At 33.8% G+C, this 127,126-nt stretch overlaps 1 protein-coding gene across 1 annotated transcript; it reads right to left on the reverse strand.

The window, feature by feature from the left end:
* Window positions 1-26,374: 26,374 nt before the first annotated feature.
* Window positions 26,375-105,705, reverse strand: ken (zinc finger and BTB domain-containing ken and barbie protein). Its single transcript, XM_072545842.1, has 4 exons — window positions 105,170-105,705; window positions 40,255-40,596; window positions 34,463-34,801; window positions 26,375-34,400 (listed from the first exon to the last, which is right to left on the reverse strand). The coding sequence occupies exons 2-4, from the start codon at window positions 40,564-40,566 to the stop codon at window positions 33,381-33,383; spliced, it is 1,671 nt and encodes a 556-aa protein (XP_072401943.1). The 5' UTR covers window positions 40,567-40,596; window positions 105,170-105,705; the 3' UTR covers window positions 26,375-33,380.
* Window positions 105,706-127,126: the final 21,421 nt, after the last annotated feature.

Consider the following 127,126-nt stretch of genomic DNA (forward strand, 5'->3'; position numbering starts at 1 on the left):
ACCTTGTGTAATAATTATCCGTGTATAATCTGAGACCACAATTCAAAAGTCAAGAAAGATAGTTATCTTCTGCCTCGGATCGACGACACATTGGACACATTGGTTGGAAGTAAATTGTTTTCTACTTTGGATTTAAAGTCTGGATACTGGCAGGTAGAAATGGACCCAGTAGATAAAGAGAAGACAGCCTTCACCACAGGATCTGGATTGTGGCAATTCAACGTTATGCCATTTGGACTCTGTAATGCTCCTGCGACATTTGAGAGGCTTATGGAAAATGTGTTGAGAGGGTTATCTTGGAAAACATGCCTGGTTTACCTAGATGACATAATCGTCTTGGGGGAGACATTTGAAGATCATCTGAAGAATTTAGAAAACGTTTTTAATCGACTTAAAGCTGCCCGATTGATGTTAAACCCCAAGAAGTGCCAGCTATTTCAAGGTAAAGTCATCTGGGTCATATAGTCAGTAAAGGAGCAGTGGCCGTGGATAAGGGAAAAATCGATTCCATTAAGGAATGGCCAGTACCAACGGACAAACATCAAGTGAGAAGTTTTCTTGGACTATGTACTTACTACCGGAGGTTTATTAAGAAGTTTGCAGATATCGCTAAACCATTAACGCGACTTACAGAGGAAGCAAGAGACTACCGCTGGAATACAGACTGCCAAAATGCCTTTGAGACCTTAAAAAAGCATTTAATCACAGCACCAATTTTAGGGTATCCACTGCCAGAAGGAGAGTTCATCTTAGATACAGATGCAAGTAATGTGGGAATTGGAGGAGTGCTGTCTCAGATTCAAGGAGGACAGGAACAAGTCCTTGGATATTTAAGTAAAGTTCTTTCAAAACCTGAGCGGAATTATTGCGTCACGAGAAGAGAACTTCTGGCAGTAGTGAAATCAGTAGAGCACTTCTATCAATACCTCTATGGAAGGAAGTTTCTAATCCAAACCGACCATGCCACCCTTAAATGGTTGATGCAGTTTAAGAATCCAGAGGGTCAGATAGCCAGATGGATCGAACGACTCCAAGAATACGATTTCAAGATTGAGTACCGGGCCGGAGTTAGCCATAGAAACGCTGATTCTCTTTCCAGAAGGCAATGCCCAGCAGAGTGTTCCTACTGCAACAAAACGGAATCTAAGGAAGCGGCAGTGCTAAGAACAACGATGATCAATGACGACTGGACGCCTACTAAGATCAGGGAAGAACAAGAAAGAGATCCAGTTATACAGAAAATTCGAAAATGGATGACCGAATACAGAAGAAATTGGAAAACCGTCGACAACCTTGGCAAGAAATATCAAATATATGCTCAGTAGTTAAGACGTATTGGGCCCAGTGGGACTCATTTATCACTGAAGATGGCTTACTCAAACGAGTACTGGAAAATAATGACGGTTCAGAGAAGAGAAGACAGTTGGTGATCCCAAAGAGCAGAATAGCCGAAGTACTTCGTCAGTTACACGACGGTCCATCAGGAGGGCGTTTTGGTGTAAAGAAAACCCTTCAGCGAATTAGGGAACGGTTTTATTGGATGAACAGTTCCGACGACGTAAAAGACTGGTGTAAGAAATGTACTATTTGTGCTACGAGTAACGGGCCTTACCGAAAAAGGAGAGCTCCTATGAGATAATATAATGTTGGAAGCCCGTTTGAAAGAATAGCTTTGGACATCGCTGGGCCATTTCCAGATAGTGAAAATGGAGGCAAGTACATGTTCATGATCTTCAGATCGCTAGCGACCGAATGAAGAAACGGTACGATACACAAGCCGAAAAGGGGTGCTTTAAGAAGAACGACAAAGTCAGGCTCTATAATCCCTAAAAAGAGAAAAGGTTGTTCTCCCAAATTGCAGCAGTTTTGGGAAGGCCCATACTTAATTATGGAAAAGATCAACGATGTCATCTACCGAATAAGCAAGATTCCGAGGGGGAAGCCGATGATAGTACACCATAACCAACTGGCGTCTTTCGAAGGTGACCACGACGTAGATGAAGAAGTGGAAGTAAACCAAGTCCAAGATGTGTCTGACCTCACGTTTGAGGAATTCATGGGTGCCTATGGAGGTACCGGTAAAGCAAGACATGGTGTTACCACTGAAGAAAAGCAAGATCTACTCGCGCTCCCCGATGACTACTCGCTGGCCCTTACCATCCCGGCCAGTATCAAAGACGCACCAGGGTTGGCATCCGTTTTTCGAAGGAAGTTTGGTCGAGTTGCAGAACTTCAATGCCAAGTGCCAGCTCCCGGTAAAACTCTGAAACTCCAAGATGCATCACGTTACCTTTTCTACCTGGTAACAAAAGACACTGCCCGTGGCCAACCTACCTACCGAGATGTATGGGAAGCCTTACTTCAATTGAGAGAGCACGTACTAAAGTCCGACGTGCAAAAGTTAGCCATGCCAAAGTTGGAGTGCCGCCAATTAGATTAGAGGGTTATCCGAAATATGGTGGAGGAGATCTTTAAAGACACCGAAGTCCAGGTGTTAGTCTGTTGCAATCCGCATAGTTACTGGTGCGGAGAGAAAACCGTCCCTTGTCATTTTTATACAACTGGAAGTTGTAAAAGAGGGTCCAGTTGCCGATACCAGCATACCGTTCCGGTTCCAGTCCCGACAAGGTTCCAGGAGAAACCATCTTTTAAGAGGGGGGCAATGTTACGATAAATTCTGACCCTAAACTGTAAATATTATGACTAATTCTTTTTTGTTGTAGTTATTTGAGAGTGCGACGATCTCTCATCGACGACCGCAGACTGGTTTTTTTGGTCCCGCTTGGAAGTTTCGAGTCGTGGAAATGACTCGTCATAGGCCTTTCGCCAAAACAGCAGTCTATTCGATGTGTTTCGAGAAACAGCTGTTTTCATTCTCGAATAACAGGACTTTATATTTATAGAGGAATTTTGTTATGAAGAGGTCCAGTTAATTTTGAAGACGCGCTCACAATTTTAATTGTTACGTTCGTCCAGATAAATTATGTATTATTGGTTAAATAAATTAATATAAATTATCGTGCTTTTTAATAACTTAAAGTAGGAACAATATAATAAATTAGTAATGACATTATAAATTAAATAAAGACATAGCAGTTAAATAAATTCCAACAGCTACCGTTTTTGGATGTTTTAATAATCAAGAAAACAGATGGAACTTTAGGATACACGGTATACAGAAAACCAACACACACCGACAGATATCTACACGCTGACTCACACCACCATCCTGCACAACTGCAGTCAGTCATCAAAACCCTGACTATAAGATCAGAAAGATTAACAGATGAAGAACACAGGAACAAAGAAATGAAAACGGTCAAAACAGCATTAAGAAAAAATGGCTTCACCACGTACACAATTGAAAAGGCACAAAAATCACAAGGAGGAAAAAGCAAAGAATCAACAGAAGAAAAAGAAAAACCTATTGCTAAGACGATTTTACCGTACGTGAAGGGCACTACGGAAAAAATCAGTAGAGTCCTAAGAAAACATAAAATAGAGACAATATTCAACACGGATAAGAAAATTTCTAATATGCTTAACTCCGCAAAAACCAAAATCCCTCTAGAAAACCAAGGAGTGTACAAGATTCCCTGTGGAGACTGCGACAAATCCTACATCGGACAGACTAATCGAAGAATTCAAGTAAGACGAGAAGAACATCGAAACGCTATTGCAAAGCAAGAAAAGACATCTTCCCTTGCACAACATGCCCTAACAACAGGACACACAATCGATCTAGAACAGACAACAATGCTAGCGAACATCGAACACAAAACCAAGCGAATAATCAGGGAAGCCATAGAAATAGAAAAATATCCAAATAACCTAAACACTCGAGATGATGCCCAAAGACTACCAACAACATGGAAACCAGCTCTGCAAAGAACCGTCCAAAAAAATTCAACTTCAGTTAACGCACAGAAAAAACAAACAGCGAGACCGCCAGACAAGGCCCCGCCCACTCGCACACAGGCAGGACCAATCACAAGAGCCCTCGCGCCGCCGAGAGAGTATTTAAACGAGCGCCGAAATGCCCAGTCGACCAGTACTAATCGAGTAACGACGAGAAGTAGATCCACCAGGCTTGAGAATGGCAAGTGAGACCTTGCCGAAACGTCGCCAAAACAATGGTTTTCAAGAAAACCAGCATTTTACAACGCGGAGTCAATCCCGGAAAAATAGTGACAGCATATATATATATATATATATATATATATATATATATATATATATATATATATATATATATATATATATATATATATATATATATATATATATATATATATATATATATATATATATATATATGTATATATATATATATATATATATATATATATATATATATATATATATATATATATATATATATATATATATATATATATATATATATATATATATATATATATATATATATATATATATATATATATATATATATATATATATATATATATATATATATATATATATATATATATATATATATATATATATATATATATATATATATATATATATATATATATATATATATATATATATATATATATATATATATATATATATATATATATATATATATATATATATATATATATATATATATATATATATATATATATATATATATATATATATATATATATATATATATATATATATATATATATATATATATATATATATATATATATATATATATATATATATATATATATATATATATATATATATATATATATATATATATATATATATATATATATATATATATATATATATATATATATATATATATATATATATATATATATATATATATATATATATATATATATATATATATATATATATATATATATATATATATATATATATATATATATATATATATATATATATATATATATATATATATATATATATATATATATATATATATATATATATATATATATATATATATATATATATATATGTATATATATATATATATATATATATATATATATATATATATATATATATATATATATATATATATATATATATATATATATATATATATATATATATATATATATATATATATATATATATATATATATATATATATATATATATATATAATATTCTTTATATCGTTATAATTCTTGTGTTCTCTAGATCTTTCCTTCTAAGAATTATGACGTATCGGAGATGGGCTATTTCGTTACACTGCTCCCCTCTTAGATCTGAGCGTCCCGATCAGTAACTCCAGATATAGGCCCAGGATGGCGGAATCTACAGAGCTCTCCAGCTCTGCATGAACCCCTTAGAAAGAAATAACAGTCTACAGACTTTGAAGGATACGATCTCATCGGGTTAATGCAACACACAGTAATTCGTACGCCGGTTTCTCGGAAAATCACTTCAAGCATGCTTCATGTAAAAGAATTTAAAGCTAAATTGAATAAACAAAAATCTCTATTTACAAAACCGACATCTGTTCAATTATCAAGCTTAGCAGCATCATATGAAGTATGTTTAGAGCTTGTCAAAAGTAAAAAAGCATTTAGAGATGGAGAAATGATCAAGCGGTGTGCCGTTAAAATGGCGCGATCCTTTGGAGACGAAAAGATGGCCAAAAATTTTGAATGTGTTTCAGTTTCCCATAAAACTGTATCTAGAAGAGTTGATGAGCTGAAAAAATGGTCGACATAGTTCGTGATTGTTTGTACTACTCCTTAGCCCTGGACGAATCTGTTGATATTACTGACAAAAATTCATCTATTAATTTTTGTTAGATGCATCAGTGAAGATGTTTGTGTAACTGAGGAACTTCTAAAACTGCACCACGTGGAAGACGGGACCAAAGGTATAACTATATTTGAAGCAGTTAGTGACGCTGTGAAAAATATAGGCGGTTTTCAAAAGTGCTCAAGACGCATAACGGGATAACTAAAATAAAAAAAGAAAGATAACTAAAATCAACGATACTATGAAAACTGTAGTGCAGATAGTAAACAGCTTAAGAGTAGGAAACAGAGCTCAGCGACACTGAAAATTCATCTCTTTCTTGGAGAAATTAAATACTGAATATAAGGACGTCCCCCTACATTCAGAGACACTCTGGTTGAATGTAGGTAAATGCCTTAGAAATTTTTTTTCTTTAAGAAAAGAGATCTTACTGTTTTTTGAAACGGAAATTGTTATTAACACGGACGTATTTATAACAAAGCTTAAGAACAAAACGTTTATTCATGAACTGGCATTTCTAACAGACATTACCTCTCACTTGATCACATTAAACCTACAATTCCAGGGGAAAAATAAGACAGTATCACAGTTGGTTGGTAAAATTGAGACATTTTGCAAAAAACTTGATCTTTTCGAGAACTGCATTAATATAAATGACCTCACACATTTTCCTGCGTGTTTCAAAATAAATCAAGAAGAAACCATGGTCGATTTCTCAAGGTTTGCAAAAGTTCTTACAGAAATAAAAAGAGAATTCGATGAAAGGTTTTCGGAATTTGATGCACTGAAACCCGATCTTGGGCATTTTAACAATTCAATGAGAGTCAACATCCAGAACCAATCTGGAGCTGTGCGAACTACATACAGTCCGCTTCTTTTTTTCAAGCAAAGAAAAATGAAGACATTATTTTGGAAGTTAGTCTCCAAGGATCGTTTTCCTAAACGATTATCTGGAAGCGTGTATTAGACTCACTACTACTAGCATAGATATAGATGTGCAAAAGTTAGTAGAGGAACCCTTGCCTCAAATATCCCATTGATTTTTTATTTTATGTTAAATTTTAAATATAACATGTAAATTGTAAACCAAAATAAAATACATAATAAAATAAATAATATTTCGTTTGTATATTATTTTTTAAAATAAACTTTTTTAAACGAGTCGAGTTCTCTGGACCTTCTTCATAATGCCCGCAACGTCTAGCTAGACCACACTGCCAGGCGCCAGGTGGTTCAAACACACATTCAACTTGTAATTTAACTTGTGTTTGTAAGATTTAGTATACGGATAACAGAAATGCGAGAGGATTGTCAGATTCGCCTCACTTTGGAGAATCAATCTTAGGACCTTGTACTTTGAACACGCCCACAAAATGGTGGCCCGACAACCTGTTAAAATTAAAAAAGTCAGGAAATAGAAGTGTTTCATATATAATTATTATTAGTATTTTAATAATACTAGTCGACAGTTACATTATAATGAACATATTTTAGACAGTTTATTTATACTATTATACTATATTAAAAGAGAATAAATTCTTATTCAATATTTTCTATTGCCATCTGTCGACATTTCGTCAAAACTTTGCTCGAACTTTATTCACATAAAACGGAGCCGTCAATGCACATGTTTTCTTTTAACGCCAGATGGCGCAGGCTGTAAATCTGGAAATTAAATATAATTTGATTAAGAAATCATTAATTTATATTATATTCTGTTTATAAAAATAAATTTTAAGTTTATTAGTTATTTTAAAATAAGTATAATTTTCAGAATTTGAAATACAATTTTTGATTTATTGACTCTCAATAGGTATACCTACTAGGTATACCAGCATCATATCTACATTTAGTGACACTAGGTTCTTTGAGAAATATAATGTAGGTAGATACCTACCTAAATGAGTGTAATAAAAATAGTAGATAAATAAATTAAAAATCAATCAAATCATGTGGGTGGCCATCTCTCTCTAGTAAATTGGTTGAGACGGCCATCATAATTTTGGGTAAGATTGCCATAGTCAGAAACGAATTGCACACCATTATCACTGATAATTCTTCGGGGTAGGTCAAATCGCAAGAATACCTCGTCAATAAGCTTCATAGCGCATTTTTGTGCAAATGCTTGAGTTAAGGCAAACATCTCCACTCACTTAGTACATGTGTCTTCGACAATCAAAATCCAAAGTTCATCTTTTGATCATTGTTCCGAATAAGTAGATGGCAAGTGCTTCGAAACATGTAACTGTCCACCTGGTTTCTGGTTAGAGGCTTTATATCTTTGACAAACTGAGCATTTAACAATAGGTATAATCAACGACAAAACAACGCATGCATGCAAAAAAGAATTTTTGAGCAATTCTTCTCAAAGTACGTTCAATGCTATAATGGCCAGCAGTTGGTCCATCATAATATTCCGTTATAATGGGTTCATGGGTTTTACACGAACGATTACGAAAATGTACCTGATGAAATAAAATTCAAAAGTAAGAAAAAATTTGAGGACAAAATTTTGGTATGGTGTGCAATTTCTGAGGCAGGCTTTATCTCACAGCCCTACATTGGTGTTGTTCGAGGCGAAGCCTTAAACGCAAATATTTATATTCAAAGATGTCTCTCTAAATTGCTTCAGTTTGTGAACACACATCATGCAAATGATCAAATAGTCTTTTGGCCAGATCTTGCTTCATGTTATTACGCGAGGATCACAAGGGACTGGTACGAAACTAACAACATTACCTTTGTACCGAAAGCAGACAATCCCCCCAACCTACCTCAGGCTCGTCCAATTGAAGAGTTTTGGGCAATATTAAGTCGGAAAGTCTATAATAACGGATGGGAAGCACAAAATCAGGAACAGTTAAGACGCCGCATATATACAAAAATAGAAAATGCAGTTGCTCACTTAACTACAGTTATTCAGCAAGCTGCTTGGACGTCCACCCCAGAAATTAATTATAAACACAACTCCGAATCCTATCCTGCACACATAAATATACTCATATTGGAAAAAAGAAAACTGCCAAAGAGGTGGCAGCTCACTAGGCATCCAGAAAATAAAGCAAATCTGAATAGAGCTTGCAGACTACTCAAAAGAAAACTGATCCAACATAAAGACAATGGAATCAACAACTATTTAATGAACCTCTCACTTGTAGATGATACAAACTATTCGCTGTGGAAACTAACAAAAAAACTTAAACACAACGAACAAATGAATATGCCAATTAGGAAACAAAATGGCACTTGGGCTAAAACTGACATAGATAAAGCATATACTTTTGCAAATCATCTATGCGAGGTATTTCAACCGCATCAGAGGGAAGTCTCAGTTGAAGAAGAGCAAGCTATCCATGAAGTCATAAATGCACTATATCAAATGGCTGCACCTATTAAATCAAAGAAATAATTGATAATCTGGAAATTAAAAAGTCACCTGGATATGACTTAATAACTAGTTTAGTACTAAAAAATCTACCCAACGAAGGCGTAAGTTTAATTACTTATATATTTAATTCAATATTACAAACAGGTTATTTTCCACTCCAATGGAAAGTTGCTTAAATTGTTCTTATTCCAAAACCTAATAAGGATCACACGGAAGTATCTTCATATCGTCCAATTAGCTCGTTGCCTATTATATCCAAAGTATTTGAACGGCTTTTTTTGAGAAGACTGGAGCTTATTTTATATGACAGTAATGTTTTACCGAATTATCAGTTTGTGTTTAGGAAACAACATGGTACTATCGAGCAAATTCATAGGGTAGTAAAGACTATCAGAAATTCGCTCGAACAAAAAAATTACTGTACTGCTGCGTTTCTAGATGTCTCTCAAGCATTCGACAAAGTTTGGCATGTAGGTCTTATCTCCAATATTAAATCCATATTTCGCCATCCCATAAGTTCACTTTTAAGATCCTACCTGACAGATCGATTCTTTGAAGTCAAAAGAGGTGGGGAAATCACTAACCTGTTTCCAATTTGTTCCGGAGTTCCACAAGGAAGCATACTAGGACCCACCCTCTACTTAATATACACATCAGATCTCCCAACGACGACTAATACAACAATCGCTACATATGCCGATGACACAGTTATCATGGCTTCAAATTCTACAGAAACTGAAGCATCCCAGGTATTACAAAATCACCTACTTAAACTAGAGAGCAGGCTTAAACTGTGGGGAGTTCAATTTCACAGTTTAAAATCAACACAAATAACGTTTACTTTAAAAAAAGGTGTCGCGCCACCAGTTTCTATAAACAACACTCCACTACCAGTTAATACCGTCGTTAAATATTTAAGAATCCATTTGGATAGCAAACTTAATTGGGGCATCCACATCTGGAAGAAGCGCCTTCAACTCAGTATAATCTACAGAAAAATGTATTGGAACATGAGTCGATAATCAAATCTTAGCCTGAAGAACAAACTTCTGATATATAAATGTATTTTAAAACCTGTATGGCAATATGCAGCACAAATCTGGGGTACAGCAACTAATACCAACATACAAAAACTTCAACGATTCGGTTCGAAAGTACTGCGCCAGATCTGTAATGCCCCTTGGTATATTATTAACCACAGCTTACCCCACGATTTACAGTTACCAACAGTAAGCGAAGCAATATCTGCTGTAAACTCTGTATACAAGACCAGACTATCCTGCCATCCAAATCCGCTGGCCACGGATCTGCTCAACATTTCACACGTAAGAAGATTAAAACGACCAGACCCTTTGGACCTCTAGTAAATCTGGAGAAACAGAGCGTAGTGTCATGGTGCGGTGAAATAACAAGTTTTTATTCTGGTGTTTTCTAAATCTTTTCTTGATTTGTTTTTTTTTTAGACTTGTAATACTCATATGTGTGTCAGTGGTTTATCTGTATTAAACCTTGTTAAGTTGAAGTTTAAATTAATTGTTATATCATAGATTATATTTATATTATGTCTTACCTGGGTGCTCGCCCCTGGGCGGCTTCTCACTATGTTATTGTACATAAATTACACATATTGCTCATTGTTTGTAATGAGACAGATTGCAATAAACATTGGATGTTAAAAAATAAAAAAAATAAAAATTGAAAGTGTTACACCTCTTAAAAACTAAACTAAACGCCTATGTTTTGCTGGTAGTAGAATAGAAGAATATGGTACTATAATAGAATGGTACTATAAACCTAAAATGCTTCAAAATAGCCTTCGTAATTTCGAACAGCGACTTATCATTATGGACGTTGGTGGTATAATTTTGAACATGTAAACAAATAGTTATAGCTGATGCGTAAACTGCTTTGAATTATGAATTTATTAATTTAAAATTTAGTTCATTTTATTAATCAGTTACATTTAATAAAGTTTCCTATGAATGTTGAAAATTTCGTTTTAATGTAGTTTTTGGGGTGGCGAAAATTGATACCATCAAAACATACGCGTTACGTTTCAGTTTTTAAAAGTTGTAACACTTTTAATAAACTGATACTTTTTTTACAAGAATAGAGTTAATATCGCAAAAAATATGGATGTCTAAATTCTCCAGTAAAATACCTGTCTAACTATGTGCCACACATGGTATATTCCCTATTTAAAATTTAAGAGTTGGGGTACTGGAAGGGAGGGGGTTTACAATTGACAGATATCTATATCGTTAATAGATGACCTCTTTAGAATAAAAATTGACCTGTTTCAGCATTTCCACAAAATCCAATGAATGTTGCCAACGATGAGGGTGGACTCTTTTGAGTGGCCAACCTTGTACCTACAATCGGTTCTTTGGAGCTCATTGATTTTCTTGTTCCTTCCATGTTTGTAGTTGTTTCGCGAGTTCAGTACCACATGAGTTGCTTTTGTACCGTTTTTGTCATCCATTGTTGTACCTTCTATTCCCATGCGTTCTCTGATTTTTTCATTGCTTATTCTTTCCCTTATCGAAAACCTTAGCGTTCGCTGTATTACATCCATTTCCGTGGCTTCTATAATTCTTCGAATAAAAAAATTGTACTACATACATTTCCTTATTGTATATGCGCCTTCATTGAATATATTTCACTGGAAGTAATAAAAAAACCATAATTCATCTGTATTATGATTGCTGCATCTCTACTGAGATACAAATTCTTGAACTTGTTAATTTTTATTTGAAAAACATCTATATATATTTTTAGAAATGTATTTGTTAATTCTAACCTAGTTGAAATAGTTTCAAAAGTAGGTGTCTATAGACCAGGAAAACAAATCAAAAAAATGACAAAGCACTGATATAAATTAAAATTGACAAAGCGTTTGCTCAAGTCTGTATAACTGCTAAAAAATCAAGAAAAAATAATCATTAACAATCTTCAAACTGCAATGAATTAAATATTGGAGAAAAATCAAATCTTCCAAACTGGAAAGTACCCATAAATATAATTATACATAAGAAAAAGATGATTAATGAGAACTAAAAAACTACCCATCAAAAACGCTTCTCAATGTTCTCTAAGTTACTCACTAAAACTGAAAAAGAAAAGATCTATATATATATATATATATATATATATATATATATATATATATATATATATATATATATATATATATATATATAACAAGTTATGGAGTTTAAATATCTAAGCATCACATTATTTAGCTACGGAAAGCTCGAAATAGAAGTGGAAGATCAAGTGAGTAAAGCAAACAGAACCGCATGTTGCTCTAATGAAACCAGTGGCGGCTGGTGTGGTAAAATTTTGGGTAGGCCAAGCCAGCAAATTACATAAAGCTATGTGTAATCAGAGAGGGAGGGGTCACGGGGTCATGACCCCCCTCCCCATTAAAAATATATGGAAACCAACTTATCCTATTGGTGGTAAGACTAAAAGTGACATTGCATCAGAGAAAAGTAATCACCCTCAAGATCCATGACCTCCCCAAAAAAAATTCTGTAGCCGCCAGTGTGTGCAATACATTTTTTTTTGTTTGAGAATGGGAATCTTTTCTTTCTCGAATTTTACGTTTTTTTTTTAAATTTATTTGGGCAACCGTGCACTTGTTTGCAATTGTGTTGTTTGTTTAAAAATATGTTACAATTATAGATTATGTTACATATTTTTTTATCATAATTTAAAAGATAATTTATATTACAATTCGATAATTACGTTACAAGTGACAACGATGGTCGACGTAGGCCCGATGGTCTGGTGCCTAAACAGCGAGCATAAACACGACAATATAAATCGTTGTCCGGCAAGCTGCTTAACTTCAAACGCTTATTGTACGGGGATCTTATGTGAGCTGGGTCGGCCAGTTCCTATCGGGCCTATTAATGATATTTAAAATGCGTGAATACGATTCGATGTTTTCTGTGGGAATATAATAACATAGTTGTTTTAAAGGACGCAATGTATTGAGTGATTTAGTACATTTAAAAGTTATTTACATGCATTAACATAATTTTTGAATATGTGTTTTTCAATTTTAAAGCTCTTAAAATTATTGGGTAGGCCCGGCCTATCCTGCCTACCCCCAAAAGCCGCCACTGAATGAAACAATATGGAGAAATAAAAATATCGGGAAAGAAATGAAATGCAGAATTTACAAAACAGTCATCAGACCAACAATGACATACCCGGCAGAAACACGACGAGACAGATAATTCAAAAAGAATGTTAGAAACAGCAGAGATGAAAACACTTCGTGTTCAAAACAAATCGTTCCGACAATTCAGCAACTTCCTGTGAATTTTGGATATATTTGGTACCAGCAAGATGGATGTCACAGTCATAATCCCAGGGCATTTAGCGAATTTCTCCAAAGGACATTTCCCAACAGCATAATTGCAACAAAGGGTATAATCAAGTGGCCTTCAAGATTAGCAGATTTGTCCCCAAATGATTTCTATTTTTGGGGCTTTCTTAAATCAAATATTTATCGGTATAATTTTGAACGTGCCGAAAATTTAATGGAGTTACAGAAATACAAGAGTATCTTTGTTTAATAGATTTGGCTATTGTTTGGCAGAAAAAGGATTATTTGAACCTTTAATTCATTAAATTTTTGCCTAAAATAGCTATTTTAAGTTGCTTTTAGAATATTATTTTTTTTTGTTTCTTTTAGAATAATTTTGTTTTGTTTTTTTTTTGTAAATTTATTTTTAATTTTTAAAGTGGTTACGGCAAAAAGAAACTACACATCCATTTTATTATGAAACACTATTTGTAAACAGGTTTTACAAATTTTCCCCCCGAAAGGTAATATGTACGTAATAAGTAAAAATATCCGCTCTCCGAGTTCACCCATAGACCATCGATTATATAAATGATTATTGACTAATATTGTTCTTGTTTTGTATTGCTCTTGAAGCTATTTTCTTGTGGCATGTTAAAGTAATTACTATTTAAATGGGAATAAGCCACAATTAAAGGTTAAAGTACGTTTATTGACGTTTCAATTTCCACTTCGGAAATCGTTCTCAAAATACAAACCTTAGATTATTGATTAGCTGGCAAGGTGAATGACTATGACTACAAATATCGATGTATGGCTTCCTTTACTTTTACACATGGTGGCATAGACCTGGAAATAGTTCAGAATCCAGCAGTTCACTCGAGTATTTGATTTTTATAATATAATTCTTCGAAAACCTTTTGTTGGCCAACTACTTGAAGCGGAGTCGAGCCCGAATACAAGTAATTTATATGTTCCGTTTTTTTTTCGTTATATATATATATATATATATATATATATATATATATATATATATATATATATATATATATATATATATATAGCAACACCTGTTTCACTCAAAGTTATCAAGTTTAAAGATTTACAAAACTAAATATCAATGAATTAAGAACAAGAATATGCAGAAATGAATGAATAAATGTAGTAGACAATGGTTTTTAGAGCAGATGCAATTGCATCATATATGTATAATAAAAACGTACCACGATCCTTATATCATCATCATCTTTGGCTCGACAATCCTCTGTGGATCCTGGGCTTAGATTCGTCGCCATTCTGTTCGTTTTCTGGCGACGTGTTGCCATCTTCTGATTTTTAATATCCTTAAGTAGGTCTCAACTCCACCTAACCACTTAATTTGGGTTTGGGTTGATAGTTGATTTGGATAGTTTTCAATCTTTATGATCTGCTAGGGTGCTATCTGCTTCTTCGATATAATGGCCATTAAATTTTGCGTCAAAAAATTTAACACATTCGTTCAAGCTTTGGGGCCGTATCACTTAGAATATTTTATGTTTTATCCTTAAAGATCCCTATTCTTGGCTTAAACTCTTTGCTAATTTTATTTAGATTTCTGTAGAACTTTCGAGTTTCGACGAGTCTAAAGAGAAAAAAAGGTCGGAATAATGCCTTGCATTGATCAGGATGTGATCTATCTAATGTTTCGTTGTCAGGGGATTTACATGTTCCTGTAGCGGAAAATCTTGTTCCCCTACTATCACGTTTTTAATGCTTGCAATGTAAGTTCTCACATCCTATAGTTTGCTGAAAAATTCCTCTTTTACAGTTTTTGGATTAAGGTATCCATTAAGCAATTATTTTCACGTCATGATGTGGACATCGATCATAGTCTTTGTCTTCGATCACCCATATGTCATAGCATTCATAAAAATTGGACGATACGCTGGGTGGAAGAAAATGAAATCTCGAGAAAAATAATCAAACAAATGCCAGTTGGATGTAAAACAAATGAAACCCGAAGCTAAGATATAAGGAACAAATATAATAGAAGAGAAAAATACTTTACCGAAGATCGAAAAAGTTTTGACGAACCAGTGATGATAATGATGATAATACACAGCACTAAAGACTCTGAAATTTGCATCTTGGGAGTACGGAACAGTTTGGAACTATAAAGCAATTAGTCAAGCACAACAAAAAAAAATTGTTATGGGTGAAAGGACACAAGGGAATTGCTTGCAACAATATTGGTAATATTTTTACTAAAGAAGGAGTTAGTACACCTTTTATGGACCAGAGTTTCTCAAAAAGCCGTATCGTGGAAGATGTCCGAAAATGAAAAAAGAAACTTGGTGCAATCTACTGGGAAAATATTCCAAGCCAAAGGTGAACAAAAAGGTTATTACACTTTAGGGAACTGAACATAGAGTAATATACAGATTCAGATTAGGAATCAGCCGAAATATTTTCCTTAACTACGCGATAATTGTTCGCCTATAAATACTTGGTACAGATTTTTTTTAGAACCCGATCAGGTAACAAACTTGTCTAAACTAACAAAAGTCGTTAGCTGCAATATCTTGTAGAATAAATTATATCAACTTCTGCAGGATATTATCCACGAAAATATTGTAGGAAAAACAAGTACAGGAACAAACAAATGTCACAAGTGCGAATCTTAGAGAGTGGTTTGATTGCACCTCCAATTAACTATGTCGTGCAGCAAGTTTCAAATAGTTGTAATGATAAGCCGAACTTTGACACTTGGGCACCCGAAGAAGAAAGAAGGTAAAAAACATAAAAGTTAACACAAAGACCAAATAAATCATGGTTTAATTGGACTAGAGTAGTTACGACTAAAAAAATATCTTGAAGATAATTAAAAAAAAAACAATGTTGTTCAAATTGCTATTAATTACCAAACGTTTTTAACAGAGTCACCTTGTACCTACATATTTTATCTAAGAAGTGAAAGTGTAAACTTAGTTTAACCTAAATTTTGCCTGACCTATTTACATCGTATGCAAGCAATATTATTCACTTTAAGTGTATGAAGGGTCAGTGAATGAATAAAGAATTTAAGAAATTAAGGTCATCTTATATGAATAGGCGCCAATGTTGCTGGCTTGTTATACAAACCTATTTAAACATCTACCATTTATTTTTGTTATAATCTAACACTTATTTTCTATTATAGTACAGGAAGTCACAGAATTAGGACGTAATGTCTCAACAATGGTTTTATTATGGTTAAGTGCGGTGGTTTATTTTCACTGTGCTATCTTTTTATTAGGAGGAAAATAATTATAAGCTCGTGAAAAGGTTTTCTTAAAATATGACAATAATTTAGTAGTATGAAATGAATGAAGGAAAAACAAAATACATGTATTTTATTATAAAATGAAAACTCCTTCCGTATAAAAAAGGTAAGCAAGATGTTTCTGAAATAAAAAATATAGTATCTAGGAGATATCTGTATCTGTAGAGTAGGGAGGGCGAGTTAAGTTTCACAGCACTTAGGCCACAATTGACCCATTGTGCATCCTCCCAGGAAGCTGTCACCCCTAGCTCATTGTCCATCCTGCCATTTCTAGGAAGGTGGACAAGTCACCAGGAGACATCTCTCTTATGTGGGCAGGTGTGGGCCAGGACTCGCCGAACGCGTACTTTCGTATTAACGATAACTCCGGGCATTCACATAGGACATGCTCTACAGTTTCGCCTTCTCGTTCACACTTCCTACATAGAGGTGTGTCTGCTAGCCCCAGTGTGTGGAGGTGTTTGCTTAGTTGACAATGACCAGTTAAAAAACCAACTGCCAAACGTAGGTTTTTCCTGGTCATTCCCAAGTACTACTTTGATGTTGACTCTTCAAGGTTACTTAGTGTTACCCTGGCAAGTTTACACCCTTTCCCTTCTTCCCATCTTTTTACGGTTTGCGTATGGGAGTGACATTCGACAATTTCCGCGATTGTTGTAGTTGACCAACCAAAAAGATCCCCAGGTCCTAGGAGTCTTAGGCCTGCCGCCTTCCTAGATAATTGGTCAGCAATGCGGTTGCCTTTATTCCTATTGTGTCCTTTAACCCACCTCAGGATAATGGTATTACCATCCGAAGCTTGAGTTAGTGACTCGTGACACTCCATTACTAAACCTGATGTAACACGTGGTCTATTCAAGGTTAGTAGCGCTTGTCTGCTATCCGTGCAGATCATTATAGTTTTCCTTGCTATACCTTTTTGGGTTATCTCTTTTGCGGCTATGGAGATACCAGTCAGTTCTGTCTGAACTACGCTGGCATTTTTGCCCATACCCCACTTTATTCTTAGGTTCAGTGATCTGGAGTATATCCCGCATCCTGAGCCTTCTTTCATTTTGGAGCCATCGATGTATATGCAATAGCCATTTGCCTCGTTTGTCTCCATATACTGTCTTGTTTCAATTTTGTAGGGTTTGTTAAAGACAAACTTCCTGTCAAGGGTAATACCAAGGTACTTTACCTCGTCAGAAAAATTTAGACTGTAGTTTAGAACAGTGATTCCCAACCTGGGGGCGATCGCCCCCCGGGGGCGATTTGAGATATTCAGGGGGGCGATTTGAGATATTCAGGGGGGCGATTTGAGATATTCAGGGGGGCGATAGAGCGAAGGGGACGATATGGGGGGGGGGCGACAGAGAAAAGGGGGCAATAAGGGGGGCGTTTAGCATCCGGAAAACGAGAAATGGGTAATTGAGAAAAATCAGAAAAGAGAAAAAAAATACAATACTTTCGATCGGATATCCATAGGATAATAAAAAGTAAATATATGTATACCAATGCAGGTAATAATAACACAAACATCTCGTCTAGTCACAGAGAGCTATGAATCATAATACAATTTAATTCTATACATTATCGTTATAATTATACATTATAACGAATTCTGCATTTTCCTTTGATCGAGCTTTCGTATTGTGCGATCATCCGCACAAAAGAGAAAGAGAGAGAAGTGGGATAAGAATGATGAGAAGTAGGTACCGCTTCTGCCGATCTGACTCGAACAAAAAGCGAACGGCCGAGGTTGTCGTCGCTTCAAATGCAGAGTCTTTCGTTCCCGAGTTTTGTATTGTGGTATATAAAGTTGTTTTGTTTCAACTGATAGTCATTGTGTTCAGTGAGTTGGTATTTTAATAAAGATACTGTGATTTATTTGTGAAACTGTTAAGTCTGTCTTTCAATTCGGACATAACCACTTATCTTATCGAACACGAGGCGTCACATTAGAATCATTATTAGTCACAATGTTAGAATTCGGACAGAGACGTCGACGCGTGGCAATATAATTATTTATTGAGAATTGCGAGATAGCGTTTTTATTCTTTGCCTTCTCAATAAGGTGTAATTAATTACTTTTTTGTTTTGCTCTCAAAATGTCAGCACCTAAAAAAAAGTGCCGGCAGTAGGTACTCAACGGAGTATTTGAAATATGGATTCATTGAATTGCCAGGAAATAAGAATCTACCATTGTGTCTCATTTGTGCAAAATCTTTGTCAAACGAAGCCATGAAGCCGTCTCGGCTTATGGATCACTTGAAGAGGATTCATCCAGAGAAGTCAGACAGACCCGTCGAATATTTTGCGGTGAGTAAAAGTCTTTTGTTTGTAGGATGTAATTTTTCCATGTACAGTTACAATCATTGAATAGTTTACAGACTTACGTATCTAAGAGCCTATTTTTTAAATTTTTACCTCGTTTAAACGCACCTTTTACGTCAAAAGTATTACAATGTAAAAATTAAAGTGTAAACTATTTAGTGATCGTAACTGCACCTGGGTATCAACATATTATAATTATTTTTACTTTCTATTACCAAAAGTCAGACTGAGATAAAACAAATAATAAGAAAACCTTTTTTAAACTTTATTACCATTACTTATAATAATTAAAGTGAATGTGTATTTCTTTCGTTTACAGGAGCTCAAGCCAAAGTATGAAAAGCGAGTTACTGTTGGGTCATTGATTGCAAAAGCTAACAAGAAAAACGACAAGGGTTTACTTGCTTCCTACAAGGTATCATTGTTAATAGCAAAAAGTGCCAAGCCGCACACAATTGGAGAAGAACTCATCCTCCCAGCTGTCAAAGAGATAGTTGATACTATGTTGGGACCCAGTCAGGCCAGCCAAGTAACAGATGCAGTTCCTCTCAGCAATAATACTGTCTCCAGAAGGATTGATGAAATGAGAGCGAATGTCGAAGATGTTCTCTGCAACAAATTGAAAAGCAGAGAGTTTACTGTGCAACTTGACGAGAGTACCCTGAGTGACAGCACAGCTTTGCTGCTGTCATATGTCCGATTCATTGACGACAATGGAGAAATGGCCGAGGAAATGCTGTTTGTTAGAAGTCTGATTACTGATACAAAAGGATCTTCCATATTTGAGGTCGTTAGGAGATTTTTTGAGGAAAAAGAGATTCCCTTATTAAATATGATCGCCTGTGCTACTGGCGGTGCAGCAGCAATGCCAGGATGCCATCGGGGATTTATTGCACATCTGCAACAAGCAGTACCTGGAATTTTGTGTGTTCACTGCGTCATTCACAGAGAGCATTTGGCTGCCAAGAATTTGAGTGGGAGGTTGCACGATTCTCTCTGACTTGTCATAGATGCGGTAAATAAAATTAAAGCAAAACCAAAGAATGATCGAATATTTCGTACACTTTGTGAAGAAAATGATGAGATATTTAATACATTGCTACTACATACGGAAGTCCGCTAGCTTTCTAAAGGCAATTGCTTAAGGCGGTTCTTCAGTCTCATGGATACTCTTATTGAATTTCTTAATACTACTGACCCCACACTGAGTACAGAACTACAAGACAAGCGAAATGACATTGCTTACTTATCAGATATTTTTCAAAAATTAAATGAAATGAACCTGCAACTACAGGGGAAGAACATAAATATGGCCAAAGCGAAGGAAGTAGTCGGAGCATTCATTGACAAACTATCTATTTTTGAAGAAAATATGCAGAGAAGAGATCTGACCAAATTCCCCAACTTGAAATCTTCTTGTGGCGATTCTGAGGATCTTCAAACATACTGCCTCCACCTTCAAACACTGAAAGATCTGCAGTCCCGATTCCAAGATTTGACTAGTCTGAAAGTGCCAACTTGGTTAATCAATCCTTTCAGCGTGGAAGTTTCAACGGTATGTCCTTCTCTTCAAGAAAACTTGATTGATTTGAGACATGATGTTGAAATTGAAAGTTTGTTTCGGGAGTGTGGATACGAAAGATTTTGGCCGCGGATAAAAGAAATGTATCCAATCTTGTGGAATGCAATCAAATTATTATTATTAGCATTCCCCACAACATATCTAGTGGAGAAAGGTTTTAGTTCTGTGTGTATATTGAAAAGCAGACAAAGAAATAGGCTCGACATAATAGAAAGAGAGGATTTGAGGTTGTTATTAAGCAACATTGAGCCAGACATAAAGAAATTATGTGATGGACGCCAGGCCCAAGGAAGCCATTAACAATTCTTTTACACACACATAACCATTTATCATTTTACGAAATGTAAAAATAAATAAATTAGGATACTTAACTTTTGTATAGATTCATTATTTGTTTCAATTTAATTGGGGAGGGGGGCGATTGTAGTATTCATAACTGGTGAAACCTGTCTAAGGGGGCGATCATGGGAAAAAGGTTGGGAACCACTGCGTTAAAGTATTTTATGGCTAATCCCATTATATAGCAATCTTTCGAAAAGTTTGTCAGCGATAATTAGAAGTGTAATTGGGCGGTCATTTTTTGGAAGATCATTTGTTTCCCTGGTTTTAAAATGCTCTTTTGCTCTTTTGAGTTGGTGGGGTACATTTCACATCAGGAGAGGCCATTCTCGGGCATAATTAGTGCAGATGTTACCGAAAACATAGCTAAACTTAAATGGAGATGGTCAGGATATATTACCAGGGAGACCTGCAATAAGATGGAGTGATGACATTATGACATTAACAGGATGACCAAGAGAATTGCAACTGCACAAAATAGATCGAATTGGAAGTTTCGTTTCCTAGATTTTAGTTTTCTGTTTTATTACTTTACTGAATTGTATTATTTTTAGAAGATATTTTAACAATTTAAGATGTATTGGTTACGTAATCTGTCGGATACAGTATATCTATATGCATCAAATTGAGCAGAATTTTACTCGAAAATTGCAAAGGATTGTAGTGCTTTTTTTGTACACATCTCAATATACTTTTTTCAATTAATTTATTTTCTATATTAAAATAATAAAATTGTGTATTTAATAATTATATAAAATTAAAAACCTGTATCATACAATTCATACACGATTTGTTTCTAACTACTGACTAGCAGTACATATAATTATGTATAAGATTGTAGCAAAAGATTAATACTCTCGTTGCCTGTATTCAAACATTCTTCATGTTAGTAATTACAACAACTTAATCAACTATAAAATCAAAGTATGCGCTATTATATAATACCATTCAATAACGCCAACAGCTGGAAAGGTTTTTGTCTCTGCCTCAGATGAGTCACATATGATTTAATTGCAACAGCAGTCTTGAGTCGTACCATCTATAATATATGATAATAGTTTTGTCAGTGTAAAAGTCACGATTCTTTGTCAAGGTGATGCTGGTTTAACGAGCAGTTATGAAAAATTGAATAGAAACCACTCCAAGGTTTGTTGTAATTACTCGATTTGCCTATTGCGAGTAAAAGTCGAGCAATTTGTCATTTATCACTTAAAATTAATTTATCACCATCTAATAACATAGTGTTAAGAAAAAAAAACGTGTAACACTTCGACTTCTCAAGGACAAAAAAGGAAATAAAATAAAATATAATTAGCTATGGAAACTATCAATCGATTCATTTGTTGTGTGCCGTTATTCTTATGGTGTTAGTGACTTATTTATAGGCTTGTAGAAAGCTTTAGATAGCGTAGATAATCATTACTAAGAGAAACACTTTCAGTAGCATTGATAAGCAGTACGTACAACATAAAAAAAATAAAAACATAGCTATATATGACGGACAACTAAAATGTTAGTAACTTAGTAAGACAAAGACAAATAGTAGAGCCAAAAGACTTCTGACAACCACGACAACCTAAAATCTACAACTTATCGTGAATCTGTATCAGATCGGAACTGCAAACTTAAACAGCTGGAGAAGCACAACAAAGTAACATTGTTATGGATTCCAAGGTCTAAAGGAATTGCTATTGACGAGATTGCTGATACTCTTAATAAAGAACTCTTACTAAAGTACTCAGGAACCAGGAATTAGAACCATTGTGCAATTGGTAATCACAGGTGAATGGTATTCATCAGTTATCTCTTCTCCAGGTACCGCTAGCTACCTAGTCAATTAGATACCAAAACTCTAGAATTAGAACTGAACATGAAGTTTCCAATAGCATAATCAAAAGCAAAGGTGTAAGACAGGGATGTATGCTATCTCCTATACTATTTAACCTGTATTGGAAATTGCTATTCAGAAGAGTACTAGAAATGTCACTGCGGTAGTAGAAGTTACTGGCTTGGATGACACAATACTGACTGTTGCATCGTAGACTCAGACGTTGGGTTACAAAACATCTTAAATTAGTTAAATCATGTAGGCATATATATATATATATATATATATATATATATATATATATATATATATATATATATATATATATATATATATATATATATAATATATAAATATATACAGTGATGAGTGCCTTAAGAACCGGCAAAATAACGCAAAAGATAGAAAACATAATACGTTGTGAAATAAAAAGAGATGAAAGTAGTAGAGGTGGAAAATTATCGATAGAAACCTCTAATTTACATTACATTACATTACGACTATCGATAGTTTCCCACCTTTAGACGTTAGCTTATGAGTTAGTTGACTTCAGTCATAATATTACAAGTATGACGTCGAACATTAACATTTTTTAAATTTCGCATAAAGTAAAAACTGATTGAAGGCAATAAAGCAAATGTAAGTAAACAGTTTAATTAGTAGTAATTTGATAATTAATTCTGTGTTGACGAATACAGAATAACAAGCTATCATAATTCTGTATTGAAAAGAGTGTATGCGACGTCTCAAATCACAGTTTATTATTGATCAATACTTTAATTTTGGATAAAAAAATACACTTAAACTGTTTTTACTTACATTACGTGATACGTATTACTATGACTGAAGTCAACCAGCTCATAAGCTAACGTCTGAAGGTGGGAAACTTTCGATAGATCTAATGTAGTGTAAAGTAAATTATAGGTTTATGTCGATAATTTCTCACCTCTACTACTTTCATCTCTTTTTATTTCACAACGTATTATGTTTTCTATCTTTTGCGTTATTTTGCCGGTTCTTAAGGCACTCATCCCTGTATATATATATATATAAATATATATATATATATATATAATATATATATATATATATATATATATATATATATATATATATATATATATATATATACATATTAATATTTCTACCATGTACACATTACATTGCCTCAGGAGTTAGTTTGTGGATTTCGTTTAAACTACCTTCGAATCGTGTGACTGGACATTTTTGGATGATGTGGTGGATATTTGTTTAGCAACTTTGCATTTATCACATAGAGGGCTGACTCTGAAATACCTCATTGGTAAAGGGATTTATTGCATATTTTATGACCGACTCTGATTTGATTCGGTTCAGATTACATTATTCTCGGCGCGGAAAAGAGAAACCATTGGGTTTAAGTGTGAGAATTTCTTTTACGTGTGCGTTGTTAACTTCTTCGTTCCATTCACCTATCCAATGCTCATCGATTGTGAAATTGTTTTAAATATTGTTAGCTGTTCTTGTTGGTGGTTTTCGAGACCTTGGCCGCAATTGGCCCTGATTTAGCTGATCTGTCGGTATTTATCAGCAGTGATGGATTCTTTTGAAATTTCTGGTATTGAGCTTTAAGGGCAGCTAATTGTCGTGTTTTCGGTGGTGCAATAAAACTGGAAGTCATTGAGTTGGCGAACTCTTATGGTCCCTGTAATATATCTCATGATTTGATATAATTATGCATCTAGAGCGTTAGTATGGTGACTGTTAAGCCAGACTGGAGCACAATATTCGGCTGTTGAATAGACTAATGCAAGAGCGCTTGTCCTGATTGTGTCTGCAGTGACTCCCCAAGAAGTGTTTGCAGGCTTATGAATGATGTTGTTGCAAGTTTTTACTTTAGCTGCAGTTTTATGTAAGTGTTGCTTGAAAGTTACAGTGCGATTTAGTATTACACCGAGATGTTTTGGGTTTGGATCATGTTTTAGAATAATTCCTTCGCTTTTTATGTTTATCTATGGTTTACTTCGCGGTTTTTAGGTAGGTATTTAGGCTGCCTTCTAGAGTAGATTGGGCGTTCTCGATGTTTCTTTCTTGTATACATAAATCCATGTCATCTGCGTAAATAAATTTGCGTGAGGTTGTAGTAGGAGCATCTGAGGTATAAATGTTTAACAAGAGCGGCGATAGAACCGACCCTTGGGGTAACCTATTCTGTAAACTTTTGAATTTACTAGTTTTTCCAATAACGGTAATTTGAAATAATCTGTTGGACTGCATTTGATTTGCTAGGTTACTAAATGATTGGCATGGTACCATCTGGTACAAATTAAGTAGTAGGGCTTCTTTACCAACCGTGTCGTAAGCGCAAGTCAGATCAATGAAAGATACTGCTGTTTTGATTTTCTTTTGGAAGGAATGTATCTTACGAGTTCGGATTGAAGATAAACGAAAAAGAAGACCAAAATGATGGAAATCAAGAATAAACAACATCTCGTTGCCTCTAACGATAAATAGAAAAAACTATATCAGTTAATTGAATCTGTTGAAACACCAAAAATACTACATCATCCAAACAATCATAAAGGATAAACTAGAAGGAAGACACATTGGAAGCAAAAAAGCTATCTTTAATGAGTAATATCAGTCAACGAAGCGACTAGGCGTCGAAGAAATTATACGAGCAGTGGTGGACAGAGAAATGATTATGTTTGCCAGAATAATCGATAATCTTTATTAATGGAGAGCAATCGAAGAAGAAGTAAACGGTACAACTGAGTACCCGGTAATAATAAATAAATATAATAAAGGATTCTTAATTATTTACATAAAAAGATTGTTCCAAATGCTATGCCCCTGGTCAAAAACAAAGAGATAAAACAAAACAAAACAAAACTCATTATCAATGTCGTTATCGATTACAAAAATCAAACTCCTATTTTAAAAGTCCGGAACCCGCTATCCTTGACAAAGTATGTATTAATTGCATTAATTGCACTCTCATCACAATTTTATAAACATATTTACCTGTAGATACTTACTAAACATGTATGCAACAAATTATATATATATATATATATATATATATATATATATATATATATATAAAGATACTAGCCATTACTGGATGATGTGGAATTGTAGGTTTTCCATCGGATAGAAAATTTTTGCGAAATGTCAGGAAATTTTGAAAATGCCTCCTATATCACTGCAATTTACTAGATTTGTTATATATTGTGCTATTTTATTTGAAGAGTGTTTTTCGATCTAGTGATTGCATTATGCTACGAGACAACATTGTGGTATATGGATTGGTCCATGTTTCGTCTAAATTTGGACAGTTTTTTCCTAATCTTAATTTGAATAGTTAATAAAGCAAAAACATATACGTATACGAAAATATATAATACGGCATAATATACCATTTATCATTTCAATGTTGATTCCATGTACAAGAATATTTTTATAAGAATATATTTTTTGATTTTACCTGGCGCAAAAGCATAAAGGCTATTCCAGAAGGAATGCAGTAGACACTGTCAATTTGTGTTACCGAAGAAAAGAAAAGTAAGTACAAGAAAAAAACATGTTTTTATTTCTTACACTATATACAGGCTAATTATTTACAGTTAACAAATCTAACAAAATACTACGTTACCACATTTGTACCACGTTCAATCGTGCCGAAAGAATTCGTTTGAAATAGATTTTTTTTATAAAATTAGTGCGTATTCTAAAAAAATTAAAAAAACTTCTAAAAATCGGGCCAAATGAGGAAAATAAAAATCTAGATATGCGCTTAGGCTCCAGGTCAGTGGATGCTGTTGAATAGAAAATAACATTCAGAGAGATTTTTTTAAGAGAGATAATAACTTACACAGAGATTGTATATTTCAACTTAATTTTTACTTCTTTGGTGTGTATATTAAAAAAATATACGATCATTATTATGTTCCAGTTTTATAGTAAAAACTTTATAAGCAAGTATTATACAAATGTTACATACAAAAACAAAAAATGCCTAGATGAATACGAGTTTTCGAATAATTTTGAATACAACAGGTAGACGATCACATTTCAACTGGTATATCTTTGTTTTCAAAAAGCTGTAAAGAATTTTACTGTTATTTTACTAACTATACATAAAACAACAAGGAAATTTAACGAGATAGCAGACTTATATAAAGTTGCCTGCTACATAAAAAGTGGTTTTGTCTCCTTTCATTTTACCATCTTTCTCCAACTTCAGTTGTGTTATTTCTGTAAGTTCGTTCCTCTAGAAACTGTAAAACAACACATATACCGGAAGAACATCATTAAAAAGTTAATTAGTTGAGTTGAAAACTACTACAAAACATTAAAGAAATTATGGATAACATGTGTAAAAAAAGTAATTTTCAATTGATCCATGTTTATCTAATAAATTTCTTGGAGATATTTCTTTAATATATTTTTGTGAAACATGGAAGAAACTCACAGATTACTTAAAATTAGCAAGAAATTTCCAATTGATAAAAAGTTTATTTGTTAAATTTCCGTGAAAAATTTAAAAAAATTATAGGTAACTTAGAAAAAATTACTAACTTCCTGTCGATAGGCATTTCGTTGATAATCATATAGAATGTATACAGAAAGAAAATCATACATAATATGGAGAATAAGTAATTTTTAGTTTATCATTGTTTTCTTGTTCAATTTCATTGACACATTGAATAAAATAGCAGATGACACATGGGGAACAATTAATTTTCAGTTGATCGGTGTTTCCATGATAAATTTTTACGTAACATGGAGAAAATCATAGATTACTTAAGAATAAGTAATTTTCAGTTAATAAGAATGTACCCGATACATTTCTGTGAAACTTTTACGAAAATTATACATAAAAAATGGAGAAGTAATTTTCAGTTTCATCGATGTTTCCGTGATAAATTTCTACCAAACATGAAAGAAATTTATAGACAACTTACAACAAACAAATAACTTCCTGTTGATAGACATTTCTTTGATATACTTTTGTAAAATGTGGAAGAACATTATAAATAACATAAGGGACGTACATGAATTGGCTCCCGATTACAGGTAATAAGCTCTATACCGATAAAAGGGTTTGCGTGAATTGGCCCCCGATCAAATTCTTGCAAATTTAGGTAGGTAGGCGATGGATTTTATTGGGGTGAATGGCCAGTTAGAAAGTGAATTTTTCCATCGTTCTTTAAATTCGTCGCAAATTCGCCGCAAATTTATTTCAAATTAGTTTACTGATAGTTTTGCGTCTTGCTTGTACTTGATCATATCGTCGTAGAAAATGCAAGCTACTGAAATGTTAAGCGAACAGATAAAATCCATGCTAATGGCGAACAGTTTTAAAGATAATCTCTACAAGTTATTCCCTGACCTAGGGAGAATTAAAGTAATGGCATCGTGCACACCGATGATGTAAGGCGTATGTGAAAACGGAAACTTCCGCACCGTACACAGTGCTCGACTTTGGTGGTGAGCACAACCATGAGAGCAGCAGTCTGGAAAAGCTCAAAAACGTCAAAAACTTGACAATTCATTGAAGAGAAAGGCTGTTGAAGATATTTGTGAGAAGCCCAAGGAAACTTCTTCACAAAAAGGTGAACTGTTCTGGCATTAAAACGCTTACTGTGAATGATATACATCTGATAAGGAACTGCATGTATTACAGTCATAGAAAGGTGATACCGAAACTACCAACAAGTCCATAAAGTGTTAAATACAAATGACGTAACGATAGGAGAGCAGTTTTTGTTAAAGAACGATTTGAATGCCAATTTCGTGGTATTTTCTTGTAAGACAAACTTAAAATTTTTGTGCAGTTGTACAATTTATGTGGACGGAACCTTCAAATACTCCACGAAGTATTTTTGTCAACTGTTTACTGTTCACGGGCTCATGAATGAACACTACGTACCTCTCGTAGTAGTAGAGATGTAATGAGAGAAAAACTAGAAACCGCTAAACAACAAGAACAGAGTATAGAACAAAAATGGAGTTATATCAAAGACGTCATGCTAAATGCGGGAAAAGAACATCTGGAAAAGAAAACAAGATTAAAAAATAAAGAATGAATGACTGATGACATTCTGCACATGATGAACCAAAGGAGATTAATGAAAAACAGGGACACGAAGAGGTACCAAGAAATCAACCAAACAATTAAAAAGAAATACGAAGAGCCAAGGAGACATGGATGCAAGAAAAATGTAAACTAATCGAAGAGCTCCAAGTGAAACACGATCATATAAATATCCACCGAAAGATTCGAGAAGTCACTGGTCAATACAAGAGGAGAAACACATACCTACTCATAAAAAAAGACGGGAACCTGGCGACGACAGTTAAGGAGAAGTTGGTGACCTGGAAAATGTACATCGAAGAACTTTTCTGGGATTACTGAGGTAACCTTCCAGAAATAAATTACATGACAGGGCCGTCAATATTAGAAAGCGAGGTGAAAGCAGCTTTAAAACAGTCTAAGAATGGTAAGGCCACAGGTCTGGACGAAATACCCGTTGAACTTATTAAGGTGATGAGTGAAGTGAGCACAAAGGAGTTTAACGCCATATACGATTCAGGTAATATCCCAGAGGAATGGCTATTGTCAATATTTGTAACACTACCAAAAATAAAAACGATCTGCGAAAACGTGCGAAGATTTCCGAACTATCAGCATTATGAGTCATGCACTTAAGATTTTTCTTAAAATCATACATGCCAGAATTTACAAGAAATACGAAGGAAATGTCGGTCAAATGCAATTTGGATTCCGCAATTCCATGGGTACACGTGAAGCACTTTTCACCTTACACAAGTCCTACTTCAGAGATGCCGCGACGTCAGTTGTGATGTCTATATTTGTTTTATTGACTACATCAAGGCATTTGACCGTTTTATATATTTACTTTGAATTACTACTGAAAACTTTGAATTTATACTGAAAACAGCGCGCTCAAGTCAAGGTCGAAGACCAGATGACCGACCAAGTGAAAATCATGCGAGGAGTAAGGCAAGGCTGTGTGCTCTCACCGACTCTTTTCAATATATACTCTCAGGAAATTTTTACTGAAGCCCTCACAAACCTAGAGATGGAAATCCGAGTGAACGGTGAATACATCAATAACATCCGCTACGTCGATGACACTGTGTTACTAGCAACCAGTATAAATGATCTACAAGCCTTAATAGACCGAGTAAGAACTGTGAGCGAAACATACGGACTAGACCTTACTATTAAGAAAACTAAATTTATGGTTGTCAGCCGTGCAAATTTAGATCCCGGGGCACTAATGGCAGGTAGCGAAGAGATACAGAGAGCCGACAGATTCACTTACTGTGAACTACCCTCAACTCACAATGGGACTACGCTCAAGAGATTAGATCCAGAATTGAAATGGCACGATCTACATTTATCAAGTTGAGATCCTTATTGTGCTGCAGTGATCTCAGTTTGTTAACCAAGATGCGGATAGTGAGGTGCTACATTCTTCCAGTGTTACTAAATCAAGTTGAAGCCTGGACACTGACGCAAGCCACAGAAAAGCGGATTGAAGCCTTCGAGATGTGGATTTACAATACACTACGCTACTCTAAACTGGAGGATACTAAAAATATCGTATGTGGACCATGTCACCAAGGTTGAGGTCCTACAGCGCATGACAAAAGAAAAATAAGTGCTTAATTTAGTGAAACAACGTAAACTTGAGTACCTCGGCCACGTGATGTGGAACCTAGAAAAATATCAAATTCTTCAACTCGTTATGCAAGGTAAAGTATTTGGCAGGAGAGAACCGGGACGCCGTCGTATCTCGTGGTTGAAGAAAAACCTCCGACAATGGTTTGGGATGACCTCCGCGGAGCTTTTTCGCAGAGCAGTCAACAAAACCATGATAGCCTCGATGATCGCCAACATCCGGACCGGATAAAGTACCGAAGAAGAAGAAAGAGTACCTCTGGTATATGTCTTCCTTCCTAATAAGGAAACTGTTTCCTACGTACGTATGTTCCAGTTCTTGAAAGAGGAGTGTGCGAGTAGAAGTATAATTTTTGACCCGGCCGTTCTGTATATGGATTTTGAAATAGCAATTCACAAAGCAGTTTGCTAAGTTTTCTCAAATTCTGATTTGAAAGGATGCCGTTTTTACCTTGGACGGAGCTCGTAAGTTTATTAAAGGATTCTTCTTCTTTGGTGCACATTACTGGAGGTTTGCGATCACTACATCAAAATGTTTTCTATTCGGCGCTACTTTCAATTGTTGAAAGTTCATGCCCGTCCAATTTCTGATATTACGAAGCCATGACATGGCTCCTCTACCTACTCCTCTTCAGCCCTCTATCTTCCATTCAATTATTATTCGTAGCAGATTATATTTGTCATTTCTCTTTATTTGGCCTAGGTAGGAGGTCTTTCTTTTCTTAATCTCTCTTTCATATATTGGAAGTTAAAAAGATGTGTAGAAGTTTTAGTGTTGTTATCAATGAACGATTGTTAGTCTATGTTAATTTACCTTTAATTATATGAAACAGACGGCAAAACATTCAGAAACTGGGCTTGGCAAGGTAATATTCGAAATAATCAGAGATTTCATGTTACTTAAAATAAGTGTTTGGTCTTTCTTTTTTGGACTCCGAAGACGTAGGCGACTGTTTGCGATTGATTTTGGAGCAATCTTACCCAGACGTCCAACAGTTGACAAATTTGCAGATTTTTTGGTAGAAAACCACATCGCTGAAGATGCCAAACTTCCACCTACCATGTGGGCCGAAAATAGTACGCCTCTACAATGAACGACGAATGCATGCGAGAGTTTCCATTCAAAATTCAATTCTTTGTTTTATACTTGCCATCCGAACATTTTCCAATTTTTGGAGGTTCTGAAAAATGTTCAGATACCTATATTAAAGTAAGAAGTAGTAGTGTCCCTAAAAGAGTTTACCGAAAAGCAATACGTCTTAAAAGAAATTCCATTGAACGTCAAATACATCTTTTACAGGAAAAACATATAACTGCTTTTAAGTTTTTAAAAACCATGTTAAGAAGGCATTAACCTCTATAGTCTGTAAGTTGCAGTTTCTTAAATAAATTGGTTACGACTACAACTACTAATTTCTGGTAAATATTATACCTCTTTTCCTCAAAATTCAAGTTTTAGGAGATTTAATTTCTGGGAATTTCGTAATGGGCGGGAGCCAGTTCGTGTGTCGGTTTGGGAGCCAATTTCGTGTATAATTTTAAAGTGGTTTTATAGAGTTCGAGAACCATCCTTATGTTCGGTGCTCCGAACATAAGGAGAACAAGATAATTACTGTTAGTAGGTGATTTTTCGGATAAATGTTTGTAAAACATGGAAGAAAATCATAAATAATATATGAAAAACAAGTTATTTAGAATTAATTGATCCTTTTTTTTATATTTCTGTAAAACATGGAACAAAGGAAAACGTGGAACATCGTACGTGACAGGAGAACAAGTAATTTTCAATTGATTGGTGTTTCTCTGAAAGTTCTTACGAAACATATCATACAAATCATTGATTACTTGCAAAAAAAGGAATTTCCAGTTGATAGAAATTTAATTGATCAATTTCTGTGGAACATTTAAGAAAATTATAGATAACACATGAAGAAGAAATAATTTTCAGGTTGATCGGTGTTTCTAAAATAAATTTCTACCAAACATGGCACATAATCATAGATTACTTACAAAGAACAAGTAATTTCCGGGTTGATCGGTGTTTTCTTGTTAAATTTCATTGTAAGATCGAATAAAATGATAGATGGCACAAGGAGAACATATAATTTTGAGATGATCGGTTCAGTTGACTATATTAAATGATCTGAATGTTCATTATCATGTTAACCGTCAGTGGCAGTTAGCTTTTTAAAATAGGACCAGTAGCATATGTCTGAAACCTTCTTCAGGTATTACATTATGAAATTGGAAGTTATGGGCGTTGCAAACTTATTGGAATCTAAAAATTTTTTGGCATATACATTACATTATATATATATAATTTCCTGTACTCTTTAATCTTACCAGTTGATTTATTTGATTGTCGTTGTATATTTTTGTTATTTTGTTTCAGTTGGCATTTTTCATTAATGCATACAATTATCAACTTGTGATGTATATAACAGTGGATGCTTGGAATAATTTAGGAATAAAATTAAAAACATCTGATCTGAAAATCGGACCAGCCGAAAAAGCAAAACAAACATTTAAAAATCACCTGTCATACACACCACGCGTAGCTTAGGTACGTAAAGTCAAATTGAACACAACGGTTGAAATTATGTCTAGGCAATAAAACTATTAACACATTTTAGACGGAGGGCGTCGATTATAGTGGAAAAAAGGCACAATTGGTCCCGACACTTGCGTGCCTGTAGCTCCTGGGATATTATTCACTAGATACCCCTGAGGTTAACCGACTATAACTACGTCCACGCGAGATACAAGAAAAGGCACTGATCAGGATCAGTATATCACAAGATGGTGTCGTACCAAATATTATTTACGACCTCATCAGTGGGCAATGGAATGTAATTGTTGTGCTACTTGAGTTCGTGCATGTTTTTGCTTAGCAGCAAGTTATTATGGGGTCCCGATAAATGTCTTATTAATTCTGGTAGAGATTCGAACGATAATGGACAGAAACAGCAGTTAAATCGCCCGGAATTGCCGTCATTAGACGATATAACATTCCTATGCACAGAACACAAGTGTTTCAATAAATGTGCTTTTTGTTTAAACATCGCCACGCACAATCTACACGCGAAAGGTTTTTCCCCAGTATGCACACGTAGATGAGTCTTGAGATTCCATGACATTCCGAACTGTTTACCACAATATTCACACCGATACTCCCGAACTTGAACTGTTGGTAACGATTGTTTACTACCCGTCGCATGAGAAGAACTTTCAGCTGCGTCGTCATTGCTGCTGGTGGAAAACGAAGGAGGAGGTTCTCGAGAGTCTTCATTTCCTGAAGGAGCATTGACTTGGGTTTGACACAGGGACCAAGCGCCCCATGTGTGCTCAAATGCTTGGTAAGAATCCGCAGCCAATCCCTGATCTGCACTAGGTGGTCTGTACTTAACTATAACGTTATCTGCTGGTCCGGAAGTGTCTGGATGCTGGCCCGGCGTTGGTGTATGTGTTCGGTCTACTAAGTATGGAGGCGCAGAAAGGGAAAGCGGATGGTGAGCTGCCAATAACGGAGGAAGATTCTTATATCTAAGGTGATGATGTGTTGCATCATCAATGTACGAAGGAGAGAAAGGAACAAACGCGGTGTTTTGTGCTGGAGCGTTGTAAAAGCCTGGTCTTCTTTTTCTGTGCGGAGTAACTACGTAATTGTCTGGGCTATGAACCAGCGAGATCAACTTTTGATCGGCTATGGGGGGCTTCAGCTGAGATAGTTCGTCTTGATGTTTGAGGTCGATTGGTTCTATGTACACACTTTTACGTTTCATTCGATTCTGCTGAAACTGAGAAAGTTCATGAACCTTGGAAGCTATCTTGACGGTTGACTGGCCAATTTTTAGCACATCTAAATTCTTCTGATCCGACTTCTAAAACCAAATTTAAGAAATTACTACTACAATTAAATCTTTCTCGAAATATTTATACTTACATCAGAACTATTCTCGTAATCATCCGATTTTTCATCATTATTTAAATTCTTCGTGTTCAATGACAAGTTCACTGGGTTCGGAGATCCATCATTTTGTTCTTCTAAGTTGTTATCGTCTGTGGTATCATCGTCATCATCTTTAATTTCTCCCTCTTCTTTCTCGTCGTCGTCGGTTTCTTTTTTCACTGTGACTGGATCGGAGTTTTCATTGTCTTGAGCAGTCCAGCTGCTGTCATCTTCGGACTGAGTTTTGGCCTCTTCAGAGCCAGAAGACTGCCATATATCCGATTTGATCTGGAGTAACTCAAATAGCTCTTGAATACTATCCAGTTCACTCGACTAAAAAATAGAAAATTATTAGTAAATCATGGTAGTAACTATCGAACATATCTACTGCTAATTCGTACAAGTGTTGTCCCGGGACACTGAGTTTATATCAGTCAACAGTGATACAACTATCAAATTAAATTATTATATACAGTGTGTCTACTAACATGCAATCATCAGCTACCAATTTTTATCAATATTGTACGAGGTATTTCAAAAATTAAAAATTTCGCTCAAAGTAGAGTAGGTACCTTTATATTTTATAATATCGAACACTGTTGTTAAAAAAAGTTGTTTGGAATTAAAAACTATGTTTTAGTATATAATTACATCCTACTAATTAAAAAAAGAATTTTGTAAATTTTTGCCAAATCACCGATAACAAACATAATTTGTATTTATTACAAATATAATAACTCTTTTAGTATTGGTTTTACGAAAAAAAGTTATTCTATATAAAAACTTCTGCATAGTCTAAAACCATGAGATATCAAATTTTATCAATATTATAAAATATGAATTTTGCTCAATAGTAACGTACCTTAAGTATGATAACTCTTCCATTCCGATAGAAAAAAGGTCCATTAAAGCTTTAGTATTTATTAAATTTTTATTGTATTTTGTTTTGTGAAAATTATTTTCGGTTCCGTTATCGAAGAGGAAGAAATATCATACTTTTAATAAATAAAAAAGAGAAGGATGTAATTACACATTAAACCATAGTTTTAATAGAAAACAACTTTTCATTATACAAATTTTCGATATCGTGAAATATAAAGGTACTTTACTCTTGAGCGAATTTCATAATTTTTGACATACCTTGTATAATATTGACAACATTTGATGATTGCATCTTTAATTTTAGACCATGCACAACTTTTTATAGAACAACTTTTTTTCGTAAAATTAACAATAAAAAAGTTTCCTGTATGAAGCCGACTTAATTGGACACACTCTATGACCTATGTTATATACTAGCTGACCCGGCGAACTTCGTACCACCTTAGGACTGTCTAAAAAATTTAAAGAAAAGCACCAAAAAAAATACTCAAACATATTATGTATGAATAAAGGTGAATCAATTTCATGCTTTCTGATAAAAAATATTTTTATTTTTTTTGCGTTCCATAAATATACAACGATCACGGTTTAAACTCTAAGTTAATTCCGCCAAACTTCCAACGGTTGGCTCTGTGATTTGTTTATTGTCATTGCAAAAGCGAAACGCACAGGACATTGCAAAAGCTTAAAATTAAATGGTACGCCCGTTGTAATCATCGGTATACGCGGGATCAAGACATCCTCTCCTTTGTATTTTTCCTTGATGGTCGTTACCTCAATGACATTATTCATGGGCCTTTTCACAGTCAGTCTCGTTCCATTGCACAGTAGAGGTTGATTAATGTTTCATACTGACAACTGAAACTACTTTTACCTGTAAATTGTTAGGTGGGAGTCCAGGCAATTCCATTGAATTCAAAAACTCTATAGGACGGTTGACTACGTCAGCCTGATGTATAACTGTGTCAACTGATTTAAACGAAAACAACTTTCCTAGAAGAAAATTCAGAATAGTCGTATTTAGATCATCACATGTACTTTGTGCCGCTAATATTGTCCGTCCAATTATAGTTTTTTAACTGGTGTGCTATGTCCGGAAAAACACTCTGACTAACCTCGGCTCAGTAAATTAGTTATCAATTTACTTAAGAATGACAATGAGTAGGTAAAATGATAATTTTAAACGTCACTACTATGCTCGATGCATAAACAATAATAATAGCCGGAAATTGTGTAGAGTTTTCGGAGTAAGAGAAGGCTTATTATGTGAGAGAGACAGGAGACGGACTTCGTTCTCGTCTCTACTTCGTGCTGTTTACTGTGTGAGAAGAGAACCTGGTGGACGCCTGGCGGGGATAACTGATTTGATTGCCACATCATTAAAAAATTAAAATAAAAAAATTTGGCCAAAAAATCGAGTTCCAATCGTTTGTACATTTTGATAGCGCAGGAGAACAGAGAACTATTTGGCTAAATCGTTCTCGTACCTCGCCGTCAAAATAGATGGCACCTCTGTGAGCGAACCACTGGAAGTGGGAAGATTTTGGAGACATCAGTTGCACTTTTCGGTTTGAATTGGAATCTGCTCGAACGGCTGACGAGGTAGAGATACCGAACTAACAGTCGTATCGTTCTATTGATTCCGATTCAGACGAGAAAAGTTTGACTAATTTGTGCTCCAACGCCATAATATTTGGCTTATTTCATCAGAGCAGTAGCAAGCTTTTGCCAACAGTTCCAATCGTTTGCATATACATATATATATATATATATATATATATATATATATATATATATATATATATATATATATACATATATTATATCTAACAAGTTTCTTATTAAATCAATATTTAAATAAAATGAAAATGTTCGTTTTTTGATTCAATTCAGTCTAGTGTTCTCAAATAAACTGCGAGCATCGTTCGTTTTGTGTGTAATCGGATAGTAATCAGACAGACCTCAAGGAAAAATTTCATTACTTTCTAAAAATCCCAAATTAGTCTTAGTAAACTGCCTTTCCCACGTATATCAAGTTATGTAAGCATATTTTAATCATATCTATTTTTATTTCATTGCAAAGTTAGCTAGACACTGGCTTTATATCTTGTTATAGTTATACTGGTTGTCTTTTAATTACCGTATTAATGTTTGGCTAAACAATTATCGTACAAGATACAGTATAGATATTTAAAAATACACAATTAGTATAGAAATATTTATATATTTGGGAACAACCATCAACGGTCAAAAACATAGGATATAAATACGAAGGAAGAACAAAGGCAAGATAAAATAAACGAAGAAGCAGAGAAAGATAAAAATGGAAAAGACTTGAGAGAAAGAAATAAAATACCGTCAAAAATTAGAAAGAATGTAGAAGGAAAAGGTAAGGAATGCCTATGCTATTACTTAAGTAAGTATGGAAAGATTTATCTGCAGAAGAATGGAAAACAAAATTGATATTAGTATATATATAATATATAAAGCAGCATAAGAAGTAGTTTGTGAAAAATATCTCAAGATATAACTTAAAATATTTCAAAAACACATCAAATGTGCGAACTTTACTGTATGATTGAGAAAGACGACTACTGAATCACAAAGCCGCTCGTCATTAAAGAGTAATTTTTAGGATTTAATGAAGTCAAAGATCAAACAGAGGAAAGGTTTAACGTAGAAGCGTGAAAAACTCTGCAATAGCAAATATATTTGAGAAAAGTCTGAAAGGTAAGCTAGAGGACTGTACAGGTGGTATAGTTGAAGATGGTAACAACTATTAGAGGCAGTGAAGAATCATATGGGCAGAGGTAGCAACTGAAGAGATTAGAAAAAAAAGTATGAAAAAACAAGGTCGGACTGGTAGGATGAAAAATGTGCACAAGCAACGCAAAGAAAAAAAATCAAGTATATACAAGGCTAAAAGGGCGAAGAACGTATCAAGTAGAGGAAGAGTATCAACAGCTGAGACGAGACGAAAAACGAATACTGAAAAGAAATAAGCAGTAGTAAGTATATAAAAAAACAGTAAAAATAGTAGTAATAGTAGTATATAGTAAAAGGGTTGTCGAGCCAGTGATGATGATGATAATGATGATGATGATATAAAAAAACAACTGAAAGAACTAGAGGAGTATAACACATAAGTGGAAACGAGAAAATTCTACAAGGTGGTCAACCAGAACGAAATGAAATTAAACCTACATTGGTGAGCACAACCAGAGACTATAAAGATGGGCATACAATTTTGAGGAAAGAATAAATTTAAGAAGTAATATGAGCAAAGGCATGGAAGGCGAAAGAGAGGAAGATAATATTCCAACAGAGGAAGAAGTCTGGAACGTAGGTATAATTAGTCTTATACACAAGAAAATAAATCGAATAATTTGGGACAACTACAGAGGAATTACATACAATAACAATACATTCTTTACGATCGCCTATCGGGATATTGTGAAAACATAATAGGCGAATACCACTGGGTTTGGTAAAGAAAAATCAACTATCCACCAAATATTACTTGCTTTGGGAAAAACATATGAGTTTGGAATTGATACTTACCATTTGTTTGTGGATTTTAGATGTGATTATGACAGAACGGAGTAACAAGAATATTCCAGACACAGATACGACTTCGACAGGGAGATAGCCTATCGTGCCTTCTATTCAACATTGCCCTAGAGAAAGCTATTAGAGAATCTAAAATAACAACAAGAGAAACCATTATTAATAGGAGTATACAAATACTAGCGTACGTATGCGGATGACATCAATATCGTAGCAAGAAGAAAGACGGACCTGGTCCAATTGTTCATGGCATTGTAAGCAGCGGCAAAAAGAATGCAGTAGAAGTAGTTTAGATATGAATTTGAAAATTTAAAAAAGAACGAAAATAGTGTAGCCAACCAGAGTAAATGATAAACCAGATGTAAAACCAACCCAGAGTTTTCTAAAACTTGCCGTAGGAAGGTGAAACGCCATTTTGACGAACTTTGCAAAGACGAGCGATTTGAAAATTCGGAAAGTTTGTTCGAAGTGAACATTTATTTTATAGAGTATTAAATATTAATAAATTGAAATCGCGTTTAATTCCAATGAATGAAATTGTTTCCAATATCAGTGTTATGCAACCTGCTACTTTAAAAAAAAATTAAATGACACTGATCTATTAAATAAAGCCCTAGAGCTTGTTGAAATTTATAAAAAACAGATATCAAAGAAAATATCAGTTTTTGGTCTATCTTCAGAGATGAAATATAAAAAACATGATGTATTAAAGAACTTGCTAATTTATTAATAATAAAGAATACTTTTATGTCATGCAGCTTTCCTGAAGTATGTACTGATCACTTTCGAAACAAAAATTAATAAAAACCTATTTAAGAAACTCTATTGGACAAAAAACGCTACGTAACCGGATTATTTTGTCTGTTGAAAATTCTATGGCCCGATCTTTAAATTTTGATGATACTTTTACTGTTATTGATACTTTTGCGGAACAGAAAGCTCGGAGAAAAGAATTTGATTAATAAATATCTTGTTAACAATAAACTATTATTTTATTATAAATATGTAATCCATATGCTTTTAAAAATTAGATATTTAACTAGAATGGACACAACATTACTGTTGATTGTGAATTAGTAATTTATAGTGATATAGGTATAGTGATTTATTAAAATTAAATTACAATGTGATAATTTTTCTTGGAGCTTCATCTAATGAATTTGCCACGGGCCTCATATGGTTGGTTATGCCACTGTAAATATGCCACTTAGGTATAAGAAATAGAGATTTACGATTTTACTTTTTGCTTATATCTTTTGAATGGAGAACAACATCAAACCGCAACAGAACTGATTATGTAAAATGCATTGTACATAGTGAAATGGGTAAATGATTACCTTGATGCAAGCTTGTCCATTGTAGAGGAAATCTAGAAGGTGGCGCAGGTGGTTACTCTTAATTCCAGGGATGAGGACAACGCTAGGTCCGTGAGCATGGGCACTCTCTCCGAGTATGCGGCGAACTAGAGGACTTGCGGACGCCATTATCAACTTGTGAGCACTCAGTGTTGTTTTGTCGTCACATACGAATGTCATGTCGGCGTAATTCTCTGAAGCAAAGCAAGTTTTAATTTCGTCAACTATGGTAGCATGGTGTTTGCCATAATGCAAGGTTAATAGGCCGTGCGATTCTTGGTCCTCCGAGTACATGGCGAATTTTGTAATTTGGAGAAGGACAACCTGTAATGAATGCAATCAGTCAATTAACAATCAATAATATTACAATAAAAAGAGAAAGACAAATGGTCTTTGGAAATGATAGTAACAATATGAAGGAAATATAAAAGAAATGTTGGCAATAATAGAATGTAACAATACAAACTGCAAAAGAAGGTAAAATTAAATTGAACGAAAATTAAAAAACCATGGTTCAACAGCGAATTAAGAGATTTGGCATAAGACAAGAGAAAAGCATATCTTTAAAACATACTCTGCAGCAATAAAATAAATGGCAACTACCAGCAATACAAAGATAGAAAAAACTACATCGATTCTAAAATAGAACCACCTATATACATTTAACATTATACAATTTAATTTTATCTGACTCATTCATATTGACAATTATTCAGACATATATTATATATACATTTTAAAGTAGACGACTTTAAAATGATAATGTCAATATTGCCGAGTTGCGTTCCTGGGACGACTTTATTGTAAGATAGTTCATTCGATTACATGAAATCAACTTTAACTTGAGAATATCGGTCAGAAAAATCATAGCATGTGATTTGTCTTTAAAAAGACAACCACATGCTATGATTTGTCCATTTGTCTTTAAAAAGACAACCACATGAAATGATGACAGTAAAATTCCCCTGTTAGTGATTCCTTAGTAAATCATGAGGAAAAAACCAGGAAAAAAATCTCATAATACTACCCGAAATGGTAAGTATTTGGTCTTACATTTAGTTTGCTCTCAATAAACACCAAACTCTGATTTTATATGTATGCTATTTAAAAACAAATAATGTATCCTGGATATATTAATGACTTACTAATAGTGGTATTTTCCTTTTATTGACTTCCTCTTTTAATATGGGTAACCAGATCCTACTGCATTCTGCCGAGGAATTTGCGACTTAATTGGTCTCATTTAGCATAATTAGAGCCGCTTCTTTGATTTTTCTCTTTTTACCATTTGTTTCTTTTAGGAACATACTTGAATAGTTCCATTGAACCCTATGTTCATTTTCCCATGCGTGTTTACTTATTTGAGATCTATCAAATTCTATGTTTTGAATATAAAATCATTCACATATGACTCATTCATATTGACAATTATTTAGATATATATTATACGACTATAGAGAAGACAATCTTACAATAAAGTCGTCCCAGAAACGAAACTCACCAATATTGTATATTGGCATTTAAAATGTATAATATATGTCTGAATAATTGTCGATATGAATGAGTCAGATAAAATTAAACAACTAATAGAATTTTTCACCAAGTAACAAAAAACAACATTTGTCTAATTTATTAATGTTTTGTATTTTGAAAACGATTTCCGAAGTGGAAATTGAAACGTCAATAAACTTTTTTTAAACTTAAATTGTGGCTTATTCCTTAAAATGATGACAATAAAAACAAATCCATGGATAGACTATATAAAAGAGCTCTGCAAAGAAGACAGTATTATGCATTATATTTCCTAGGAACACAAGCCTTCGCTACTCTATAAGTTGGTGGTAGGATAAACATTGAACTAATAAATTCTAGATAAAGAAAAACTTGAATTTTGGATATCAGGATCTCCTGATTCCTGAACACCTATTTTGCAAACACGCTTTTGTAATAGGCGCTGTAGAAGTATCACAAATTGTTACTTAAATTTTGCATTCTCAACATAATTGTTGGAATTTTCCATTCAATTCAAAATTTGTTGCAGTTTAAATCCCCTGTGCAGTAGAAAGATACATTAATATTCTTTAAATCGCTCACTATTTTTTCAAATTTCCATATTCATTCCTGACGTACTACATTTTGTCTGAACAGTGCCCGAAATATTTATCTAGCTCACAATTTTCGGTATTTCGCAAACAAAATGATATGAAAAACCTCTTAAATTGCAAAATCCGTCTGTCTAATATTTTTAAACCAAATGGTGTAGAGACACCGACGTGACCGGAGTTTAAAAAATTAGAATACAGGTCCAGAAATACAACATTGTTGCAATCACTCAAAACTGGGTCAATATATTTACATCTGTGTCAAAATGTATATTAGAAATATTTTGTGATATTTGATTTTCATTGTTGAAAATTTGATTGAAGTAGAAATACGTATCCCAAATAAACGAATACGTTTAATTAAAACTACACTATAAAAGACACTCATATTATTCAACATACTAATAAACGGAATAATAAATAATATATATATATATATATATATATATATATATATATATATATATATATATATATAATGACAGAGAAAAGGAAGAATGACAAACATTGGTAGTTTTACATTAAAAAAAAAGATAATGGAATTATATTCATATAAGGTTTTATTTGTGTTGGAAGTGAAATGGACCTTTTTTCGACATATGGTGAATTTTGAAATTTAAAATGTTGGGTAGAATTAAATATTATATGAATAGAAACTGTTTCGTTTCAAAATTCAGGGAAAACCATTTAAGATTGTTTTTAACGACCAGGATTATAAAGCAACGATTAAGCGTATAAAGATATTGTTTGGTAAAAAATAGGAAAGTTAACTTATAAAGATTCTATTGTTGGGTGTGTATCAAAAACAAGAAAAATATAAATTTGATTAATTTCGTAGAAACTGAGAATTCTGTTTTTGGTTTGAAATACTAAATGAACATTGGTTGAAAATAGAAAAGGGAAGTAGAACTTGTAGGTTTGATGGGATTTTGAAAGTGAAAAAAAAGACAGTCTGCCAGAGAGAACAGACAGAATGCCGGTAAATTTGAACGATAGAAGAAATTAGAAAGTAATTGTGTTTTCGAAAGTGTTTGAAAAAGTGGTAGCAGCAGCGGATACCATGTATGCTGATTGGTAGCAGTGTAGAAGCTAATGTTAACTGTATTTGTAAGTAGAAATCAATTACCATTGCTTCGGGAGAAGTTTAAGCTAGGAGAATTTAATATCCAAAAATAGATAGGAATTTTGTTTAGGACGTGCAATCGAGATTCGTTTTTGGGAGCAGATCCAAGGAAGGAGTTAGCTAGCGAGTGGGCAAGAGAATATTTGGGTCAGTTTTAGAATTGAAAGAAGTTAAAAGTTAAGAGATTTATTAAAATTTGAGAACAGTAGTAGAGAAATGAAGTTTTGAAACAGAACAGTAACTAATTAAATTTATAAATTTGTTTTTGTTTATAATGTTCTGTAAATTGGTATAGGTTATTAAGTAAAACGAATCAATATTGGCTGTGCAGTTTTCAATTGTTAGGATAGGGATGATGCGATATTTATAATTGTTTTGTTTTATATGTGTAATAAGATTTTTCAAGTTTTTTTATCAATATATTTTAATTGTATCAAATATCTTGGCATTTCTTTTATTTCCTTCTATTTTTGTTGTATGTATTGAACACTATTAAAAGGCAAAGGTATTTCAGAACTCCCAAAAGAACCCTGAGATTAAATTTGAACATCTGATTTACAATTTGGCATCTGTAATTAAGATCATTGTATATGTATATTATCATTTTGAAATCTATTATAAATTTAAATAAAGCTGCTGATTTTATAAAATTTCATAAAATTAACAAAACAAACACCAAATAGATTTAATTAGTTTTGAATTTAATATATCTTAATGATTTTAAATACAGAAGCCAATTTGTAAATTATATGTTCAAATTTTATCTCAGAGTTCTTATGTGCCTTCAGAAATACAAGTACCTTTGTCTTTTTATATTGTTCAATAAACAAAACAGGAGAAGGAAATAAAAAATGCCAAAGTATTCAATACAATTAAATATAATGACAAAGTCTCTTAAAAAAATTTTTTATTTAAAATCCTTTATAGAAGGTATATAATTAATATACCCAATCGGGCTATATCACAAAACGTTTTCGGAATCTGCATTCCATCATCAGTGTTTCTAGGTGTACATGTTTTGAACCACTAAATATTTGGGTAAAAACCCGTTAAGCGTTATTAGTTTAAATTTAGATTACATTATTCGATCTTTAATGTTAAGATGTTAAAGTTACCAGTGGAATTGATAACATGGCAACGTACGACTCTACATGAGGTTGCTAGTCCTGAGACAAAGTGTCTACGAGGACTTGTTGATAGCAACTCAACAAATTTTTTTTGATACATGGTATACAGCCAGCTACAGGAACTTAGTTTCCTTGTGGATTCTCTTAAAAAACTTATTTACAATTATAAACCACTCAATCATAAATAGCAGTCAATTCCTATCCTGACAACTGAAGCTGGGCAGCCCAAATTAAATTCACTTTACTAAATGACATATACCTAGTACTTTACAAAAATTAGGAAAAACAACTTTATAAATTAAATTATTTTCTGTTCTTTATATCTCTACAATATTCTTCTCCAACTTTAATAAAACCGATTAACTTTCAATTAATTGGAATTCTAAAATTGATCCAGATGTTCTATTGTCAAACTCGCTAGCCAAACTCCCTCCGTAGATCATACGTCCTAACAATTCTCCTTCTTCTTTTGGATACCAAATTTTCCTAAATTAAGCTTCTCTCGATGCAAGTAATAATTTATTTGTACTTACAAATCTTACATAGAACAGCCACTGCTGCCACTTCTTAAACACTTTCGAACACATTACTTTAACACCGAACACTTTTAAACAGAAAAACAGCAAGATGTGATGGATTATCTGAAAAACTTCACTATCAAATATGGAGATGAGATAATAAACAAAAGATTTATGAATTCATACAACCAATATAAAGAGAAGAAGCCATGCCAGAATGAAAGATGGAAATAATATTTATTCTTTTCTGTCTGTTACTTTTCTTCTAATAATTCTTATCCCCATTTTACTTATATACTAGAAGTCCCTGGAAAAACTAGAAAAAAAAACGACTTAAGAAGACGTACTGGACAAAACATAGTGAGGTGAAGAGGTCGACACGGCGCAAGATAGAAACATCGAAACATATAATGAAGGAAGTAAAAGGGGACAAAAAGAAAATGGCAGCATCTACTTCATTTTTTAAGATGATAATGATGTATGTTATACATTACACGTTTATTTTTCTTACTATTTCGATATATTTTTCCCCACTCTGCCCTACTCTATTTCTTCTTCATCCTGTGTGTGTGTCATCTTCATAGCTTTTATTTCGTACTCATAATCTTTTTGGATTTGGCGAATTTCATCTGTAGTGTTAGTCGTTAGACTGTAGCTAACTCAATCCGTGAAGATGCAAAACACTGTTTTTAAAAAATTAAATTTTTAAAAGGTGTGCAATATTACTCTTTTTGGAAATATTTTACAAAAACAATTTTCAGCGACAAATATTTTTTCTTCATCTTTTCCGAAACTTAAATACTAATCCTACAGATTAGTTGAATACATCACAATAATGACTATATTGCATTATAAAAACTGTCTGTTTTATTTAAATCTCTTCTTCCGTAATTGACACATTATTACGTGAATTATGTAAGCTATTCATCAATTTGTCTCATGCACAAAAACTACATCAAGCAATGTTTTAATGTGTTTTTAAAACTATTTTACAATATTTATGGCTCACTCGTAAAAGTTTAATAGCCATAACGTCCTTATGTTTTCAATTTAAATCACTAGCGTCTTGTCAAAGTTTAAATTATTTATCTATATATTTATACGATGCTATGGGCATAATAATAGTATGAGAATATATAATTTGTACATTTTATTGAACATCTTGGTTTTCAGGGTTAAAATTAATGAGCAACTTATTTTATTTGTAACAAATATACTAGTCGACACAAAAGTGTGAATTTAGAAAAACTCCTTGCTAAAAATATATAGCACACAAGTAAAATATAATATTTCTGAGAAGGAGATTCTCACGTATACAGAAATGTAATAAAAAAACTTTAGAACACAAGATTCACCACTTTTATATCAGATAGATTCCAAAAGTCTTCCAAAACTCTTCCCTGGATCACATATAGTTGAATCACCAATTGACTGGGAATTAGCAGGCAACGAGGCTTTGCAGAGCTCTTCAAGAACCGACTGGCAGACAGTTTGTTAATAGCATGGTAAACTATGAAAAAGTAGTATGGTCAATATCCAGTGATATTACAAAAGAGACCGGAACTTTTGTATTATATGCAATATGCAGACGAAGTAGTGTAACCTTCGTGTATATGGCTGGAAATTAGAAAACATGGAGAGCATTAGAATAACCTTTATTCCTAAACTGTTACACACTTTAATACATCAAGATCAACATGCTTATAGAGCAGTGAATTCAACCGAGATATCACTCATAGACTCGTAGAAAATGTGGAGAACACACGAGAGCCTTTTTGAATATAGAGGGAGCTTTCGACACTTCGTTAATATCCATAGCCAATGCTCCGAGACGTAAAGAAGTCAAGGATATTTGTTTGAACTGTATAGAATCTATGCTCAGGAATAGAGTTCTAAATACCACCATAATTGGAGAGACCGTTTTGGCCCGGGTCGACAAAGTATGCCCACAAGGGGAGGGGAGATCTGTCCGCACTGCTGTGAAATGTGGTGACGGACTAATAGGGACTAAAAGCAAGTGGTCATAAAACAATTAGATATGTGGATGATTTGGTAATCATCTCGCAAGGAAAGTACAACACGGTAGTCAGAGATCGTATGAACGAGGCCCTAGAACTAGTAAGACAATGAACTGATTTGGAAAGGCTAAATATAAGTCCCCACAAATCCCCCATTAGATGCTCTAAAGCTGCAGGGACAAAACATTCAGGTAAAGTATCTTCATGTTATACTAGACTCTAAACTTACCTGGAACTGTCAATTAAAAAAAAACAAGCAGTGCAGTGGTAACTCTTATGAGGTGAGACGCGTGCATGGGAATAAATGGGGATTAAAACCGAACAGGGTAGACTGGTGTACATCATGGTAATCAGGCTATCAATTACTTATGCAGCGATGATGTGGAGGACTAGCTACTTCAAACAGCTGCAAAAGGCAAACTCAGCAAGGTATAAAAACTTGCATGTATGGGGATAACTAGTGCCATGCTTACTACTCCAACAGCAGCTATGAAGGATCTACTAGGCCTACCTCTCTTGCATTTGATAATACAAGGAGAGGCAAGATTGGGATCCTACAGAATAAAACAATCACTAAAACTTCGCAATGAAGGGACAGGGCATGAGTATCACGAAAACTGTGATGAAGGGCATCTTTAACGCGGAACCGGATCACCTGACAAAAAGTCAGGTGAGTATCTATTCGAATAGGAATTAAGGAGTAACAAGGAGTACCACAACCAACGGGGTAAGATCTGGTATACAGACGGATCCAAGCCTAGAGAGGGTATCTGTACAGGAATATACTCCAAAAATTCAAGAATTAGCGAAAGCTTTGCCTTGGGGTGGAACTGCACCGTTTCTCTAACGGAGATTTATGCAATACTCCAATGCGCATAGGAAAATAATGAGAGAGCACTTGAAAAAGATGTAATTCATATACTGTCTGGCAGTCAAGTTCAGGCAAATATGGGACTGCGTCAGAGAAGTGAATAAACTGGAAGAACGGAACAAGGTTGAATTTGTTTGGGTACCAGGGCATCAAGGCATCGAAGGCAACAAAAAAGCAGATCAAATTGCTAAAAGAGGACTCTGCTGTGACTCTTGAACTAACAAAGATTGCAGTACGTAGGGCTGTAGAGGACTGGATCCCAGAAAGAGCGATCATGAGCGATATTTGGTGAGAGTTCCAAAATAAACACATGGGAAAATTTTCATTGGTGGACCATGTACAAAAAGAACTGCTCCATATGGGCGGGAACAAACTGAGAACAGTAACAGGAATGTTGACCTGGCATACACCAGTAAGAGAATGTCTGAATAAAACAGACATTTCAATTTACAGAAACTGTAAAACATGTACTATGCGACTGTGAGGCATTGGACCACAAAAGACAAAAAATATGGCAACCAAGAGGAGACCCTTATATATTGTGTATGTATATGTATATTTAGGACACACTAAGCAAAAGACCTGTACAAAGTTTTACAGGGTACAAAAATTCTAACTGGGTGTAGGAAAAAAACAATGAGCAGCAAACACAATAAGCTTCATCTTCAGCGATAACAGAGATCTTTTGGATACGACGGGCCCAGGGACGAAACAAAGACTCCAAAAGCCTTCTACAGAGTGCACATCTTATATATTTGGCAATCATAGTTCTTTTTGACTTATCCAGAAGCATGTAACAGATCCTATTTTGTTTACCTTTTTACACCTCCCAATGTGTTTTCCACATATTTCAATCGCCACATTGATCTTATTTGATATATTTCTCTTTCTCTACTGTATGGCGATAGATAAGGCCTGTAGATTCCATACCGATTTTTAATTTACTCTATAATGTTGTTTACGTTTATCACTCCTCTGTTTTTTAGTTTTATATGCTATATAATAATGTTTTTCTTTCCATTGATGTTTGTGTCTTTAAGATTTTTTCAATATTAACTTTTGTTAGTGATCTTTTAATCCATAAGTGTAAACAGAGAGTATGTATTGGTTAAAATTTGTACTACTCACAATACTAAGAGGAGAAATGTCAACACAATCAAATTTCTTCTTTTCGTACCAGTATTTACTGGTGTGTTAGAAATCTTTACGCTTAAGTTAATTATCTCCCAAAGATGATGTAGATAATATCACGTTTTTGTAGGTGGTAAAATGACTCACTTTAAGACTCAATAATAAATAAACATTATGGCTTTGAAACATATATAAAATTTAAATACAATGAAACATTTTCAAACATTGTATGACTGCTTCGTTACTAATAGTTTTTATGAGACAGTAATTTTCCTTACAATATATTGAAAATGCTTTTACACTTGCATTAGAAGTTTATGTAATACATATAACACGTCATATTTGTTCATGGTTGTCGATTTTAAACGGTGAAAACAAGGTTGCTGTGAAATATTTCAGATAGTATTGTATAACGAACTCTCTTAGAAAAGCTTGAAATAAAAAGGACAATTTTTTTATTATAATGAACCTGCCGTATCGAATAATTTTATATGAAAATTTTGGATAAAAAAATGAAACTTGGGTTTTTGAATCGATAATTCTATAGGAACTGATATTATTTAGAAATCTAGCAGTCAGGCAGGAAAACTATTTCATAATTAATAACTGGACTAAAAAGAAATCAGATTGTGATATCAGATATAACTGATTTTTAAATATTAAAAACTACGACATCTGGGAGAAGAAGTGTTAACATTTTTATGTTATAATTTATTTTTATTAAAGAATTTGCCTGCAACCGTAAGCAACCGTTTGATGACGATGATGGTGAAATTATTACCCCACTAAAGGAAAATGTATCTGAAAATTTATAATCACGTGAATATTTGCCAAAACGTATTTCAGTATTGCTATTATTATGTAAATGTTCAAAGAAATTCGAATAAACGTGACTGATCTCGACATAAATAATTATTTTAATTCTACTAACTACTTAGAATCGTTCCAATAGCTAATTAGGTTATAGTCTGGGAACGCGTGAATATTTTTTCAATAACAAAAATTTTCATACAGAAAAACACTGGTCATTTTTTCAATAGATTCAGTTCTGTGTCAAAAGAATTAATATTATAAAACTTGAACACTGAAGTAAAACACTTCTGTTGTAATAGGTGTATTTAATTAAAAAAAATTAAGCCAGTCGCGTTTACTTCTGGATTCTTCTTCTTCTTCAGTGCCTTATCCGGTCCGGATGTTGGCGATCATCAAGGCTATCATGGTTTTGTTGACTGCTCTGCGAAACAGCTCCGCTGAGGTCATCCCAAACCATTGTCGGAGATTTTTAAACCACGAGATACGACGGCGACCCGGTCCTCTTCTGCCAAATACTTTACCCTGCATAACGAGTTGAAGAATTCGATATTTTTCTTCGTTCCGCATCACGTGGCCGAGGTACTCAAGTTTACGTTGCTTAATTAAATTAAGCACTTCTTTTTCTTTTGTCATGCGCTGTAGGACCTCAACGTTGGTGACATGGCCCACATAAGATATTTTTAGTATCCTTCTGTATATCCACATCTCGAAGGCTTCGATTCGTTTTTCAGTGGCTTGCGTCAGTGTCCAGGCTTCAACTCCATATAGTAACACTGGAAGAACGTAGCACCTCACTATCCGCATCTTGGTTCCCAAACTGAGATCACTGCAGCACAGCAAGGATCTCAACTTAATAAATGTAGACCGTGCCATTTCAATTCTGGATCTAATCTCTTGAGCGTAGTCCCATTGTACGTTGAGGGTAGTTCCGAGGTAAGTGAATCTGTCGACTCTCTGGACCTCTTCGCTACCTGCCATTAGTGCCCCGGGATCTAAATTTGTACGGCTGACAACCATGAATTTAGTTTTCTTAATATTAAGGTTCAGTCCGTATGTTACGCTCACAGTTCGCACTCGGTCCAGTAAGGCCTGCAGATCGTTTAGGCTTGTTGCTAGTTGCTTGTTGCACCGTTCACTCGGATTCCCATGTCTAGGTTTGTGAGGGCTTCATTAAAAATCTCCTCAGAGTATATATTGAAAAGAGTCGGCGATAGCACACATCCTTGCCTTACTCCTCGCATGATCTTCACTTGGTCGGTCAGCTGGTCTGCGACCTTGACTTGAGCACGCTGGTTCCAGTATAAATTCATGATGATCCGAATGTCCTTCTCATCCAATCCTACTCTTTGTAGTGCGGTGACCATCTTCTGGTGCTGACAACGGTCAAATGCCTTGGCGTAGTCAATAAAACAAATATAGACATCACAACTGACATCGCGGCATCTCTGAAGTAGGACTTGTAAGGTGAAAAGTACTTCACGTGTACTCATGGAATTGCGGAATCCGAATTGCATTTCAGCGACATTTTCTTCGCATTTCTTGTAAATTCTGGCATGTATGATTTTAAGAAAAATTTTAAGTGCATGACTCATAAGACTGATAGTTCGGAAATCTTCGCACGTTTTCGCAGATCGTTTTTTTGGTAGCGTTACAAATGTTGACAATAGCCATTCCTCTGGGATATTACCTGAATCGTATATGGCGTTGAACAGTTCAGTTAACTCCTTTGTGCTCACTTCACTCATCACCTTAATAAGTTCAACGGGTATTTCGTCCGGGCCTGTAGCCTTACCCTTCTTAGACTGTTTTAAAGCAGCCTTTATCTAGTTTTCTAGAATTGACGGCCCTGCCATGCAATTTATTTCCGGAAGGTTGCCTCGGTCGTCCCAGAAAAGTTCTTCGATATATATTTTCCAGGTAACCAACTTCTCATTCACTGTCGTCGCCAGATTACCCTCTTTATTTATGAGGAGGTGTGTGTTTCTCCTCTTGTATTGACCAGTGGCTTCACGAATCCTTCGGTGGATATTTATATGATCGTGTTTCTCTTGGAGCTCCTCGATTAGTTTACATTTTTCTTGCATCCATGTCTCCTTGGCTCTTCGTATTTCTTTTTTAATTGTCTGGTTGGTTTCTTGGTATTTTTTCGCGTCCCTGTTTTTCATTAATCTTCTTTGTTCCATCATCTGCAGAATGTCATCAGTCATCCATTCTTTATTTTTTACTCTTTTTTTCTTCTTCTTCTCTACTTCTGGATACACGATAAAAACAGACCCGTGTAGCTAATAAAATTCTGCAATATTCGAAAATAAATAAATATCAGAACAAAACTAAAAACCGAAAAGAATAATGAATGACGTGTAGATGATGAGGATAGATAGATAGGTTCAATGAGGTGGCTTGTGACCTTTTCAGATCTATTGTGGTCCTCTGGTGCTGGATTACAGTCTCTAGTCTGATTCTTTTTAAAAGGTCCAATATCTTCGATACTGAACCTTCCATGTGGTGGCTTTTCGTTGACTAATGCAAATAACTGCACATTTGTCAGGCTGTCACACTAACATAGAATGTGCTCTGGTATTTCTTCTACTAGGTGATAGCATCTGCATAGGTCATCATCTGTCAAGCCCATCAGCTTCAACTACCTATTCAGCTTACAGCGTCCTGTTAGTAGATCACTGTTAGATAGATAACTGGTTAACTAGTTAGATAACTGTTTTAACTGTTTTGACTGTTTTGACTGCTTTGACTGTTTTCCTGTAATTTCCTTATTAGTTCTGTAATGAACTGTTTTACCTGTCTTTCACCTGGCGAGTTCATGTACAATTCCAGAAATTTGTGAGCTACCTACTTTCTTGTAGCCATTCTTGTTACTGCCTTTACAACGCCCAGAAGGGCTCCGGTGCAATTAATCGCATTTATGAGTCTTGTTTGGTCATTTAATCTGCATTTTCATTTATGACCCTTGTGCCCCGGTAGCCAGGCTACCGTTACCTTGCTACGATCTTCTAGTTTATTTAGGGCACCAACACAATCTCATACTAGCTTATAATATTGACCTCTCCAGAATTGAGTGCCTTAAGCGCTGCCTTGCTATCTGTGAAGATGAAAAATGAAACGGTACGTTCTTCTCTGTCTTTTTATTTCTTTCCCCCACTGAGGGATTGCCGTTATTTTCGCCTGGAGAATTCTGACATCCTTAGATAGACTTACCGGAAAATGTATTTCTTGCTTTGTCTCCACTATACCGGCTCCTACACTCTCCGATGTTTTTGAGCTATCATTTGTACCAGGTAGCTTACGCTTGTATGGATATACCTTCCTTTTAGTTTTCCTTGCCTGGTAATTTAATTTTGAATTTATTGATAAATTTTAGGGAAAAAAAGTCTTATACTCACAATCCGTGTGAGTTATCTAATGAATGTTATCTAGTGAATTATCTTATTATAAAACTCATAAGTTACATAGAATAGAACTTATAAATAATATTTGTCAAAGCTCAGCTTTGGCAGAGAATGATTCTCTCTCCTGTTGCCGACAAGAATGTAGGGTAGAATCTTTTTAAATAATTTTAAACTGTTTGTCCTTGTCCTAGTGTAGTGTTATGTACAATTTATGTTTCAATTTCATGTTTATTACATTCTGCGCTTGCTGGATAGTCCAAATTTGACGAAATGCCCCTGATGATGCTGTAGAAAGCGAAAGTACTTGGGCAAGATTTGATCATTAAAATTGTGCTCGATATTTGCCTTTAATTTTTCAAAGTTCATTTTTCTTAAAGTTCTTGTTCTTGAATTATATTATTTTTAATGTTTCAAGAAATTCTAAAAGTACTTTTTTCACATTTTCATAATTGAGATGAGATTTTCTCAGATATGATAGTTTTGTCTTCCTTTTTAATTTCAGTGCGTTCATTTCTTTTCCGCATCATATTTTTAATACTTCATGAAAGAGATTGTGATTGCCTTTACTATTTCGTTCTAATTTTTCTCCGAACTCCTTCATTGTTTTTTATTTTATTTGTATTCGTTGTTCAGTTTATATTTTATTGACAGTTGGCTTTGTTTACGTAGATATTTTATTTGTATAAAAAACATAATCGTAAACTCAAAAACATCATTATATTGTACACCCTGAACAAAGCAAACTCTGGTATCACTACTTACTTACAACTTATTTTCAAAATGACATACCAATTTTCCTGGATTATACAGTTAGCTTATGTAATAGTAATAGGCACCGACTTTGTAATAAATTTACATAGTTAAATGTAGTTCTGGTGTGATTTTCTCTAGAACGTAGAAAATACCATAAATCTACAGGATTTTGAATAATTGTTCCATTTAGCTTCGTAGGTATTGCAAGACTCGTTATGGGGCAACCACTAAATTGAAAGTATGAGTAGAAAAATTCTTTTGCCAGCAGTTTTTAACATTATTTTTACAGTTTCTATAAAAAACTGATATTTTGTTTTATATTTGTACTAATAGATGCAAATAGATAAGTAAGTGAAAAAAATTAATTGAATATAAATATAATACGTTTTGTATTGTAATATGTACTCGAATATATGTTCAAGCAAATGGTACGAGAGGATAATATGTGAATTAATATAATTGAATTGGATCTGAACTATTTAAGATTTGTCGATAACATCGTTATACTATCTGATAGCGTTGATAAAGCTACAAAATTGTTGGAAATTTTCTATAAACATCAAAAACAGTTAATACCTCAAAGACAACATTTTACGACCAACCTTGTAGTCAGCGATAAAATTCAGATTGAACGCCATAGCATCGACCAAGTAAAAAACTTAAAATATCTAGGACATGAGATTCGCTTAGGCCGAGATACTCAGACAACTGAAATACAAAAGAAGGATAGGGCTGCCTTTGGTAGATTGAACAACATTTTCAAGTCTAATATTCCAGTTTCTTAAGAAAAAAAGGGTTTTAACCAATGTGTTTTACCGGTCCTTACATATAGTGTAGAAACACTAACTCTGACAAAAGGAACAATACATAAAATAAGAGTTACACACACGCTACGGAAAGATCAATGTTAGGTATTACCATAGGGATAAAATACCAAACCTAGAAATAAGAAGAACAGGAGTCACCGCTGCAGTTGAAAAAATAGCCATGGCTAAATGGGCTTGGGCCGGACATTTTGCCAGATTGACGGATGATAGATAGACCAGAAAGATTCTGGAATGGCGACCAAGACAAGAGGAATATCGAAACGGAATATCGATAGTCACCACAAATTGGATGCTAGAAGCTCAAGATAGAAATAGGTGCAAAAATTTACGGGAGGCCTACGTTCATCAGTGGACAAATATAGGCTAGTTGATGATAATGATAATAAGTTTTAACATAGTTTATTATGATTAAATTGGCGTTCAATCAAATCATACATGTTCATTGCTGAACTATTGTTTTCAGCCCATCTCATTGAACCCTAACTGGTCGGTTCATTGTGTTGGAGGTCACAATAAAGACTAGTTTAAGTGGCCTGTTCTATTCCAATGTTTTCCCTATTGGGCTTTTCATGCTTTGTGGATTTTCTCAATTTTACCATGCTTTAGGTTAATAGGCCTTCAGTTTTTACAACTTACAAATAATAGTTATTACAACTATTATTTTGGTAAACAACGTGTAGAGCTGGAACGCAGAAGGCGCTGAGATACGACTTAATAACTTAAATTCTAAAACATCTTCTTCTTGTGCCCTGCTCGATTATCGTGCGCTGGCTATCAAATTGGCTATACTAACTTTGTTAAACTATTCTCTCAGGTTTTTAATGACGTTAGTCTTCGACTTGGCCCGCTTCTTCCATATATCTACAAAGGAAAGCAATAGTACTCGTAACCACACCTTTCTACCGAATACTTTATCTTTTCGATTTCCCAATCCAATAGAAGTACGCTGAAATAACAATGATTCGTAGACCGAAACCCCTACTGTCCTAATATTCGAGAGATTACCAAAGAAGAAAAAGAGAAGAAACACTCCTGATAACCCAATATCTGCTCACCCATTTGGTGTTAAAGAAAACAACTCTACCATTCAGCTTTGCGACAGAATAGTGAATCTAATCAAAGAAGGCTTAGAGAGCCAAAAATGTGCGCTGAAGTATTTTTGAACATACAACAAGCATTCGAAAATAATGTGTGGCACAAGGTGGTATTATTCAAAATCAAGAAAACTATGCCTAGTAAGTTATATCTAATCCAGAAATCATAACTTTTTCATAGATTATTTGACATTACACTCAACAACGGGGAACGACTAGCATCTGATACGATCAGGAGTATCAAAAGCAGAAGTACTAGGCTTATACTTGTATTTAATTTATACAGCTGATATCCCAACAATCAACTTAATTGGTCAGGATACATTCACTAACGCCACTGCCATAATAACATTGGACAAAATCTACTATAAGTGTAAGAAAAACTCCATAACCACCTTAATTTGCTTCAAGATGGTCTTAACAAGTGGCAGATTGTAGTAAACAGTAAGAAATCTGCAGATATAATTCTCATGACCAGATATACCTTCTGTCTAGTACAATTAACTATTTTGGTGTCCACTACAGTTAACTGTAACATCTTGGCTAAAAATTAACGTGGGGCCACATATTTGAGCAAAAAAGCTAAATAGCAAAACCCAAGAAATGAACTGGCTCATTGGCAAAAAATCAAAATTGGCATTAGAGAACACTCTAATACTATATTAAACTATACCTAAACCCATCGGAAACATCTACAGTATAGAATTGTGGGGATGTGCAAAATCCACAAATATAAAATTCTTTCAGAGATTTTGGTATTTGTGGAAAGATATCATTCCAAAACGCTGATGATGATGGTAGATGCTCCTTGGTACGTATTCAATCAAACTCTCCTTGAAAACCTCAGAATAGACAGTATACACGAACACGCAAGTAATCATAGACATATAAACTTAAATCAACGCCCTTGTCATTGATCCACCAAGAATTTAAGACAAGGCAAGACTCAGGAGACAATGGCCAGGAGATCTGGTTAGATAAATTAAGGTTAACCGGCACAGGCTTGCAACAGCCACAAAGCCACAAAACAGATTAATAAAAAAAAGAAAGTTCAATAGTTGTTTGCTTCTATTGTTTCTTCTTTCGTATCCAAAGTTATCTATAAGCTATAATTTTGTTTCTAATGGGAATTTCTTATTTTCTATTTTGGTGTTGACTTTACATAGATATAATTTAGAAGTTACCAGGGTCTCTATTAATTATGGATATTAGTTAGTCGTAAGCTGGTCTTTGTGTTGCGTCGTGGAGGTATATATCTATATTATCTTTAAAATGTATCTGAGCTTAATTTTATATTTAAATAGGCTACTCTGGTGGAAACTTGAATTATCGATATAATGTTGTTGGCACTTCTTTTTTATATAAAAAAATCGACACCCGATAAATGATTTATTTTCCTCTTTATAATACCAAAAGTGGCCTGATTCAGTTTTCTCAAATTTTTTTTGAGGCAAGCGATCTGGCGTTAAATGTGGCAGTCGTGAGGTTAATGACTGGCGCAAGTGAGGTTGATTTGAAGTTGGGTTAATTAGTTGATTTCTGCATATCTCCGTGAATAGAAATAAGACTGATCGTCAATTGGATTTCGCCTGGTATCCCAAGACCACCGTTTGGGCCACATATCGTGTGATCATCAAAATGGCGTTACCATTTTAGATTATTATTTAGTCTTCTCATCAAATTTTATTTTATGGAATTGTCTGCTTTTATTTTTTTACTAAATTATTTTTTTAGAAAGTTAGAAGTAACAAAGCGAAAAACAAAACTGTCTAAATGTATCTCTTCTCTTACAACAACCGCTAAAAATACACTTAAACAAATTCCAATTTTCAAACGATAAACATTAGAAGGTATGAATAACCGCATTCATTTTTCTAAAAAAAATTACTACTGTGGGCTTGGCAAATGGCGAAGCGTAAGATGTGTGTAAATGTAGAATGTGTGTGTGTGTTTGAGCTTTTTATAAATCACTTGAGAAATTTCGTACTAGTAAACATTACGTCATTCATACTTAGAATCTAAATGCAACAGCACACTGTAAAAATTCTAAATTTATTTTTCCACTACAACTAAAAAATGTACTACTATAAAACATAAAAAACAACTGTTACACAACAATGGTTATGAGCAAAAACTTGGACAGCACGTATTGTCTATAGATTAAAAGCAAGTCTATGACTTCATTGATAGACATAGCTTATATGAGTCTATGAATTTATTAAATATACCGAAAAAACTAATAAAACTACTCAAGATGACCATAACTGAAATATTCAACAAATTAAACGCTAAAGAAATTTATCAAAGCATTTGTAGTACGTGGAGGGCTCAGATAAGAATGTAACATTTTTAAAATTTTTCTTTTTTTATTTTTTTTTATAAATTTTATCCTCTATAGCGCATACGGCGCTACTGAATATCTCATATCGCTCTGAAATTTTTGTTACTGCTTTTTGCTAACTTATAACAGCTTAAAATATTTCTATCTAGAGTAAGGGCTATAGACAAGTTTACTCTTTAAAACCGCGAGAGGTAAATTTGAAACGCTCGATTAGACACATATCCACGACTTTGTCATATAAATTTGAGTACCTTTTTTTAATTATTGGACAAGGATGAGATTAGAAAGTTTTGACTTAACATAATAAAACATAATATATATAAAATTAAATTAGGTTTAGGTTTAGAGCTTTCCTTAACTCGAGTTAAGTTCTGATCTAGTAAAGATTGGATTTCTTGTTGTATTTGATTTTTAATAATAACGGTAACTAACTCTTTACTCATTAAATAAGGTAGGGGAGACCGGAGCTTGTTGCCCCAGGGGTAAATGGCAGCAGTAGCTTTTCTACTAAATATTATATTTGGCAGCGTTGTTAGATGTGCCTACGTGTTTTAGCGGCTGCAACTTTATAGACTCTCAGTTATGCCAGAGTAACTTACACGTGTTCGTGTAAAAATACATTAAGAGTAAGTATCTTTTAACATTCATAGTATAATTGTAATATTTTTTAACCTATTGTTATAAATAATTTATATTTTGTATACTTTATTGTAGAAATATGAGAGTGTACAAAAGAAAAACTGAACGAGATATAACAACTCCACCTCATGTTATGCTGAGAGCGGCGAAACTCGTAAAATTATAAAATAGATCAATTAGACGCCCAGCACGAGACTTTAATATTCCGGTGAGAAGTTTACAAAGATTTTTACTAAAAGTAAGTCAACATGACTTAGTGGGGTCTGCCGAGATGCCAACAACACGTAGGTATCGGTTATTCTAAACACGACAAGTAAGAAATCTCTTTTTGTATAAGTATACGTCTTAATTTTCATGTGGATTAATTCACTGCAGGTGTTCAATGACATGCAAGAAACCCTGCTATCCTCTTATCTTCTTAATTCTACCGATATTTACTACGGTTTAGCACCAAAACAAGTAACAGCTTTTACTTACGAGTATCCCGTAGTCCTAAAAACAAAATATCCGCCACCAAGGGCTGAGGCAAAAATCGCTGGCGAAGACTGGTTCACTTGTTTTATGAAACGTCACAGAACATTACCGATACAAACACCAGAAGCCGCAAGTTTGGCAAGAGTTACAAGTTTTAACAAAATTGTTGAAAATAAAATTTCTTTTGAGACCCTGAGCACCATTTTAAATAGTCTTTAAATTGGACCACAAGACATATATAATTTCGAAGAAACTGGAATCACTACAAATAAAAAAGAATAATAAAAACAAAGAATACTGTTAATTTTAACCATTTTGAATAACTGGGAGTGACAGTAACAAATAAGCCTGACGACGATATGAAAATAGATAAAACAATTACAAAAGGAAGTAAAGCCATAAAAACGCTGAGTAAAATGAGAATAAACAAGACTAATCAATTGTCTGCAATGTATGGCGGTGGACGATGCGATGGATGTTAGGTCGGAAAAATATATAAAGACTTGTAAAATTCTACGCAGGATATATGGTACATTAAAAAATAACTACATAGCCGAGCATAATTCAAAAACCTTTTTTCATCTCAACATCAATTTCAAATTTTGACTGTGTAGCGTCCACTAAAGATATTAGCTCTTGCGTACATCTGTTCAAGAATGTCGACTGAAATATGATGACGCCATTAAGAAAATACCAATGTTTATTTTTTTTATATTCGATTAAACACGTTGTAGGTAGCGCATTGCATTTAACTTAATGGTGTAAACGTCCAAATGTCAATAAATAATCCAGACGGTAAGGAATTACCAATCTGAATTTTTTAGAAATATGTATGCCGTGTTCAGTATATTCCTCATTATTCTTAATTTACTACTGTTGAAATCTTTCTATATTTATTGTATTTTCAGCACAATGAATGTTAACATTTATCTGGGCATTTAGTTGAATTACGTAATTATCTCACTCTTCTATTATGCATGATGTATTTACACTTCTGTTTCCATGTACCATCTAATTTTTCCCGATTACATGTTATAACAAAATAATATAATATACACAAGATTTTTTGTAGCCCTACGCATCTCTTTATTTAAAAAAAAGGTTCATTTTACCAGGCTAATAATTTTTTTTAGTCCACTGTATATTTGTGGGACATATTAACATACGATGCTACAATAAACACAAAGAAACTAATTGTTTTATACATATTCTTTTGAGTAGGTTGAAAGATGTTGCAAATGTCCCAATGAAAATGAAAGTATGTAACGAGTTATATCATACGGTACGCAAGCCACAAACCAACACCTGTATGTAGTGTAGAATCGGGACAAACAGTTCCTTTTAGTGATTCGCTCCTTCTTATAACATATAATTGACTGCTTTATTAGATCCTTATTTATCTACAAATTTCGTACATAGTTACAAATAGGTACAAATAGTTACAAACAGACAAACGAATTATGCAGACAAAAAAATCTTGGGATATCTTAATGATAAACTGTGGAGTAAAGATAAAACAAAAGGAAGACAATTTAATATATATGAGACAGTGGTACAAAATACTCTCCTTATGGCGCTCAAACATGGAGAATTAGTAAAAAAACTAAGAACGGCTAGAAAACGTAGGGATGGATGAAATCAGAAGATCTTTACTCTATGTATTTCCAGACAAGAATGAATCAGAAATAAAGTAATAAAGGTATGGGTATAGAAGGAAATATAACCCAAGATATCGAGAAGCAACAACTGAGATGGTATGGACATGTCCAACGTATGCCTGAAACAAGACTCCCAAAAAAAGTCCTAGTGTGTCAACCGCTGGTACGACGAAAAAGAAGAAGACCCAGATTAGAATGGCAATATATGGTAAATAGATCTATGAATGAAAGAAATTTTACAACGAACGATTGCGAAGATAGAGAGATAGAGAGAGATGGTGTTTAGGCATCGGATATCATCAAATGACGTTTTAAACAGATATCTATATATCTATATATATATATATATATATATATATATATATATATATATATATATATATATATTGCTATGTTTCTATTTGAAATCAAAATCAAATCAAAATCAAAATAAAAATTGCATATCTTCATAGACCACGATCATGTAAATTTTCAATGCCCTGTATATGACAAAATTTGTAAAAATAATTATAGCTAGTTTTAAGAAAGTGTTTTCGCCGAAATATGAATGTTTGGTAAGGCGTCACAACAATAAGAGATTATTTGGATAGCCATTTATAGGGTGGAAAATCCAGTAAGCAAATACGAAAGTTTGAGAATTTCTTTAGAATTAAAAGAGAGGTTGAATTTGGTAAATGATATGGTATGGTTGAAAGTTTTTTTTTGATTGGATGAAAAATAATGATGGAAGGGGAGAACGAGCCGATGTCTGGAATTAATGAGTAGATTTTGGTGGTTGTGTTTGTTCGATCGAAAGGAGAAATCCAGTTTTGAAGACCGTGTGTTGGAAAAGTACCGCAGGTTGTGTTAAAAGTTACTGTAACTGTAACTGTAACTGTAAAGTGTTATTAGCAGAATACTATAACGGGTGATAGACCAAGTAGAGAGATTCTTTTGAAAACTCCTTGGAGTCTAATGTGTCCAGTTGTGTAAGTAACGAGGAAAAGTTTGTTTGAATTTGTGGCACCGAGTCGATAAAAGAGATCCTTGGGTCATAAAAAGTAGAAGTGATTCAAAAAAAGTGGAGAATTGCATCAGGAGAAGATAGGAACGAGCACTGTAGGAAGCAGTGAAGAAGAAGGAGAGCAGAATTTGCAAAATAGCAGAAACACAATGTTGGGGAACGTGGACGAGTTCTTTTGGTTACAACACAATCCAGGAAGGAAAAATTTTACGTGTGCAGATATTGTTGATTTATCAGAAAAGGTCAGTCGTTTTCTTTTGTGACATAAATGTATTTTTCGTATTAAAATTTTTATACTCGGCCCAGGCTAGAGCAACCAAACTCAGAGTAGCCCAAAGACGAATGGAACGCTCGCTAATTGGACTGACTCTCAGACAGAGTTAGAAACGAAGAAATAAGAATAAGGACAGGCGTCACAGATGCCATAGAGCGCATAGCATGGCTGAAGTAGAACTGAGCGGGTCATATGGCCAGAATGAATTACGGGCAGAGGATCTAAAAAATTACAATGTGGAGACCACGAGCTGACAGAAGAAGCAGAGGTAGACCACCTACACAATGAATAGACGACGTCAAAAGAATCGCTGGGAATTGGCTGCAGGAAGCTGAAGACCGACAGAACTGGAAGAAATTAGGGAATATGATTATGATGATGATTAGATAGTTAAAATCTGTAAATTTCGTGAAAGTTGTAGGGAACACATTCTAATTTTTACAATTTGATTTAATTTAGCAGTTTGGTAACACGTTTATGTAAAATATTTGATAATCAGTGAAAAATGACACGTATTAAGTGTCAGTCATAGATGTGGTTGTTATTTTTTAGAATTATTATCTTTTACTGAACTAGACTGAACTAAGGGTTTAGTTCTCTCTAATTTTTGAAAACGAATATTATTTCTAAAACGCATTATAAGATTGATACTTTTTTGTGAACGTACAATAATAAGGCAAAGAACTATTATTAAATTATCAGGTAAACAGAAAAAGGAAATGTGTTAGAAAAAGAAAGACAATTGCATGGGATGAAGATTTTTAAAAAGAGAAAGTAAATATTATTTTATATGGGATTAAACAACAATTGATTCTAACGAAAATTACATTTTACATATGTTTTGATAATTCGATTTCCAATCCAGAAATGCTTTTATCGTTAATTATAGATGATGTGTTTCTGACCTGCTATTAACACTTTATTGTTGGTATATTCTTATTGCTGATTTCTCCTTTTAGTATTGGTAACCAGAGACTGCTTACATTATTATTGATTTATCTCTTTTTGCTCTCCGTTTTTTCATAGCTGTTGATGCATCTGTCATTGCACTCCGTGCAATGACGTGCAAAGTCCTTTCTTGTTGTCTTCAAATACCTTCTTGTGAGCATTTCTGGATCGTTTTTGGTGTTTTCTTGTTTCCTTTCTTCAGTTTTGTGAAATTCCTTGTTTATAAATGGTCATTTATAAACGTATTTTATTTTTTGTTAAACTCTTTGTTAGCAGGTTTTTTCTTCCTGAAATACATTTTCGTTGAAACAGTTGTTTTGGGCTCGTATCATAATGATTTGATGATTCTCTTCTTGATATTTATGTTGTGGTTTGAGTGATAATTTAGATATCTATTGGTAAGGTTAGGTTAGTGAGTTGGATTTGTGTAAACTTAAGTTACATATCCTACATCTTCCTTTGTGATTAACACATTCCGTAATTGTAGTTAGTTGTTATTTTGCTTTTTCATGGTGAATTTGGTTGAAAATATGGTAAAATGAATTGCACAAACAAAATAAATCTGGTTGAGGTTGTAATCCAGATCACAGAGTAAAAAAGGCTCCTATTAAATTAGCAAAATACTGCACTTTATGCTGCTTTTAGTAGTTTTTCTTATCACCTGTACAAATTCGTTGTTAGATATATAGAGTAAACAGTTTTTATAAGAAATTGTGACACTGGTAGAGTGAACGAAAGAATAGAATCAGAATCGGATCTGTTATTTTTTAACGATTCACTTAAAATCAACGCACCTCTAGTGTTCAGCCCGCCTTATTTCACACAGTACGCGTATAAGCAGCTTTGATGTCTGCGATGAAGAATGTTGTTTACCTTTAATGGAAAAGTATTTTTTATATAAAAAGAATTGTAAAAATCAAAAATAACAATCTTGAATTTGTAACCAGCGTTTTGCAAAGTGTAGAGATACAAATAAAGGTTCATTAGTATTAAACGACCATCATTAAAGTAAACTAGTTTCATAAGCATTTATGGTTTGCCGATGATTGGCTCAATATTAGATAATTAGTTATTATTGGGTTAATCTAGTTAATCAAGATTAAGCAAGTCAATTTTTTGCATATGAGCGATTTGTTTTTATGTTAGAATGAACTCTTGTGTTTGTATAAGCGTTTTTTTAAGATTCTGGCTGTGGCCTAAAAATGACATAGTTTATCTAACAGAGAGAACAAAAAAGACAATATTTGGACGATGTTGTAAAAGAAACTAGACAGTCAATGTTTTCAATACCTACCAAAAGTTATAAAAGTAAAGATAATATGTGAAGAAGACTGGTGACTTCCCTGTGGAATTTAAGACAACAATTTTTAACATATCCAACAATTACTAACTCTTAACATAGGTACATTGCTCGTCTTCAATTTCTCTATTCCATTTTTTATCCTTTCTCCTCATATACCCTTATTAGATCATCTAAAACTAACTAGAATAATAGTGGACTTCTTCTATTTTTACTGGGACTCGATAGATTTAATTAAAATATTTGCCATGAAATAAACCTCCTGTCGTAAATATCTGGTTTCAAGATTGATTAAAAAGTTCAAAAATATTGGAACTAAGCCAGATAGTAGTAGCAGAGAGTGTAGAAATAAATATACTGACCACCTCAAAAAGTAAAGTCGCAAAAATGTTAAGTAAATTTTATATTGATATTTTAAGTTTCTAAAACAATAATCTGCGTTCATTCAATTTGATCAAAAGCATACAAAGAACAGTTTATACATTGAAAAACGGATGAAGACAAAAAATGGAAATGATACGAAAAATGGATATTTTGGAAGGGATCAATGATGTTGGAACTACATTAAACATATTGTGAGCAAAATATCTAAGTTTTATGTATGGATTTTACCCATACAAATGTGTCAATGAATATACGTGGGTTTAACCATTAGAGAACTCTCAGTTCAATTAGTTATCAAACGATAAGTAAGTAAAAAAATATTCAAAATAAGCATATGATAAACAGAAGAGTAAGGAAAGAAACAAATATATTGGTAAAAAACAAAGGGACAGCACTGGGAAACATCTTCCAAAACAGCTGGAGAGCGATTTATATGGTGCGCAGAAGCAAATATACAGAACATTAAGAAATAAACGTAAAGGCGCCAACGAGATAGTGTCAAGTCTACATACTAGAAATGGAAACAACATAGATGAAAATAGTAAGAAGAATAACCGGTATAAAGGGTGATGTGGCTATCTAGAAGATACCAAAGACTGACCAGTCACTTTTTGTATCAAGAAAATTATAGAAACTTGTAGAAAATAGTTTAGGAATTATAGCACACATTTTAAGGCATTCACGAAACACCTTGATAAAACAGTGTCTTCAATGTCTTTGTGTAATTTTAAATATCTGCAATATACGAAATTTTCTCTCGGTAATGCACATGACTGCTTCTTGATACTTTTTTTAACTTTCTCAATCAGTGAATTTCATCGTAAGACTTATAACAGTAATTTTTAGGTTTAGGTGTTACTGAAGAAGATCTCTTAGTGTTATATTTATCCATTTGCACAGAATTATATTTTATGACAAAAACAAATTCGTTACTAAATGTTACTGAATATATGCTGATGATGAGATATCAGGAGATACTGGAAGTGAATTAGAACAAAGACTAAAACAATGATAAACTGTTAAAGAAAAAGGTTTTTATAATTGGTAAACACTAATAACGCTACTGAAAGTCCATGCACTTTGAAAACTTTTTACTGCATTTACTTTTCTTACTGCATGTTGCTAACTAATAACAGCGTAACATATTTTCGTCCATAGTAAGGACTATAGAAAAGTTCACCCTTTAAAACCGCGGAAGATTTGTAACGCTCAATTAGACACACATCCACGACTTTCTCCCATACATTTTAGTACCCATTTTTTAAATTAATGGGTAAGGATAAGATTAGAAAGTTTTGGACAGGAAAGAAAATTCAAACTTCTATGTGGAGTGTCTATGGCAATGGTCACCAAATGGCGGACCGCGGTCCACATCCGGACCGTGAGCTTGTTTATTACAGACCGCCGTTAAATTCAAAATGTAGTAATAACATTATAGTGTCTGGACTATTTTGGCAAGGTTAGTTTGGATTTAAAAAATGTTATTTCGATCACTACGGACGGCGCTGCAGCGATGGTTGGGTGTGGGTGTAGAAAACGTTTGGTTCGGCGACTAAGAAGCGATCCTATGTGCAATGGAAGTTTAATATCGTATCATTGTATTATTCATCAAAGTGTGTTGTGTTGCAGTTTAAATCCAAATATTCACAGTAAAATGCAAACAGTCATGAAGATAGTGAACTTTATGTGCAAAATAATCTTTGAGGCATCGTCAATTCAAATTATTCCTAAAATACACTAATGTTCAGTTTGACGATTTGCTTCTTCATGACAATGCGAGATGGCTGAGCAAAGATTTAGTGCTTGAAAGATTCTTTGCAATACTTGACAACATAAAAGAATTTCTATCCACTATTGATAATGAAGCTACAAATGACCATTTGGGCTTCCTCTTGGACACAGAAAACGTTGCAACTATCGCATTTTTAACGGATATCTTCAGACATTTGAACTACAGTGCAAGGGAAAACTTGTTTGTGAACTTCTGTCGGTTATTAGAAGTTTTTCTTAAAAGATTGAACTTTTTTCTGAGGATATTAACGCAGAATTTTTATATTTTCCTCTCCTTAAATCCCTTTGTGATAGTAATAAAGATTTTGATGTTACCCAGTTCTCACGTTTTATTAATGAACTTGATTTTAAATTTAAAAAACGATTTGCTGATTTCCACAAAATTGAAAATGTTGTGCAACTATTAAGCAACAGTTTTTCACTCAAGCCTAGTGGTGTATGGACCAGCAGACGTTTTAAAGAGTAGCAAAGCTGCGCTTCAGATGGAAATGATCAAATATCAGGAAGATTCTGTTTTAAAGGAGGTTTATACTCAAGTTCTAGAAATGCTTGCCTCGGACAAATTTTGGATTAAATATGTGTGTGACAAAAAATATCCAGAACTAAAATCTTTGGCAATGAAACTGTGTACTACGTTTGAGATACATGATGAGAAACAATGAGATATTAGTTTGCTTTTTCATACTTATATACTTTTTTTATTCGCCGTAAAATGTACAGAACTTTAGTTGTAAAGTAAAAAAACGCTATTTAAGGTAAGCAATTACTTACATTTAAAAGTTTAAATAGATTTAGATATGTTCCGTAAAATTGCTGAACACTATAGTTGCAGAAATACAACAACCAGAAACAGTAACATTAAATGATTAAATTAAGTTCTAAGATACAAATATTTCAAATTACGCCGCAAAAATTTATTAAACAAAGACGGGAGAAAAAACAATAAGATAGCTTTATAATCATCTTTTTCCTTGAGTTTATTTCATACTCTTACCTAAACGAGGTGGCCTAGTTGCCTGGTTCAACTACGTAATCAGGATCTCCTGAGGGGGGGGGGGTTACAACTACTGGAGGGTTTCTGGGTAACCCCCCCGGTTACGCCATTGCCTGGTTTAGTGCTGAGCGTGCGGACCGCGGAAGTGTAGTAGGTTTTCGAAACGGACTCTTAGGGAATATAATTGGTGACCCCTGGTCTATGGGACGGACTATCTCTACTTGACGAGATTTGTTCCATTTTGATCTTTAGTACTTCTATTTCAAATGTACAGTCGTAATACTTTCAAATAAGTTTCTAAGCTAAATACCGATTTATTCTTAGTAATAGAACAAATCTTCCGAGAATTCTTTCTGGAGTATGTTTGTTGAATTTGTTATCAGTTTAGAGTCAGTGAATTTTCAAGAAGCAGACAGACCATCAACAATTGTAAGTTATGTTGTTATATACACCTGTATATTACCTAGAAAGACTTGAGAGTTGCTGGATGTTGGCAAATACAAGATCATAGCTTTGTCATCAGAAAGAAAGATCCGGCTGTATAAGCCTTAGGTACGTGTGTGGACTATTTCCACCGAACCTATTTGTTATTCATTTATGGCTAACTGCAATATCTTGGACATTCTTGGTTTTCAGAAGGTAGTTTATCGTTAAAGATCTAAGGTTTCTTAACTTTTCGCTTTTATTTTTAGAAGTGGAGCCCATTTTCTATAGTTTTCTTCTTATATGTGGTAATATGTTCTGTTGAACCAAATACCAATTTAACCATCTAGCTGCCGTTCGCCGTATATTAATTTGTGACCTTTCTGCTACATAAAAATAAAAAAGCTTACACACTGGTATAAATTAACGAAGACATCGGTAGCCGAACGCACTGATGGAAAAATGTGAAATTTAAACCACCAATTTAAATTAGATTCATAACAGGGTGGTAAAACCAACAATTACATACGCATCAGTGGTATGGTGGCCAAAAAAAGCTGCCATACTCAAACAGCAAGGTGCAAAGACTTGCTTGATTCGGAATCACAGGGCTACGAGAGGCATACCAACGACAGGATGGTATGGAAACCCAAATGGAGCTCCTATACACATGGCTATAAGTGGAAAGGTGAAAATGAGATATTATAGACTGCAAGAAATTCCAAGCAACGTATTGGTTAGATCAGAACATAGTAACATTATAAATAAAATTAGGGATACCGAATGGATAATCATTTCTGACCATATGGTATCCAGATATAGGCCTAAAGTACCTTTCCAAGTGGATATTTTTGCACAAGAGGGATGGCGCAGAAGAAATACTCGACCCAGACTGCAGGGTAATACCTGTATACAGACAGGTGTAAGACCCACTAGGAGAATATATTTCTGTATTTTAGGCAGAGATTTTGGCAATTTGGCAGAGTGCAAGAGAAATTTAAATGAGAGCTTTCGAATTGAATCGGATCAATATATGAACAAATAGCCAAGCAGCCATGGGGGCATTTATAAACCATAAAGTGGACTGTGGACTATGGGAAACCGAGGGGAAATCGACAGACTGGTGGAACATAAAAATATCACACTGGTATGGGTTCCAGGTCACCTGGGAATGCATCTGATGCACTTTCCAGAAGATCATCAGCTACAAAATACTGGGAGTGCCAAAAAGCATCGTCCGCGACCAGAAAAAAGCCTGGATCCGAAGGCAACATAACTCTCACTGGGAAAAAATACCCGGTCAAACACACGGCAAAATGTATATTGGACACGCATGTACTAATAGGACTGAAGTGCTTCGGAAAACAAGCAGGAATCAGCTCAGAGTCATAATAGGCTACCTTACTGTACAAGCTGGTACAGAGTTCCAGTATGCTGGAATGGGTATCATGAAGAAATGGAAGATGTACAATAATCCAACTGGCTGCAGTACGACCGGTTTACAATAGACGGCTTCCATAAAAAAGGTCAAAATTAGAGTATCTAGAATGTTCAGTAAAGGAAAAAGCTACTACTACAAATAAGATGATAAATGATAACTATGGAGAGTGAAATGGTTATTGGAAATGATAATTCTAAGTATCTAGTATGGGTATTAAACACTAGTGGAGAAATAGATGGTAATGCATGCAGTAGAATTAGAGTGGGATATATGAAATGGAACAAGGTGAGTGGCTATAAAACTGTCATAAGACCAGTTATAATGTACGGCACTGAATGACGAAAGAAAACCAAAGTATACATACCGCAGAAAACAGAATTCTTAGATGGATGATTAAAGTAGCTAAACAGGATAAGATGAGGAATAAATTTATTCGGAGAAGTCCATATGTGGGACCAATTGATGGCATAATGAAAGAACATAGGTTAAGATGGTTAGAGCACGTTCAACGCTGAAAGGATAATAATTTTGTGACATGATAGGGGAGGAAGACCAAAGAAGCCACGATTCGGCAAGGTATGTATGTGAAAGTTATTAATATTGTAAGGTACCTATATAAATACATAATACATAATTTCATTTGTTCGTTTAATTCTTTGTTTTCGTTTTTTAAAATACAATTTTCAGTCGTCATGCTCCACATTATACAAATCAAAAGTCCGTTAGCTCGTTAATTAGTAATGACATGACAAAACCATTCCAATTGAAAGGTAAAAAATAAAGACTTACTTCTGTTCTACCAAATAGTAGTTAGTTTGGCAATAAATACAATTTTAAATAATGAAGATGGACAACCCAACAATTTAAAAACAGCACAGTGGTTGCTTAGTACAGAGAATAAAACTAAATAATCTAATTAATCAATTTGACACCAATTATTTAAGAAAAAAGAATTCAGATTGCAAAGTTTGCAGCTATGTATAAAGCAAAACCTGGAAGTAGCAAAAAACGACCGCAGAGATGTTAACCCTATGTAGATCGCCCCTACCTAGACTACTAGAAACCATCAAAGTATATATATATATATATATATATATATATATATATATATACACATATATATAACGCACAAACATTAATAACTAAAATGAAATAAAGAAATTGCAGACCGAACAACTATAAGTAGGCGATTTTCGTAAGACCATTCATTACCTTCTCGATCACTAAATCACCGATAGATTCCATTAAAAAATTCAGCAATGTGGGAAGAAAAAGGTTCCTCTTCCTTATTTATCCCACGCTTAACCTACATGATAGTTGACGTACTTTCAAGTGTATGATTATGACATTCCTTTTAAACGTCCCTGATATTTAGATAATCCTGACAGTTAAGTTCATCTAGTTCGATTGATTGTAACTGACGCTTGAATTGTGCAATTATATCTAAATTACTATATATATGGAAAAAGGTAACACCTTAAAGGAGTTGATAAGTATGTAGTAGGAATAATTATTCCCTTGTAAATGACAGTCTCTATATTACTTGTTTTATTTCAACTATACTGTTGTTTTTTGGTTTATTATACCAACAATCATGGTTTTGTTTGAACTTCTCTAGAAATCTTGATCATTGCTGTGTTTCGTGATATATTCATCACTCTATCTACTAATTAATACTGAGGATAAAAAATTTCAAACCTCTAATGTTGTTTAATGTGTGCAAATACAATAAACACTTCCTCTTTTTAACTTCCTCCGTCTATTTGTTCGGAGTCCATTTTGTTCTCACAACAACCAATCTCACACATTCAGGCTTTATTTAAACCGACAACACAATTTTAGTTGATTTTTTTAATTTGTAGTCTGGTAGATTGATTTATCATCTCTTCTATATTAATTATTGAACACATGTATTTGGTCTTCAGTATGTAGGTGATTGGTTTGTCAATGTTTTTTTGATCGTCTGTAGGTTGTAGTGATGAAGTAATCTTTCGCCAAATAAATTTGTTGCTCACCGGTACATAGATAGGGAGTTAAAATGATTGATGTCTTTCTTCACGACCATTATTGAATGAATGTTCTCTATATAGTTAATGAAATAATTTCGAAATCAGTTTAAAAGAAAAAAAAAAAAGAGTAAACATTTTCATTCTTGAGACAGAATATTTATTCTGAAATACTTGCTTCTTATGTGTTTTGCATGCAATTTCATTCGGTAATATGTGACAAAATAAATAGTTATACTCAACGATGTAGTACATAGATTGTCATGGATTTGAAAACTTTAATTCCATTAAAAAGTGGAAAATCGAGTGAACCAAATATAGAATTTGTAAATAAATATATTCCCAGAAGCTTTGCAGCAAATATTGAAAAATTAATACAAAATGAATAATATACTGTTTACGGATTGGCAACAAAAAATGAAAACTGACTCCTTTTTCGAAAATATTTGGACCGAAAAAACTATTGGATGGATTGGGTACCTTCATAGTCATAAATATAAAGTACCAAGTATAAGTTAACTACGAATACGTACAAGTTATCTACGAATTAAAATCAACTGTCTAAAAATATGGGAAAGTAACATTAACTAAGAAAGTTTTAAAAATAATTTAGAAAATCACAGTTTACAGTAAGATACCCCTACAGTGGAGATCAAATAATTTAATACCCTTTTTTAAACAAGATATAGATGGGACTAAAGAAACTATAGGCAATATCCATAAACACAACACTAAAACTGACAACAAAAACATTGTGATAAAACATACACTGAATGACCGTATAACATTTAGATCTAAAGGATCATGTACCGACATCATCTTCATAGCCAGGCAATTGAAAGAAAACGCTGAGAAATACAATAGATTATCTAATGTTTTTTGGAATTGACAAGGCTTTTTGCAATATCAAACTTATTCGTATTATGGATAAAATTATCAAAGAAGTAAAAACAAAGAAATTGGATCAAATAGTAAAAAAACCACTTAAAATAGTAGTAGGATATAGGGAGGAGAGATGGACCAGCAGGATAGTAGGTCCGCTAGGTATACCTGGCCACGCTTGGCAACAGGGCAAGTCTATCCTACTCTGTTGCTGTTGTACTTGTATCTATCTTTTAACGTTAGTTGCTTAAGAGACGCCAATTGTAACGCATCGTTGCCTACTGGTAGTAGTGTTATTTGCGATAATTGAAACTGCCACGTCTGATAATTTTATTTGAGTTTTTTAAATTTCATTTTTTATAAAAACAACAGGTGAGATTAACCGATTATTTGTTAGTTTATAATTCAACTATATTTAAACTGTGTATTATAGAGAAACAACAACTGCTGCAGTCTGCTTATTTTAGGCAATACGGGCTGGTCCATCTGTTCTACTATATGAGGATAGATGGACCATGTACAAGGAGCAGAGTTTGACCAGTATGTTTTGTTTTGGGATTATGCCCAATAAATATATTCGCTAGCAAAATACACATAAGAGAGGTAACTGGACCTCTAGTTAGTTGATGCGGCAGATGCTGAAAAGAATGGTCATATGGGTATTAATGAATACATATATTGCCAAAGCATTTGGCAAAGACGAAAGCAAAGACTAAACACAAACAATATGGATAAGATAAATCGATTGGGTGCAGATTGTTCTTTAGGAACTGCTGTTGAAGCTAAAATCTTTAGCCATATAAAAAACTACACAAAGCAGGCTTTGCACCAACCAGAACTGACGTAAGAATCATGGACTTAATTTAGCTCAGCGATTAGGGATTCCAAATAAATTTAATGTAGAAGAAGCTAAATTTTTAAATTAATAAATCTGATCCTAAGAGTTACACTTATTGTTTACTTTTAGGTAAAGCTGGTAAGAAATGTTAAAACTATTTTTGAAACGGAGACGTGAAATTTCATTTGGAAAAGCTGAGAACACCTCGATTGCACGAGCTTTAAAAATTACCACAGAAACAGTCGATAACTACTTTTCTGATCTCGAGAGAATTGTGACTATAATTTTTATAATAAACCCGGACACATATTTAACACTGACGAAACAGGATTACAACTGAATACTAGAGCCGGTCAAGTTCTAGCTGAAAACGATTCAAAATGTGTTCCTAGAAGCCGTGGGGAAAAGGTGAAAAGATCAGTATAATGGCTTGCTCTAGTGCAGAACAGGTCTTTCTTGTCCCCATATTGCATTTTTAAGGAGAAAAATAAAAAAGACGAGTGACATTATGGTTTGCCACCGGATTCCAAGATTGGTATGTCGGAAAAATCAGAATAAGTTAACAGTGACATTTTCTTAGAATGGTTACAAACACACTTTTGCCGAGAAAGCCTCCAGATAAAAGCTTATTACTATTATATGGCCACAGATCCCATACGACCAATCTGAACTTGCAGACCACAACGAAATAATTTTATTTTGTTCACCATCCCACACAACACATTACCTACAGCCTCTGGATCGTACTATTTTTAAGTAATTTAAAAGCAAATTTTATGCTGAATGCCGTTTTATGGTACAGAATAACACAAACAGGGTTTTAAAAACTTTGGTAAACTTTTAGGTCGAGAATGGGGAAACTTAGCAACTGTCCAAAATGCGGCTTCTTCATTTAAATCCACGGCAATTTATCCGTTTAATCCATTAGTAATCGCATTTGTTGACATACACCCCATCAGAAATAGAAACAATGAATTTTTTCAGCCAGGTCCATCTGAATTAACGCTAAAATAACCTTGCAAAGGAACCCAAACAATTCAACAATTACTGATAAAGATATCAAGTCCCGGAAAGGCTCTTGATGAGTTAACACCCGTGTCTGTATTGTCAGCAGCGGTAAAAAGAGTTCGTAAAAAAATAACTGAAGAGATTACTGCTAAAGACTTTATTAAAATGAAGCAGGATGTACTGATTAAAAAAAGCTCAAAACCTATAAAAAAAAAACAAAAAAGTAAAAGAAAGCCAAGCGAATCGTCACTATCTGAAGAAAGATGTTACTCTAAACGACACTAGTGGTGATGAAAACATAAGTGACGTTAAAAATGAGTGTGTTGAGTGCAAGGAGGACTAGCCAAACGTGTAAAAAAGATGACTGGTTAAATATATTTTTTGTAAGCGCTGGTTACATGAAACTTGTACTGGTTTCGCTAATCTCTGTAACAAGTGCGGAAAGTCTTTTGCTATTAAAAAGAAAAAGGTTTAGCTTGGTCAATCTCTCCTACTCCCAGTGGTTCATCTCGATTCCACAGTGGAGGAGAGATGGACCGATGACATGCCAGTGCATTATATATTTTTTTTAGGTTTATGAATTATTATTTCTAGTGTTTACTTATACCAAAACAAATACCAATGTTAAGTTATGTTATACAATTTTTTTTTATATTTTGATGTTTATTTAATAAAGAAACAGGCTTCAGTTTTCTAAAATGTGGTCCATGTCTCCTTCCTTTACCCTATGCTAGGCAGATGGGGTGATATTGATGGCGCAAAGTGAAGACGACGAGTCTACAAAAGGAGGAATAAAGTAGAACAACCATATATACAGAAACTGAGGACAGAGTAGTACAATCGGCGAGACATCAGTCCCCAGTAGAAAAGCGATTTGTGGACAATGAGAACTTTGAAACGATAATATACTAGAGGTACATTGAGAAATAGGCAAATTATATTCTCATATAAAACAAGAAGAGAAAAAAGATATTTTGTCTTGATTTAAAAAAATTGAAATCATTGACGCTCTGGAAAATATATTGAACCCTAAAAATGATAAATGTGAAATGGAATTTTGATATTTAAACGCTCTTCTGACAACCAGATTAGTGTAAAACCAGTGTAAAATTTTTTAGAATTTTCTTTTTTTATAAATTTAATACTCTAACATACGGCGCTACTGCGTATCTATGCCAATTTTTAAACTTACTTTGATGAGTAAAAAATGCGTAAGATGAATTTCCGTCCAGAGTAAGGACTATAGAAAAATTCACCCTTTAAAACCGCGGTAGGTAAATTCGAAACGCTCGACAAGCCACACTTCCACGACTTTCTCCCATAAATTTTAGTACCTTTTTTTAATTAATGGATAAGGATGAGATTAGAAAGTTTTGATAATGTGTTTTTTATAATTGGTAATTTTCTGAACAGGAAAAAATATTGACTTCTGCGTGGGTCCTTTTGGAAAGCAAACGTATCTTTGTCTGGTGATCTTTTTCGATTTCGTTAAGTGCAGTAATCTCACTGCAACAACTATTTCGCTAAGTTTAGATAATAATCGCTAAGATAAATACAGATTTATTATTAGTAATACAATAAATCTCCCTAAACTCACTAGTTTGTGGAGTTTGCTTGTTGAATTTGAGTGTAGAGAGTCAATTTTCAAGAAGCATCAACAACTGTAAGTCATATTCTGTTACACCTGTATATTACCCAGAAAAGCTTGAGAGTTGCTGGGTCTTTGGCGAATTCAAGATCATATCTTTGTCACCTGTTGGATTACTATTAAGTTCCAGAGTAATTACAGACTGTTCTTCTTCTTGTAGCCGTTAAGGGATAGGCGTTTCGGATGTTGGCGATCATCATGGCAATCTGTACTGTGCTGCTGCTTCGAAAAGATTTGTGAATGTTGTGTTGAACCACGTACGTAGATACTTCAGCCAGAAAATCCTTTGCCTTCCTGGGCCTAGTATTCCTTCTACTTTCCCCTGGAAAATTAGTTGCAGCAATCAATATTATTCCCTGTTCCTCATGATGTGACCGTGGTATTCGATTCTGGCTTCTTTTATTGGGGTTAACAGCTCTTTTTCTTTTTCCATTCTCAATAAAATGTACTTATTAGTAACGTACATTTAAAGATTTAAATTAAATGATTAAGTTTGGAGTTTCCCTTAACTCGAGTTAAGTCCTGATACAGTAAACATATTAGATTTTTTGTTTTATTTGATTTCTAATTAACGGTACCACATATTTACTGATCAAATAAGGTACTATCTAATTTTGCATGTAATTTGTATGTTGGAGAGTGGTAAAAGTATGTCTATCTGTTTTATTTTTATTTGTATTTCAACCTTTTGTTGAAATAAATTATTTATTTATTTTTATGTTTAGTTGAATTTTAACCATTTGTTGAAATAAATTGTTTTTGTTTGAACTGATGTCTTTATTTCTTCTACTAACAACAACTAATTTCGAACCAACGACTCGCTCTCCATCAACTATCTAGCTCTGTCATTTGCATTATATCAATGGGTGATCTTTCTAGCAACATCAAAATAAAAAAGGTAACATCTAAATAAGAAATCGTCATTTTTGATAAAGAATGTTGTTATGTTAGACAACGCTTCAGATGAAATATATTTAACCGCAAAGGTAATAAAAATTAATATTTACACAGCAATTCTAATAAAATATAGTTTTTATTTTTAGGTCGTTGTTGTCATTGGTATTTTGGGGGCTTATCGTAAGAATACGCTTTAAAACAAAATTTCCGACATTTAAGATTTAAGACCAGCAATACTAATTACAATTCCTAATACAAAGGCCAAAAAATGCTAAAACAGAGTTTACAATGACGGAAATTTTTATAAAGAAATAATACTCTTTTAAACCTTATTTTTTATTATCTGCTCCTGTAATCATTAATAAATTTACTGGAAACAGTTTTTTATGTATGTAAATATAAGATTTAAAAAAGAAATGAGCTTTATAAGAGAAACACATAAAAATAAATCAAAAACACGTAAAAAGTAAGAGAATAGAAAAGTTATCAGGCATACAGGATGGGATTTCAAATGAATTGCTAAAATATTGTGGAGCAGCCATAACTGAAGCACTGACACCAATAATTAAAAAACACATATAAACATAATAAAATACCGGATGAGTAGAGAAAACTACTAAAATTCTGCAATCAGAGAATAAGCTTAGCAGGTAAAAAACAAGGCTTTCGTACTGGAAGATTGTGTACAGATGCAGTATTCATCATGTCTCTACCCACTCTTTTCTTATTTTTATTTAATTTTTATACCATAATATTATATGATATTTTTATACCATAATATATTAAGGAATTAAAATTTCCGACGATTTTCTACTTTGATGTTGTTGTTGTTTACTACTAGGTATTCTATTTCAGAGGTATGGAACGGAGAATGCACCTCATTAAGCTCAGCGATCGCAAGTCCAATGAAGAAGTAACTAGACGACCAAAAAATTACAGATGTAATTGAAAAGATTACCATGTTAAAATGGAACTGGTAGAACACATAGGAAGAATGGAAGACAACCGTTGGACGAAGCGAATTATTGAATGGCGACCAAGGGCAAACAAGAGAAATAAAGGCAAACAAAAACCAACAAACAGAAAAGAGTGGACACACCTAATTGAGGCTTATATCCAGCGATGGATGGAATATGGAATAGCTGTTGATGATGATGTTGATGATAATCCGATTTTGTTCATATCTTTTTTGCATTTGGAAGAATTCGTTGCACTTTTCGTACATATGCGTCTACAGAAAAGTTAATCAAAATTAAATTTCCTATTGAAATGTCTCTTTTTAAAGTCAAAAATATTTTTTTTGACAAAAATATATTCAAAATCAAAGCAGAAAAAAAATATAAGAAAAAGCGCGATTTTTTCTTTTTACGCTATAACTTTTTTCCATCGCGGTATAGGTATAGGCATTGCTTTACAGAAAAAAAACTTCTTCGCCTTCAAAATGACGTTCAGTAAAAGACTTTAGAATTTAAGAACAATTATTCAAGATACGATTTGTCAAAGTTCGGAACTCACAACATTTGGCTCAAATATTGTTCTATAACAATATTTGAGTTCTTCAAAATTTTTTACTTTTAAAGAAATTAACTAACTTTTACTATTATTTTTTAAATTTCTTATTAAAAATTTTTATTCTTGTACATTGAGGTATATGCATTGCGAAATAAAAAAGAAAGGTAAAAGTAAAAAAAATTTAAGAACCATATCTTGCTTAAAATTAGTATTAGAACCTTCCACAATAAACCATTTCAAAGGTAATTGATTTTTATTTCTATTAATTGGACCATTGCATCTAACTAAAACTGCGAAGAAAAAAGTTATAGAACAGTGTTTGCAAAAAAATAGGGAAAATGCCCTAAAAATGGTGTGAGTGGTAAAATTTGAAAAATCGTATATACCATACTATGAATTCTAAAGACTTTTGCTAAAAGTCATTTTAACGAGGAAGAATAGAAGTTTTTTTCTGTGAAGTTCTATACTTATACTCCAGTAGAAAAAAGTTATGGGACAAAAAAAATCTCGTTTTTTCCTGTTTTGCTTCGTTTTTTGAGTACATCTTTATCAAAAAAAAAAAAAAAATATTTTTGACTTTAGAAAGTGACATTTCGATAGGAAATTCAATTTTGAACAACATTTCTGTAGATGCCTATGTACAAACAGTGCAAAGAATTTATCCAAATCCAAATGCACGCTAGTGCATAGGAACTAATTCACCCCTTTCTCAAAATCGCATTTTTTTAAATGGTAGTACTCAGTGGTTTTTTATTATTTGGGTGTCCATTGACCATATGAACCAATAAAACTCCTTTAACATGATAGTTCGTTTTAGCCCTCTCTTTTTGGACATAATCAATAGCCTATTTCATCATGAATTCTAAATCATATGAGTCCTGGGCTAACACTAATTGATCGTCTGCAAAACTGAGTGAAAATTTTTAATTGTTGTTATTTAAAAGTATTCTCATTCCACCATATCGCGTGTTCCAACTTTTGAGCGCCTCAGTTACATACGGCTTAAATAGGTCTGTAGACATGCTGCAACCCTATCTCAATCCCTTTGTAATATTAATAGATTGCGAAGAGTTTCTATACATTTATAATAATCTTTAAAAGGTTTCCATCAATGTTTCGGTCTTTTAAGATTCCTCCCAACTTTGATCTCGGGGAATTATCATGGGATTTTTTTAAGTCAGCAAATACCAAATGTAATTCTTTTCCTACACCTATAAACTTTTCTGCCATCTGTTGTAAAATGAATAAGGATAGGATCTATCCAGTGTAAATCCGCTTTGATCTTCTCCAATTCTATAACTATGGCCGTCTTATTTTATCATTAATAACTTTACTGAACAGTTGGATTATTGTACTATTTACTATTACACCTCAATAACAATTGGTATCTCTTATGTTGTATTTCTTAAAAATATTACATCAGAAACAAGACTCAACACAACCACAACACAAAGGCGATTCGAAACGGCTGAATTGAAAATACTGAGAAGAATTACAGTAAATGCGCTCAAAGACGGAAAGGGAAGTGAAGACATCAGAAGAAAATGTAACTACAGGGTATAAACAAGTCGATGGAGCAATCAATCTGACAATGAACAAGCAAAATTGCTTATAGCGCGCAAAAAGTGAAAGTAAAACAAATTTTACAGAAATTTTTTTATAAAAAACTGTATCGATATAGTTTTATTACAAATAATCTTTTTCCAGTACCATTTCGATACTACACATGTTATTTGCGGTATTATAACAGATCCTTGTTTTGATGTTCGAAATAAACAATGGGGAATTCCAGTGAAGCTCGCACATACCTGGTGGCCTTTATTAATTCTCATTCATTTCAAAGAAATTAAACGTCCTGGTCTTTCTAAGAAATGTTTTGAAATTTACATAAAGTAGTTCGAAAGAAAGCAGATTATACGATCTCACATGAATTCTGAATTCACTTCAAACTTGTTTATGTACTTGTGAGCAAAACTCATTTTGAGTTTTCTTAATACACAATAATAATAATAATACACAAGGAAACTAAATTCCTGTAGCAGGCTGGATACCATGTATCACAAAAAATGTATTAAAATCCTTTATAAAAGGTATATAATTAATTAATTATATACCTTTTATAAAGGATTTTAATAATTTTTTTTTAATAATAATAATATTTATTCTATTTATTCATAATAATAATATTTAATTCAGTTAATTATTATTTCATATTTATTATTATTGATAATAATATTAATATTATAATATTTATGTTATTAACCCTTTCGCTCACGTTGTCCACAAATGTGGACATATATTTTTACGCACTCAGTTGTATACGAAGTTAAAATATTAGTATAACTGTTTGCTTATGTTGTCCACGTTGGAGACCTCTAAATATTCCATATTCATGCACTAGACCCCATCTGTTGGCAAGTAAAGAAACGATCGGAAAAGTTTTAGTAAGATTCTGTCCACAATAAGAACAGTTATTTATTTTTAGAGTAGGTGACTCACCTACACTTTGTAAACCTTATATGTTTGAATAATATGTATTATATGTTTGAAAACGTGCTTTTTTATGAAATACGCAGTCACAAGTGGAATAAATTGATTTTTGGCTTTTTATTCTTACTGAAAAGTAACGTCCTCACTTGTGGACTATGTGAGTAAACGGCTTATTCTACAGTAGGTAAATATAACCTAGTCCATTCATACTACTTGTTTAAATAAACAGATTTATAATATTTCAGTAGCCAACTTGGACTTAAAGCGACCTTTGACGCATGAGTATTTGCTTAATATAATAGAAAATCTTTCAGATTTTCGGTACAGACAGACGACGGTAATGACATTGAAAAAGAAACTGAAGATTTCTATTCTAGTAGTCTATTTCAGTACAAACTGAAGAAAAAGACTTACAAGCAGGAAATGGGAGGTCCAAATAAACCAAATATTGAAGTTGAACCTCCCACAGTAGAAGTGGAGCCTGTGGACTCTGTAGTCGTTCAGGACCAAGCACTTGTCGAACATTTTCTGAAGGTAAGATATGATTACCTTATAAATAATCATCTCACCCCTAAGGCGTACATCAAATCACATGACTTGCCAAAGTGAGGTATGTCACTCCACTCATCCAGTGGTTTGTAGAAGATGTAACACCAGTTGTAGAATTGGAGACCTTATGCTATCTTCTGTAAGTAATTTACAAGAGATTTATTTGCACGTATGGCAGAGTCTATAAACCTGTGTGCTGTACAGACAGAAATACGATTTTCCCCAACTACTATAGAGGAAGTGCAAATTTTCGTTGGTATACATATACTTATTTGAAATTTACATTATCCTAGAATCCAATTTTATCGGGATGCAAAATTACAAGTGCCCAAAATTGCTGAAAGTATTTAAATAGATTTTACTTCTTGAGGCAAACTTTACATTTTGTAAACAGAATGGATGACGTTGAGCATCAGAACAGGTTTTGAAAAGTTCGTTTTTTGTACGAAACAATACGCGCCTGTTTGTTGTCACCACTTGTCCATTGTAGACAAATCTGTCAATTGATGAGCAAATAGTGATGTTCAAAGGATTACTCAATGTGAAGCAATATATAAAAAAACAAACCAAATCCATGGAGTATAAAAATATTTGCAATCTGCGGTGATATGATTGATTGGATCAAACAAAAATGTTGATGCCTTGTCCAAAACAGCTTTTGGAAAAGGCGCGGCTGTCATTTAGAAGCTGTGTGATCGCATCACATAGGATAATTGCAAAGTCTATTTTGATAAATATTTCTCTAGTTACTTATCGGTAGTTACAAATTCTGCGCCAAAAAATATCTTTGCCGTTTGTACTGCACGGTAAAATAGATTCAGTAGCCCTAGCTTATCTGCTAATAAAATAATGGAAAACCGTGGACGTGGTACTGCAGAAAAAATAATCAGCAACGATGGGGAGGTAATCATGACAAAGTGGTTTGATAACAAACTTGTAATATTGGCATCAAATTATATAGGAATTGGAACGATCGAAAAGTGTATACGATCGGACAAAACAAACAAGACCTATATAAAAATAAATAAAGACCACAGGTAATAAAGGATTACAATTTGTCAAGGAGAGGTATTGACTAATTCAATTTCTCTAGCTAAAGAAGTTCTGGAGTGTTCGTCAGCGCTTATCAGCAGTAATTAATCATGCTATTTCTAATCCGCAATTACTTATCTTTTAACTTTGTATAGATTGGTCACATCCTGTGTAGACCAGCATATCTACCAACACTCTGCTCTAAACCTCAACATAAGGGATGCGATAAGGGTTCCGTGAGTTGCCAAGAACACCTTATCGCCGACTCAGTCATTTCTAAGCAGTCATACACCAAAAAAGGAATCTCTTTACTGCTTTTATCGGCTACAGGAAAGCCTTTGACTCAATGGCGCATGAATGACGTATAAATACATTAAGAACGTATAAAGTTGATAATAATATTTAACCTTTTAAAAACATAATGACAAATTGGAAGACCAAAATTCACCTCCAAATACCTGGTGAAAACAGTATCAAAACTGAAAATATTGTAAACCGCGCTCTGTTCTAAGGACACTCGTTCAGTCCATTGTGGTTCTGTCTAGCGATGAACCCCTATTCCAGCTATTGAAGTCCACTGACTCAGGTTTTAGCATCAAAAATAACAATACCATAGTGGAGAAGCTTAATCATCTATTGTATATGAATAATTTCTAATTAATGGCTTCCACTCTAATTTAAACCACCTAGATTAGATTTTAAAAACTGTAGAGACCTTCTCGAATAATAGTATGCACTTCGGTCTAGATAAGTGGCGTATCTTACTTATAGCCAAAGGAAAGGTTCAACACGGACGATTCGATATGGAAAATGGCCATAACATCGTGGACATGAGTGAAAATCATATGTATAAATACCTCGAAATAAAGCAAGCGTAAAAAATTGACCATAAGCAAATGAAAACTGAGATAACTACGGAGTTTATACGAAGGGTAAAACAGCTACTTCGTTCACACCTTAACAGTAAAAATTTTATTTGTTTAAGGCACTAAACACCTAAGCATGTTCCGTGCTTAGCTATTTATTTGGTATTGTAAAATGAAGAAAAACCTCACAAAGGCACAAAAACACCATCCTCGAAGGGCAGTGGAAAGAACAACATTACCGCGGTATTTAGGAGGAAGAAAATTTATGGATATTAGTGAGCACTTAGAAAAATATATTGCTAATTTAAGAACTAATTTTCGGATGCAGGCTGAGAGATCTACTTTACATCGCGCAATTTCCCCAGTAGATGTCTTAACACCCATTAACCTCAGTGAACCAGAAATGCACATAAACCACCATAAAACTAAGGATAAAAAAATTCGCACCTGGATGGATACATCTCCTCACGGGCAATATCCCAATGAAGTCAGTCACGATTATGTCGACAATATACCGTCAAGCTATTGGTTGACACCAGGAAATATGTTCTCCGAAATAAAAGCTTCGTTACTCACCATTCAGGATTAGGTTAAAGCAACCAAAAGTTACCTGAAATGAAAAACCCCCAGATCCAAAGCGACAAATGCTGATATAGATGTCAAGTTCAAGAAACCATTCAACATCTTACCGAGAGCTGCCAAGCATTTGCTGCAACTAAACATGAGGAAAGGCATGACTCAGTAGGAAAGATACTTTATCAAAAGATAACTATCAAACTGGAACTTCTTCAAAACAATCATCTCCCATATTATCAATAAGTTCCTGAGAGTATGCTTGAGAATGATAACTACAAGCTATACAGGGAGCGCAATGTGCTCACAGACCAAACAGTGCCACATAATAGACCAGATCTCATTCTAGTTAATAAATTAATAAGACAAACAACACTAATTGACGTGAAGTTAGACAAATTTAATATTTATTATTTTTTTCAGAGCATATTTTGTTTTTACAACTTGTCTTGTAATTATTAGACATCAAAATTATATTATTAGACCATTTTAACAATTAACGCAACAATTCAATTAGAAGTTTTCAATGTTTCAAAGGAGGAGGTAAAAAAAAGATGCTCAAACTTCTAATTTAACAATTTTTTGATTAATTATTACTTTTGGTTAGAGTGAAAATTGCTGCAAACTTTCTTATTTTAAATGGAATGTTGGAATTCTATGCGTAATTTTGGAGTATAATTATTATTAAATTATATTATTGATAATATGTTTATTACTTTTATTTTATTAATTTCCCATTAATTTACAATTTGTCTATACATCGATATTTATTCTAGAATGCACTGACGAACCAATGAATTTTTGATACCAAACGTCTAATGGCTAATTAGAATTTATAAAAGAAATGCAACCTCTATTAACACACAATTCCGACCGTTTATCATAATCTTTTTCCTTTAATGTATGTACAAAATGTGGTTTGTATAGATGATATAAACTGTAGTTTTTAATTGAAATCAAATTTTCTTAATGAGGAGTGTCGATATTGTTAAAAATAAAGGTACCTACTTTATTCTTCATAAAATTCACATTTTTTGACAAACATTAAATTATTTTAAAGAGCTTAAATTACAAGCTACTGATTCTTGGTGTAACATTTGATTTTACTTGATTTTAAAATAAGAAATTTGATATTTAAATTTAGGTTAAGCGTTGCTGAATCCGGGCTCCCCAACATTTCCTAATGAGGGCTCTCCATTTTTGTCTTTAAAATTGAAATTGATAGATAATATTTTGCAGATATCATGCCGAATACCAAGACATTGAGATCATGGTCCGCTTCGGACATGTCAAGAGCGGTTGATGCTCTACGAAAAAAGTCAATGGGTTTAAAACAAGCCAGTAAAATATATAATGTGCCAAGGTCAACTCTGCACCGATTTGCCAAAGAAAAATATGGAAATCCCTTAGACGCATCTCTAACAAAAGTTAAGTCACCGGTTTCTTACAAACAATGTGAGGATGAACTAGTTCATTATTGTTTAGCCATGGAAGCATCATTCTTTGGCCTTACACGTACAGATTTACGAATTTAAAACGCCACAAAAACAAGTTATCAGACCGAAAGCCAACTGGAACGTTCTTTGCAAGAGTTTTTGGATTTAATAAAGAAAATACAGATAGATTTGTTAATCTTCTAGAAGGGGTTTATGCCAAAGAAAAATTCTTATCTGATATAATTTTTAATGTAGATGAAAGTAGTATATCTATTGGACAGTCAAAAGTGACTAAAGTGATTGGTCTGCATGGAAAAAGGCAAGTTACTGCACTAACATCTGCTGAACGTGGAACGCTGAATATTATAATCGTTGCCTGTGAATGCAACTGGAATCTTTGTTACCACTTTAGTCATTTTTTCACGAAAGAATTTTAGCGATCAACTGAAAAAAGGGGCTTCATCGGGAACCAAATCCGGTTGCGGCTCATCCCTCAGGATTGATAGAAGCAAATCTATTTACAATATTCTAACACTTTATAGCATTTGTAAATATTTGAAAGAGAATCCTGTCCTTGTCATCTTAGACGAATATTTCAGTCACACTCAAAATATTGATTTAATCGATTTGGCCAGACAAAACTGTTTCAATTGTATCACTCCCACCCCACTCATAACACAAAATACAACCACTTGACAGGATATTCATGGGACCTCTAAAAGTCATGTACAGCCAAGAATTTCGAAAATGGTTATGACATATTAACCGGCCTCTTAGTGCTTAAATGTCACGAGTGCATTAAATGTCAGAAGGATGAGATAGCTTTCAATGGCTTCAGAGTTACTAGAATTTTTCCTATTAACAGAATCATATTCACGGAATCTGAGGAAGCACATAAGAATCAACAGCCTTCTCTAAATTCTACCATTTCTCAGGAACTAGACGAGCAGAGAGAGTTAACTCCCAGTGTAACTGAATTGAATGGTGTCGTAGTTGACCTGGCTTTATCATTAACATCAAGAGTATCGTATTTAGTTTCTCCGACAAAGTCATCTGAATACTGTCAAGCAAACCTGTCATCCTCAGAGAAACAAAACTCTACCCAAAGCCAACCTCAGAATGAACATGGAGCACAGCATAAAAGCCTTTTTGCTGGTACGGACCTAGCTGGAATTGATACGATATCTTTGGCCAAACGAGATATGGTAGGAAATTTATCCTGGTTTAACTCAGTTGGCTGATTATAATAGTCGGACAAAGTTGTCTCCCTTTCGAGCACGGAAGGTGTATGTTCCGTTGATGTTAAATCTTATTACAACGACCTAGTGTCAGTACAATTTTAAAATTAACTATGATTTTTATGTAATGTAAGGGTTTCTATACCTGATGACGTAGCTAGTTTCAACGACCTACTTTTAATGTTTTTCACTGATGATGGTTCGATTGGACAGAAATAATTTTGAAGATTTGTAATCCTGTAGGATAAATGTTTAAATAATTTTTTAATAAAATATACTATTATACACAAAAAGTCTACTTCTATGTAAGTTTTTTTAAATTATGGTATATAGTTAACCACTGGGATTTCCCCTTTTACTTTCTTCCTTAACTATCAGTTTTATAAATTTCACTGTCCTAATATTTTGTAAGTATATCATCGATTGTTTTCTCCTATTTCTTCTCAGTTTATCTAAAGTTTTCTTATGTATTCATAATGTTAAATTCTTCTTCTTCTAGTGCCGTCTCCACTAATGAAGGTTAGCTATAACCAATGCAAATTCGTCTCTATCTTCTGCTTTTCTTAAGAGCGTCTGTGTGTTTAACCCGGTCCAGTCGCGAATGTTTTTCAGCCAGGATGTTTGTCGTCTACCAGGACCCATTTTTCCTTCGATTTTACCCTTCATAATCAGCTGCAACAACCTAAATATGTGACCCAAATATGCTGTCTTTCGCCTTTTAATGGTGGTCAAAAGTTCTCTGTCTCTTCCCATTCTGTGCAACACCATTTCGTTCGTAATACGATCGGTCCATGGTATCTTCAGAATTCTCCTAAAAAGCCACATTTCAAAAGCTTTCCAGTTTTCTCATTAAGTCAACATTAACAGTCCAGGCTTCGACACCATAAAGAAGAATAGAATGGATATAACATTTTACCATCCGATATTGGATTTGCAGATTGAGTCTTTGATTACTCAGAAAATTCCTCATCTTTAAAAAGGCTCTTGACTGCTCTATTCTTGAGCGAATTTCTGATTTCGGATTCAGATCTTCCATAATCCAGACTCCTAAGTATTTCATTTTGTCCACTTGCTCAATATCTTAATTTTTTATCTGGATCCTTGTAATGACTTTGCCCCTCTTACTGATAACCATGGTTTTTGTTTTCTTTATGTTTATTGTTAAACCAAACTGTTCCCCAGTATCACAAATTGTGTTTAGTAACGTATGCAGGTCTGTCTCACTTTCAGCGATAATGACTGTATCGTCAGCATAACGGATGTTATTTATATTTTCACCATTTATCTTGATCCCTTCTGTACAATTTTCAAGTGCTTGCGTAAATAACTTTTTGGAATATATATTAAATAGTAATGATGAAAGTACACAGCCCTGTCTCATTCCTCTACTTATCTGTTGCGCATCCGTGCTATTTCCATCTAATGTTACCACAGCCTGTTGGTTCCAATAGAGATTTCTCACTATGTTAATGTCATTTTTGTCGAGTCCTTTTCTCTTTATACATTCCATGACAATGTTAGGTCCAAAAATTTTCTCATAGTCTATAAACGCAACGAAAAAATCTTTTTGTTGGTCTCGACATTTTTAGGCAAGAGTTGTGAAACTATACAGAGTTTCCACTGTTCCGAAGCCGTTACGAAAGCCAAACTGTCTATTACTCATATCCGCTTCGCACTTTCTGATTATTCTTGCATGTATAGTCATTAAAAATGTTTTTAATAAGTGTGACATTAAGCTGATTAATCGATAGTCATTACAGTGTTTGGGGTTGTTCGTTTTTGGTAGCGGAACAAAGGTGGATAGCAGCCATTCTGTAGGTATCTCACCAGATTTGTATATGTTGTTAAAGAGTATAGTTATTGCACTTAAATTGTCTATAAGTTTATTCAGCTCGATCTGGTCCAGGGGCTCTGCCAGATTTTGAGTTGTTTATAGCATATTGGACTTCAGATTTATATTATTGAAGCTTCCTCGTTATCAATTTGTGTTGGTTCCGTTCTTGTGTCCATGAAAAAATGTTCAATATATTTAGTCCATACTTGTTTAATTTCAATTGGGTTATTAATAGGTTTATTGCTTTTGTCAATTAATCGGTTAGGTGTATTTGTTCGTGATTTTCCAGATAATTCTTTCACTTTTTTATGTAAATTATAATGATCATGCTTTTTTTGCAATTCTTCCACTTCGATGCATGTTTCCATCATCCACTTTTCCTTAGCCTCTTTTATTTTGTTCCTTATTAGTTTTTCTCTGTACTTATTTGGGTTCTTGTTTCTATATTTTCTTCTTTGTTCCATGATTTCCAGTATTTCTTGAGTCATCCAAGGTTTTCGGCTTTCTGATTTCTTTTGTAGAGTTTCTTTCTGTGTTTTTATAATAGAATCTTTGATTTTGTTCCACATAATGTTCATATTCTCAGTGTTTTTCATTTCTGATGTTAATTTCTTCATTTCTTGATTGATACAAGTTGAAGCCTCAGCACGGATTTCATTTATCTTGAGTAACTGAGTATTCACCTTAAAACTTTTGGATTTTATTATCTTTTTTACCCTCAGTTTAATTTTTGAGACACGGATGTTATGGTCTGAGGGTACATCTGCTCCAAGAAAAGTCTTAACGCTTACAATGGAATTTCTAAATCTTAGATTGGTTAGAATAAAGTCGATCTGATTTCTAATGCAATTTTGTTCATTATCCTGTGGTGACCTCCAGGTATACAGTCTACGGAGTGGTAATCGAAAACATGTGTTCATAATCGCCAGGTTTTCTTCTTGACAAAATTGAGCCAATCTGTCGCCTCTAGCATTCCTTATTCTTCAACCATAATCACCTATTATATTGTCGACTCGGCCTTTTCCTATCTTTGCATTTAAATCACCCATTATTATAGTAATTTCTTCCTTTCTTGTGTATTGTAGAAGTTGTTTGATCATAAAAATGTTCTATTTCAGCTTGTGATTTATTTGCAGTTGGAGCATACACTAATGTTCTACTACATAAATGTTCACTGGCTTACCCTGTATTTGTAATAATAGCATACTATCCGAAAAGGGAACAAAATTTACAACGACTGTTTGGATTCTCCTGGAGATAATTATTCCAACTCCATATAGATGATCTCAGGTGTCATTTCCGGAGTAGTATATCGTTTTATCCATGACCAATGTTTTACCGGAACCAGGCCAGCGCATTTCGCTTATGTCTAATATTTCTAGGTTCAGTCTGTTCATTTCCTGAATCGTGTTGTGCGTCTTTCCTTGTTCGAACAAACTCCTCACATTCTATGTCCCGACATTTAAAAAGGATTTGTTCTCTATATAGTTAGTTGCCACATTCGGATGGCTCCTCCTCGCGGAGATTCTTAGCACCCCTCGACTATTATAGGTCCGCCGTGGACTAGGGGCCATGTGATTGACCGCACTTTGCATGATTATTGTTCTAGGGAAATCTGACGATCTTTAATGTAGTGGTTTCCCGTTGCCTTCTACATCCTTATGCCGTTGACCACTAATAGGTTCATCCGCCTTTGAAGCCAAATTCTCAACCACAGGACAAAAAAGTGCCCTACTACTTACTAACTCATCCGCCCGAAGCCGTTGGCCAGTTAGTGGGGGATTGCTTATACCGGCAATCACCTACTCACATAATATTAAATAACATGTTCAAATATTTCTAGAATATCTTTTTAACTATTACGAATTCCCTTATTTATCTTATTGAAAGTTTTTGTTCTGTTTTCCTGGCCGCTTATTGTGAGCAGTTTGAAAATTACAGCCTATACGGAATTTAACAAGTATTTCCTTAAATATCCGTTAAAGTTATAATTTTATTAAACGCTAAAAGAAACTTCCGTTGTTTGACGCCATCGTTTGAGCGTCAGTAATTGCAAAATTACAGTTTACGCGGTTTGTAGTAAAATGCGAGGTGTTACTTTTACTTTGAAAATGTAGATAGTTTGTAGAACATTGCGATATAATGTGTAATACAACATACATATACGTTTATTACGTAGATCGATTTGATCTAAATCAATTTAAAAGACATTGGTTAAGTTTGAATATCTGCAAGAAGTTTGATAGGGTTGTTGGATCAAGCCATAAATAAAAACTTGTTAAAGTAATTTCTAGTTTTAGAACTAATAACCTTAAAAAAAGTTTGAAATCTCAAATAATCGATTGGAAGAAAATTTTCATTACATGAGTAAAATTGCTATTCCTTTATCAATAATAAACTAAATCTACATTATAAGCGGTTAAAAAAAAAGTGACTTCGCGGGCTACATACATTCAATTTTTTTTTGGTATGTTGGTATTACCCAACACATGTTGAAATTATCAGTCATATTGTATTTTTTAGTTTGTGTGCTAAGTGTGCTTGGCGATTTTGTGTCATTCAAAAAATGGACCAAACAATCTCCGACGCATTCAAAATGTTGACTATTACATTTGGCGAGCCTATTTTGAGCAAAAAATCTGGTACAAGTTCCTCTCAGAAGGCCTAGAGGGTGGTAATTCCGATATTCGCCATGAACGTCTCAGCCCGTCAGGAACCGATCAAAATGTTAATGAAGTGGACAAAATGTTTACGAAGAATACTTTAGCCAAGTTTGTATTGCATTTAGGTTAGCCTGTACTTTGTGTGATGCTACGGCCGAGTCTTTGGTTGGAGAAATATGTCTGAGATGAGAATGTATACCAATATTTTTGTGGTTATTTAATAATGCTTTTAACTGTGCCGTGGCTCTATTCAGATTGGTCTTGTGTTGTGGTGCTCTAGTCAGCTGGTATCTACGTCTTAATATTCGTTTCTCAATAATGTTTTGTTTAATTTTATTGGGTAGTTCATGAGTAGGGCTATTTATTTCCTTGATTGTCGTTGATTCCCATGCAGCTTTTTGTATGGATGGATGGATGTATTCTGTGTCATTGTCAATTTCCAGGTTTGTTTTTAGTGAGATATTTAATTCTAATTTATTAGTTAGTAATTCTCTGAATTATTCCCAGTTTGTGGATTTGTTAGTTAATGAAGCAGATAGTGTTCTGTAAAGGATTTCTGAACTTACCTCTATAACAACAGGAGAATGGTCAGAAGACAGATCACAATAAAAAGAAGCTCTCAGTGGTTGTTTGGTAAACCCATGGTGACACCAAAATCTACCAGATCTGGTATTTTATTTCTATCGTTAGACCTGTGGGTAGGTTCACCCGTGGTTATGTTTTTAAGATTGTTGTCTTGCATACCCATATAATGTTGTCTATCTTTTGGAGAAGTAGGTCTAGATCTCCAGTGTGTATGTTTAGCGTTGTAGTCTCCACCTGCCAAGAATCTGTTTCCAAGACATCTGAATAACTGTGTGAATTGTTGTTTGTTTATATGTCGTAATGGGCAGTAGATGGCTGTTATTGTTAATGGCATAATGGCCCAAGATACTGACGATATTCGCCATGGACCTGTCATCCCGTCAGCAACCGATGAAAATGTAAAATAAGTGAATAAAATTTTTATGGAGAATCGTCGAATCACTAATACAGAACTTTCTGAAGATGTCGCTATATTGATTGGCTCATATCATGCAATTTTGTTAAACATGTCATGGGTTGTGCACCACGATATCGCACCAGCTCACACGACATTACCCGCTCATAGTTTTTTGTCTAAAAACAGCATATCCACCATATTAACAGGATTGACCCGCCTGTGACTTATTCTCCTGTTACCCAAACAGAAAAAATCCAATTAAGGGTGGAAAAAGTGCATAATGGAAGTGCTTCCAGTATTGGAAAGGCGGTTGAACAAGTTCAGTATCTGAGAGGGATTACTTTGAACGGAACGAAAAATATATTGATGAATCAATTTAAAAAAAAAAAAAATAAAGTCATCATTTTTTTAACAAACCTCGTACACTTTACAGAACATTTATTCGGAGCTTTTATGTTTCGTTATGGTGTATTACATTTTAACTGAAACTCCCATTATTGTCTACTTATTTAGCATAGTTATTAAACTATTATGTGGCTTACTGGAAAAAATTAAATGAGGCTTCTAATGGCACGTTGAAAGATGATATTTTATTTAACACTGTACAAGAAAGGATTTTCACAACTCACGATTTGCACATTAGAATGAAAATTCAGTGGACAGAGAAATGGTAGAAATATTTTATCACGTAGAAACTTCCTGTTAAGCCTTGTGAAAGCGAATTTTTAATTGATTCTTAAATATTAGAAAAGAAAAAATAAATACCAATTATAAATATCACAAAGAAAAATGAAAATCTCGCAGTGCAATGGACAGAAAAAAAAAGATTATACAAAAAGATAAAAGGATCAAAGTATTTCTGACTTTTTAATATTAGATAGGTGACCCAAATAAGGCCATGGCCCTAATAAGGCTAACATCCTTTATTTATAAAAGTACTAACACTGGACAGATGTTAATTAGATTTTAATTATCCATCAAAACTGCTAAGTGGTATTCATTTTCGAGTTTAGCATTAACTGTATTATAAGATCATAGCATGAGTCTTTGAAACACATGAAGTATATAGTGGTTATTGTAGCAGACTCAATCGGTAAACAAGGGTGTCCTAATAAGGCCAGTGCCTGACCATATTAGTGCCAGCCCTGGCCTTATTAGGGAAATGGTTTAGTACATATTTTATTCTCTTAATTGACCTTTAAACGTTGTGATTATGTAGAAATATCTCACTATTTATAAATGAAAGCTTATTACTATGTTAAATTGCACTAAACTAACGATTTTTGTTCATATGTTTTAGACAAGATGGAGCCGGGAGATGCAGAAAAAGCGAGCTGAATGGACCGAAGAACAAATGGAGCAGGCCTTGAGCATTGTTGAAAACGGAATGTCTATCACCCAAGCTTCAAAGGAATTCCGGATACCTAGGAGGACCTTATGAAACCATTTGACAACAAGTATACCATCTAGAAAATTAGGTAAAAATACGATTTTATCACCTGATCAAGAAACTTAATTACACCGCTTAATAATCTTTCGTCTTGCTGTAAGCGTATTTTCTTTCTGTGAGGAAAGCAATATTTCACATACTTTTAACCCAATGAAACAAATGCTCGACGTAAGTGGTTGAGATTATTTTTGGTCGTCACCTTGATGTGGCAGGCGTAAAATACAAAATTTGAATCTAGCAAGAGCAAGTAAACTTAACAAAGTGATTGTTACTGATTATTTGACAAATTGAAGATCGTCATGGAGGAATTGGACGTTGCCGGAAAGCCTCAAAATATTTACAACATCGATGAAAAGGGCTACCGTTTGACACTGCACCACCAACAGGAAATTTTTGCTAAGAAAGGGACAAATAGAGTGCATAAAGTAGTACCTGAGCAAGCTGAAAACGTGACAATCGTGTCGTATACCAATGCTAGTGGTCAGTACATCCAACCAATGATATTATTAAAGGGTCAAAGGTTCAAACCAGAATGGGAAGAAAATGTTCCTCCTGGAATCAAGGTAGTTATGACACTAAAAAGAAGTATAAAACACGATGTTTGTGTGAAGTGGATCGAACATTTTCAACAGTTTCGAGTTGAAGGTAAAAATACCTTGTTCATTTTTGATGGTGTTAGGTGTGATTTAAATGCAAAAATCGTTAAAGCTGCTGAAAAGTACGATATTACGCTGTTTTTTCTGCTAAGCAATACAACCCATGACCTACAGCCTATGGATAAGTTTGTTTTGGTTCTTGGTTTTTGGATTAATAATCCTGAACTCTCGATAAGACGCACAGTCTGTGGAAGAAGATTTTCTAAAATTTGGGCTAGAGCTATGACACCAAGAATATTATCTCTGGATTCAAAGCTACGGGAATTTACCCTTTTAATCCATCAGTGATTCCAGAGAGCGCTTATGCACCTTCATGCGTAACCGAGCTTGAAAATCCCAATGATGAAAATGGAAACGAGCAAGACTCAAGCACTTCCACAAATCAGAAGAAAAGTGCAAGAAGTGAACAAAGTATTTCTGCAGAATCGATGAATCTATCTTCATTGATGGGACCTATACCAACTGTTACCTTTGAAGACACCACATCTAAGCTAAACACGTCCTTTGCAGAAATGTTGTCCAATATTAACACTAAATGGATTCAAAGAAAAATTCATTAATTCACCAGTCCAAAAGCTAGTAGTTAACTTATTTGTTGCTCCTTCTGATAAAGGCGACGCTGCACCGAAAACTATTAAAAAGAAACATGAACAGCCCAAACGCCTTCAAATGAAAGTGAAAAAAGAATCTTTTAGGATTGAAATTGTTGATCCGCCACTACCGTCTACGAGTGGTACAATTAAGAAGCCATCAACAAAAGACTTTGTTGATGTGGCGAGGCCTGTCCCATAAGGAATCATGGTACTGCTTCGTTTGTGACGAGGACCAGATAAGAAATATGAGAGTGTATTCAGCCTGTGGACGGTATGTCCACGGAGAATACGTAGGAATTACACAATCCAACAGACACATTTATCTGCTTAAAATGTACTTTTTGAAAATATTCATTTTGGAAATAAGTAATTCAAAATAATATAAATATATGTAAAATAAATTTAACGTTCATTTGGAGTCAGTTGTATTTCTTTTTAACCTAAATGAACACAAAATGGTTTGTTTTTTATTTGGCCTTATTATTATTGGCCTTATTATTTTCTAATTCATATGTCTCCATTCAAATCAAACAATTCAAACGTTAACGTGGCCTTATTTGGGTCATCTACCTTTCAATAATATGTGCAGCCAAGTTCTAATAGGTAAAATTAACTTAGAAAACGATCACTACATGACCAACACAACTATTTTCCTAAATTCGTATATAAATAGATTCGTAAATCAACACTTCAATGTCTTGGGAAATTGTTTGATGACAGAATAATAAGCAGGAATGCGGAAATCCGATATGCGGTTTAAACATAGCAAAATTTTGTAAAAATGTTTTTAGAGCTCCATGAATTAAAGAAAAATGTATATCTATATACTATATAAAAAAGTATCATTTTCTGGAAAATATTTTAGTTTTAAGTTATTGAATATCTTCAGAACATTGTCTAAATAGATTCTCTTGTAGTTAATTTTGAGATTACTTGTATAATCACAGACCATTACTTGATTAATGCCCTACCAAAGGATGTCTCTAATTTGCTCTCCCTATTGCTAAAAACAAATCACTTAGGCTTAAAGCCACACTGTAACAACGACGAAATGAGCCGCAATTTGTTTATTATTTATTGTCAATCTGTTGCAGGTTTTATTGTCTCGTTTCTTTAATTAAACAACTTTTATCAGATGATAGTTGAGACTTACTGCGTGTATTTGTAATAGGGATGTATTTCATGAGATGAGAATAGTAAGCAGATAAGGTAAGTAAGCTTTCGACAGAATGGCTCACGTCTAGCAATGAGCAAACATTGCCATGCAATAAACCTATGTACAATACTATACAACTTTTGTATGGTAAGAAATGGAAGCAAAATTAAATAACCAGACTCCATAAGACTACATGCATTGTAATCATTGATCATGATAATGATGAATAAACGGTTTAGAAGAATCAATATTAAAAAACCGATCGAGTCTCAAAGGAAAGAAAAAAAGAAAAAGACGCACGAAGAGGTTATTTTTATCTTCCTTTATTTATTGCAATATGTTATCAATATAACAATAAATAATATGTTTGAAAGAGATAGAAACAATGACACAGTGGGAGCTACATCCAGTGGTGAGCACCCTTTACCTATATTTAGTTCCATTTCCAAATTTCTGCCTTTCATACAAATGAATATCTTCTATGTTGTTCCTAGTGGTGAAGATCTACACGATTCAACCTTTTCAGTCTTCTAAGCAGTGGTGAGATCAGGAGGAATTTGGACAAGATGATAGTCTCTTGAAGTAGTTTGTACACTAAGTGACAGTTGCCTCTTTAACAGTTTCGACATTCAGGTCATGATGAATAACATAGTTTGGGACATACAATACGGCGTTGCAGACATCACGAAGGACTTCGGATTGAAATCTTTGTAGTCTGCATATTTGTATTACTGGCAGTTCCCCAGATTTGAATCCCGTACATCCATACCGGTCGTAGTATTGTCTTGTAGAGAAGAAATTAAACTAATACGTTTCCCCAATTTAGGTTGTTATCTATGTGAATACCCTGATATTTGACATCGTTCCTAGCAGGTAGTAATTTTCGGATTACAGATACCATGACAGTTCTCTATTTTTAATGTGAACGTGATATGAGTCATTTAGCATTATTTACTTTGGCACGGCATAGTTTTAACCAGTTTTCTAATTGGTTTAAATGGTTTTGCAAATTTCTGGACGCTAATCTTGGATTCACATGAGTTACACATTATGACGTGCATACGTAGCAATCGTAGTATTATTTCTGGTGGGGATGTCAGCTGTGTACAGTAAATATAGGGATGGACCGAGTACAATAGTTTGAGGTACTCCTACCGAGACCGGATATCGAGAAGTGCAAGCTTTGCCATGATTAATTATGAAGTTTCTTATTCTGTTGTTTAATGTTGGAGGTCTGTTGTGGCATACCTCTGTATTTACGCAGAGTAGCGGATCTTATCGACACAGAAGTCAATGAGATCCAGTATTGTTCACCTGTTAGTAGACCAGTAGGTAGGTTGACCAGTGGATAGAGTACTATGCTTCTTTATTACAGTACTTTTGAGTAGAGTTCGGCCACGTGCGGTTGTGATCCTTGATTCCCATTGATGATGCTTAGAATGAATTGGTTGCAGAAAGCTCAAACCGACAGAACTGGAAGAAATTGGGGGAGGCCTATGTTCAACTTTGGACAATAAAATACGGATTGGATACGTAAGACAATAAATACAGAGCTCGATATAAAAACTCAGAAACAGTTTTGTCAAAATCAGACATTAACAAAAGAAAAATAAGGGAAGCTAAATAATTGATAGCTTGTACCTTCTTCTAGATTTAACATACCGCTTAAAACTAAAGGTTTTAGTGTACTATGGACTTTCTCTAATATATTTGTACACACAACATTTGCAAAAATACTTCCTTATCAGTAAAAGCGAAATAATAGGCCTAGTTATAAGTTGACTTAATTTAATGTTAACCCCATAATAAATAAAATGTAGAGCTTAGTCAAAGTTAGAATTCGTTAATATAATAATATTTGTTTGATTTTAGAGATGAATGTTTTTTAAAGTAAATAATAAGGAAAAAATATTTTCACTTAATGCGTACATTGCTTTTACTTTTTTTATGCATATTTGCGTTATTACCCAAGTTTCATATCTATATAAGGCGGTGTTCTCCAATAAACGCCGTACCCCGAACGCATTTGTTTCTGAGTTTTAGATCATCCAAAGGAGGATCAGCTGATAAGACATTTTGTTTGGTTTGAAAGCAGACGATAATTGTTGAGAACTAAATCTGGGGAATAAGGTGACGTACTTGTGTTAATATGGGGAATAAATAACTATGTTATCCTGATCAGAACGAGCACATTCATCAGCATTTTATAGCAGTTATGTTTTAATCAACGTTTTTATTTCTCGGCAAGAAATTTTTCCTCAGTACAGTGATACGATTTTGGAAGTACAATTAAAAATTACTTCGTATCATGAATATATGATTCACCGCCTAGAATTCATCTTAATCAAATATTTGTGTGACACATTAACCACAGACTTTATTCAAATTCTGTTCAGCAACACTTTCTGTGATTACTGTAAATATTTGCCACTATTACTAGATATCTCTAACGCAAGTATTATATCCTTGAATTGCAGGAACTGAATACTTGCCACATTTCTAGATAGTATCATTAGTTGTTTGGATTTTAATTTTTTTCATTGTATGCTTGGAAGTAATCAGAGAACAAGCTGGCTTCAAAAATGGTAATGATTAACATATTAAAAAGATTATGAATATACAAATATTATAGAGAATATACATAGATACTTTAGTTAAATTACAAATGAGAATATCAGTAATTTGAAGATATCTTCAGGATATGCTGATGATGTAATTCTTATAACATATGTATAAATAATGGCAGGACACATACCATGGCCAAATTTATAAAATCATGAAGGCATATAGATTAATGAAAACACGTTACAAATAAAACGATGAAAAAATAAACAAACAGTAAAAAGAAATGAATAAATTAAACAAGTGACAAAACAGAGATTTTTCGGAAAAAATGGTACGATTTACCATTACTACATTATTTATATACTGCGTGAAGCATATGTGAATTTTCGGTTTTGTTATTACTATATTTCAGTAGTAAAACTAAATTTAATTTTAAACCATTTCCAAACAGGAACTCAACATCAACTTTATTATGTCATAAAGTTTTTGTTTTCATGTACGTTATAATCACAATAATGTGAAGCGTAGCTGGAATAAATATATGCAATAAAGATTGAGGCCGAGCTTGGAACTGTATTGGTTTGTTATACGATGTACTTACGATCAACAAATCAAAGACTCACTCGTGTTACGACTGGCAGGAATCGCATGATTGGAATTCATTCATCAGAAACGAATTGTTAACAAAATCAATAAACACTAAAACAAATTGCGTACATGACGAAACGACCAGCTGGTATTACGAAAAACAACAAAAATTATTGGTGGCTCAAAAAACAAATTTGTCTTACAGAATAAGACAACTCATCTTAAAAAGACATTAGCATTCAAATAAGCTGTACAGACTTTATGAGCTTTTCCAGTGATTTACCCAAGACGAAACTTCGCTAAGCCAGTTCCAACCTAGGGTTTCATCTCGCAAAAAATGAGAAGGGAGGAGGGATAGAGGAGCACACTTCTCTGAAAAAACAGGGCTAATCTTGCCGGATGTAAGAGCTACAACCTAGGACATTGTAAAAATTGATCAAAGACTGAAGAAGCAATGTCAAAGAGTGAAAAAATCAAACAGGGAAGACAAATCTCATAAATCGTAGTAAATAATTAGTCTAGAGGAAGAAAACCTTGATCAAAAACCTCACTGTCCACCAACTTAAATGTAGTGGCGATGTACCTGTTATATAATAATAATAAAAAAATTAATTGAACCAATGATGTAAGTCTTTGTAGAGGAGACGAAAGTCCAATATTTTTATTTAGATTAGATGAAAAATTACAAGAAAACGCACACTAGGACATAGAGGAAATATGCACAATATGCAATAACTGCATATCTGTAAAGTTAGTATATCCATTTTATAAGCCGAATTCAGACCATTGCTAATTTATTAAGGAAAGAAACAATTTACTTCTGTAGCCGTTTCCGAGAAGCAGTGGATATGCTAACTTTACGGTAAAGCCAGCATAGCCATAGCTATATCTTGGCAAGAAAAAGGGGTACAGGGCCCATCTTAACAGCATATTTTATTGCTAAATTCATTCCTGTTGATTGGTATATTAACCAATCTCCAAAAGCTGTCCCCCTAGCTCAAAACACACCCCCTGGAAAACCGAGATATAGGCCAAAAGGCGAACTGCAAGAAATTTATTGCTAATTTATTGTGGAAGTTTTACGCCAACAACCAATTTATTGCTGCAACGGTTTCTGAGAAACAATGGCTATACTGACTTTACGGTAAAGAGAGCATAGCCATATCTATGTCTCGGCAACAGGTTTTTGAAAAAGTGTGAAATATACTATATAATCTATGTTAGTTACTATCTAAGTGGTCACATATATTTATCCACGCAAACTATAGGGAATACTAGGTACACATGTATACAAACTCAATGACTGTAAATACATCTTACCTCTATCGAGGTTGAGACTCTACTGGTTATCATATACTGATGATCAATTTTATGCTTTTCAGGAAATATTACGTATTTAGTAATTAAAATCAGTTCATACATGGTTTTCATTTAATTTATTGATGCAGTTCAACACCAACAATGCTTTTTATTGCTTTATCCTTTTCCAAAACACAAAAACAACACCCATTGATTCTCGGAAGCTACAGTACTCCTAGTTGCTCGATGGTGAATTAATAAAAGGCTCAGAACTACATCAAGAAATTAACAGTGAAAGACGCCTGTATATTTTTATCCTAAAACTAGTTTATTTCCATTTTTTGTGAATTTAAGGGAGTGAGATCGGTAGCACACGGTGTGAGCGGTAGTTTAAATTAGCAAAAATTTAGCAATAAAATATGGACTATTTCTCGTAGCTTATTATATGGATATTGTAGCAATTAATTAGCAACAAAGTATACCGCCAATATAGGCCCTGTAACCATTTTTATTGCCGAGATATAGCTATGGCTATGCTGGCTTACAAATTACAAGAATCACTACGCTATGGCTACGCCAGCTTTACCGTAAAGTTGGCATACCCACTGTTTCTCGGAAACGGCTACAGCAATGATTTTTTTCTTTCCGTAATAAATTAGGAATATGGATACGTAGTTCGAATGGAGAAAAAGCGACTACTGAGAGCAGCGTGAAATTGAAAACCCTCAGAAAGACGAAAGCAAGGAAAACGAAAAACGTGTAGGAAAACTAACATCAGAAACGAAATAAGTACGAAAAACGTGCCTGAAGGAATAAATGTGTTGAGGTAGGAAGAGATTAAGAGCAGGAGGAACAAGCTCTTAAGGAGCGCTAAATTTTTGTATAGTGTCCACATGGTACGCTTGTCAAGGTTGAATGTGCGTTGCCGCGGCCGCCCTGGTAAAACTATCAAAACTCTCTAAAACTAAAACTAACTCTTATAAAAAATAGAAAACTGAATTTGGCGGAAAACCTAGCATAATTGAAATAGAACACTCCCAGCCGAATCCTTACCGTCACAGACCGAGTGGACAAATAGAGGAACGCCAAAACTTACCGTACTCAGTTTGATTGCACTCAACGGAGGGTAGACTGGATGGGGAAGTTTTCATCCCAAACACAGCATGTCGCAATGGCTAAATGGTTTTTTTGGAAACCGATTGTTGTTATAAACGGTCGTACTGCAGCCAATTGACTTGCAGGTCAACTCAGAACATGACATAGGTGCTTAAGCTATGCCATTAACTGTAGATTTTTTTATTGAATATAACACGCACTCACACACACACACACACACACACACACACACACACACACACACACACACACACACACACACACACACACACACACACACACCACACGAATGCATACACGAACGCACACAGTCACCAGATATCCGCACCACAACTGACACATCATATGGAGAAATTGAAATGGAGCAATCCCGAGGAGCGACACCATCGTGCTCAAGAAATCTATAGCATAGGTGGAAAAGTGTTGCCTAAGCAATTTCCCAGAAAACTGGTAAAGTCTGGGGAATTGTAGCCTTGATGGACTCAGAAATGAATCACTTTTATGAAATATAAATGTAGAATGAACGAGTGGAGATGAGATCACGGTCGCGAACTATGTATTTTTCCCAAATAGGTTTCAAGGACCCCAATCAGAGTCCTAAAGGCGCGTCTTCAACACAGTAAGGCAACTTACGAAGAACTTACTGTTGCTATGGGAGGGCTCTATGTCGTCTTGTCTCAAGAGTCTTGAGTATACCATGTTTGTCGACATCTTAGGGACTTGTATTATAGTTAGGTTACTTAGAGCTCTAGAACTAGCCATGATGATGAGTTACCAAATAGAAGCTGAAACCTTGACATCAAAATGATGATATGTGAGACTTCATAGCACCATGAGTTATAAAAATTACCAAAACCATTGTAGATAGAAGCAAACTAATTCTATATCAACTACATTACCATAATGGCTCCAGTTAACGCTAATTACTGAAATCTGCATTTTTTATTTACTTAAATTTAAATATAAATGTCTTTCCTCTGAGGATTTTCAGGGACGAAGATAGACGTAAAAAGTCAAGGCATTAGTTTTGCTAATTTAAAGAGTACTAGAATAATAATTTATACTATTTACAATAGATGCATATTCCAAAATTTTAGCGCATGAATAAATGCATATTTTATCGGCATGTATCCTAATTGCTTGTCTTGAATTTTTGTAATGGAACCTACAAGAGCTCTACCAAAAATATAGAATGAGTAAAGAATTTCTAGACAGAAAACAAAATCGTCCAGTGTAAAGTGTAATTAACAACTGTGTTGCGATATCGCCAGGACTTTCTAAATGTGCCCAAGGGTACAATAAAAGAATTTCTAGTTAAATTTTGGGTATTATCTTGTTCCACTCCCAAATAAATAACTGAAAAATAAGCTCTTTAAAAGTATCTAATGTTAATTGATTTTAAATGGACAAAAACTTGTGAATATAAATTTCCCTTTTGTTCTATAACTTTTCCTCTTTTTTGCTCCAGGAGTTTTAGTTATTATATCCACTTCTTCCTTATACATGAGATTTTAAAGGGACAACGAATGATAATTAAAAGGATTCCACACTTCTAGAATCAATGCATAAATAATTGAGAAAACGTAAGCAATAAAGAAGTAGAATGATGGAATAGAAGATATATCTAGAAATACATCCAAATTGGAAATGGTATACACATAATACAAACATTAATACCAAATCATTATGTATACAAAAAGAAAAATACCAAATTTTAGTACTTTTGAATGATTGTTAAAAGCAAATTTAGGATACAAAATAAACGATTTTATCCTACAATATAAAGAGAGTGTGTGGAATCTTTTTATGAGCTCTTGTGTTCCTTTATGCCTTTTTTAAACATGCTCTCTGTTTGTCTGACATAAAGTTTTAAGAAGCAGGGTATATAGGTGAATTCATAAATGATTTGGTGAAAATTATATTACTTACTAGTTCTTATAATATTGGCGTTTATTTAATTTTTACTTTTTTTATTTATTTTTTTTTTTACATTTATGAGACATAATATTTATAATAAGAAACATTTGTAGGAAGACTAAAGACTAAATAAGGTATTTAGAAGAATATACAAGAAAAAATGCCAACGAAGCAATCACCAAATATATAAGTGTAAGTGATATTAATGAAAATATGCAGAAAATAGAACAAAATACGTATAGAGCGAGTCTATCCCAAATATACTGATAAAGATGAAAGTGTAACCTATTTATTTTATTAATTAAAGTAGTATAATAAATTATATTGAAAGAAATTTTTCCTGTAATTGTTACACGTGACATGCCAAAATACTATAAAACACAGTACTTATTTTTAATCTTCACAAAATATTTATTCTTTGAATATTAATTTCCTTCTAGTAACCGCTAATTCCATAGTTTATATGACGAGTATCTTGAAGTATTGCGTAAATCTAAAGCAATTTTATAAAATACCAGGACCCCAACCTATTATCAACCATTGCCAAGATAAAAAATGGTCAATATTTCTGATACAATTACTATTTAGTTACTTCTAATTTAAGTTAAGAAATGAAATTGGGAAGTGCATTCCTATACCCGGAATGTAGGTTTTTGGAGACCAAACAATAAGAAACGTTAAGTCTTTTCTTTAAAATATATCCAACAGATTTATTTTCAATATGCACAAAAAACACAAATATTGCTAACATCATAACATATGATATGGAGAAACGAATGCGAATAAAAGGTAGTATAATCACTACTTATATGGAGAAAAATACTGATAAAAAGATAGGAAAGAAAGAAGAAAGAAATGTTAATATTGGAGAAATGATAAGTAAAGTTGTGGATTGACAATTTATATCAGCTGTAAGCGAATAAAAGAAAAAACATTTGGAGGATCATAGTAAATAACACGGAAAATTATAAGACATAGTTGTTAATATAGTAGTAGATTTATATAATATTTTGTGTTAAATAAAAATGTGTTCCTTTTTTATCTAACTCGAAACTAAAAGGTTTGCCATTGCAAATTGAAAACTGACAACTGAACAAAAATATGAAGAATTTAAAATGTACAATATAGTATAAAAGAAAAGGATGGACATTTTTTTGTTTAACTAAAGATATCTAGAAGATTAGTTAGTGTGAATATATAAAATGTATTATTCTTTTAAGAAGAAATCAATACAACCTTAAGACGTCTTAATATTGTATATAATATTACAGTTGAAATGGAATTGAGAAATTGAAACAGCTGCAGAACAATCTGAAGAAATCTGAAAGACAGGAAAGGGAATTTGTTTGTATTAAACAAAAATATGTTAAAATTACTGGTTACAGGCTAATCGAGCATCATTTTGTTAATTTTGAAAGTAAAAATATTTAAGGAGAAATAAACGGAACAATTAAATGTTTTCTAATGGTTAATAGATATTTAATGAATGGTGATGTAATAAAAATAATAGAAATGAGAGTTACATAATATAAACTGAAAGCAGTTCAGTAATTCCACGAGGCGCGCGAAACAATGCGCGAAAATAATAGCTCACGTAATTTATAAGCCAAGCAACAGGTTGTCTAAGAGGGTAAAATAGTGTTGTAACATACCCGGAGTAAAATTTAGTCCTTAAGGGGTTCCCGCGGGTTGTATATCCTGGGGGTGGGCGCGAGCACCAAAATAGAGTACACCACCATACCACTGAGCCATAGCTCCACCACACTACCACTACAGAATCGCCGTAACCAGTTGCACCGCGATGAATCGCGTCTTCTCGCTGTCCTGCCTTCGCGTCGAGTGTTGTATATTTTTGGGGCACGAGTTTTCAACACCAGATTGCGCCACAAATGAAAGTAAAAGTGAACTGACTCGAGCCTTCACAAATGCACGGTGTGTATTCAAGCAAGTCTCCTGAAGTCCTGACTGAATTTCAGTCGTCGATTGTCGGTGACAGCGTCGCTAGCGACGCTCTCTACTTAAATCTAACACTTTACCTCGTTGATACATCCCAAATATAAGTTACATTAACTTTGCTCATTAAATCACTCATATTACTACATAATTCCTCATTTCTCTCTATAATTTCCCACCTTTTCTTTTCCTCCCACCGCTGCGCACAACTTTGTTACTACTGGCTCACTCGCAGCTTATAATTAACTCTTTCTCTAGTACTTTCAAGGTCGCAAAGAGCGAGCACCGCGATTTTTAGCTACTCTGCCCAATGTACTATTTACAATTTCAAACTAGTTATTTATCTTATGTATCTGATCGTATATTATTCTATTTTAGTATGTCGCAGTATTATTATTTATGTGTATAATACAACTTAGAAATAATTTTCCGTGTTCCACAATTTTAGGTTGAACATCAAAGGGTAGTTAGTGTAAATCATAGCGGTTTTGTAAATTAATTCATATTTAATATAAATTATTTGAAATTGTTTTCAGCTTGCAAAATGTTTGCAAATTTTAACGTACCTATTGTATTACTATGTGATTAAGCTTGTTTTTGGAGAAATGTTATCTGTCTTATGTGTCATCTATCATATATTGACGCTATTGAGAATTCTTTATAGCTAGAAAATAAAAATTTATGTGCTAAATTCATTGTGCGGATTATTTTTTTAGTTTGCCATTCATTATTTTGTATAACAACTGCTAATAGCACGTGGGGCTGTGGCAATAATTGCAATGCTAGAAAATGATCGAGGATAACAAAAAACTACAAAAATGTTTTGCGTGAAAAGATTCATCAACCCAAGAGATGACCATTTTTTTGGTATTCTCAAGTTTGGGAATAGAACAACTTCCATGATTTTGCTGTGAAATCAACCCCTGTAACTTATTTAGAAGATACGTGAGAATTAGCAAATTGATGCTTTACTTTACTTTATGTGCCCAATTCTATAAAATCAAAGCTTGTTCATCCAAAAAGAGAGGTCTACACAACTGTGTAATTTGCCGCAAAAGCTCTAGCTCTGTGTAGAGTTTAGATACGTAGATATGCTGAATCTTGCATCACGCCAAATTTACATTGGGTATCTGAGTCAGCAAGTATTAGTCCCCATTTCTCCACAGTTGTCTTACCCTTACATTCCCGACTCGCAGGTGATTACGAGTTTTTCACAAAGGATAGAGAAGGTCGCTACCACATGAGATTTCTTCCTGAGGCTCAAGATGTAAACTTCACATGTTCTAAGATTAGTTCTTTCTGGTGAATCTTGTAGTTGAATTGACCTATCCACAAAGCTTTTTCTTGATTTGAGTCTTTGATTAACAAGTTTGAGGAGAATATTGAGTTTCTGGTTGTGAGTTTGCGTTATAGTTTTAAACAACGTTCTTTAAATAACGACGTGCGGTGTATGGTACCTCTTAATATTTAGGAAAAACACGATGTTCAAGGCCTTTACCACATATGTTCAGTTTTCTGAATGTGTATCTATTACGAAGATGGAAGGAACACACTTGAGTATATTTCAGAGTCAGTTGGGCTAGTTTCCGTAGTTGATTGGTAGAACGTTGTGATGGTTTTCAAGACTTCAGTTATAGCTATGTTGTCTGTATAGACAAAAGTTCTAGTATTTACTGATTCGAGTTGGATGTTGGTGTAAATGTTGTACAGCCTAGTTGAATTATGCTGCTTTAATCTGTACTATTCTTTTGCACAACAGAAAAATCTTCTGTTGTGCAAAATAATACACGGATAAGAAGTGAGTAAGTTAATTTACTGTCTCCAGTGATGTTATACATTTTTTGAAAGAATTCCTGTGGTTTACTATGTCATAACCATATTTTGAATGTACAAGATCTTTCCGGCTTAAAACTACATTGTTATGTAACGCATTCTTTTATACTTGTCATAATTCTAGTTCAGTTCATGCAGTATAAACAGATGGCAGATCAAAGATACCGATCGATAGCTTTTGATGTCATTGGGATCTTTGTCAGGTTTAAACAAGGCAATAACTTTACCATGGGCAGATGCTTTGGGTATTTAGATAGTTTGGACACAATATTTTATCATATGTATAGAAACAACGCAAATTTTTGAGGTCCAGACTTCTTGATTTGCTCTGTACGTAGTTTGTCAATGCCAGACTCTTTTTTTTATTTTTTATTGAAAGATTCGCTTATGTGACTAGTTCTATCTTCATTTTGAGGTTTTCTTTACTTTTCTTCCAAGTGCTTTACAATAAGGAGTTGGGAGACTCTTGGTTTGCTGACACATTTGGAAACTAGATTACTAGGAAAAGGCTTTGCGCTGCTTATTTGCCTTGTAGAAATATGGTATAGCTCGACTTCAAAGAAGTAATTTCACATAGACAGACTCCTTATACGTGTATTAGACCGCTCACAGGTATAGTATAGAAGTGTTGGATGGCCTTAGGACTCATCGTGAGAAAATATTGCATTTTGATGTAATACAGATTAAAAATTCATATATAGAGAAATGGGTATATGACTGTGAATTCTTCTTCTTTCGATGCCATATTAGGTTTTCTTAACGTTGAAAATTACATTGGCGAGTTTTTGACGGTCTTCGGCTAATCGAAATTCAATTGTTTGGTATTGCGTATTCCTGTCAAATCGCGAATGTACTTGAGACTTAACATGTGCTTTTCTCCAATTCCTCTGCGACCCTTAATGTTACCTGTCATTCTCATGATAAGCTGAATGATTCGTTGTCCAAAGTATTTGGAGCATTCTTTTATGCAACCACATCACAAACGTCTCCAGGACATGGATCGTATTAGCCTTTAGAGTCCAGATCTCGATGCATATAACAACACTTATCAAATATAGTATTTAATAATCTTTGGCTTAATTTTAGGTTTTAGCTGTGGTTACAGAAGAATCTGTAATCACATCCGAATTAGAAGAAAAACCTAGTTGGGCTATAATGTAGCAACCTAGATATTTAAAGTGAGTAACTCTCTCAATGTTTTGTTGATCTATCTGTAGGGAAACATTGTCGTGAGGTTGGCGTCTAAATATCATAAATTTTGGAAAGGTTCTGAAACTATTTTCTTCTGGCATGTCTATTTTAAATTTTAAAATACTATGTTTACAATTGAGGATTAATCCCACATAAACATAATAGTTAAATCATAAATTTTGTCTTAAAAGCATTCATTTTTAAACATTGGACATTAGATACTGAGCATTGGGCGGTTGAATTTTATTACAAACTGGGAATTATAAATTTAAATTAAATTCTAAAATTGGTTATCCACGTGGACTCAATTCTTAAATGTCGAAGATAAACTGATACCTTGTGACAAATGGTGGAAAATAGGCCATGGCCGTGTTGGTAATAAATACCATTGCAGTTAGAGCCATGAGGAAGAACCACCATATTTATTCTGTTATTACATATTTTAGATTTTTTTTAAATTGTGTACTGAAATTAAAAACGTTGAAATTCGTACAATTCTTTTTAAGTTGTAGTATATGTTCGTCAGTGTCGGCGTAGTTGTTGTGGTTCTGTTCTGGGCTTCTGGGTGCGCGAATATTAATCGGCGAGGACTAGCATTCCGTCTCTCCGCTGTTTCATTTGCTTTCACTGACTTGCCAACCTAAAGCCAAGGAGACTGGTCGCGAACGCGAGTGGCAGCGGGGGCCCGAGAAGGGGCCACAACCGGACTTTCACAATACCCGCATACCAAGAGGGGGAACTGTTGTATAATACCGATGCAATAACAGACCTATACTATGCTGGGAATAGAAAGATCTAATGCATCTCTTGATTAAATCTGTATTACGGTCACTTCGCCAATTCATCGCAGCCTCTTTATTAGCGTTTGTTATTGTTAACGTTCTCGTTTTACTCTCCTTTGACCTTATCAATTACCGTATTAACGTTTTTTTTTACAAAATTTAACTTAATCTACCGTGTAACTAGGCCAATTATTCTTGAAATAAAACTCAACAGTAAATATCTCGTATGCACGAATCCAAAACATTTAAATACATTTAATGAAATGATATGTAATACCCTACATTTACTGTTTCTGCGGAGTAAATTAGGGTAGCCATTGGCTTTGATTTTTGGTGATAGTTTACTTATCTGCGGAAAAATAACGGGGATCTGGCGCTAAAAACAAATTGGCAAAAGGAAATAAAAGGATAAGCATATATGATAGGCGTTTAAGGATATTCGTTTCGATTACATCTACATCTGACAGAAAGACCGCAAGGACCACAAAAATCCACAGAATTAAATTCTGTGTCCCGTCTCCATTATTACAAGTTATTATTACAAGGTTATGGTCGGTTAAGCTTTTTCTGTATTTCGCTGTTCTTCTTATAAGTTCTTTCATAGCATACCTTAGTCTTACCTCTATTTTACCCTCAATGATGTATTGCATTGATAAAGTCTTAATTTGAGAAGTGTAATCTATTTTGATAATTCACAATAGTTGTTTCTCTGTACTTAATCTGTTCACGACTTTTTAATTTGTTTTTAATGTCTGAAACTCATTCAGACTTTTCATCTTAAAGTCCATATCTCAGCTTTATAGAATAAAACAGATCTAACGCAACGCTTTATAAGTATCAATTTTAGTTTAACATGAAAATGTGTATACCAGTGTCAACCGCGATTTAAAGGAAATGTCTCTAACTTGAGGAGTCCTCGTTTTAATTTCTTGTTCTGGGTCATGGTTGTAGTTAATTCAGCACCCAAGTTATTTGTATTGCTTTACTTGCTCTAATATATTTATCGCTACCTTTTGGATTTTCATTATTTTGGTTTTTTCTCGTTAATCTTCTTTCCAAATTCTCAACAAACATCTTATACTTGAAATCTACTGCATAATTTTTTATCCATGAAGAAAGTATTTCCAAAGCTTCCCTTAACAGTGGCAGCATATTTTATGATGATCTACGCGATCAAAGGCCTTTATGAAATCATCAAAGCTAAAGGAAAAGTTATTTTGTTAATTACACTGCAATAGTACTTCGAGAGGAAACAAAGCCTCTACCGTACCCATTCTGCCCCTCATCCAAACTGGTCATACCTGACTTTTTCGCATTTTTTATATAAACTGTTATTAAGTACCTTTTCTAAATTTTTATTGCTTGACTCATACGACTTGTTAATCTTAAAACTACATACCTATTCGAGTTACCCTTTTGGAATGAGAATAAAAATATATTCTATCCATTCTTCTGGTATTTCTCCTATATCGTAAATTAAGTTAAATAAATATAACTGCAAAAAAATTAGACAAAAAAGAATAGTTAGAGGATTAAAATATGGAGTTAGACAGGGATACACAATAAATTCAAAACTCTTAAGTCAGTAGTTTGATAAAGTCTTTAAGAGGTTAGACTGGGGGAAGAAAGGTATCAAAATAAATAGAAAATATCTTAATCATGTGGGGGAAAAGAGAATGCTTAGATGGATAATTGGAGTGACAAAAAATAATACAACAATTAAGAATTAGTATATTAGTTGTCAATGTGGGGACAGATCGGTATTATTTTCTCGTGATTTAAGAGGTAGAGTTTTCTTGGTCTCTTCCTTTTGGCTGGTCAAATCCAATCTTGGATCTGTGATATCAGCGTTTCCTTCAATAATTGAGCGAGTATAATGTAATAAATATATGTTGAATTAAGGGCTGGCAAGACTTGGGCACAAAATGGGCACTCGGATGGAATGGAAACACGTTAATTTGTTAGGAATTAAATTTATTACTGTATTAATTCTACCTTAACCTGTATCCTTAAAATATTAAATAAATAATACTAATTTATATAAATGAACCGATTGTCTAAAGTACTTAGATATCAAAATAAGACCATAAAAGATTACTTTGAAATTTACTATAACAGTCCTTTGTCAACAAATTTTTTATCTCTTTAGCACTTTATATAACTTCGGTACTAATATGCGAATGGTTGGTCCTTTAGCCGGAAACAAGACGTTCACACACAAGGTTAAAAGTGATCTTTGGTCCTTTGGTTGAAAAACGAGAACCATCAAAATTCACTGTAAGATGCGATCTCAAGTACTTTATTTAACTTCGTTACTAATACGTGAATGTTTTTCTCTTTGTTGGAAAATGAGACCATCATCATTGGCTTAAGTTTAAATGCGATCTGATCTGAATTCTCACAAGAATGTTCTTAAATTGTAAAATGGGTTCGGCGGGTGAGGGCTGAATTCTCACAAGAAGTGACTCTATTAAATGCCACCGTAGGTGTCCAAGGGTGATTAATGTCACGCTGTGTACATTTCCATTACAAGGGTAAATAAAATATATACAAACGTGCAGAGAAAGTTTAGAAAGTTAGTATAAACAAAACAACTTTGGTGCAGAGCCGTTAAGAAAGTAAGCGATAACAAACCGATTTTGTTGATATATATCACCATATGACACCAGTTGTTGCCAAAATGGGAGAACACAGCTTAAGATGGTTCGGACATGTTCAATGTTAAAGGTAAAGAGAATGATAAGAAAATATTTGAATCACTACGATGTGTTGAAGATATAATTCTAATTGCTGATTTAATACAAACATAAACAGATTATGGCAAATAAGTTCCTTATTTAACGTTATTTCAAATATTTTATGAGAAATTACAGTCGACAAAACAAAATGGCAAAGCAATGATAATACTGAACTTTGAATAACTTTTTCTACTACTACGTAGCCTTCACTTGTACAAAAGTATACATTCTTCTTTAAACTTAGGTATGTTTTGCAGTATAATTCGTAGTGAAGGGAGTGACTATATATGTATGGACATTACATTAATTTATTTATGTAATATGTAGATGCTATAAGTTTCGCAAAACTTACATGAAATAAGTAGAGAAACGATGTCTTCGAGTATCTATCCGTTACTCAATGTTCTCAACAATTCAGGGAAATATTACTTTACGTCATTCAATGATCAAAAATTGGGTCTGGTTTGAGCGGAAGAAATACTCGAATAATTTCTAATATGTATTAAACCGGAGATTGTTTCCATTTTAATGGATGTAAATATATCTGAATATATGTTTTAAAAGGGGGCAGACAGGGTAGTGTACATATATATGTTGATATAATATGTCGTTTATTTATTTAATAAACTTTTATTAATACTTCTATTATTTCGTTAAGAAGATCGTTGTTATATTCGCGCGAGAGATTAAAAATTCTCTCTGAATGAAATTAATAGCATCAAGCTTTGTTCATTACTCGTAATACTCCAGTCCCATTGTTAGAATTACGTTATTAGCCGAGGGAAAGTGGCTGTAGTGTAACACTTTCACTATCGCGTAACTTCTGTCTGGACCCCCAGATACTCGGTTTGACCTCTAAATCAAACGCACCGTTTGTTACATTTTTCATCAATTATTGAACTGATTAATAGTAAGATTGATGGTTATACAATAAAACTGTTTAAACTGGAACTTTTGAGTCACAAAATAACAGATGAGAAAGACTTATTTTATCATTTCGTGAATATTGGTAATAAAAATGAAACCATAATTTTGGTCATGACGAACTGGTTTATTATTGAACTGATTAGGTGCCAATTAGTTGAAAGAAATACATGCGTTGTTACTGATAATCTGACAAAAAGAAACGATTCCATAAAGCTAGGAAAATGTTATTCATCATCATTTAGCTTGAAAAATCCACTGCTGAACATAGGCATCTTTCTCATGTTTCCAACCCCGTCTATCTTCCACTCTCATCCAGTTTATATTTTGTCTTCATAAATCGTCAGCCCATCGTGTCGATAGATGCTTCTGTTGTCTTCCCTTGGTCTCCATTTCAATAATCTCTTTGTCCATCGCCCATCCTTCATTCTAAGTATTGTCCTGCCCATTTCCATTTCAGTCTGGCTATACTTACTAAATTAAGTCATAGATCTCCTCCAATTTTTATTGCTTCAGATAATATTCCATCTTCGCCTGGGGTTCGATTATTTTTAATTTTTTTCAAGACCTCTTTAATTTCTGATTTTGTAATATCGAGTATTAAATCTGATCTTTGGCTTAGTACCCCAGTTTTTCCTGTAATTGGAGGTTGCGTATTGTTATCTTTTTCTCTCTCTCTCTTGATCTATAATAGCTCTGTGTAAAACTTCTTAGTTTTTAATTTCTATTTTTTCCTTTTGCATGCTCCTTCTCAAAAGTTTCATGTCCTTATTTTGCTATTGCTTGTTTAGTTTTTTCTACTTTGTAGTTTCTTATGTCTATTCTTATTGCCTTTGTGATCACCTCATTTATTTTATTTAGCGCTTCTTTGCTTATACTGTTATCTCCTTTCATCTGTCGCCTTTGGTCTATAAGGGTTTTCGTAAGTTGACTTAGTCTTCATCTTCATCTTTTTTGTTTGTTGGACAATACTTAATTTGAGCCGGTTGCATTGTGTTATCTATTTATGTGTTCAATATATTGATGTCTGTTGTTGTTGTGTCTTTCAATGAATTATCAATATATTTTTCGGACGATATCATTATTTTCGCTATTAATAATCTATGATCAGTGTTTGTACTAACCTGGTTTAACACATTTACGTCCTTAAATAATTATTTTGTTTGTTAAGAAATAGTCGACTTCGTTCCTTGTTTCCACCTGGGCTTTCCCATATACCTCATCTGTGGTTTTTCTTTTTTAAAAAGCTGTTCATTTGATACATGTTGTTTTCCGAAAGAAAAGTTAACAGTTGCTTGCCTCTATCATTTCTTTCTTCGCTTCCAAAATTTCCCAATCTTACTTCAGAGGGGTGCTTAGTGCACCCTTCTTCGTCTGGATGTCCTGTAGTAGAGGCGTACACTTGAACGGTCTTTAGGATATATCCTGTTAGCAATTCTATCCTACAATCCTACAATCCTGTTAGCAATTCTTTTGGGGGATAAGGAAACCGACTCCTTTCACTGTCGACTCTTCTTCTACTTTGTAGTACCATAAATGGCCTGATGGGGGTGTGAAGAGATTCCCTTTTTTCTTACTTCACTGATACTCATAATATCCCAATTCACTTTTGAGAGTTCTTCCTCCATTTCTTCGAATCTTTCCTCGGTAGAGAGCGAACGAGCATTACATGTGGCGATGTTGAGGTTTATCTTTTTGACGCACTTTGAGTAGGGTTGGTTTACAGTGATCGGGTTTTGCCATTTATACATCGTGCTTGCCTTTCATGTTGGTGACTATTCTTATTTATTTCCAGGAGTAGCTAAGGACCATTGGTAGATTCGAGGCTGATATTCAATGGGATTTCGTCCAATGTCCCGAGAATATCGTTAGCGGCCGTGTTCAGTTTTTAGCATGTTAGCTTCCACCTTAACTTTCGAATTTTTTGAATCTGGTTTTCTCCATATTCTTGTTGCGTAGGATGGGTAGGGAAAGAAGGTGTAGATAGAAATTTTATGGTTCGTGACATGGTTCCCCGGGGAGAAAGGTTTTTAGGAGCAAAACCATGAGCTCACGAGTGCAGGTTTGCTATTCCTGAAGTAGATCTGCCCTCATCGTGATCGTGTTGTTGTTTATACCAATTATAAAAGAGTTTGAATGATATATGAAGAGTTTGAATCCTCCAAACTTTACTACTTCCTTAATACTCCCTAGTAGGGCAAATCTTCGAGCGATCTACATTCATATATACTATCATGTTTTCTTCATATTCCAAGGCAATGCTTCCTATTTTCTTTCTGATTTTTCAATTAGTCGTTGCTGTTTTTTGTCTTGTATTGGTCCTTGTATTTCGTATTTGTATTGTCTGCATAGCCCTAAAGTTGCTTATGTGAACAGCGTTATCCTGATTCAAATATGCCGTGTTTGGTGTTTGTTTGAAGATTTTCTTCATATATTTGAAACCTTATAATATAATATATTTAATTATAATATATATATATATATATATATATATATATATATATATATATATTATAATTAAATTTATAGACCTATCCTTATGGAGCACAAAAACCTGTCTTTTGCTCAATAACGCTAAATCCTAAATCACACTCTCCCTATTTGCACGAATTTTTTTTATCAATGAACTGATCTTGTGACCTATAGTCGGAAACCGGTAAAGCTAACCTTCACATAGTCTACGAGCCAAAAATCGATATTTAGAGTATCAATGAGACAAACAGGTATGTTAAAGGGGGTCTTAAAGTTTAACAGACAGTAGACAAAACATAACTTAAATTACAAGCAGATAGTAATGGCAAAATGAACTAATTTTTTAGGTAAATAATGTAAGATATAGATAACAATAAACAATAAATTTTTTTGTTTGCCAAATTATTGTTATTTTGTCTTGACCACTTTTTTAATTTGTTATCTATTGTTCTCCAATTTTGTTTTTCATTTTTTTTTTAATCTTTCATCTTTTGTATCTATCTTTACTTTGATCTTCTACTTCTCTTTTTGTCTCCTTTCTGTTTTTGTCATAATTTTTTGCAGTATATTCCATTCCTGGTATTTTTTGTGCAGTTTGTGTTTACAATATATTTATTCAAATCAGTTGCGCTGTTTTCTTTTGGATTTTTTTCATAAACGTTTGATAATTTTGTTGTATATTATTTTTAGAGTATATATTTGTTGCTAACTTTTCTGTTTTCTTCTTCTGATACATAATATTCTGTTTGACTGCTTCTAGTTTTTAAGATACAGTAAAAAATTAAATAGTATGGCTTAAACATAGACAGAAGTACATAGACAGCTTAAACAGAAGTGCATTTTATGGTACGAAGTTTGTTGGCCTAGAAAAATGTACTTATCTGGAGGATATTAGGAAAGGGAATAAAAAGGAAAAGAAAACTTTAAATTGGCAATACCCATGGAATGGACGGAGAAAAAAATCATTATTGAAATTATTGTTATTTCTACAACGTTGATGTTTCTGTTGGCGTCTCTTGACAAACATTTTGTTTAATGTGTCTCAAGACTTAATACTTATTATGTCTAACATGATACAGTAGTGGATGTAGTAACACTATGGGATACCTATATAAATGAGACTTAAAAGTCCTCTTACACAACTATCTTGACTTTTCCCGTACAAAACCGTGTCGTGGTGGAGGGACCTTTATGTGCGGTCGTAGTAGCTAATTCTGTGAAGTGAGTAACCTAGTGGAAGCTAATGAGAGATCAACTACTGGTATTAGCACACACCAGGTTTCCTTCACCTTGGTCAGGCACACGGGGCTCTGTCGGGGTGACCATCCATTCGTTAGCTTTTAGAAGAATAAAAATGAATCAGAAACAATCAAAGTAGCCTGAGTCATGGAACCAAATCACATATAGGCCGTACATAAAGAAAGGATCTACAACAGGTGCTAAAACCTATTATAAAGCCACAAAAATAGCCGTAGGGTATACATCATAGATAATTCAGGTCGCAGTGTGGAAAAGTCTAAGAAGTGTAAGGACCCGTTTATCTCGATTTTTTTTATACTGAAAAAATTAGACAATAATAAGCCAGTAACAAACGTTTTCAAAACATTTAAAAAAGATTCGGTCTAGTAGGGGATATCAAATTATGTTTGAGAATGACTGGATGCTAGATGTGATAATTATTAATGCAGTGCGTAAATACAGACCAGATGTAGAGTTTGAGAATTTTGTTCCCAAAATTTGCAAATTTAGATTGCCATTCCAGTTTTGTGAACTTAAAGCTATTGAAACATAATTTTTTTACTCTGATTTTTAAATGCTAAAGAAACAAAGTATAAAACCAACTACGGGTATTCAACATTGCACAATTTATAAGAAAGTAAAGGTTACCTTTCTAAACACACAATAAGATATATTTATTTCTACAATATCTTTGTAGTTGTGTGACAGTACATTAAAGTTTTAATGCGACTCTTACTGATCGTCAGTTCCGAAAATAACAGTTAAAAAAAGTAGTGATGTGAAGCTCATAAATAAGAAATGGCGTAATAGCCCAGCGCTGTATTAAGTAATTGATCGTTTTGTGTTGGTTCGAGTGTCCTCGAGACTGATTTTACCTGTTTGAAACTTTCAAGGTCTCTACTTTGTAGGGAAGTGAAAGTGGTCTTGCTTGAACTGACACGGCAACAGACAGCTTGCGATGCGATTAGAGATGATCTTGATCGAGTCCCGCTGCTGAGTCGGATCTTTGGAATCGATCACTGAAACAAGACTATGAAAATTATTTATGCCCAAAGCAGAAGATTGTAGAACTAGCACTACAAGATGTACTACACCTTTTAAAAGATTAGTAAAACAAAAAATCAACCGAATCTTCTAATATTTTTTTTGTCGCACCTCAATTTTTATTAAATATCTTGTGGCTTTTATTTTTTAGCTTTCAGATAGTACGTTATTAATTTTTTGTCTATTTCATTACATGAAATAAACTTATAAACAGAGGAAGAAATTACACAAAGATTAGGACAAACAAGAACAGCAATCCGACAACTTAACTCAGTATGGTGGGATAGACACCTAAATATGAAGACAAAAACGCAGATTTATAAAACATTAGTGCGAAGTATTATCACATATGGGGCCGAAAATTGGATCATAAACAAGAAAAACAGCAGTAAGATAATAGCAACAGAGATGGAATGCCTGCGAAGATGCTGCAGAGTAACAAGAATGGATAGGAGAAGTAATGACGAAATAAAGCAAAGAACATCAATAGAAACAGACATACTAACATATATAGAACAAAAAAGACTAAAGTGGTATGGACATGTAAGAAGAGCTAGCGACAGCAGATGGATAAAAAGAATAACCGAATGGAGCCCCATAGGAAGGAGGAAAAGAGGACGACCCCGAAAATCCTGGAGGAACGAAGTAGACGACGCCATGAGTAAGAGAGGACTAAACGATGGAGAATGGAACAACAGAGAGAGATGGAAACGGTTGAGCGAGGGAAGGCAGTGAATACTGTAGAATCCCTAAATATATATATATAAACTTAAAAGTTTCTTCTTCTTCTTCTTCTCCTCTCTAGCACTACAACCCAGGGTAAATTTTTGCTGACTTCAAAATCTGGCTCTACTTGAAGCGGTCTATCATTAGTTCCTCGGCTTGTTTAATATTTAGAACACATAAATCTGCAATAAGGGTTATTGAAACGGTATTTTACGTCGTCCTATAATAAAATCAACCTTAATTTGACATATACACATGCGCAGTTTTGCTTTCGTTATTACTGTCCTTTAATACAATAAAGGACAGTACCTATTTAAATTAAATAAAGTCCAGACAACTTTTAAAGTATACCCTTATTTTAACTTAACCTGATAAACTATGTGTAAAAAGAAGAAAGACGTCTTACTTCGCTTTTTTTATCATATCTTGTGTCTTATCTTTGGATATTTGATCAAATTTTTGATATGTTCTGTTTTATTTAACGAATATTGTTTTTAGTATTATTATTATTCAGTATTCTCAATTATTAAATCTTCATGATTATTGTTTTGCTCTATACCGATAATATGCAAAAGTAACAAGTCTCATTCCTAGTCATTTGCGTCAGCTTAAATAGCCCTTTCTAATTTTTCTTCTATCTTGAAGGATATTATGGATTATGGTATTCTTTAAATGATAAAATAATTAGATTCAACGTTTTACTCTTTTCAATGATCTTGTTTTTATTTTTGTATATTTATCATAGGTAATAAATAGGATCTTATAGATTATTTTTATATTATACAAAATATTTATTGTCATTTGTCAAAATAAAAGATTCCTTTAAAATGTTAGCAATAACTCTCTTCTAATATCCTTTTGCCCAATATTGGATATAAGCCTTTCCTAATTTATTACTCTTCTTTTCTGATGTTTGCTATATATCTACCTCGGGCCTACAAATTTTGTCTGCTCTGCCTTCTTCTCTGTTGTTTTCGAAAGATCTTCATTGTACGATTAGTTAATTACACCATTATTACCTTCATATTTCATGTTGTGCCGATTGTGTGTTGAACCTCCTTATATATCCTCCATATTTATTATTTCAGTATAAAGGAAATTTACTCTACTTTTTAATTGATCTTGTGCTGTTATATATGCCACTAGCCGTTCTCTTTTCTCTTACAAAACAATAGCTACGGCTTCATGAATAACCAACTAGTTTGAGATTGAATGTTTTTCTTTGAGATTTAAAGGTCCATCTATATGATAGACCTGACACCATCAGGAATATGATCAATGCTTTTCAGAACAATACAAAATAGAAAGATAAAAATGACTAGGAAATAATCAACAACTGGATAAACTCAATTCATTCACTCGTCCACAATAACAAGATGCGTTTGAATCATAACTATTTATGGAATTATTAAATCACTGAAGAGTTCATACAAGATACACCTCTACACGCGATGGGCTTCAATACCATACCAGCCACCGCGTCCAATCCGTTATACCACCCCCTTCACAGATATATGAATAACCCTATAACCTGTCTGAGTCAGTCTACATTCTAATTCAGAAATTTTAATCAAAACTCTTTCCTTAACAGGAACTAAGTATTTCGAAAGAAGCAGTTATAATAGTATATTATTGATAATGATTGGCAAATTGTATGATATATTTATTTGCCTGGCTAATTGCTACAGATTGTTCATTACGAATTTTATGGAAGGGAACATAATGTAGTAGAAAATGCTTGAAATGATTTTTTAGGATACAAGATTTATACATTAAAAATAATAATCCAAGCTGTTGAACTCACAAGTTGCAAACTTCAAAGTACCTATTTAATGCAACTTGGCTCTTAGACGCTAGATGTACGCTCAATTAGTTTTTCCATATGTGGGACAAGTGAGATTAAATTATCAGTCTGTTTGTTTAGTTGTTTCCAACATGATAAAAAAACCAGTTAAACAAAAAATTGTAGATCATTACATACGTTTTGCGTATGACCTTTGAAGAGCCAAATCATTAGAAAATTGCTGATTGTTTTATCGACCATGTTGTACCATATGCATCCTTCGTTAGTCGAAAAAGTCTATGTATATACTTAGGTGATCAAATATTTTAACATAGTTCATAACAATATAATCCTTCATTCACAACATCGTGGCAAACTATTAAAACCATCGAACGAAGTGTGCAATTTATAAAAGCGTAATGAAATTCGCGAGAGTACTTTTATTCAACGACTTACATAATATCTCGAGAAATGTGCTGATCCAAATATTTTTTATTAGTCAAGTTTTCGTGCATAACCTTTTAGGGGAAAGTTCATTCGTAATCATCCACAAAGAAAGTTGCGATTTAAACTTATTTTAAATAATAAACCTTACGTCAGGTCGGTTAAATAGTGTCGCTGTAAATTCCCATAAAATGGTCGAGTACCTACACTGACAAAAATATTTTGGTTACCATTTTCAACAAAGAAGTCGATCGATTGATAACATACCTTTTTATATATTCTTCTTCGGCTTTGGACAATTCAAATCTTATCAATTATTATACCTGTTTAAGGAAACAAGCTTCATACACGCATATAGCTGTGAAAACCACAGGTTTATATACTTGATGAGCTGTATACTAATAGACATTTAGGCATTTATTCAAATAAAATTTAAAAGGGAAATTCCCAGTGGTTGGCTATATACCATAGTAGCAATAGTATTTAAGCATTAGTAGCTATCAATGAAGTAAAAACTTCTTTTGTAAAATGGTATAAAATTTTTATTAAAATATTAAAATTATCCAAAATGGATTTATAAATTTTCAGATCGTTTTCGATCGTGGCTTCGAAACCTAAGAAAGTTGTGTAGAGTTCGGACTGTGGAGACTGTACGGATGCAGAGTAGGGAATACTCTACATATTAATCGAAAACGGAAGATGAAGTTCAACACGCAGTAAGCGTAAGATGACAGAAAAAGTATTTAAGACAAAAATTAGCAATGAACAGAAAAAACAAAGGATTTATTTAAAAAATACTTTATGAATGCAAAGGCTTTTATTTGTGTGAAAATTAAAGACCGCTACACTAAGTTTCTGAAAAAAAAAACAAAAACTATTAATCAAAACAAGCATTGAAAATAAACAAAGAGGTCAAATGAAATTTTCATGAATAGTTTTGAAAGAATTAAATATTATCAAAAGAAAACCAAACAAGGAGCTTTCTTCGGCGCCTTTTATCGGACCATAACCATTCTGCGGTATAACAAAAAAACTAGATAGTACAAAATAAGTAAGTATTGCAACCTATTCTAGGTTAAAGCCAAGCAAAACGTTTATTAAACCTCCTTCTCGACACCTCAAAATGTTGGAACTTCAGAAAACTGAACTGTTAAAAGCCTATATCTTTTGGAATAAAAGGTGAAGTAAGGTATCGACAAAAAATATTTTAGGTCACAATCTGTACAGGTCTCCGAGGTCAAATTACCTCTTTAAAATCTACAGTCTATAATCTATCAAAAGAAAAATTAAGAAAAAGACTCTTTATTAAATGAAACAAACTACTTGAGATGACCACTATAACCGCTGTAACGTTTTACCCGTTGTCACATAATATATACCATTAACAACCCCAGTAGACAGGGTTTCTAAAGAAATTTTTCTTACGAGATTATCAAGAGAACTATCGACCTAAAGTCAGCATAAAGTTCCCCTCCATCATGCAACATTCACAAATGGTGTAGTACAGGGCAGAACTAAAAAATAAATAGCCCAATAAAAAATTAATACGATAACAAATGGAGTAGAACGATGTCTTGATTACTGATTAATTAATTGCTTACAAAAACAAGGTACTACATCATTTTCTTACACATATTGCCACCCGTCTATATTTTTATAGACAAATATATATATATATATATATATATATATATATATATATATATATATATATATATATATATATATATATATATATATATATATTTGAACGTGGCGGTACAATTAATGAACATTTAAAACTATCCAATTTGGAGTTTGCAGGAAATGCGTTAGCTGACGTATGGAGTTCAATGGAAGTTGATGGCTATAATGTAACCGCAAAATATGTTGGGCCAGACGAAGAAGATCTTCCTGATTTCCCAGACATTAAATGGTATTCAGAACATGATTGTGAAAGCCAATACTTGCTTCAAATTATAAAATGTAGAAACATAATGTTGTCGCCCAAAAAGTGGATTCTTTATGTTACTAGACAACAGGTTTATTTCACCACAACTAAAAGTAAAACAAACAGTCGATGACTTGGTTTTTGGATGATGGAGGGCAATTTCTCAATCTTCCAGTCAATTTAGCTCTACGCTTTATTGCTTCATTCAAAAATTTCCTGCAAATGCCCTGTGATTATTTTTGTCCGACGGTAAAATTGAAGCTATTAGTCGACCATAAAACGTGTGGTCTTTATCATGCTTCCGTCAAACCACTAAATCGTCACATCAAGAAGATCCATGAAAAAGTGAACACCCACACTGATATGAAAGTTAAGCCTATAAGACTCTCTACTCATCGTGATAATGAACTGATGTGCATAATTTAAAATTTAGAGCACCACCATGTTGGCTGGCTCAATAAGAACATTGTAGACATTTCAAAATGGGATGAACGTTAGCAGACACACAACATTGAGTAGAAAACATCTAATATCGTCAAAAACTTGAACCGTGGATTCGGGTGTCATCAACTGTTAATTAAAATTAATATGTATACCAAAAATTTAAAAGGAAATTGTTTTGTTCGTAATATTACTTAAAATTATAATATTAGTACCTTACTCTTTGTTGAATAATATGTCAATAAAATTTGTTTAATAGAACATTATGTGCGTTAAAGTTCTCTATTCTAAATCTATGTACTTATTTCTAGAATTATAACTGCTGCTCATGAATAAAAAAAAAAAACAGAATACACTTAAAGAAAAATACATATAACAATGTTTACGTAACATGGGAGATTAGTAATACATCTGCTTACGTAATACTTTGGCCTCTGATAATGATAAACATAAAAATCTATTGGGTCGAGATTTGGACTGCGAAGTGGCCAAGTAAACCGATCACCACGATGTATTTAGCGGTATAAAAATACTTTCAGTACTTTCAGTAATTTCGTACCTCAAGGAACAAATATGGCGATTTTTCTTCAAGTGTTACTTAAAATCCATATTAAAAATGCCTTACCAGACGACTTAAGACAAGATGAATTCTATGGTATGATACGAGACAAAGCAGAAACCGCAGAATTATTGAATAGTAATGTACCTACTAGAGAAAAAGAGGGAAGTTTCCAAGAGACCATAGATATTGTCGTGAAAGGATTTTCTCACATAAAACAATTGTGTCACTACTGTGCCAATACATCAAAAATTTTAAAGTGGCTTAGCAATCCTATTCAGAATATAAACAAGTAGAACATTCAAGTATTACCTACTTTCATAAATGAATATTTAATGTTTTATAGCGAATTTGAATATATACATAATAATACGTAATAATAAATATTATAAATAATGGTAGCATGAGAAATTCCGTATTAAAAATCTTTCTTGTTTAGTTTATATCAGAATAGCTGGTAAATTGAAATACACTGCTAGACAAAAAACGAGACTACGATGAAGACAGTGGTGTCCAGTGGTGTACAAAAATATATAGAAAAAACCAGACTTGGTACAAAAGTGATTCTCAATTAGCAAGCATATAACAATAATCAATTCAAAACAACTGGACTGATAGAATAGAATGGGGATACCTCATTATTCATTATTAAGTATTCTTCAAAGGAAATCAAATTTTTTGGTTTCCTTTGGAGCTGTTTATCATAGTTTCGTTTTACAAAAATACATACTCAGTAATATTTTTGTGGCCTTGATTTGGATCCTTTAGCCACGTAATTACATATAAATATTAGTACTCATTTATACAGGACTGTACAGGGAGGACACTTTTCACGATCAGGGGTTCATCAGAGCGACTTCATTATAACACACAAGACAAAAACCACAGTTAGATAGGTATGCAACATATAGGTACACATACAAAGAAAACATCCGTTCAAACGATCAATTTTTAGTTTACACCTTTGATTAAAATTTTTCTTGAAACTGGAGACTAAGAGATTGCAGATAAACTTATTCATAGTCTGAATGCAACACGATAGCAAAAATGGACTGAAACAGTAGAAAACCTAAACTTTCAAAAATCAAGTCGAAAAGCCTGGGCCCCAATAAAGGCCTGGGCCCAAACTTAGTGGCAACTCATATTGTTTCGAGATCAAGAGCTACCAGAGATAAAGCTCACACACGAGACATAAAGAAACATTTAAAAACCTTAAAATCGCAATCAATCGAGACCGAACACTCTCGCCCTTTCACAGTTGAAGAAATAGATATCGCCCTTAAAGACGTGTCCCCGGTAAAGCTCCAGGTTTCGATGGCATCCACCCCGAATTCATACTCAATTGCGGGAAATACACAAAAACCTGCCTATCACATTTGTTCATAAACATAATTCAGACCGGCAGAGTCCCACGGGAATTCCAACACTCAAAAGTTATAGCAATACTAAAACCGGGTAAACCAGCTGACCACCCTAAAAACCATTGACCAATTGCTCTACTGTCTATAATGTATAAACTACTCGAAAGACTAATTATTTTTAACAGAATAAGCCCAACAATCCTCAAAGCTATACCAATTGAGCAAGCAGGCTATAGACCAAATCGTGGTTGCACAGACCAGGTGTTATCTCTATGTACGTACATAGAAGCCGGCTTTCAGAGAAAACTAAAGAGTTCTACTGCGTTCATAGATCTGTCAGCAGCTTTCAACACCGTCTGGCTAGAAGGAATGATTTATAAACTCTTATACACTATTCCTTGCAAATTCAACGCTAGATTTATAGAAAATATGCTCACCGACAGAGTATTTCAAGTAACTATAGGATCCGAAGTAAGCACCCACAGAAAACTCAAAAGTGATCTGCCACAAGACTCGGTACTAGCACCACTACTTTTTAGTCTTTACATCGCAGACATACCGACAACAACATCAACAAAGTTTCGCTACTCTGATGACTGGGCTTTATTAACCCAAACAAAGTCACTAGAAGAAGCTGAAAAGATTCTTAGGGAAGATCAAGAGGTTATGGGAAATTACTTTTAAAAAAAGAGACTTAGTCCCAATGCCTCCAAGACCGAAGTAACCTGCTTTCACCTAAACAACAATCTGGCGTCAAGAACCCTTAACGTTGACTTTGATAACACACGACTCAACCACAATAAACATTTAAAATATCTAGGCCTGGCCTTGGACAGAACATTAAGTTTTAGAGAACATTTAGGTACAGTTTTCAAGAAGCTACAAACCAGAAATAACATCATTTAGAAGCTCTGCGGTACAATATGGAGGTCATCGGCATCCACACTCAGGTCTTCAGGCTTAGCTCTTGTTTATTCCGTAGCTGAATACTGCGCACCAATATGGATCAACAGTGCTCACGTGAAAAAGATAGATGTCCAGCTAAATAACACTATGAGAATGTCCGCTGGAGTAATCAAATCTACACCCACAAATTAACTACCAGTGCTGAGCGATATTCCACCACAACATCTTCGCCGACTTAATCTGCTTACCAAAGAATGTAACAAGATCCTTAGCAACACGGCGCTGCCGATTTATAATTATATAAAAGATGCAACCAAAAGTCGACTGCGCTCCAGAAAATCTCCAATACAAACTGCAGAATCAGCCGCAGCCACAGGTTCAATATGATCACCAAATGGATCCATAAATGGTCGGCAGCTCAACCAAATACCAAATGCATCAAAGAGACACCTCCTGGATTTGACCTACCACGTAAGACCTGGTGCACACTTACAATATTTTGATCTGCACCCTACAATCTCTTACAAAGCATTTTATTTACAAATTGTGTAGTTAATAGGTTGAGTCCAAAGCAGTTTTCTGTCAAGTCCAGCTATCAAAGTTGTATATTATTCTGTATTTCAGTTCAGTAGTGCATTCGATGTACGTTTTCTTCTGTGAATAGATGAAAATATCATCAGAATATTAAAAGCAAGCAATGTTGCGAGATCATAAATTGTGCAAATCATATTGGTACAGATTAAAAAGAAGTGAACTTAAAACAGCTCCCTGTGGAATGCTTTTTGATGTAATCATTGATCCTATGATATTATGACCTACTGGAATCGATACGTTTCTGTCTTTGTATCAATTTAACAGTAGTCAGATGAACGACTGCATCCGTCGCGTCGTACCACAGCCTTGTTTATAGCCAAGTTGTGTGGCTAGTATTATACTATGCCGTCTTATCCCAGTTTCAATTCTCAATTTTAGAATAGTAATATTTTCGCATATTATTCAATTCTTCAAGCAACAATGTTCTGTTTTTATATCTGCTATCCGAATTACATTGCCAATATATTCCAGATAGTTTAAGCAATGTCCATTAATTTTAATATCCCATTACACCCGATGTAGTTTCTTAAATTCATCTTCCAACAAATGATTGAACATTTTTGGAGATATTTTTCAAGACAAATTTAAGAAGTGAAAATCTTTTTTTAACGTTTTTGAAAATGTGTACATTGTTGTAAGAATATTATATTATACAATGTTACTCAATATTTTTTGCATTTATTTTTATC

This window comes from Diabrotica undecimpunctata, chromosome 10 (assembly GCF_040954645.1).
Source record: "Diabrotica undecimpunctata isolate CICGRU chromosome 10, icDiaUnde3, whole genome shotgun sequence".
NCBI lineage: Eukaryota > Metazoa > Arthropoda > Insecta > Coleoptera > Chrysomelidae > Diabrotica > Diabrotica undecimpunctata.

Excerpts from the sequence above, each read along its gene's own strand:
- ken (XM_072545842.1), bottom strand. The coding sequence starts at position 40,566 with ATGTACTCGGAGGACCAAGAATCGCACGGCCTATTAACCTTGCATTAT. Across the intron at positions 34,802-40,254 it reads ATGGACAAGCTTGCATCAAG|TCGAGTGAACTGGATAGTAT; the intron begins GTAATCATTTAC and ends TCTATTTTTTAG. Across the intron at positions 34,401-34,462 it reads ATTACGAGAATAGTTCTGAT|AAGTCGGATCAGAAGAATTT; the intron begins GTAAGTATAAAT and ends ATTTGGTTTTAG.